At 38.8% G+C, this 144,179-nt stretch overlaps 1 protein-coding gene and 1 long non-coding RNA gene across 2 annotated transcripts; both read right to left on the bottom strand.

Moving 5' to 3' along the window:
- Nucleotides 1–19,561: 19,561 nt before the first annotated feature.
- Nucleotides 19,562–26,372, bottom strand: LOC110352718 (uncharacterized). Its single transcript, XR_002402185.4, has 2 exons — nt 25,993–26,372; nt 19,562–20,513 (listed from the first exon to the last, which is right to left on the bottom strand). It is a non-coding gene; the product is annotated as an uncharacterized lncRNA (long non-coding RNA).
- Nucleotides 26,373–70,328: 43,956 nt separating this feature from the next.
- Nucleotides 70,329–141,582, bottom strand: SNCA (synuclein alpha). Its single transcript, XM_027456454.3, has 6 exons — nt 141,333–141,582; nt 139,461–139,606; nt 132,915–132,956; nt 123,656–123,801; nt 72,514–72,603; nt 70,329–70,954 (listed from the first exon to the last, which is right to left on the bottom strand). The coding sequence occupies exons 2-6, from the start codon at nt 139,579–139,581 to the stop codon at nt 70,922–70,924; spliced, it is 432 nt and encodes a 143-aa protein (XP_027312255.3). The 5' UTR covers nt 139,582–139,606; nt 141,333–141,582; the 3' UTR covers nt 70,329–70,921.
- Nucleotides 141,583–144,179: the final 2,597 nt, after the last annotated feature.

Raw genomic sequence — 144,179 nt, 5'->3', positions numbered from 1 at the left:
AACACTAACAATGTGTAGAGCAATGAGAAAAGAGAAACAGGACAGAATTTGTTCCAGCTGAAAAGAACAGGCTTAGCTTCCCTAACACAAGTTCTCAGTTGAAGCAATCCAACTTCTACCACAAAGAGAATATATCTTTTTAACAGAGTCACCTTGTTGTTCTTTTATGTGTTCCCTTTTCATTCATGTCACTAGTTTGTTTAGCAGATGATAAATTAGTATGACATGTAGATCTTTTGCAGACAACTAGGAAGAGTGAAGCTGTCCTGTCACAAACATCGTTGCACATAGAGGGCTTGGCTGGACCATTGCATAGAGGGGATCAGAGAAGCAAGATGAGGAAAGCAAAGACTCTTAAAATAATTTAAATTAAATAACTAGGTAAAGAATTTGCTGGCATGCCTGGAAATATTTATGCTTACACAAAGATCTGACTTTCACAAGCCTCTGGTGCAGTCACAGAGATGAGGGCAGAACTTCTGCTGCCCACAGACTGCAGAGTTTTACCTGATCCACATCCAGGTGCCATAAATCAACCTCCCCACAGAAAGGTGAAGATGGAAGCAGTGAGAAATGAAGGTCTGCAGCACAGGAGGAAAATATATGTACTATAGCTATGCAAGATTTGATCTAGTCCTTTTCTTTTTAAGATTCTGTCTCATTCTTCCGCCTCCAAGAGGAATACAAGGTAAAAAAAATGGTTGTCATTGCTGTTCCAATATACAATTCCATAAATTTCTATTTCTGTACACAAAAAGCTCATTATGACATATCGAAGCAGGGAAAGTAGAAGACAGATCTTGAATCTTTGGCAATGAATTGTAACAAGCATGAAACATAGCCATCAGCTCCGTCTGGAAACTATATTTAATGCCCCATTCCTTCAAATGTGCAAGAGGTGTTGCTCACAGGTCCTCTTTCATGAAGCATTCCCTTTCCTCAAGAGCATTTCTTATGAGATTATACATTCACAGCACCTCAGCAGTTGCAACCTGAATAGTACAGTTACAGCTGCGGGACAATACAAAAGCTTATTCTGAACCATACTTGTCTGTGTTGAAGATTGTTTTTTTTTTTAACCAACTTAATAAATTTCTCTTTCCAGGAAAAAAAACTGTCTTAGTTTTTCTTTATGATAAGGATTGCCAGAACCTGTGTGTTTGAGGTGAGGGTTGAATTGGGCTAGGAAGAAAAAACAAAACAAAACAAACAAAAAGAACACAAGCAAAATTAAAAGACAAAATTGTCATTTTTAAAAATTTGTAGACTTTCAGAAACATCACCAGAGATATAAAAATAATATTGTGTGGAGTTCTCAGTAACTTATACCTGGGATGTAGACAATGAAGTCACTCCCTGAATTTATTTTCCCCAACACACAGAAGGGATTATACTTTAGATTTTGAATTGCTGCTTATTTTCACCAGCTACCTTTCAAACACTACCTTGTTTAAAGACACAGGAATCACATATATTCATAATTAAAGGTCTAAAGAGTGAAATCCAAGGAAACCTTGTAAACTACCACTGCTTCAAAATGAGATGATTTCACCTTACTGTGGGGAGCAGAGAGGATACATCCTGGCTTGCTTAGTAGCACTGAGTAGAACTGTATGACTTGTGGTGGACCAGTGCTCTTTGGAAACTGTCTTCCAAGACTGACCATGTGTGTGCTGCCCTCAAAATTATCAGAGCATGAGTCCCAGCACCAAACAACCAAACAGCACTGCTCTTCCTAGTGGCATTTTCCCCTTAACACTGCAGGTGTCACTGTAAAATAGAAAATCTGTGTGTGACAGCTTCTGTTCTAGTTATTTTGCAGGGGGATGGACACAACTAGGATTTATGGTGAGCTGGCTGTGAAAATACAGCTGAGAATTTTCTTCAGCTATGATAAATTAGAAGCTATCATCCATTCTAATACTGCTGCTGGAAGTGTATTTGAAGGTCCTGTTTCTCACAGAAAGAACATGTTGATGTTGTCAACAAAGGCCCTTTCCAATGATGTTGCCATTTGTGAGAAAAATGCATAGAATTCCTGGTCTGTAAATTCAAAGTATTGCTTTGTAAAAGCATAGCAGAGCTGTGACGGTTCAGTGGTGTAAAAAACACTTTCTTTCTGTCTCCATGGGGATAGGGTTGTCCATGGAACTGTAGCTTTCAGGGATGCCTAAGTAATTCCATGCAGAAAGAGGTTCAAAGACTTCACTTAGAGGGCATATCCACAGTCCACAAAGTTGTTAGGACAGTATAATGTAAATCTACAGCAAGTTCCAGTCTAGTAAACGTGAAAGGTATCTTAATTTTGCTGTAACACAGTTCTGTAAGACAGGGAAATTGTATCCGGTCTCAAAAGGAAGATAAAAATATTAAAGAATGTTGATCACTTAAATATTTTAGTTGTGAGGTTCCGATCAGATGCCAAGTGAGATTCACCTCCTACTCAGGAATACCAGTTTTTGCCTGTTGTCTCTTTATGTTCTTGCTGTATGATGGCAAACCACTGTGTGAAGCCAAAAAAAGTAAATAGTCTGCTGCATTCCCCACAGCAAGCAAAATTATCTAATTTATCCACAATTAGCCTTGTGTCCTTCAGCATTACTGCCTCCCAGAGCCCCATCTGCCATACAAGATTGAATTACAAGTCATAGTTCACAGAAGCAGATAATTCCACGTGTAGATTGATAACAGCCAGAGAAGTGAAGTCAAGCATTTCCCTCCTCACTTTGTATCATCACCTATCTTACATTTGACTTCTCTTTCCTATAAGGCTCTTGCTTTTTGTTTCTGCTCACAAATCAATGTGTAAACACGGATGCTAGTGAAAGCCAACAAAAGGCTGGTTCCTAGCTTACTTAGCTATTTCAGAAAACATTCACTGATTAATGATATGCACATTCTGGAGGCTTGAGCACCCTTGAAAATACCCTTGAAAAATCCAGTACAGGATTTTGTAGTCTGTCCTCTCAAGCCCTGCATCCTTCAGTCAAAAAAAGAAGAAAAAAAAGCCAAACCCTGATTTTTATTTATTTTGCCTTAATTGCAATTATGTATGCCTTTGAAATATCCCTAGGGTTATTTTAGTAATATGAATTTTGGTATATAAATGGCTTAATTCCTTTAAATGTTTCATACAACTTTAAATCCTAGCTGCAGCTCCTGCAACTGCTGAGATAGGATTAGGAGCATTTGTGTTTTAGCTGCTAAATTGATTGTATTCTTCTTTGTCTTCTAAGATGAACACATTCTTTGCAATATTATGGGTAACAAATACTATAGGTAGGACTAAAGCAGCAGGTCTATCTTTTGCCCTTGTTTGTGCTTTGTGTTGCTCTCACTATTGTCTTTGGGTTACAGTGCCTGTAGCCTGGGCAGAAATTTAGTTTTCAGGAGAGCTAATGAGCTGGAATTCAGCCCAGAGCTAAAGCCATACATCTGTGTCAGCTATAGCCCCACTAAGCCACCTTAGAGACAAACACAGACAGACCTCTTCTAGCTGTATGCTACCTGACCCTTTCTCTTGATGCTAATAGGTGGCATGGAAGCAAAAAAAATCTGGGCTGAAAGAGCCAGCCCATCTCCAGCCTCAAGTCAGGAATAGCTGTACTGATGTTACCGTGATAGACATTTCAAAGCCAGTACTTAAAATTTTTAACTGTGGTTATGCCACCACCTCTGCTGGTCCTCATCTGTCTTGCAATGCTTCATGTAAAACTGGCCCAATGCTCCAGTTATTATATTGCTCTATATAGAATTACAGGGTCATAGAATCATCACAGAATGATTTAGATTGGAAGGGATGTTAAAGATCCTTTATATCCAACCCCTCTGCCATGGGCAGGGACACCTTTCACAATATCTGGTTACCCCCAAAGCCCCATCCAATCTGATCTTGAACACTTCCAGGGATGGGACATCCACAGCTTCTATGGGCAACCTGTGCCAGTGCCTCACCACCCTCTGAGTGAAGAATTTGTTATTTAATCAAAAATTACCCTTTTTTAGTTTAAAGCCATTACACCTTGTCCTATCACTACACTCCCTGATGAAGAGTTCAAATACTGCCGGTCATGAGTAAAGTTGAACACTACTTCATTGCAGATAGGTTTTAAACTTCAGCATAACAGAAGTGCTACTAAACCAGCTATACCCAGTGCCATCTTGCTATATGGTAGTGATAACTCCTTACTAAATATAAATAATAATTACTTTTTGCTTGTTGTTGAATTGCATCCTGTTTTTCCAAGCCATTATGCCAATTTGTCAGGATAATTTTGACCAGCTAATGACATCCTCTATTTGCACATATTTTCAGATTTCTTTCACTCGAAAATCTGACATATTGCCTTTTTAGCAGAAAATACAGACAAGAAGAACCAGACCTAAGACATGCCCTGGCAGCATCCTGCTTGGTATAGCACCTCAGTGATGATCCCACCAGTAAGTATTCTCCTATGCATCATTTCCCAACCATTATCTATGTTCTGTGGTACTTCCCCTAGCCAGCTATGGAAGATGTCCCATGAGACAGAGTCAAAAACATTATTGTCTATGACATCTCCCCATGGAAAGTCAATTGCAGCAGAAGATAAAAAGCAACACATGAGCCATAGAAGTGTGATTCTATCTACTGTGCATCCCTCCTGAAACCTTCATATCCAAACAAAATGCAACCAAGATAGGCAAGTAGTGGATACTCACATTTTTACTGCGTGCTGCCATACAGAAGAGTGGGCTCTTCTTCCTGGTAATTCTTTAGAGGGATAACCCACTACTATTGCAAGATATAGGACAATGACACCTGCAGAATCTTTAAATACTGAAGATTTCCTCCCCCTTTTTAATTTTCTATCTTTCTCTCAGCTCAGGGAAGTTCTAGGAATCCATGGGCCTGCTCAAGCAGTTCTGGTTAAACACGTGAAGACAAGGAAATTAGGGTAGCCTAGTTCAAAGGTGATGAGAGTTCCCAGGTTTCCACAGAGAACATAAGCTGGCTATAGGAATCAAACTAGATGAACCAAAATGTAAAAGTGTTGGACTATAAGTGGGATTTTGTGCTTGCAGCAGGGAAAACAGCTAGCATAGCCCACTGCACAGAGATCTTTTCCCTGTGATTAAATTGCACTGCCTCACTGCATCCAGATCTCTGGGGGAAAAAATAAATCTAAATGCTGCAGCTGAGTAGCCTCCTAAAAGAAAGGATGGGTTACAGTCAGGTTTCATGCACCTGTGGGGTCCTCAAAGTCACTGCTTCTCTCTCATTTAAAATTTTATAAAATTGTTTCTCAGCTGTCTCTTTTGTTCTGAGTGCATGCCTGTCATTTCAGTGTACAGTAATTCTTGTTTCACAGCCAAGTCCTTAAAGAAGAAGAAAACAGTCCAAATCCATTAATTATTACTCCTCCACACACAATTTAAATGGTGAGTTGCTGTGCCATGTCCAGCCTTCTAGCAAATGGAAGATGATACTAGGGATCAGAGACCCAACATAGGATCCCAGCTTCTGCTGGTTGCCAGTTCAAAAGGATCTGAACAGATTAGAAGACAGAAAAAGGGTGGAAGGAATATTACAGTACTTAAGATGGGCCAGTATCTTCACATACCTGTAGATGGGGGTCTCATCATTAACTCTCAACATACACAGAGATACCCCCAAAATGCATCTTCATGCTGTGCTCTGGTAACAAGGTGAATCCAGATTACCATTCCAGCCCTTAGATCATCTTCTAACAGTCCTGGCAGCACAGAGAGGAGCCAGAGGGTATCTTTATAAACACAAAGACTCACCCAGTAGCACTATACACCTGGAAACCCTTCCCACTTAACACGATCAACAGTTGCTGCAGCCTTGACCAAAACCCAGTTGATCAGGTTGTCTTTATGAACCAGTTCTGTGATTTATGCTGAAATGACAAACACAGTGAGAATGAAAGGCTTCAGGATATTTACCCAAAAAGATCTGAAATAAGTTGCAGTCTGTCAGGTATTCCCTAGGTATTTGCACTGCAGAGGTTTGAGTAATACAAAAACTTTGGTTGAGCGATCACAGCTTCCCTTAACCTGTAGAATAGCAGCTCTAGTATGCATCTCAGAGAAGGCTATATTAATGCACCTGGGCACCAATAATCATTTTACTAATTGGGTGGTCGACCTTTTTGGCAAGTTGAAAGGCTTAAGTGAAAATGGAGAGCTCTATTTAGCACCTCTGAAAGGCTGACCTAGAGTGGTCAGTAATTTGATAGGAAGGGATTTGATGGGAAGGTGTGAGCTAAAATGCCAATAAGTGGGAGACTATAAGATTAACAGGGAACAAATTTCTTTTGCTTTTGTTCTCTTTTTTTTTTTTTTCTTCTTCTTCTTCTATGCTTCTTTTACTGTAATTATAAGGCCTCCTTACCTTACTTAGCCATTATCAGATCACGATGAGCTAATGCTCTTGACTGAGTAGTTGAGCTTTCAGAGAATTCTTTTGCTTTTCCTAATACGTTTTCTTCTCTCTAAGACACCAAACCTTTAAAATACTGTGTGGTAGTTGCTTTTCTCACTGTACAAAAAAAGATCAACTGCTGAACTGTGGTAAGAAGCAAAAGGTGTATAAGGTACCTCAGCTGGAGCTATGCTCACCCAAACAGAGATGCCAGGTACCTCAGCTGGAGCTATGCTCACCCAAACAGAGATGCCACATTATACTAGTACTATCCAGGGAGCAGAGGAAAACAGATTTTAAAAATGTGCAGATATGCTTGCTGAAAATACATACGTGTAGCCCTGAACACAGGATGAAGGCTAAAGGGGATTTGTCAGGAACAGAGTAGAAGGCATACTAGGATCAGGATATCAACAGTTTTATGGCTGCCATGGTCACAGTTGTCAAAAATTGTCTTGCAGAGCCAAACAGAACACCAGTATTTAAACATTTAAGTCAAGATTTTAAAGATTTGTGCTGCTCTGTTTGGCTGGATTTGTTTTGCCTATTTACATAATTTCGTGAGCAGTTGAAAAAAGAAGAAAAAGAATTTTTGGATAATTTTTCAAATTTTTTTTTGCACTCTCAGTCAGCTTTGGGTGCAAGTCAGGACAAGCACGTTCCTTAATGCAGGAAGAGAGGGCAAAGCTACACCACAACACACTTCTCCTTGCTATGTGTATACACGTGCTTTCCTGAAGTCAGTAAAAGACTGGAGCCTCTAAGAAACGGTTCAAGGAAGCAAAAGGAGCATCATTAATCTCAGCTGAGCTCCTGCTGTCCGAGTGTTCTCATAGCATCAAACAGCATTTTTTTTTACTGTTTGTTCTTATTTTCTCCGGGTTAAACTATCTTAGGTGAGAGACTGTTTCCAGTTCCTACTAAGGAGCACCCTCTTCATAACCACTTGCAAAGAAGACAGGAGCTGACAATGAACTATTGATGATGAATTAAAAAAATAGAATAGCAATGGGAAAGACTAGACTGGAAAGATCAGACTTTGCTCTCTGGTACTTATGTTCTTTGTTGATAGTGTCTCTGAGGGCTCAGCCTACAGAGCTGCTGCAAGCACCTTCACAAAAAACAAACTTGGAGAATGCCTCCAAGATTGGCTCCAAGGCACTGCTGTGGCAGGTTTTTCAAACATGGTATAGCTAGGCTTTAGTTTAAGATTACAAAACTGCTCCTCTGAGGCATTTTAAGATTCCTTAGCCATTTGAAAACTGGTACACAGTGGATTAATATAGAGTCAAGTTAATATCCACTCAATGGAAGATGTTTTAAAAAACTATTTCAGCTTCTTTTAAGAGTGATGCAAGAATCCCCAGAAAATGTAACCTTTACAAATGATGTAGAACACAATTTAAACTTGGTATTAGAGATATTGGAACTGTAAACTGTGGGTCATGATGGAGTCTTCAAAATAGGTTTTGTTGGTTTTTTTGTTTTAATTTTCTGTTATGGATGTATGCATTTCCAACATTGTATTCACTAAGCTGCAAGCATCTTCATAGACTTCAAATTGCTAAAACTCTCCATCTCCTGTGGTTACAACAGTAAGGTTATAGAGCCAGTTCCACAGAATCATTCATTTTTATTTGTGATAAGATCCTAGAATTACATAGTAGGCTCTCAGCAATTGCAGTGACAATAAGGAGACAATAATAAAATAATATCTACTTAATAAAATTTCCAAATATTTCTATATGTTTGTTTGTTTTTAAGTGGGCTGTTAAAGTCATAAGGGAGCTGATACATTCTGGCATATTTCAACAGGCTTTGCTCCTTCCCTCCATGCCCTATTTTATTAGCTGATTGTTCAGTGAAGTTTCTAATATTTACAGCAGGTAGCCTCGTGGCAGCTTTGTCCATCTACTACCCAGCAGCTCTGTTTTGATCCACTGTATTTATTCACCACTGTGCTGCTTATTTGAAATACAAGCTGTGCTGTGTAGATTCACTCCGGGATCTACCCATCTGGCTAGGAGGGAGGACTTGTGAACATTTAATTTCCTGTCTTGCTGACTCCTATCCAAACAGCACTGCCATTCTTACTAAATTATTTTAAAGGCTTTGGTAGCAAATCCTTTCTTCCTTTTTTTTTTTTTTTTTTTTTTTTCCTCTAACAAAATTATTCTTAGTACATCATATGAGATCAGATATTGTGGAGAGAGAAAGATCCTAACTGTCTAGCAAAGTGATATGGCACCCATTTAAATATTTTTCTATGAAAATCCCAAAGGATATTTGCCAGGATAACAGAATATCAATATTTCTATGCTTTCCATTTCTCAGGCTGGGCAGTGATCATTCACAGGTATTTAACAGAGCATCAGCTTCTGTAGCATGAACTGTTGCTGTGCTCCACTAAAATCTTGACTACTAGAGTTCTGCCATTCAACCCATTTCTGCTCAGCACTCAGTGCAACAAGGATGTCAAGACTCTATAGTGACTAATTTTACTCACTTTTCAACTCTGTGTATGTGTAGGCTAACAGGGTGTCAGCAGGATCTGTAAAGAACATCCTTACGAACCTGCAGGAAAAGAGGAAATGTGCAGGCACACTTGAGCCAAGGTGTTTTATGCCAATATTTAAATAATATGTCTATACAGGACAAAAGTTCTCACCTCCCAGTATTTCACATGATTCTACTGCTATGACCATGAGCATGGAAAAATACTGTTGTTGTTCTTCCATAATTCAAAAGGAAATGATTGCTCTAGGCACATCTTTATCTTTGACTTGTGGGCCAAATCAGCCTTCAATTTCTCAACCTCTCCATATTTGTCTATATTATTATATGGTGCTTTATTCTCATGTTTGTAGTTCCTGCAATTAACTCAATTAACTTTTTTTTTTTTTTTTGCATTACAGTTTTTCATAGAACATTATAAGAAATCTCTTACTATTTAAAATTAAAACAAAATAAAGTACACCTTAAAGTTACAGAGAGCAAATAACACTACCCATTGCTTCATTCCAAATTATTTCACAAGGGAAGGAGTGTCCATTACATTGATAAGTAAAAATTCCATCTCAATAGAATTCCACATTCCATCTCAATAGAATTGTCACTGGTTATCCTTGCTCTCTTTCTACTCTTTTCTTTCTCTCTTAAAACACAATTAGCCATTCTTTCCCTAGTAGATATTCTACTATGCAACTTCCAAATAGAAGAAACATTTTGAAATGTGAGGAACACTCAAAGTAAGGTAAGCTGAGAAGTTATATATTTCCTCAGTGAAACAGAGAGAATGATAATTCATTGAATTAATTTCTTATATTATTAAATTTTATTTTTTATTATATTATTAATTTTTATTTTTTATTTATTAAATTATCTTATTAAATTCTTATATTATACCCTTTTGGGTATAATTACATTTATTTTGTTCTGATATTTTAGTAGTCATTTATTTTAAAAAGTGGTAGTTTGGTGAAACTCAGCGCATTGACTTGCTACATGACAGGTGATGATAAATACTATTTGTAGGATTAATAAATTGTTAGTCAAGGACTGATTATGTCTATGTATCTTTTAAACAGGACAGCAAGATATGGCTTACAGGATACTCATTTAATTTTAGCTATCATATTTATGTACTTTTTCTTCCTTAGGGGTCCTGAGAGCAATTCTCTTGTTAGACTCTCCTATTTCATTTGACACAGCAGAGAGTTCAGTACTGCACTCTGCTGTGAACATCTATGATGCTGTAAAAAGGGGTGCAAAACTCAAGAAAGGAGGGGTTTTGATTTTTTTTTTTTAATTTTATTTTAGTGTTTGCTATTAGCTCATAGGAGCGAAATTCTGAAACCTGGGAAAACACTTAAGGCTGCTTCATAAGATGTGAATACAATGTGAATAAAATCCAATTCCTCTGAAAATTCATGGTTAGGACATCCACTCAAGAGCAGTCAATGTTTTTCTGCGGAATTTGTGATCATTTGTATAGTAAAATGCTGCTGATGCAAGCCCTGATCCTACAAAACACTTAAATGCATGCTTAAACTTTAGTATCTGCACATGTGCTTCTCTGCAGTGCAGTTGGTGTCTGGCAGTTTTCAGGTCCATTACCCAGTGGGAAAGGATTTTGAAATATTCCATGAGAACTGCAGAAAAAATAACACCTCTTCCAAACAGACCAACAAAGAGGAAAATATTTTCTTTTGTTCTGCTGGGCAGGAAGGAAATGGAGAATGAAAATATAGTAAGAACGAAGCCTGCTTGACTCAAAAGGTACATCACAGCTGTGGGCCTGTTTTCTGTGTTAGCAGTGATTATGAATAGGCTGCTGAGAGAAGAGTGACTGATGCAAAAAAAGTGGAGCAAATTAAACTCAGACATTTTCTTCACATTTTGTTAGTACAATACTGAATTCACACCAGACAGAGAAAGATCAAGAAGAATGACAATAAGGGTCAAACACGAATTGAGCAGGAAGTACGTCACTCTGACATGGATTGTAATTATTCTGAGACATGCATCACATCCAGATCTTGGTTTCTGTACAGTTCTGTACAGCCTATCTTTGTGCTCAATAGGTAGCAAATGAATCATCACCATTCCTGGTAGTCATCTAGCACTGGAGGAGGACTGGAGGTGACTGCCTGGTCTTGAGCTCTGTGCGTATGTTTTGTAAAAATAGTTACCTTACTTGATTTTTTTTACTCTGAAATCATAATATAGTTTAATATATATATATATACATATATATATATATTAATTTACACCAACCTGACTAGAATCTCTAGGGGATCTGCAAGAGCCAATGCAGAACTATTGTTTCTATTCCTTACCAGTACAACAAACTTAACATAAATATTCCAGCAGTTTTCAAGAAGGCCAAGTGCCTGGCCTGTACTTGGGCACAACAAGCCTGTGCAACACTACAGGCTTGGAGAAGAGTCTGAAAAGCTGCCCAGAAGAAGGGGCCCTGGGGGTAGAAGCCATCAGTGTGCTCAAGGTGAACAAGAAGGCCAGCGGCATCCTGGCTTGTATCAGGAGTAATGCAGCCAGCAGGAGCAGGGAGGTGATCGTCCCCCTGTGCTCTGCTCTGGTGAGGCTGCACCTCGAGCACTGTGTTCAGCTTTGGGCCCCTCACTACCAGAAGGACATCGAGGCCCTGGAGCATGTTCAGAGAAGGGCTACGAAGCTGGTGAAGGGCCTGGAGCACAAGGCCTGTGAGGAGCAGCTGAGGGAGCTGGGGGTGATTAGTCTGGAGAAGAGGAGGCTCAGGGGAGACCTCATTGCTCTTTACAGATACCTGAAGGGAAGCTGTGGCAAGCTGAGGTTGGCCTCTTCTCACAGATAACTAGTGAGTTAAAAATACAATTTATTTTTCCATCTTATTGAAGCCAAAAAAGTGTTACCCTTCACAACAGGGCTGGATAATGATTTCAGAAGTATTGATAGATATGAATCTTTCCTCAAGGTCTGTATAAGCAAATAAACAGATAAACCTAGTACATAGATTTGCCTGATATACAGAGAAATATGCAAGAATAAATATTACAAGAGAAAAAAAAAGAAATGAAATAAATTATAGAGAAATATTGTTAGAACTTTAGAAATATTGCTAGTACTTTAGAAATGCACTAATTTACTGTCTTAGAAAATGTAGTTCAATAAGAAAGACTTTTTTTTTCTGTGTATAAAATGCATGACTTTGTCCAGTTTCATTATGGGATGTAATCACTCTTCCCATTCATACACATAGGCATGTACAAAGAGAATGTCATATTAATCTTTGCCCCTCTTTTACAGGTAGAATTACCAGAATTACCAACTGTGAGCTTTTTTTTTTTTTTTCTTTGATCTTTTTTCAGATCTTTTTCACTGATCATAGTACTCGAGGTGTGGCCTCACCAGAGCTGAGTACAGGGAGACGATCACCTCCCTGGTCCTGCTGGCTACACTATTCCTGATACAAGTCAAGCTGCAGTTGACTTTCTTGGCCAACTGGACACACTACCAGGTCATGTTCAGATGAGCATCGATCAACACTCCCAGGTCCCTTTCCTCTTCACAGTCTCCTAGCCATTTTGCCCCAAGCCTATAGTGCTGCATAGAGTTATTGTGGCCAAAGTGCAGGACCTAGCACTTGGCCTTGTTGAACCTCATCCCATTCACCTCAGCTCAGCAGCCCAGCCTATCCAGATCCCTCTGAAGGGCCATCTTACCTTGAGGCAAATCAACACTACCTCCAAACTTGTTGTCATCTGCAAACTTACTGAAGGTGCGCTCAATCTCCTCATCTAGATCATCAATAAAGATATTAAACAAGATAGGCCCCAGTACTGACACCTGGGGGACACCACTTGTAATGGGACACCAGCTGGACTTAATTCCATTAACCACTACCCGCTGGGCATGGCCCTCCAACCAGTTCTTTACCCAGAGAAGAGTATACCTGTCTAGGCCACAAGTTTCCTCAGGGAAAAAAAAAAAAAATATATATATATATACTGCCACCTGTTCCAGCAGTCTCTCTATATAGCCTGTCCCTCTATATACACCGTGTCTCTATACTGTATATATACTGCATCTACATATACTATCTATTTCTATACATCTAAAATAAGATGGAAAATATGTATTTCAAAAGGAGAAGAAGGGAAATAAATAGGGAAATAACTTAAGTTTTTGTATGTAAACATGTTCATTTTCAATTTGTAAAGGTAGAGCTCGTTGTTCATAAGCAAATCTAGGCACATACTGACGTCTCTAAGCAATAACCTCTCTGAAGTCCCTGAAAAATGAACAAAAATTATGTATAACATCTCAGATAGGAGACATACTCATCTAAACTAAAAAAACAATTGTCTCAAAACAGATTTTTCGTAGTCAACAACTTTTCTCTGTGTTTGTATCTGATGACTACACTATTGCTGTTTTATTTGTGCAAGATAGGAAGAGTTCCTTTTTCCAAGACAGAATGAGATGCAACCAGAATTATCAGATAAATCATGGAATATACCTTTCCAAGGTTGTACCTGTGCAATCCCCTTGAAGGCTGTATTTAATCTGAGCAACAACATTACAGACCAGCTTTAGGTGATACAGACCAGCATATCTGTGCTTTGCTTGGTCAGCAGTAAAATAAATTCAATAGGCAGAGAACAGACAGACAAAATATGTTTAATTTCATAATCACTTCTGAAATCACATATCACATAATCAGAAAATAAGCATTTTTCCCAAAACACCTCTCCCTGTAGATCATTGGGAAAAGCTGTGGCAAGCTGCAGTTCTGACTCATGGATGAAAGTGTGAGAATGGGTACTGTAATAACCAATATTGTTGCTCAAAATGGTGAATTACTATTGGTGCTCTTATTCCATGAATCTCAAAACATTTTTAAAAAGGTAGAGTGTAATTTACTGTCATTTTCTAGTATATTGCCAATGGACCCTAGAATAGCTTAAATTTATTTATCTGAGTTAATAATCACATGACAGTTGAGAAAGAAACATAATTCAGAATATACACTTTTTCCAGCTGGCTAACTCCATATTTGTTGATAATGATGGAGAGATAATAAAGCCAGAATAGAATAAATGGGGATTCAAAGATGTAAGCACCAGTATTTACAGACATCAGTACAAAAGACAGATTGGTATAAAATAAACTATTCTGTCCATTCTCATAAGCAGTTTTAAGACAATTTTCATTCCTACTTCTCATCTATAGACCAAATGGTGTTTCTGTTTATATAAAAAAATATGCAAGGCTGCCTTTTGTGTTGTTCTATTTCACAGCTGTGTGAAGCATTGGCAGTAGCAATCCACATTCATCAGCATTCTCCAGAGGTTTTCTTTATTGTCATTTGTCTGACTTTTCCCTCTTTTCTCTTTGCTACCCTGTAAGCTCTGTGAGCTATATCCTGCTGCCAGTTCTGGTTCTGCAGTTCTTCAGTTATCCACTGTAGTAACCACATATAATTCATTTACAGTTGCGGTAGTCTAGCCCCCAAACTTGTCCAAGTTTTGTTATGATCAGCACTGCCATACCCTAAATGAACACCTAACAGGCATCAAGTCCTTGTTAGAGGAAGTTTTCATGGACCTCTTTCCCTGTCGGTTTAACTCCTGTACGACCCCATTTTTTTTTTATTTTTCCCTTTTACTTTTTTTCTTCCTATCCCCAGTGCTGATGTGGTGCTTTCAGCATTCTGCACTTAGCTGTTACCTTGACACATTTACAAACTACCTTGAAGATGGGAAGCCCAGATGAAAGGCAGTTTGGAAATGTGTTCTCACCAAACCAGGACGCTATACTGGGGACAAACACATGGTATTTTAACTATGAACTGCCTGATAGTCTACCAGCAAATTTCAAGGCTATATTGGGCCTTCCTCAAAACTTAGAGTAGCTTTTCCACTGATGAATTTACATCTCTGCCACCATTTTACTATTGGGACTCTCTGTAAAGGGCTACAGTGGGAGAGACAGTTGTCAGCTTACTATAGTCCAGTCGCTGAGATAACTGCACAAGGTAAGAAACTAGGACTTATAGTACTTCATTTATTTATTTATTTATTTTCCTGTCAAATCATTCTCTGCCTTGGTAGTAAACTTTCATAAGACTTCAGCTGCATCTTGCTGGTGTCCTCACGATATCTTGTCTGGTATTAAACCAGGAAATAAAAAAAATTCCAAAGTCCATCAGCTTCATCATATCCAGTACTGAATCTGCATTTAATACTAAACTCAAATACCATGAACAGTCTTACCAACTTAGTGGCATCATGTCGTGTCAATATTTTGTACATGGTAAGGATCTTCCAAGTTTTGTGTGTTTAATTTCTTTCTTGTTTTCTGACTGAGTCACAGTGCAAGGTAGTTTAATTATAAACAACACTGTTATTATTTGAACATGTAATTTAGCTTTTAAAGCCTCTGGTGTGAGTTATGAACTCAAAGCTTCTCTCAGATAAATGAATCAGTCATGGGTCACACAAACTCCTCTCCCCACTAGCATCCTATCAACTAGAGCTTGGAATTACCTGGAGAACCTGGACACTCATCCCAGAGTGCCAAACACATGAACTCAGCCAGATGGCTCTGAGCTGAAGCAGAAGTCAGGGTCACAAGATTGCTTGGGGTTCATTTAAATTAAATTGTTTGTTGACTTCCTGACAAAGGCCAGTTTTCTCTCTGGATTCCTCAAATGCAAAGAAATATACAATGTGGGGACCTGGAACAGACAAACTGAGTAAGCTAGGGAGGGCTTCATTAGAAGACATCACTGTCTCAACATTGTCTCAAGACAGTCATTGTGAAGTACAGTAGAAAGCTCTTTCTGTGCAAGGGATTTGGGCTATTACCAACCTGATGCTTATGCACTGACAGCATACTGTGCTGGATGTGACATGTTGCACTGTTAGCTAACAGCAATTGATTAACATTGCACATAGTCAATAAAATCAATGTCTGCAGAATTATAGATGAATATTTTTAAAATGTATTTTTTCAGGAGAAAGGCAGGAGAAAGCCTTATTTTGACTTACGCTCATCACTGAATTATTTTTTTTAAGAAATTCCCATTGTAGTTCCTAGATGTAATTTTATATAATTATAATTACATGTGATTCATAGCATTCAGTACACATTTTACCTTACCTCTGAAGCATAGGCATAGCTATAAACCGTGTGCCCATTTTGTTGTTGTTGATTTGTTTTGTTTTTGTTTTCTGGATACCATGAACTAACCTAGAAATATATATAAATAAAATCCCAAAGCAAAACATCCACTGCTCTAATTAAAAAAAAAAAACAAACAACACGTATTTGAAATCAGTCTGGGGTGTAGTAACTGGTAACTTGTAGGATTTCAGTTATTTTGGCTTTGAGTTTCACATGGGCTTCATCCATCTGGTGCCACTTTACTACAGGCATCTGTTGGATCTGGTTCATACCTGTTGTGTACCACTGGTCTTCTAGAAAGTTTATAACCCTGTGAATCAGATCAGGAAAGGCTGAATATCACGGAAAATGTAAACTGTTTTAAGCTGCATATAAACAGCATTGCTAAAGGGTGACAAAACTGTCATTGAAATCTTTCTCTATTCTTCCTCATGGATGTAATAATGGCAATTTTTCTTCTCAGCCTCAGCTGCTGATCATCACTGAGACATTTCAAAGCTCTGACATGCTGTTGCCATTTGAATGAACAACCCTGTTAGCAGCCAAGATCATAGAAATATCAGAGATTTCCAATTGCTTCCAGACTTGAAGCTTCAGTAAAAGTGACATAAGAGACATCAAACTATCTGTCAGGATGACTCCTTCCAACATACAATTCTAGTTAACTAGGGGCATCTCAGAAGGAATGATCTTCCTCCTTTCTGCCCACCTGTAATAGATTGTAGCATCTCTGAAATTCCTTGTGTGCACGAGGCCACAACATGCCTTCTCATAGCAGCTACTCCATGGCCCTGCTTTGTCCATCCCGTTTGGTGAAGCTTCTGCAGTAACGAAGATCCGCTCTTCCTCTTGTTTAAGTAAGAAAATTTTTATTCTGCTGAATGGGTCTGTAAAGAGCATCCAAAGCATTTTGGCATTTGACAAAGCATTTGTCATTTTGCCACCTCAGGCTGTGCCAAAAACCTCAGAAATACTGACCAGGCAAGTCGGAGTGATGTCTCGCAGCCATTACATGAGCCTGGATTTAGGTGTGTGACTGAAATGTGGTGAGAAAGAGACCATACATGTGCCTCATGCCCTATAACAATCTGGGACTGTTGAACTGCTAATTTCATTGAGGCTTCAGGGTTGTTACCAGACCATTGTGCTGATGAAGTGTGCTCAGAGGCCTCAGCTTTGACTCTCTGCCAAGGAGAGTCTGCTCCTTGGTATCCGAAGTAAAGAAATTGGGATTATTAGCAAGTAATTGATAATCTTGTCCTGCAACTGGTCACCACTAAATAGATCCTGACTCCATCCTCTTTGCACTCCCTCTTCAGCTATATATATAGGTATTTCCTTTTCACTTGACTGAGAATTACATTTCTTTGAATGGTGTTCTACACATGTACAGTGTCTCACTAAAGCCCATGGCTTCTGTGGAAAGGTGATGAGAAAAATTATCTGTACCAGTAACAGAGCTGCTCTGCTCTTGCATTAAGACCTGGTGTTGCAGAAAGTGCTTTTGTGAGGAAGAGCAGATAAAGTTACTGCCTCCAGTAACTCTGGCAGACCAGTATTACATTAAGATGTCAGATACAGCAGGTAAACAGAATATATTGCAGTATATTACTGGTATTCCATTAGTTTTTGGCCTCTGACTTCCTTTGTTTATCATTATTAGGAAACTGGTTGCCTTAAAATTTTTGGAATTTTTACATTCATACCTGATTGAGGAAGGATTCAGGTGTGAAGCTGTTAGCTAAGCAGGACTGTAACTCATTAATATTTTCAGTAAAATGAATGTTCAGACACTCTCCTGGAGATAGGTTGGCTTCACACTGGCTCAGCTGAGGAAATCATGAGGTCAAACATTTTGCCTGGAATGAATCTGAGTTAATCATGTCAGAAATCTCACCACATTCTCAATGACTGCTTGGCTTTTTTCCTCTTTTTACTCACCTGTGTGATACGAATCATTAAGCAGGCTCTCACCCATATAGGTGGAGCAAGTCTTTTAAAAGAACATAATTAGCATGGAAAGAAAGCTCTCTTGCCACTAACTGTATGGCATGCAAACAAGTCTTGGAATGAGGCCAATCTACCTCAATAAGTAAATAGGCTACACCTACAGAAAATGAAGTGAAAATCAGAGGGAACTGTATGAATAGATAATTTCTTCCTAACCTAAAGACTGCCATCCATTAAGAAATAAATCAATTCCTCCTAACATCTCCTCTCCTAACATCTCCACGTCTGTATTTTGCCACTGGTTTTGTCACCTTGTTATGCCAATTCTATTGAGATTTTGTTTGACTTGACTTGTATTTACCTCTGTTTACTAAAACTCTTCTCTGTAGTCTTCCTAGTTGTTTCCATACCTTAATTTCTTCCTTCTTGTGTGTCTTCTTCGTAGCTTTTGCACTTGACAAATATTATCATATTATAATCTCCCTGCTCCTGGCAACTTGAATTACAAATCTTCAGGAAAAGACAAAATCATCTGTTTTAGCAAAGTAAAAGAATCCTGATTTCTTCACCCTGTTTCTCTAGCTTTCCTTGATGGAAAAATCAAAGCAGTGCAATACAAGGATTGTGGCTATTATTTAGACCAAGCAGACAAATCTGCTGAGCTAACACCCTTGCAAAGGTCTCAGAGTTTTTAGTATGGCTGAGGCTTATAAGCAGCTACAAATGCCAGCCTAACCAATCTTACAAAAAGCTTTAGTTAGACAGGTGTCCATATCCTTAGAGAATGACTTAAAACTTTCAGTATTTCTGTGCTAAAAATCTCCTTGCCCCAAACCAAACCACACAAACTAACAGGCCAATTTCCAAGGGTCTGGGCAAGCTCACTGAGCACAGAGGCACAAACACTGTTTAAAAAGATCATAGGAGGCCTTTTTTTCTGATGTGATTCCATGAAGAAACCAGTGAACTGTGGAAATGCATCCTTGCTGCTAGCTCTTTCTGCCGGGAGTTGGAGTGGTGCAAAGGCTTTGCAGAATAGCTGAGAAGATGTTTCCTGAATTTATGAAGAAAAGAAGCCAATTTATAATGAGAAAGCACATATAATTTGTTTGGAATAAATCAGCAATTTACTAGAGTAACAATTTTTTTTTTAAAGTTAAATATAATCCATATTTTTGTTTTGAAATTTTATCTGAACTGCTACTGTAGCTCACAAAGACTGCATGAATTATAAAGTATCCGCTACAGTATTGTTTATAACCTGCATTTTAGAGCTTTGGCCATTCATCTCCTAGGATACTGTTTAATATAAAGCTTCAAAGGGTGACTGGAATCCATGATTTTAATAAATTATACCATAATAACAATAGAATAACATTCCTATCAAATGCAGATTTTATGTTACTAAGTTTTCCAGTAAGAGTTGTAACAACTGACAGGTGCAGATTGTTTATTTAACACAGTGGGCAAGCATCACATGAATTGAATGAGACATCATAAACATACGGTTGGGATTTTATTGACAGATAAAGTTTAAATAATTTCCTGTTTTACAGAGAGCATACCTGACCATAAAGAAAAGAGCTTTGTAAAATAAACATTACTTGAAACATGTTTCAAATTAGATAAATGTCTTAGAGGTTTTATAGCTCAGTAATAGGTAAGATATAATACTTGTACCTACTAGTTATAGGAAATGATTGTCTAAAAACTTTTGTTTTCTCTAGTAGGGATACATCAGAAAACCAGCAATATCATCACACCAAAGGGGATGAAATTCTTGCAGTTACCTAGAATGACCTTCTTGATAGCCCCAGGAACTCCTTTTTTTCCCTACCCTACAGGGCTACCCCTGCTGCTTCTTCCTAGCCCATCCCTTCTGAAGAGTTTGTAGCCATCCATCGGAGCACTCCAGTTTCGCAAGCCAACTGTTACATGTATTTTTGGGTGCCTCAAATGCAGTACTCAGCAATATTTTCACACTGTTGTACCTTACAGCCCATGGTGAGTAAGCACGGTGTTTATCCTTCCTGTCATAATGTGATTTGAGTTAGTAGTTGCTTATGGGCTCCCCACATTTCTTTTAAATAAACACCTGTCATCAGAATCATTTTTAACACCTTTTCTCCCCATGTCATGACTAGCCCACTGCCTAAGGCCAAGTGATTGGCTACTGTTAACATTTTAATGTCTGAGCACTGCTAACAAACTATCACAAAAATCTTTTGAGTGAAAGCTATAGAGTGTGCCACAGGAACTTCAAAGAGGCAGGATCCCCTGCTCCTGTGTGGGCTCCCCTCCATGGGCTGCAGCTCCGGCCCAGGGCCTGCTCCTGGGGGGGCTCTCCATGGGCCGCAGCCTCCTCCAGGCCACATCCACCTGCTCCACCGGGGGCTCCTCCACGGGCTGCAGTGTGGAGATCTGCTCCACTGTGGGATGCAGATTACCTCTGCAATTAAGCAGAAAACCATCCAGTGGGTGAAGCATTCATTAAAATCTTTCCACAGTCCTATTTTTTGACAGCTCCATCGCATGGATATACATGTAGACTGATCAAATGGCAGCTAACTGAATTAAATTAATTATGGATTCTCATCTTAAGCATTAAAAATGTTTATCCTACAGAAATTAAAAGTCACTTTAAACAAAGAGCTCTGTCAGTCAAGTGACTGTCTCAAAGGTTAGAAAATAATCTGAAATTATCTTGAGTACCTGAAAACGATCATGAACTTTTTATTCTCAGATGACGGGGTACAGTGTTAATGGTAACTCTGGAAATCATTGCCAGATTTACTGTTCTAGGATGTTAGATGCTCTTTGTTGTTCCTCATTCGTGAAGGTTTCATTTTCCTTCACAAATAATGCATATTTCTTTCTTTCCCACCTGGATGGGAAACACCACACTACTATGCATTATCTTTTTTGACACCGATTTCCTTTTATGGGGCAGATTTCCAACATAAAAGAAAATATAAGGCTACTTAATAACAGCACAGGAAAAACTCTCTTGTCTGGCAAAGGAGCACTGCAGCAGCTGATCCACGTGATCTTCCTTTTTGCTGTAACTGAGGAAATTCATCATAATGACAGGCACACTCAAAAGAAGATCCATAGTCTCTCTTCTAGTCATGTATCCGTGGAGCATGTATTAGAGACAAAACTCACCCCTCCCTCTTCCACACAAATTTATGGCTATTATCTGACACTCAAAGCACAGAGAGCTGAAGAGACTGGATCTGACAGCATACATTTCTTCTGCTGTTCTGGATGAACACTCTGAATTGGTTTCTTCTAAAACAAAATGTTTTCACCAGCAGCTGACTTGTTTCCTCAACCAACACTTGACAAAGCGAATGCTCCAGACTCCGCTTAGCTGCATTTTTCTCACATCTAAAAATAATTCAATATTTTATTATTCTGAAAATGTCTTTATGGTCCTCAAAAATACCTGGCCAATCAATTATTCCACTATTGTTGTTTAACCCAACAGGCATTTGTGCCACACAACCACTTACTCACTCTCCCCAAGTGGGATGGGGGACAGAACTGGAAAGGTAAAAGTGTGAGAACTCATGGATTGAGGTAAAGCAAAAGCTGTGCTTACAAGCAAAGCAAAACAATTAATTCCACTTGCTACTTTCCATCAGCAGGCAGATGTTTGGTAGCTTTTTTTTCCCCCTCTCCACATTAGAAGTCCTGCATTTCCTGAGTTAAGTAAACAATAAAATAATTCAATATTGTGCTTAGAGAGGTATATTTCTGCCTCTCCTGTGGAGAGTGCTTGGAAGGGGAATATGGGAGCTACAGTAAGGTCATACACTATTGCCCTTTTGGCTCACTGATGGCGTGCTTGGGACTAAGCATGAAGCTGGGCATTGTGTAATTTGATTTCCTCAAATGGCATTAGAGAAGTGCCAGGTAGAGTTTTTCCTCATGATTCTTAAGGTAGTTTTCAAAAACACGTAGAAAGAGGGAGAACAAACTTTAAAGCCTCTTTCCACTCTGAAAACATTGATCTGTCTTATCAGCCAGGGTAGTCAGTAAAACAAAGTAATGGACCACAGACTTCTGACTGGATATTGACTGGTCCCAGGCAAGTAACTGACTGAGGATCTGGAAGTAATGTTTGATTTCTTGATCAGCCAGATTATTACTTCTATTGTGTCCACTTGCTGTTCCTTTGTAAATAGCTGAGTTTGGAGGAGGTGATCCTTGAATATTAAACAGATTTTCTTAGTCCCTCTTCCCTCCAGGGCTTTGTCAGATTCCCCAAAGACGCCAAAGTTTGCTCTTTTGAAGTCCAGGGTAATGAGCTAGCTGTGCACCCTCCTTGCTGCCCTCAGAATCCTAAACAACACCATTTCATGGGCACTGCAGACAAGGCTGCCCTTGAACTTCACAGTTCAATTCCAGGCCCCAGGTCCTTTCACTTTCCACTGGCTGCAAACTGTGCTTAAGACTTAAAATCTTCATCCTGTCAGATGGGTATAAAACAATTCCAGGATTTGTCACAGCAAACATGGCCTTAGACACCTGGACAATTAATACCTGGAAAGTATATACCAACATCCCCATCTCTACTGTACAGCTCCAGATTTACAGTCCTAATCCCCCTTTAGAGACATAAGCAAAATTGAGCTTCTTCTGGACAGGATAGAACAAATATGATTCTTTCCATGATATAGGAAAGTAAAATGGACAGTTAGTGAAGAGGATAGCAGAAAAATAAAAATGTTTCACCCTCTCAGCTTTCCATGGTACTAACTGCTGAAGAATGAGACAGATAAAGATGTCATTGTTTGCTTTCTAATGGCTCTATCAAATACTTGCACTTTTTATTCTTCATAGATACAGGTTGTTTCATTAAATACATTATTGGTTAATTTAGCTTCTGTACATTTTCTGTGGGGTTACAAACTCCTTACAACCAGGCTCAAATCGTTCCTTCATTCCACGTTTCCTTTTTCCTGACTGCCATAACTCCATTGTTCTGGCTTTTAACTCTTCTACCAAAACAACAATTGCTGCATAAAATGCTTTTGTTGTCCATTTGCAAGAGGTGACCTTCCTTTTCCCTTTGCCACAAGTCCCCAGATGAAAGAGTAATCTTTCATGGCTGAATGACTTTCAATAAGACAAAAGCAGAGTGAAAACCTGCTATTAAAGCTTCTGTCTATAAACAATTACTTGTCTTAATAGGAATTAATATAAGAACTAATCCATTACGGAAAGAAACTGAAACCATTGCAAATCCTGTGTTGCAGCTGTAATTTCCTCCTGCAAATAGAGCTGTGGAGCTACTAAACAAATTGGGCACTCTTCACCAGGGAGGTTACCAACAGAGCTTAAGTGCAAAACCAAGCCATAATAATATTCATGGGTGATATATCTTATTTTTTATATATATTTTTTGTGTGCATATATATGATTACTTTTTAGTTATGAAGACTGAAAATAGATGATGACAGACATAAGATGCATGCTATATGCATTTTAGTGGCCTGTTAACAATACAAACTTTACACATGATTTCAAATATTGGAAAAATGACCAGGGTGTGCAGAAGACTAGAAAAAAAAATCACAATGAGCTAGGTAATCATTTTTATTTGTAGAATTTCTAATGAACTGTCTGTGCATTAGAGTAACAACTACACAGAACAAACTACTCAGAGATGCTGTGCACTAGCATAATCAGTTAGATTAAATGCAACCTAGTGAACCACTAATCAGATTACATTTCAGTGAGCTAATCAATGCAATACTATGATTACATGGAGTTAGAATAGATTATTAGAATAGAAATAAGAACAGTCATTCAGATAGACTTAATAATTTGTCTTTTCTCATTTTCACGTTTCTTAAAATTCAAGCTCAGTGGCACTAGCTTTTATTTATTACATTCTATCTGTTTATCTGTTATTCACTTGGATAACTTTGTTCATCTAAGCAGAGGGATTAGGAGAAGTTTCTTCCCTGCCAAACGAGCAGCAACTATTTTTAAACTAGCAAGCTATTTCTATTAAATATTGCCTCACTTGTTTTAAATATATGTATATATATGTATTTAAATTGGTGATACCATGTAAAATACTGTGCTTAAGTGTAATTAGACGAAAACTGTTTTACTTTCCTGTCTTAAGAAAAAAACAGTCTTACTGATCCAGAGTTTAATTTGCTCCAGTCTGCTATCTACAATTGTAGAATATTTCTATTTTTTCCAGTCGTTTTCAGAATTTTGTGTATCCTGAGGCCATATGACAAAGTAATACTTGAACAACTCAATTTTTAAAAGTAAAATTGATTTATTTGTTATTCCCTGGTTATGACATTAAAAGGTACCTCAATCTGATGTTTATTCAATATTATGTATACATGTATATAAAAATCTTTGACACCTTAAGGTCTGGGATGGAGGAGACCCTGTTTTTCTGGTCCTTGTGTCTTTTATAACCCTTAGGGTCCTATTCTACTTCTAGTTTCCTTATTTAACTATTTATTTCTATAGGTCAAACTAGCTTCTGCTGCAACCTTTGTGAACACATATGTAAACTGTGCTGAATTTAATCCCATTCTCTCAGTTTCATCTTTTCTTTTTCTCTCCACAAGACTTTGTTCTAATTTCCTTTCCATGGTCACTATCTGCCTGAGCAGCAGCAATTTTTGCTTTATCATTATTTTATGATCTCCTGATATCTTTTTTAATATCCCCCTACTGCAAGTTTTTTATTCTTTCTATTAAAATAAACAACAATTAGAATACTACTGCTACATTTTAATATTTAAAAAAAGAATAAGCAGATAAATACAACTGAAATAAAATCTAAACGCTATTTTCAAGGAAATCAGTGTGAAATGCTTGGTGGCATCAACCTGGTTTTCACCATATTTTTGAAGGTTTGAAGGCTAATCTACTTCTAAGCAAGATTTCAGGTTAGGAATCCTCTCCTTGTATACAAATGATCAAAGCTTTTGTAACTGTTCCTAAATGCAGAACAGTTGGTATGGCTGTCCTTGCTCTGCTTGACATACATTTAAACAACATAGTGATGGTAGCATATGGCATAATAAACCAGCAGTCAGTCCAAACCAGCAATCACAAAAGCATGATATGGAGAAAAGAAAAAATTGAGTCCATAACCTAGTTTGTCTGTTTTTAATCTGAGTTTACAGTGCTTTGTCACCTAGTACAGTCAAGCCTGTTAGCCCAAATACATGAGTTCAAGCACTTAGAAAAATTACAGTTGTAAAAATCTCCAGCAACCTCACTGTAGAGTAGTCAGTCATGGTATGAATAGGAAGAGATCAACAAGCACTGACACTAATCACCCTTGCTCATTTGTTTCTTGCTTAGGAATAATAGAAAGCAATAAAAGTGAACTTCTGATTTTCTGTGGCTGAAAAAATGAATACACAAGGTCAACTCTACAAGTGCCTGCTATGATAACTTAGTCAGCAGAGTTTGGTAGGACTGAAGAAGCATAGCACAATGGTCTTGTACATGGAGACAGACAGCAGCTGTTTCTTGGTATACCCAAGCCTTTTGTAGATTCTTGGCACTAACTGCTCAGAAATGAATTTCACTTACACATTTCAAATATTTAGTTATGGGACTGAGGTTCCAGAATAGTTTTTCAGCAGAATCATGAAGATAACCCACCACAACTGTATTCCAAAATGGTTTAAAGCCACTATAAAAGTGGTTTGGAATGGGCAGTTGTAACATCAGGTGACTGGAAGCCCCTTCCACGTACAGCACTCATTCCTGGTTTATCAGTCTGAATGGGCATTTTTGCTGACCTACATGAAAAAACATACACTCAAACAGGAAAAAAAAAAAAAAAAAAAAAACAAAAATAAAAACACACAAAACAAACAGCAACAAAACAAACAGATGCCTCCACAGGAGGTTTCTTGGTGTGAACTTACATGCTGATGCTGACAGGTATTATTTCTTCCATTTCTCTTCTTTATGCAGATTAGTTTCAGGTAGACTGCATCCACTAACAATAGAACTCACAGCATGCAAAGACTTCAAGGTGAGTTTGATTTGCTTTCCAGAAAGTTATACTTGCCCCCAAAAGCCTATAGTAGGTTATCTATAAACGGATAATAGAGGGTAGTTCAGAGAAGAAGTTCATCTCTGTTTTTCCTCAAAAGGAAGTAAAGCCCTACGTATTTGCCCATCCGTGGTACAGGATCACTACCTTGTTTTCCCTAGCCTTCTATTCAAAAAAGGACTAACAGTCCATTAATTAAATTAATACACTGAACCACAACAGACAGTAACACGTAGATTTCACAACAAAGTCACAATGCTGTCAGAATTACCTTAAGAATCCCTGCCTCTTTTTGTAAGGCTCAGAACACCTGTGAATCACTTACCAATAGAAGATAATTAGCTTCTAATTAACAATTACACCTGTCACAGCAACTTTCTATCATTTAACATTTTATAGTTTTTCCCAGCTTAGCCTGTTCTGAGCTATGAATGAACAGCTTTGCCTTACCCTTTTCTACTAACCATATTTGCCTTGGCTAATATTAGACTGCCACCCAGAAAAAAAAATCTTGGCATGAAATATTTCTGAATGGAGATTCTGAGTACCGATGCTCTTGTACAGCCTTGTGTGTTAGACACCACATCGTGTTATACTGTTGTGGATCACTCTTTCTAGGGTTGTATTTCTCCAGGTACATAGACAAGATGAAAACACCTTTTCTAATATATTTTTAATTTTTAATGAAATTCTGATTAAGGCCAGAGCAACACAAAACTTAAGTCAGTAAAGAGCTCTGAGGACATGGTAGCAACTTGACTGAATATATGGGAAGCAGCTAGGGTTGTACTTAACAGTGCATAACTTAGCAGGAAAAAAAAAGTATGAGATCATAGCTTCCCATATAGTTTCCCATTTCTTCCCTCACAATAGAAAGATTTACTGTGACATTTTCTAGTTCACTCACTTCCAGACAAGAGAGAAAAGCATCCTAAGGTGATGTCATGCAGAATTTCCTTCAACAAGTGGATTCAAGACTGTTCTCTTCTGTCTGCCTCTTACTTGTATGTTACTTTCACCAAGTAATATCCAGCACAACATAACCTAGAGTGTTGCCCAGTCCATCCGCAAGGTAGTGTTCTTCTATGTCCTGCATCTGTGTGAGTATGATCCCCTCAAAATAGGAAGGGTAAGGAAAGCAGATTCATTCCCTAATATGAAACCTGTTTTGACTGGGTGTTTCCAGGGTGTATAATTTCTTAGTAATGGTCAAATATGTTCATGTTTTTTGAACTGAAGTGAGAGGAATTAGTTGATGCTGTTTTAGACAGTATCCAGTGAGGTGCAGCAAGAGTGGTGCTTATGGTGATATGAACCGTCACCCACTAGTCTATCCAATTATGTACCCACTCAGTAGGTATCCCTATCACGGGAATGTTAGATAACTCTGAAGTGGTTAAAAGGAAACATATTCACGAATTCAAGGAATTTATTGATCTGACAATTTTCAGCAAGAGATTATAATAGACACTACACCACCACAGAGCACATCCACCTTCCTGAGAGATATTATGAAATAACTAGCAGTATTTACACAATATTTTCAAATTTGGCAATGCTTCACAATGAGTATTAAAAAAACAGTATATGCAAACACAAAAAAGTAATCTGGATAAAGTCTCAGTCTGTATAACTTTCCCAGTTATATAATTCATTAAGTTAATTCATTAGTTTATTTCTTTCATTTATTTCTTTTTGTTTATTTGATAATGATAGGACAAAGGGGAATGGTCTCAAACTAAAAGAGGGTAGATTTAGACTAGACATTAGGAGGATTCCTCACTCAAAGGGCAGTGAGGCACAGGAACAGGTTGCCAAGAGAAGCTATGGATGCCCCATCTCTGGAGGTGTTCAAGGCCAGGCTGGATGGGGCCTTGGCCAACCTGATCTAGTGGGTGACATCCCTGCCTGTGGTGGAGGGGTCAGAGTAGATGATCTTTAGGGTCCCTTCCAACCTGAGCCATTCTATGATTCTATGATTTCTTTTTCAAAGTCAGTTTGAGAGATGTGCACTCTACTGTTTCCCAATCCTGCTGCTAATCCAAACTGCTACACAACAGCAGTTTGGAGAGTAGTTTGGAGAGAGGAGTAAGAAACGAGGGAGAAACAGCCCTGCAGAAAAAAAGGTTGGTGAAGGAGGAGGAGAGCTGAGGGGGATCTTATTAGTCTGTATAAATACCTGAAAGGATATTGAAAAGAAGACAGAACCAGGCTCTTTTCAGTGGTGCTTGTGCCCGGACAAGAATCACGGGGCATAAATTTGAACACAAGTGGTTTCATCTAAGCACCAGGAAGCACTTCTGTAATGTGCAAGGTGATGGAGCACTGGAATAAGTTGACCTGAAAGGTTGTGGAATCTCCTTCCTTGGAGATCTTCAAAAATTGTCTGGGAATGGTCCTGGACAACCTGCTCTGGGTGGTCCTGCCTGACCTCTAGAGCTCCCTTCCAGCTTTAACCTTCTATGATTCTATGAGTGGGACAGCTTCGAAGCCCCAGCATAGTGAAGTTAGAGAGGAAGCAATTTGTACAATCAGTCATGATGACTGGCAACTTCCACATAATTTACCAGTTCAACTGGTGAGTGAGTATAAGTCTTGTAACTCGGTCACTTCTGATCATATTTTGACCATTAAAATGGTAACTAATGGGTATGGATCTTATAAATCCTTTCCCTATTCACCAGCTTAAGTTAAACAGCTTTTAGCTTTCACAGTGCTTGTCAAAACCTTTATAACATACTTCACATACAAGGGATTTTGCTGCATTTCTTAAAATGAGTACATCTTTGCTGCAAGGTTAGAATAACCTTGATTTTCCTTGCTATGATAACACTCCTTGCAGGTAATGCTTTCCTTGGAGCAGTTTGTTCTCACTTCTTCAGTGATTTTACAAGGTTCTCTTTATCTCTTCATCCCAGACTAATTCATTATAAATGTCTTCAGCCTGTCTCTGGTCTTGTCAGTGCTTGTACTAGAGCAGTTTGCTCAGCTGCTGCTGCTACTGCAGTTTGCTGTATTTCAGGCAGCTGTTTCACATCCTCCATACCTCCTTCTAATTTTCTCCATTGGTCTGCTGCATCTTGTTGACCACCAGGCTAGATCGGCCTTAGTTAATGCCAGCCATTTTTTGCTTGTTTCATTGCTGACAGTGGAATTATTACAGAATAGCACCGATACACTTCGTCAGAAACCTTTGAATCTAGTGACAAAATCATAAATTAAAGCCTTGATAACAGCTTGTTTGTCCTTTCAAATTCATAATTTCTGAGGCCCAACAGATGAAGGTATTGACACTCGTTAAATGTATCACTCAGGACAGAATTCAAAATAACTGTCAAAAAAGCCATGCATTTCAATGGCTTAAGCAAGGTGATTTACCTGCTAATTTAAAGGAAGCTATAAGCTTTTATCCCACCAGTCCACTTGAGTAAAAATGATTCTAGTAGAAGGACATCAACACATTTATATTTCCATTACCTTCACTTTAACAATACAGTAAATGACACGGTTGTCTTGAAAATGTCTTCAGAAAATTGTAGACATTAGAGCAGCCCAACATGTCTCATGTCTCAGTTCCTTCTCATGCAATGAAGAAACATCCTTGTAATCCAGTCCTTATGTATTCCAGAAAGAGAAATGCATAACAGTTTCATGGCCTTGAGAGCCAGTTGCCAATAGCAATTCATTGTGTGTATCATCCCTTTCCTATTTCTGTTATGCTGGCCAGCACAGGTGAGCCAGATTTAAGGACCAGATTTCTCTGTGCATTGTTAAACTCACAGTGACTTTAACTCAATCAACACTGTTCATTGTGTGCCACTCAATTTCTTTGTTTTTCCCCAGATTGTACTCAAGGTTACCTCCCACAGTAAGTATCCAGATGAGGGGAAACTGTCCAAATTTGTGAATCCCCAACAGCATGAACAATCTGAGCTGTCTTTTCCAAAGGAAAGGGAATCAATCCAGGTTGTACAGTGACTCAGACATTTTCAGATGACTATCCTTTGGCTATACTTCAAAAAACACTTTCAACCTACATAAACAAGCACAGCCATTGAAAGAAGCAGTACTGCCCTTTTCCCTGATCATTTATTTTCACTCATTTCCTTCCTTGTGCTAGCACAAAGTTTTCTGAGAATATACTGGGGAATTAGCTAGCTGAAAAATAAGCCACTTTTTTAAATTTTGGTCAGGTTATATTTTAGTTCCTTGGGTCTTGCCTTGTCACTTGATGGCACAACTGATTTGTTCTAGCTCAAAGGCAAAGTAGGTTTGAGGCCAGAGTAAATGACTGGAGGTGGGTAGCTTCATTTCTTTCTGTGGAAGCACTGATTCAGCTTCAAGACAAGGGGAAACTACAGCCTTCCTACCTACGGTAAACTGTGCAGCTACTCCACCAGTTGTCGCCTGACAGCAACGATGTCCCTCCTGTTGAGGGATTTCTTGAAACAGCAAAAATCCCATGGCTTGCTGTAACTGAGCAAACCAAGCTACCAGGGCAACTATGAGAAGTTCCCATGACAGTGTTCCCACATCGCCCAATTGAGGAACTCAGAAAAATATTGTTACCAGTAGCTGGCTTCAAGGACAAGGTCTATGTGACTGCTAATCACAAGGGGATTGTTTTCTTGCAGGTGGGGTTGTTTTCTTGCAGTTGTTTGTCTGAGTGCTCTTGACCAATAATCTTGTGTGAAACACTGTCCACCCCTGTTAAGTTCTCTATAAAAGTTAGGCTATTCGGGCAATAAAATGGAGCATGATCTGACTCTACTGTGTGTCTGTCGTGCTTTCGGCCGTGCTTCCTGCAACACCCTCCAAGTGAGGGTCACAGTCCAAGCTCCAAGTGCTCTGATACCTGATGGCACACTCGTGCAATGATGCACATTTGGTCTTCACAAAAGAAAAGAGGACTTCAAACCACCACTAGAAAATGATCTTCCAACAGCAAAATAGCAAGCGTCATTGGTCTATAAATGGCTTGAATGACAGGTTCCCATCCCATTAAGATTTATTTATTTATTTATTTATTTATTATTATTTATTATTTATTTTTTTTTTCCCCAGAATAGCCCTTGCTTTTGTGCCGGCTTGTTACTTTTGATCTTGAAACTTTGCCTCATAGGAACCTTTGTTGGAAGAGAATTGAAAAAAACAGAAACAGAAAAAGGACTTTCTAGTTTCACTCCTGAATGACAATTTTGTTCTGGCTTTGATATGTCTTTTACATTCCTTGGTGTTCCAGCAGAAAGAGAGCAAAATACAATTACTCTTAATGTAAAGCTGTGAAATGGAAAAAGCTGAGAAGGAAACACAGCACAGCAAGCCATTTAGGTGAGCACTTTTGGCTCTTCCTGAGGAATACGAGTCCATTTACCTGTTAGGCTCATGATGAACAGCCTCAAGACTGGACAACTGAGTAGCCTGACCACCTGAAAATGACAAGTGGTGTCTACCATTAGGGACAGAAAGAGACTTTTATTTTTTGGTGAAATAACTGTATAGATTCTCCTGGATGAGGTGGGATGTATATTTGCACGCTTGCTTCAGTCACAGTCTGAATATCAGTAAAACCAAGAAACAGGGAGGGCAGTGATAAAGAGGGATCCCAGCAGATACTTTCAGAGTGGAGAACCAACTCTTAGATGTTTTAGAGACCTGTCCTATGTGCTGCCTTAATCCAAATACAGGATAGTACTAGATAGTCAGTGTCTAAGGATTATAATTGCAGATAGTTGTACTCTTGTAAATTTAAGCTGAATTAAGAGGAAGCAATACAGTTGTGCTGAGTATAATGATCAGCTCTTTAAATATACTAACTTACTTAGCAAATTACATGCAGGAGGTTCTTTTCTTTATGACTGACCTCAGCTATTAAACCTCCATAACATTTAAAGACAGATCATGACAAAAGTGCCACTGCACAAGACAACCTATGATATGCTGGTGACCTTCACCCAGCTCACTGATGTGAAATGAACTCCCTAGAGCCTCCCTGAGCCTGTGGTCATCCATTCACTTAGCACATTCACTGTTCATCATAGACAGTGTTCATCCCACTCACCCTTAGTCATCAAGGTGTCTTACAAAAGCCATTTTTCTCTGCTTCTTCACTAGGGGAAACAATAGAGTTTTCAATTAGTTATAAAAAACAGGTTTGCAAACAGAAATACAGAACAGAATGTCTGCAAATGATTCAAGTTCTATTTTCTAAAGAGTCTGTTTTGCAGTTTCCTTGAAATGCAATGTGCTGTTGGTCAAACCATGTGTACTTGTGTTCAGCATATTTTAAATGCTTTCTATATTGTCTGTAAGATTTGTGAGTTATGGAGTGAAATATAACTTTGCTTTCTTTTGCAGTTATATAAAATGTTGAACTTAATAATTGCCATTAACAAAATGCAGGACTTGCAAAATTAAGCATTATGTGTAAGAATTACATACTACATAGATTTCCTCACAGGTCCATAAATAATTATTTTTACTTATATAACCAGATTTTAGTTCTCTAACATTATTTGCTTATGCATCGAGGCAGTGAACAGATGTATCTGTTTTTCAAGCCAGAATAAATAATATTATTTATAGATTATAGCTTCTTCTTAGTTCATTCTAAATTAGAACTAATCTCTTCCAAGTATGTTTTTTCTGTGCATTGTTTTCTCACAACAGAGCCTTCTGCTGTATTGGTCTTGTGTTTATACAGTTCAAATGGGGGTGGGTTTTTTTGTTCTGATTTCCCAAAGACTGAATGAAACACTGACTATTATTTTAAGCCTATTCAGCAATGGGTACACTGAATGTTGTACTAATAGGTGCTTATGGGAACTTTAGGCAAGTTAAAATAGAGATTTGCTAAAGTTATACTTCAAGAAATAATTCCAGATAAATATTAGAGTCATGTTTAACTATGTAATATACAAAATTTGCTGGGGCTCAGATCAGCATTTCATTTTTTTATTACAATACACTAGTTTTTAATGACTCATCAGTCTGACTTTCTAATTAGTGTAATGTATATGCTCAAAATTAAGTGCAATTAACATAGGGAACTTTTGTTCTACTCTTTGCTTAGATAAAACCATTATTAAATGTATAGATAGCTCTTACAGTTATAACTGTACTTTTTCTAACAGGTAGTAGTAATTCTTCAGCCCTCAAAGTGTTTTCCTTTCATTCTCACAGGTAGAAAGATACTTTTAGCAAAAATAACCAGTATATTCAGTTACTGCATTGAGTTCTTAGTCTGTTTGCTGAGTCTCCACCATCTGATGACTATTTGCTGGTTCTAGTGACTCATCTAAACACCCCAAAAATTGACTTGTTTCTTAATTTCACCATATTCATCACCTGTGGGTTGGTTTTGTTTGTTAGTTTGCTTTGTTTTGTTTTCCTGATTCTGCACAGATCACAGATATTATGAGTCATTTTAGTAGTTAGAAGGAGCCACCTATAGTAGTTCGAAGGACCCGAAGACTGAGCATTTTGATGTTACATTTTGAAGTTAGATCATTATTTTTTATCTCAAGTTAGATTTTTCACAATTTGCGTAGTCCTTGTCTCTCTGTTGATGTAGTTTGCCATTATCCGTGATGCATGAACTAAACTGTACACTTTTTTTTTGTTTTTGTTGTTGTTATTCATGTAATTTCTCATTTTATTTACTTTATGCTTTCTTTATACAAATGAAAATATCACATAAATAAAAGTAAGGGAATCATTTTTCCAGCTTCACCAAGCCCTTCAGTGATGATCTGCTTGTGTATTCGTTCCTCTTTTCCCTAGTTTTTAGAGGATATGGAGGCACAGAACCAGTGTTGAGCCCAAGATCTTCTACACTCTCTTGTCCAAAACCAATACTTTAAATCCGTTTTGGAAAGTGATTATCATCATTTCAGTGACATTTGAGAATGGTAAACGTCAGGTTTGAGGGAGCTTCTCCCCATCAAGTCAGCAGGTGGCGATGTAATGTCGGCAAAATCAGCCTCTCCTGGAAGCTTGGAGATGTCTCTTGAAGATGTTCCCTGGCTGACTGGCATCAGGAACGCCGCCTTTCTGCGAGCAGCTTGAGCGGTTAAATACCTGATAATGTCAGAAATTCCCTTCATTAGGTCTCCCTCTCCCCACAAGCCCTATTCTGTGGGTAATTCTCTACTTACTGGTGTATGAGCTTGCAAATGCTGTTCTGAAACGTGCAAGATTTCTTCTTGACTCTCGCCCCAGCTTTATTTTTCCATTTGTGTTCTAAAACCTAACCAGAACTAAAGCATCTATTTTTCCTACATATTGTCTGACTAAGTTCTTGTATTGACTAGGTAGTCTTTTGGGCCATTTAAGATGTGAGAGTAAGAACACCAAAGAAGGTGGCAACATATTTTTCTAATATTTAAAAGGAAATGCTTTGTAAATCAGTTGTGTGAGGAATGTTTTAACAATTCGTGTCAATAAAGAACAGTCCTGTCTGCCTCTGGGTCCTGCACTGGCAATTTAATTCTTGAACCACAGATGCAGTGTGTCCCAGTCTCCCCCTCATTCTAGTCAATTTATCAAGTCTTCAGAAAATACTCCTCAAATCTATGAACCTGTTTGCTTTTGTTATTCCGAACTCCTATTTCTAACAGTTACAGCCTTTTTTTTGGTCTTCTTCGAGATTGACTTAACACTGCTATAGGTGTGACTGTCCCTGTGAATGGCTGGTGAGGAATGTTTTAATTACTCGTGAAGTGTCAATAAGAGCTATTTGTGTTTGTATGAAGTCTTTGATGTCTGGGGGTTTCAGAACAACTGATAACAACTAGTGACTGTTATGGGATACTATGCAGGCCTCTGATATCTGGCCAGGTGGCCAAGAGATTAAGAAGAAGAAAAAAAAGAAGCTGAAGGACAGCTAGGAGACAAGACCTGCAGGGGATGCTGTATAAACTTGACACGGTGCCAAGGAGTACAAAGGGGAAGGACAAGAAAAAAACTTGGAGAGGAAGACTACGAGCCTTCAGCATGAAAGACCCCTAGAGACCCCCAGAAGGACCACTGGAGACCGATGCGCATGCTCCAGTAGGAGGGACTGGACCCCAGAAGCTAACTATAATAACCTATTTTTTTAGAAGTAGTAATGAATATGTATTAGTCTAGGAGTATAAAAATCATCTACTTGATGTGGCTGGTGTGCGTCCTGGTGGAGCGGAGACTCTCGGTGCACCCAGCGCTGTTTGCTTACCTCTATTCTTTTAATAAATCCTATTTTTTTATTTAATCCTATTTTGAAGACTGAGCCATTTATAACAGTTGTAATACTTTTTAATACATTCTGTAAGGCAGCATGGCTCTGCAGTACCATCATAATCATGAACTCCCTTTAAACCCGTGTGACCTGTGGAATGTCAGTGTCTCAGAATGAAATATTTTTGTTAAATTCATCTCATTTTTGCTTGATAAAGCTCTGTTTTACCACCAACTGTAAAGCCAAATTCACAAAAGCTTCATAATTTCTAAAGCTACACTGAAGTGGTTTAGTATTGAACACAATTCTTTGCAAAAAAAAATTTGCCTGCCTTTAGGATACAGTTGATTGAAACAGCATATACAACTTTTCCCGTCCTCCTGGTTTCTCTTGCTTGTCAAGCCCTTCACTAAGTACTTACTAATGCCAAAAGAAGAGAAAAGAAATGAAAAGGCATGAATTGTTCAGACAAAGAAAGTTGGAGAGTGTTTCAGGGCCCTCTCAGACATAATAACAAGAAAAATGTAGGTAGGTTTATTTTGGCAGGAAGAAGCAGTGACTAACCATGCACAAAAGAAGCTTCTATAGAGTGGGAGTTTGAGTTGCAAGTGGGGGAAGAAATAAAAGGACGTCACCAGGAGAAAGAAAATTAACATTATCAGGACAGGGAATTTATATTTTCTACGTGTGGCTGGGATTCCCTTCACGATGTCTCCATCTGTGCTGGTGGTACTCATTAAAACCAGAAGCTGCCACAAAATGATTTCAGCCAAACTCTGACCTATCTTGAAATCTTATGAAGTTAAAAGTAAAATGAGCAAAGAGCATTGCATTACGTGCTGTGAGAGAAGAGACAGAAAGGAAGGGGAGAACTGAGCCCAGAGCTACAGAGATCATACAGACTCTCAGAATACAAACATTAGCCATGGAATTTGAGCCCAGTGAGTTTGCAATGAGTTTAACCGTGAGTGCCATCACAGTGATTGCTGAGAAAACAAAAGGCAAAACGTATCTCTTTGGCTTTTGCCACCTGCAGCCAGTATAATGTACAGTTTTTATGCAGCTGAAGAGGAGGAGGAGGGAAACAAGCCCATTATCTGCTAAATCTGCAAACAGAACTGCATTCCTGATTACAGCTCTATTTTAAAAGAAAGTACAAACTGTTTTTTAAGTCAAAGTCAGAATAAGCTGCAAGAATTCAGAAACATTCCTGAACTCCTGAAGTCTATCTATGCAAACATCTGGGAAACTAGCACAGAAATCCAGCTCGTGGGCACTGAAGATGTCATCACAGAGCTGTTATGAAGACACAGACAACCATTTACCTCCTCAAGTTGTGTCCTCCAGTTAGGTCTTTAAATGAGTTAATTTCTGATTTGGAAGAGGACTTTTGTTTGCCTAACACACTATGCTGTTATATGCTATGCACAGGAGGACTGAAATTGCCAAGGTAATTTACCTTAAACAAATGAGCTTCATATGCCTAAACAAAGGCAGGAATCACTAGCAAGATGCTTCCAGGGTCTGGAAATGCCATACAAGTGTAAAGAGAGATTATTCTGTGAGCCCCACCTGCAGAAAATGATAAACACACATGTCATAACCTGCTCTCAGTGCAATGCATGAGCTGCCCCCGGGTTTCCAGCATTCCCTTACCTGAAATGTAACAGAAATGGCCAAAGCAGATATGAGTGGGGGAAAAAAATCACAGAATATTTGATGTTGGAAGAGACCTCTGGGGGTCATCTCATCCAAAATAGAAATTCACAAGTGTCAAATAACTATTGGGAAGTAGCTGGATAAGAATTGCTGCCTTTCTTTTCTCTCTCTCTTTCTCTCTTTTTTTTTTTTTTTTTAAAAAAACTGAACTAAACTTTCATGAACTGCCTGCAGGGATTTCTGTTCAAAGAAGCAGCTTGAAAAGCCAAAGAATGGGTAAAAGTGTCCCAGAAGAGAGAAGAAAATATTCTGCTTTTCCAGAGCAAATGAAAGCAATCAACCAGGTAGTTGTTCCAAAGACAAAAGCAGGTACTATGTGATGACCAGCAGACAAGCACGGGATGCACACACAGGTGAGCACATGAATGTCAGTCAGGACTATATATATCTAAATCCCTGCTTAGACTGTGTCAGGCTGATCAGATTTTCTACTGTAAGATTGTTGCTTCATCTGGTCTGGAACAGAAAAAAATAAACTACTATAATATGAAAATAACTAATACTAACTAAACCTTACATATGAAATATTAAAGCACCATCCAAAGAACAGAATATCCAGTAATGTGGCATCAGTAATTTTTACCCTTTGGAATACAATTTTGCCTTGAGATTTCTGAAACTACATGAACAACCCCAAAATTACTCAGAATGTAGACCTTTGGCATTTGCAGGATTCTTCTTGTTATAAGCAGAGATCATTAGTGTTGTGCCTCAGAGTCTTATTGCATAACGGAAACTCAGTTTAGCTCTATGGACAAAAAAAAAGTAAATCCAGACACATGAATGTCTCCTGAGGTTTACAAGCACATTCCTCAGCTGTTCAAAGAATAGAGAGAAACTGGAACTGCAGTTCTGCTCATGCATTTGTTATTTTCAACAGAAAATTTGAATGGGGTTCATCCATCCCTGCTGGGCAATTTCTAAGAACGAATCTGTGTAATTGTGTGCTTCTTACACTCTATATTGTATGCATATAAATTAAAGTAGGAAAACCTCTAAGTCATAATCCAAGCCACCTATTAGAATAATCAGTCTATTGTGCTTCTTGTAAGTCAGTAATGAGAGGCTGGAAGGACTTCTCTTAGCTGTACAGGAAGGTCTGGAAAAGATTCAGTCATTTCATAAACCTGAGAATGCCATCAGTAAGAGAGAAACTAAATGTACAATGTTATTATAAACAAATGTCCCCAAATTTCAAGCCCAATTTAATACTGCCTTTGCAATAGACCAGAGTAAGGGGTGATATGTGACTTTACTGCTCTGTCGTGTTGCACATTTTCAACTTCTCATTTCTTTCACTCTTCCTCTCTGACCTTTGGAAATCCATTTGTAACCTAGGTTCCTAGGCCATTTGTACATAAAGGGGGTACTGCGATGTTTGTGCTGAAAATCTTTTATGAACTGGTATGAACTATGTCTTCTTGGGATGCCTGGAAACCACCACACTACATGAGTGTTGTGCCAGTCTCGGGCAAACACATCTTGCCTTTCTCATGGGTCAGATTGTGACACAGCACAATTTAATATCCTGGCCCACACTGGGCATCAGCTACAAGATGTCAATATCTTCACCAGACAGTGTGGATTTGCTCCTTTTTTTTTTTTTTTTTTTTTTTTTTTTTCCTATCACTCTCATCAGTGAATAATTTGAAAAGGGAACCTAGGCACCATGAATAGCAAGATTTACCTTGGGATGATTTTTGTCAAGCACCTGCAGTTTGAACACTGTGAAAGAAAACCAAAATTAAATAATTTTTCAGAATTATCTTTAAAATCAGTCATCCCTGATAGGGCTGAGTTGGAATTATTCAGAGAAGAGGAATGCCCCTGTGCCATGTTTGGAGCTAACTGGTTTGTTTTGTAAATCTCATTGGAAATAAAAAGCTATGCCTGGTATATCTAAGACGGCATAAACATTCCCAGTTGATAACATGCATATTCTCTTCTGAATTAAATAATTTAAAATGCTCTCCACAGAAAGCCCACACCAAGTAATTCAGAAACATAAAAGAGTGTGACATTTCACTCTTGTCCAGTTATTTTAAGATTCTGATATTTTGAAGACATTGCAGGGTTTCTGGGTACTCTATTAATGAATTAAAAATGTTCCAAGAAAACAAGCAATTCAGCAGGCCCAAAATATCTTACTAGAAGCCCCATGTGGTTAGGAAGCCAGGCCTGGAGGATTTTGCATGAAGACTTTATTGTTTGACCACCTCAGGGCTAAGGCCCAGTGCAGGCAATGCATTTCCCAACACCCTTGCAGTCTCTGGGCTTGCTGGTGCTCCTGTCTCACCTCAGAAGTCCTCAATCCCTTGCCCTGCACCACGCTTTTGGTGGGACAACAGTCACAAGGCTCTCGTGCAACACCTGTCTCCCATCATGTAGCAAGAATCTGCCAACACTCTGCTCCAGCATCTAGAGGAATATACCGAAATCCCTAAACCACAGCCAGACATGTGAATGCCAGCATTCCCGTAGGAGAGCTGGGATGGAGGAGCTGGAAGTTTTGGGCTGCTTGTAAACTGTGTCCAGCAGGGGTACCCTGGGACCTCCCTCACTGTTTCATGGACCTCATTACTGACATCAAGGATATTATTGTCCCCTGCAGCAGCTGCTGAGTGAGTGAAATATTTTGGTTCAAATGCACTGTGTTCAAGTGCTTCTGAAATCAGATTTTCTTTGATTTCTGTTTCACAGATTTCTGCTTGAAATAGAACAAATCAAATTAAAAGAATCAAATAATGTCTCATAAATGGTGGATGCTGTCTGTCTGGCACTGTTCTGTAGAATAAAAGTTAATTTGAGGGCATTTCCCCATGCCTTCCTGCTGGTAGATAAAATAATAACATGGATGCTGGATTTAGCCGTATTGCAGCTTTTTTAGTTACACAAATAGCATGAGAACCACAGTCTTAACACCTGTGCATGCAACAACTATGCACAGTTTTGCCAACATCAATCAAGGCAGGAATCTTTAAAACAATTATGTGAAGTGGGAGTAGGAAGCATTGCAGCTCTGATCCATCACTGTGTTCACTCAAATAATATACTCATTTTGAAAACATCACCTGAAGCAACCTCTCACAGAGCAAAGAAGAAGGGAGAGCAATAAAGTTACATCTGTGGCTGTTAGTTTCCCCTTATGAAGTGGCCAATTTGGTAAACCTCTACAGGGATCACCAACAGGCATTCTGCTTTCCTCGTCTTCTTCTGAATCATGTCACACCCCTAAAGGATTTCAGTTTCCTGCTCAGTAACAACTCAGTCAAACGATTTCTATGCAAGCAAGGTGACTGGGGAACTGTGTTCCAGCTGCTCACCTTCCTGTCTCTCGTGAGCAGCATGCTGCAACTTGCTGCTGCTCTTGCAACCTGCTGGTGTGCATCCTCTTTAGCCAAATGATGTTTAAGATAAAGTTTTGTTCGTTGTTTAAAGTGCAGAGAGGTCAAGCAGGCAACAAGAGCATGTGCTGTTTTGTACATAATAGGATTTGGTATGGGGTAAGGTGAGAACTCAGTAATGGTTTGTTTTCACATGTTGGCTTATTTTAACAGGTATTTCTGCTCTAAACAGGAATAGAACTGTGCTCAGTATCTCCTTACTAGTTATAAACACGTGTAACCTAAGAAAGGATAACATAACTCTTCCTCTGTAGAAGGAGATTTCTACTGCTTATGAAAGACAACAGCAGTCCTGACTGCCTGCCTCAAGTGCCTGGCCACAGTCTGCTCTTTAAAGAAAGAGTCTTTTCTCCATACAGCAGTCTCATACAAATGCAATACCAAGTGCCTAGAGAAGATGCACAGTGCAACACCCATGTGTATTGCTCGGGTCAGAGATACAGGTGTGAGCAAGTGCTGCTGGGTTGTAGCACCCTTGTGATTGGCACGGCCCCCTAATCAAGGTGTTGATCCCAGGGTGACCATCTCCACATTGCCTTTGGTTGTGGCTCTGTATTTCCCTGACAATTTGGAAATGTTATTTTGAGTACCGATACAATAAAATATTAAACAAAATATTCGGCTCTAATTGCTTTGGAAAATTAGTTCCATAAGCATTTTTAAGTTGAATTACTAGATTCAATAAAACTATAATAAACATTCATTAAGTTATATAAATTAGAGATAAGTACATAATTTGCAAATGTATTTTTGCTTCACTTTGCCTCACTGTTGGCACAGATGTCTGGGGACTATGATTCATGAATACTGTTTTCAGGTCAGATTTACTTTTAAACCCCAAAGTACACTTACATTAAATGAACAACTTTGTGATGCTTTTATTCCAGATTTTCTGAGAAAAATGAATCCTGCTAGTTCCGGGCTGTTAGAAAGCCTGTAAAATGTTTGTCTCAAAAGCCTTTGCACAGCTGAAAGTGGTCTTTGGGCTTGTATACTTCATTATGAAAGGCAGAGGGGAAAATCAGTAATACCACCCCAATATTAAAATGTTTCCTATAAACAGTTAATATAATTTAAAGAAGAGGAGGCTGAGGGGAGGCCTCATGGCAGCCTGCAGCTCCCTCACAAGGGAGGAGCTCTGCCCTCTGCGGACAGCGACAGGACCCGAGGGAACAGCATGGAGCTGGGACAGGGGAGGGTCAGGCTGGGGGTTAGGGAAAGGTTCTGCACCCAGAGGGAGGTCGGGCACTGGGACAGGCCCCCCGGGGCAGTGGCCATGGCACCGAGCCTGATGGAGCAATTTGGACAATGCTCTCAGACATATGTGCTGATTTTTGAGTACTGCTGTGCAGACTCAGGAGTTAGACATGATGATCTTTGTGGGCTCCTTCCATCTCAGGATATATACTATGACTCTATGATTCAGTGTTTCTTTGGTTCTATGATTCTAATTTAAAGAGAATAATTCAAAAAAAGACATAGCTTTCATACACTAATCCTCAGGCAATAGCTAGAATTTACAAAAGAACGTAAGCATTCTGCCTTTGTTTCAACTTGCTTGGTAAATCTTCAGTTAATAACATTGTGGGATTCAGAATAGTTTTTTTTTTTTTTATTATTTTTATTTTTCCCATTTAAAGAGGGTGAACAAATTTGATTAAGGGTTCTATTAATAGTTTAATTGAACATCTGTCTGCAATTAAATTGTAAAAGTCTGCGCTAAGAAGTTTGTAATTTGTGATGTTTTGATGATACTTAATTAGTTGAATTCACTAGGTGATGTGTGTACATTACCTTGAAGATGAACGCCCCTACTTAAGTGCTACGTAGTACCATAAACACATTTGTAATAGTCTGGGAGACTAATTTAGAAGGATATTCTGAATAGTTTGTTTTCAGACTGGTAGTAGATTTCTGTTTATGTCATACCTAGGTCCCACACTTCCCAATACATTCCAATAAACCCGATTGTCCCTTTCCTCCCCCTGGCTGGAGGCAGGGCCCCTCTAATCCTGGTCATAATATTCATCACTGTCTGGGGGACTGCCTGCTGGAAATAGGAGCAGCAAGTTTCTCAGAAAACCTCCCTTTTGTGATTGTTTTTCCTTGCAACTCTCATACCTATGCCTCTAGGGTTGAGGTAGGTTTTCCATCCCATTTTCTCATGTCCTATCCATGGTCACTTAGGTAAAACCACAGAGTGGCACGGGGTGTGTACCCACTATATCTTCTTCCTTGAACAGCAGGATGCTTGCCCCTGATAGCTGAGACACTGTTTTTTTTACAGGTGGGGAGGAACATGAATTCTCTCTAAGCTGGTTGGAAACTTCAGAACTTTTCTCCAAAGTATCCTCTTTTAGTTGGTGGAACTCTTGAGAAAGTTTTTCCACAGCCAAGATGCAGGCCTGTAGGGAAGAGAGACTTGCTTTGTACCACTGGATTTTAGCCAATTCATCCACCCTGGGTTCCTCATAGTCTTTCCAGGTCATTACTGCCAATGAATTGGCATATGATGATGGTGCAAACTCCGTACAAACTTCCACCACATGGGTCATATACACTTGACTTCATCTGGATCTTTGGATAGCTGGTCATTATCTAGGTCATCATAAATCACCTCCCGTTCAGCTAATTCCCTCAGGTAATGGATTCCCTTCTCCATGACGGCCCATTTGCCTGGTTGACATACAAGATCTTCCTTGAAGGGATACCGTTCCTTCACACCTGACAGGAGATGCCTCCAGAGGGTGAAGACTTATGCTCCATTTCCAATTGCTTTGTCAATGCCTGTGTCCCTAGCAAGGGATCCCAGCTGCTTGGCTTCCCGGCACTCTAATACCAGACTATTGTCTCCAGTGTTCCAGCACCAGGGCAGCCAGGTGACAAGGTGCTCACCTGGACAACAACCAAAATCCTTTTGCATATCTCGTAGCTCATGCTGGGATAGGCCTTGGGTAGTTCTTGATGCTTTTATGATATCTTCCTCTTCATCTTCCTCTTCATGTGATGGTCACTGTGGAGTAGCCCATCTCATCGTCGTCTTCCTCCCCAGTCTGAGTAGGAGTTCCTCAGTGTTCTAAATGACCTGACTTTCTCATCCAAAGAAAGAGCTTTGAAGGTCTAATATCACCTACGAATCTGAAGAATCCAGAGTGACTCTGATGACATCAGGGATATCACATTATTTGTTAAAGTGAATTTCCAAGGAGAGTGAGGTATCAAAGTTTATACTGAGCCAATATAAAATATAAAATACATTGCATTTGCAGATGAAAAAAAATGGCGTTGTTCTCATTTCAGCAAGCTGAAAGCAAAACAGCAAGAATTGTACTTTTGATTAATTCCTTTCTTGAAGCTATTTAAGCAGTAGAATTCAGAAGAAGGTTTAGTGAGGAAATCTACATATAAAACCATAAAAATCTAACAGTTTTCTAAGTGCAGTGAAATCATTCTTCTGTGCTTGGAAAGTGAGCAAGTATAAAAATGGTAAAACAGAAATATATAAATAAACTATATTAATTTTATTATTTCATCCCTTATTTGTATTGACAATGCAAAATGTCTCATAAAAATTAATTTAAATTAAAAAAAAAAAAAAAGTAAATCTAAAGCAATTTCATCTCTCTAAGAATGATTGATGGCATCACAGAAGAGCCCATGGAGGGTGAGAAAGTTACAGGAGATACGATGCTTGGGGCACAGGTGCAGTGCCAGGTATTTGGAAGTGAGAGTGCAAAAAAAAAAAAAAAAAGAGACCATTCAACCTCTTACAGAGGAGCATAATTTACAAAGCCCTGTATGTGGTGAACTCACTCATAGGTAAGGAAACTGAAAGAGCAATTTCTTGAGGACAAAGGGCAGCATTGTGAGGGGAAGAGAAAAATGATACTTTTTTTCTAATAAAGTTTTAGATTATATCAAATGAAGAGAGTTATGAAATGCAAGGCTGAGGAAGATGACTTGTAGATTACAATCATTCGACAATATATGATATATATCAAAGAGTGCTATGTTAGTCCTGTGGTTTCTGAATGAGCTAGACTACAACTCTACAGAACATATCCTCATTCCAGAGATTTGATGTAATATAGAACCCACTGTGACAGTGGAGATATCTTTTTACATTAACCTTTTTACTGAAATACATCATCAGTTGAAAATTAATGGTAAATCATTGTCTTCCTCACACCTACAATAATTACTTTTTTTTTCCATCCCCCAAAACATTCTATTTTGAAAATGCCACTATGGTATCCCAAGACAGTAGTGGTTAGATACTTCCATGTCTCACTTTTCTTTGTAAACTAAGTGAATTAATCAGATCATGTCTCACATGGTACTTCATGCATCTTCAAAAAGAAAGGAGAAACACCTATGAGAACTCTGTAGGTGTTTCTGGTAACTCCTAAAATGTACCAGACGTGTAGGATTTAGTTGTGAGTGGATTCAGTGAAACAACAGATTTTCACAATAAGAAAAATCTTTCTGTAATAAGTATACTGGAAGCCTATTTTACCTTTAATTAAAAATTAAAAATAAAATTAAAGAACAAGATGACCACAGTTTCCTTCCAACCAGCTCAAACTGAAACTGCCTTTATTTTGGCTTTGTCTTCCAGCCTGTGGATTAGATTACACCTTTGTCTGAGAAGCCCCCTCCACTACCAGTGATCTGCAGGACATTGTGCTATTGGGCTGCAGAAGAGTACCCCTTTGGCCTTGTTGCAGTAGCTGAAGCGAAAAATTACCAGAGTACTTTTATGAGATCTAACCGAAACCCAAATTTGTAAGGAAAACTAAGAAACCTTAATATGACACTGATCTTATCAACCAGAACAACAAGTCAAATACTGCAGAGAATGTTACCAATTTGAGAAGGAAAGCTCTTGACTGGGAAAAAATATATATAAGAAATTCAGAATAAAAGAGAATGAACAACAGTGTAAATTGCAGCAGACTTGTCACTATGAAAAAGAAAGAGTGAGTTTAATTAAAAATCATGCTTTTTGATGTAGGATTATGTAGTTTGGGTTGTGTCAACATGTTATCTGCCTAACAAGAGTATACAAAAAGCTGGTAGCCGTGAGATAAAGTACAAGCCAAGGCAACATGATTTTTTTTTTTTTTTAAATTGCCTCCCTACCTCATATTCTTTTTTTGTTGTTGTTTTTCCCTGCATTAAGCAGCCTTACACTCTGCACTTCCAGCATATTTCAGCATACTTTCCAATCACATGAAAATTGTCGAAGAAAACTGAAGAGCATAAAAATCAGTCAAGCTCTATTTCCTCATGTAGTACCTTTTCTATTTCTATAATTGGTATATTTGTATGCCAGTGATGCTGAAGCCCGTATGTTTGTAGTTTCCAAGTTATAGTTACTGTAAGGTAGTAAAGATTCAAATTATTGGCAGACTTTGTTGTAAACTTTAGACCGCATTTAGAATTATGATCTGATTTCTTTTCTGCATGTACTATCTTGTTGGGAATAAGAAACTAAAATGGAAAGACATAATAATGCAAATATGAGTGACTTTATTCTCAAACGCAATTACAGCAACTCAATGCTGAAGAGCTGGAGCAAAACAAATTAAATGGTTTTAGTACTAATGCCTTTTTACAATTTATACACAAGACTAGAGGGAAAGAAGCTTTCTGACCTCTGATCAGTCACCAGGGAACTAGAATCTGGTTATCCTTTATTTTTGGTATATTTTGTGACCCCAAATCTGTAGTTGTCCAGTCACAACACGGTTAAGAAAATTCTGAGGGCAAAAGAATCAAAAGACAGCAAAAAGCGATGTGTGTATTTATGTTATTAGCTTTTAAATAAAAAATAATAAAATAAACATATAATAAAATAAATCAAATTATATAAGATATATTTTATATAATATGATATACATGTATACATTATATATTATATTGAACAATTATATTTAACAATAAATATATAATAAAGATAAAAAGAAAAACTCATCTTTTTTAGTAAACAGATGGCAGAAACTGTTAAAATATACATACTTTCATCTGCTTCTTTGCAAAATATCTTTAATTCTAAGTGAGCAGAATGTTTGGTTATTTTTTTCTGCAAAGAACAGATATTTCTAACCCTACTGTATCCCCTTTTATTTCCTGCCAATATTTTCTTCCTGATAATTTCTGTCAAAGAACTACTGAAAAAAAGGAATATGAACACATGAAAATGTGCCAGAACCAGGTGTTTAGCTGACGAATTACATTTTCTTTCTGCTCCTAAGTAGAATGGAGTGCACTTTCTCAGACAGATGTAGTTTATATATATATATATATATATATATATATATATATATATATAAAACTATACATATAAATATATACATGCAGACATATATATATAGTTTGTCAAGAAACAATGGTTATTTGTCTCTGTTTTCAGGAGAAGTGAGTCAACAATCATCTGCTGCCTGCAACACTCACATGAATACTGTAATGAGTTATTTCTGTGGATGCCACCACATAGAATGAAATATCAATATATATATATATATTAATTTCAGCTTGACCAACTAGTGATATTTTTTAGGCCAAAATTCAATAAGCAGGAAGAAGATTATCTAGATAACAACAGACCAATTAATTCAGCACAAGTCCCAAATAAAGTCACAGGAGAATTGCTACGAGGTTTGACCAATAGGTAGTTAAGGATGCAATTAATAACATCAACACATCTTTATGGAGAAGATCCTTGAGGATCTATGGCTTGTTTAATGGAGAAAATTTCATATGTATAGCGTAGCCTATATAGACCTTGTTCAAGTGTTCAGTTTAGCTTTGCAGCAGATTAGGTAACATGGATAAGAACTAGCTCATATAAATGGATCTGACATGACAGGCTGACAGATTTCAAGAACACAATTATATGAAGGAATTGTAATTGAAGTCACATTGTTTCTAGCGATATTTTTGCATGGACTATATTAGGTCTGATATATATATATATTTTTTTTCCCACCAGTAATCCAGAAGTACTTTCAAAAACTTTGATGATCAAATTTTCAGGTGACAAAGAAGGGTAGAATGAAAATGTTGTGACATACGAGCAGTTCTAGAGAGCAGCAGAAACAATTTGTAAGTTGGGCCTAGCCATGAAATTTTCATCTTAATAGGCTTCAGTGCAAAGCACCGCATTTAGATGCACTGATGACAGGACAAGCTTAGAGGGTGGTGGTCTCCACTCTTTTGTAGAAGCTCAGGGAAGGCTCTGCATGATGCCCAGAAATCTCAACCTCAGTGTCATAATATAACCCAAAACAAAACAAAAAAGTCTTGCAATGGGAAAAGGAGTGTATGCTAGTAGCATTGAGATAGATGTTACAAATTCCTTTCCAAAGATTTGGAGAAGGTGCAGAAAAGAGTTTCCACATTGACTTAGGAGACAAGGAATACACCTTGCACTTGAAAGGCTTGAGGAAGACAACGTCTACTGCATATCAAAATGAAGAGTGAAAGGTGATGTGATTACGATATACAAGTACATCCCTGGAGGGGAACAAGAATTTCCTCAAGTGCTTTTTAATCTAGCAAGGAAAGGCATAACTTAGATCACTTGATGCAAGCTGATGCCAGATAAACTCAAACTGAGAGTAAAGTACAACCCTTCATTGTGACAGTCATTAATCATTGAAGCAAATTATGAACAAAAGCAATCGATTCTGCAGTGCTGGATGTCTTCATCAAGACCAGGTGCTCTTCAGGAGCATACGTGAATGCAGCAGAACACAGTGTCTAAAATGGCTTCAGGGACCTGAACACCCTGCTATGTTGCCAATGCTTCATAAACACAAAGCAAATCATAGCATCCCTTATCTCTGGAAATTAAAGAACATAGACACAATAGATGCCTATATACAGTCAAGTAGAAACAAGCATTCCCATTTTTCTACAGTATTGACATGGATCTGCTGTTGATGCCTATAGAAAACAGCACATTGGCTAACAAGTTAAATATGTCACAATAATAAGGATAAACTTTTCATAGGAAAGGGGGTAAACACAGCAGTGTAAGCCCTACTGCATTTCTCAAGGTGAACAAGAAACGAGAAACTGCATGGACACAGGTATCTGAAACAAAGCCCTGTGATTTGAGCCAGCTGAGGCTGTGTGATTCATGGCATTAACGATCCTGGCTTCTGAGAAAATCTGGCATCTTGTGCAACAGCTGCAACAGCCAACAGGACAAGGATCAACTCGGAGAGAGACAACGGTGCATGCTACAGATGGAAATGGTTAATGCTGAGAGGAGATTTGAGGATGAAATATTAACCTGCACTGCACTGTTTCAGATTTCTGCCTCTCCAGCCTCTTGGCTAATCCCTTCTTGACATGGTTTCCCTGCATTATTCTCCAGTGGTATATCCAAGGACTAGATCTGATCTTGAATGGTGCCTTAGCAGATGGCAAGGCGGTAAGAGTCTCAGGGGTCAGCTTTCAGCCACAGCAGCTCCAGTACTGGCCCTGGCAGTAAGTCAGAGCACACAACCAATTAGGACCACTAAGGGACCAATGACCAGCAGAGATTTGGCATCTATACAAAACCCTCCCCCATCCCACTCTCATTCATCCTCCCAACTACATGCCGTTTGGCTTGGAGTCCTACAGTAAGAGGGAGATGCTGATGATCCAAAACACAAACAGAGGGATCAGGCATGAATGTATTATACTTTTTCAGAAAGCCTGCCTAAAGACTCAAAGGCAGCAATGGCTTCCTCTTCCACAGACAGATTGAGCTGTGAAGGTTTGCCTGCCACACAGGAGGAGATTAGGCATGCTTCCATCTCTGAAACACATAGCAGAGTTTTGCTTATACAAATTCAATTTTTGGTCAGCTGTTCTTTGCTAAAGCAAATATTCTTGCTCTTGTGCAAGAATAATAATGGGAGTTGGTAGCCTGTGTATGTGAGCAGGAGAACAGGAAAAAAAGTTCTCTTGCCATCTTATTCTGAAAAAGCAACTAAATATAAGGTGGCAGCCAAATCTTTACCCTGGGTAGTAAGGTTCTTTGTAAATTCATGTTTAATCACTGTGTCCTTTTGCTTCATCTCTACTCCTTTGTTTCTACTTTTTTCTTTCCTGGATGTTATCTACTTCATGCACATAGAAGATATTCTGCTGACAGCAGAATAAAGTCGTGGTAATGTAAAAGGATGCCATGTAATGCTTATTAAACACCTAGCTCAAGCCTTCATCCATGTCACTGAAGTTATCAGGGACAGAATTATGTCAAGTTCACCCAAAATAACACTTGAAGATGCCTTACCATCTCTCCCATCTGTGAAAAACACTTAGGGCAAGCTTAAAGTTGTACACACTCATTCCTGGGCCAAAATACTGGACATGCAACATTGAAGGGATGCTCATGGTTCAAGCTGAACCATGAGCTCACTGCTTCTAGATCTCTTCAGGTGAACATCCCTGCTCCACAGGTTATATTTGATTCCTCAAGAGCCCCCAGGGATGACAGGTTAAGAACAGCCATGAGTGATATGGATAGCAGTCATTTATGTTTTATTACTACTAAACTTCTAAGCAGGTGACAGATTTAAGGATATTGGTATTGACATCTGATGCTTGCCAGGTTCATCAGTGCTGTGCTAAAGCCGAATCCAGGTCTTACCCAGTACCAAGATGACAAGGTGGTTTGAGGCCTTTACACATATGTCATATTGCCCTGTTTTTCACAATCTGAAGCATGACAAATACTAACTAGGTAACCATTATCAGAAGCGACGGTGTCAGCAATGGTTCTGTAGGCAGACAGCACAACACTTATGGGCAGGTAGGTGATACACTCCTCCAAGGAAGGAGCCAAGGAAGTTGCTCTGTGCTGCTCAGATGCAGTACCCAAGGATCACCAGTCTAACTCATCACAGTGATGTTAGGACCAGACCACAAGATGCAAAAAAAAAAAACAACAAACAAACAAAACATTCTTGTTCACTCCATCCCGATCCCAGTCAACTAGAGACTGGCTTAAGGCCTAAAGCCTATGGTTTAATATCCTTACTAACCCCTCCTGTCATGTTCAATTTCAGTTGTGGTTTGTCTGACTGTTCTACAGGCTAAATCACACAGTATAACTGCATGAACACAGCTTCTGTGGTTCACCGGGACTCAGGAGAGCTGGGGCTATGATGCGTTTCAAAGCAGGAAATCTAGTGGAAAACATCAGCCCACAGCAGTGAAGGGCGGGCTGGGAAGCGTTCAGACAAAGGTAGTTGTAATGCAGCACAGGCAGGCAGATCAGTGAATGCTGAACTGCCCCCAAAGCAAATGAGCTCTTTAGACTTTTCCATGGACATGCTGCCTACCTGTTGGGTGTCCTGTAGGCACACATGTATGCCCTCTTGAACAGCAGGCCATAGATGGGAATGGTATAAAGGAAAGTAGCCTAAAATTAATTCCAAAAATAAATCGGATTTCTTAAAAAAAAAAAAAGAAAAAAAAAAAAGGAGGAGTGTATGGGGGTGGTGGGGGGGGAGAGAAAGCCTTGCTTGGTCAGGCAGCAGGAAGTATAACTGTTTTAGTACTTGCATTTACCTTGACTAATAACTTTTCCTGTGTAACTATGAACAGGATTGGAAGAAGAAACATGAAGTGAAAAAATTAAAACAAACAAACAAAAAAACAAACACAGAATGCGGGTGAATACGCTTGCTAATTTTAAATCTTTTAAATGCATGAACCTACTGCCTTGAGACGAACCACATCCCTGTCACTTCTGGTTAGAAAATGAAAGCTGTATGCTACATAAAGATAAATGATTTAAGGTCTCTCAAAAAAATGCTGTCATTCATTGAAAATTTATATACCATGAAGGCAGAGATGCATCTGGGAGAGCAAGATGATCTGTGGACTTCCTTTTGTCACCACAACACCATCTGGATCAGAGCATTTGGCACTGTTCCTGACTCTGCCTATGCTGTAGTGTTACCTAGGGGAAGGTGGCTGCTTCTACTAGGGCACCAGGCTTGTGAAACTCTGTGGCCGACTCCAGTTTACTGAGGCACCAGTTGACCCAGAGCCAGCTGAAACCTAGGGGATTCTTAGCCCAAATTTCAATTGATTTTGAAGGAAAACAAGAAAGAAAAACCAACTCCAAGTTAAAGCAGTCTTAATCAATCTTATTCACAAAATCTTTTTTTTTTTTTTTCCCCCAGACGAAGTATCCAGGCTAACTGGAATGATCATGTCTGTATTAGCAGCAAAAAATCTGTAGGGACTTGCTTTGTGACACGTTATTTGTCAGACAGTTTAAGACATTCATCAGTCAGTCTTGAGAAGTCACAGTGATTTTTTTGTCTGTATTTAATACAAACAACATCATAGCAGCTGAGTGCTTTCAAACCTCCATTACAGTCTAGAAAAAAAAAAAAAAAAGGCAGAATAGGGGTAAAAGGAAATACAGTTTTGTGCAAGACAACAGTAGAGTTCACAAAAGGATTTTGCTCTTGGACAAGTGAAACAGGGGGATCAGGCCCAGTCCACATGAGTTCATGAAATGCAAGACCTGCCTGACCAACCTCATCTCCTTCTATGACAGGATGACTCGCCTGGTGGATGAGGGAAACGCTGTTGATGTTGTCTACCTAGGTGGGTAGGAAGGCCCTACAGAGGGGCCTGGATAGGATGGGTTCATGGGCAGAGATCTTGAACCTGCTCTTCGCTTACAGTGGGAGGGACTTCGATCCCCCATCCCTCTTCAGGTTCAAGAGTAATAATTTTAAACTAATAAAACAAGGCAGGAATAAACTGCTGTTATCCCCACTTCACCAGCAGCATTAGTGAGAGGGGAGCTGGTGAACTGTTGTAGAGGAGATACTTGAAGTCCTGTGCTCCAAATTGCAAGCATTTGCCCTTACTTTTAGTGTTTTCCTTAGAGGTACTTCTTCCAGATGCTGGCAGAATAGGATCAAAACTATATCAGTCTGTAAGGCAGGAGAATGGGAAGGTTTCATAGGGACAATATTTCTGAATGAGATGGAGGTCAGGCAGAAAATAAGATGCACATTTAACTGAAATATGAATGACTATGCACTAACGCAAAGGGGGCAAAATGATGCCAAATATTTCATTGGTTTTCAATGTGTTTTTTTTTTTGTTTGTGTTTGTTTTTTTTTTTTTTTTAATCCAATTTGGTCCATAGTCATACTTTTTGTTAACAGGCTAAATGTTTTTTGTTTCTTTATTATTTTTAGTCCCCTCAGGATCTGTGACAATCACTTTCTCAGCAGTTTCTGAGGTTTTAATGCGACTTTTCTATTATATTCAACCTGTTGATTAATTGCAGTCTTTCACTCGTTGAGTTGGCAGGGTATTTGAAAGTAGTCTTAGATTGTTTGCCTCTATGAAGTGGAGAAGAAGCAGAATTAAGCAATTTACAGAAAAAATGAATAGAATGATGCTGGGGAGGCCCAGGAAATGAATGTGTTAGTTCAGAAAGGAAATGAGCTGAAGGGAATAGAAATGTTTTTGCTTTCCTTTCCACGCGAAGCAGTTCATCTCCAGAGAGGAGGCTTGCTTTCATCTTCTGACAGAAACCTGTATCAGCAATTTCTCATGGGATTGCCTTCCTGACAGTCCTTCAGTTGCACTTGTACCTAAGAGACCTTTGCTGATTTCTGTTTGTATTAGTCTTGCAGCTACTGGAAATTTCCTCATGCGTACCAGGAGCTATCATCCAGCAAAAGTGATTAATGTTTTATACAGGAAACATTTTGGTGGTTTTGAAGGCATTAATTTTTTGTGCTCACATGCTCCTGTGTTGATTTTTCCTCAGAATTATGTCTGCGACCCTCATTCAATCTTTTTTTTTTTTTCTGTCCCAGTATGCCATATCTTTTCACCAGAGTCATCACTACAGTATTTAAATCCTAGGCAGAACACTTTCTTTTGAAATACTCTGATTTTTTAAAGACATGCTTTTACAACATGTACACACGAGCTCTCAGTCTTACGACGTGCTGAAGCACAGTCACACAGTCGAGAGCTGTGCTGCCCCCCAGATGAGCAGCTGGATTTCTAAAGCAGAAGTCTAATGAATTGCATGTCTCTCCATTCCCATCCCAGTAATAGTTTATACTTTTCTTTCCCCGTGGACAGTATAGAGAAATACATTAATATTAATTTAAACCCTATAGGTTATGGAAACTTTTCAGAAGAATAAAGTCTTATATAGCCCCAAAACCTCAGAGTATACATCTAGAAAACCTTTGCAAGACAGACAGGAAAAAAAAAAAGTTATTAAAAGCTACATGTAGCTTTTAAAAAAAAAGCTACATGTACCATCATCAGTAAAATCAGTTCTTTTCCCTGCCTGCGAGCTCCCCTTGAGGGAGACTTCAACATTTCACCTTGGGCTTCGAGTTATGCCTGAAATGTGAAGAGAAGACTGTAAGAGCGTGAGCATTGTAAGAGTTAGATGAAATAAAATACACAAATTTATCTATTACAAAGACTGGTGGGTATCTAAACCCCATAGGCTCCTTTAAAAAATCCCATGCTATATTAGAACAGTAGCTAGCAAGTCTTCTTTTATTACTCTGAATTTTATATGTATTTAAGGGTCATTGACTAGGAATATTTTTCATCCAGGACTAAACAACCAAGTACCCCTTAGTGGCCGTTATTTAACACAGAGCAAAACATTATCCTTGGTAATGAGAATACACTGAATCTTAAGTTAACAAGCAGAGGACATGGATATACTAAAACTAGACTGAAGGAATATAAAAATATTTACACATAGTAGTTTGCAGCTGTTTCTCAGCATAAGAATATTGCAGTACATGGGAATTGCAATGACTATTTTATTTTATTTCAAGTGCTATAGATTCTAAGTCTCTATATATTTCCTGTAGTTTCAGCAGTAGATTTGCAGCCCATGGATACATGTCATTCTATCTGTAATGTTTATATTAATAACTATATGTCTTTCCCAGTACTGTCCAACAGACATGGGAGTGTAGTTGGATAAATGGGTAGGGAAGGTTGTAATTTAAGCCATCTTTTAACTATCAGGTCAGTGTATAAGAGTCATGACATAACTTAAAGTGGTGCTTAATAATCACAATAGGCTCGTTTAGCAGGGGAGACTCATGGATTTGCAATGAAACTGAAGCTGAGCATCATAAAGAAAGAGCTAATAAATGACTGGTCTTCATAAAAATACAAGATAAAAAAAAAAAAAAGAAATTGATGTTTTTAAGAAAGCATGTGAGTAGAAAAGAATGATGAGCTTGACAGTGCCTCTATTTCAGCCATTTTGATTGACTAAAATGTCTCTCATTGTTTTCTGGAAAATGGCAAATAAAAGCAGATCTGGAAAGAAGGAATACCAGCAGCCAAGACAGAATTCTAACTCAGCTGAAGACAGAAGCATAAAAGTCATGCCAGTGCTTTGAGCAACAGGCTATACTCAATACAGGCTTTGTTTGGAAAGCTAATTTACTATTTATACTTGATGGGCAGCCTTCCAGTAGCCAGGCTAATCATGTAACATTTTCTTTATAATATTTTAGTATGCCACACAGAGAGATTTAAGTCAGTAAGCAAGGCTGCCAACAGAGGCATGTCCTGTCACCGCAACCTCATGTTCTCCAGATTATTCTGGGGTTTGGGATTCCCAGCCCTCCATTTGACTGGCTTGGCACTGTGGCAAGTATTGCAGCCCAGAACTGACAGTAGTTTCTCCTTTGCCCACGTGCAATGATGGAAAAACCTTAGGAAGTCTGAATGTTCTATCTGAACAAGTACCTGACATATTTTACTTATTTTTTACTCCTTTTGGGAATTAAAATTTTGGTACAACTGCCTTAATGCACCAGACCTTGAAGATGCACCTTAGAGAACCAGACCAGGCTGGAAATATAATACAGAAACAGGAACTTGTAAAAGGGCTTAAACCTGAACTCAAGTAAGAGAAGCCTTTTTGTTTCCATCTTTTCTCAACCAAGTTCCAACAAAGATGCATATGGGACCTGTGTAACAGGAGAAATTTGCATTATATTGACAAGCTAAAAGGCAGAATTGAGTTCTATTACTGCCTTGGAGCACTATTTAGACCTGACAAATCAAACGCCACATCAAAAACTCATAAGTTGTGCTAGGATTAACCACCTACAACCCCCTCTCTCCCCCCATTATTATTTGTTGTTGTTGTTGTTTGTTTTTATTACAACCCTCCAGTCCTCTCCTCTCTCCAGATAGAAATAAACTCATTAGCCAAAATTGGAAACGGTGAGAAAAACTTATAATGGGGGAGGAAAACAATGGTGCTCCCTTTAACAAGTCTGTCTTCAGAAAGCAGCCATAAAATGCTAGGGAAAAAAATAATGAATTTTATGGCGGCAATGAGAAAACAAAGATAATTAAAAACAACACCAAAATTCTTTACCATCATGATACCAACGTAATAGCTTCCCTACAGAAAAATAAAGGAACTATCATCCATGTATGGGGGAAGAAATGTTTATTTCTCTCAGGAGCAGAAATAAGCGACAAGCACTTGCACTGCTATCCACCAAAGAGATTTAATCCAAGGTACTGCAAGGCTAGAAACATTCTGGCAGCATCAATCTCCATTCACTAGGCAAACATTACGGTGACAAGGCCCTGTATGGTACTTCAGTAGTTTTTTTCCTCATTAGACTGAAAAGCGTAAGGAAATCATGGGTCTCTGGAAGAGGATTATTGCAGTTCAGCAGAAACTGTTTTTACTGAGCTGGTTTCTTCCTGTATTCTTTTGCAGAATGAGCTGTATCTTTTACAATACCAAGCGTCTGGCCAACTAGAGGGAAACAACTTCTGTACACAAGTAAATGAATAACAAAACCTGCTCGCTTTTAGTGGGCAGGCCCCCGAGCATCACAGAAGACCTCCCTGCCACAGGGCTTGAGCCCAAAAGCTCTCAACAGAGTTCCTGGCAAAGGCAGGGTCATCATCACCTCTGCTGCTCCAGCAGCTTCTTTCCCACCGAGCTGCACAGCCACTGTCTGGGACGGCATGCTGAGCTCTCCAGAGAGTGGAATATTTGACTTGTCTATCTACTGCACTGAGACACTAGCTGTACCAGCTGATGTCTCTTTTATTAATCCTTCCTTACAGGTGCTTTTAACTGCAAGCATCGCCTGTCCAAAGCAACAATTTTCTGCTCACACCGCACTTCATCTCTTCTCTTCTATCATCCCAGCTCCAGTACTTATTACTGCTTTAGAATTTCTCCTCCAATGTCATAACCGTATGTAGTGCAGAGACTGAGCTGCTTATTTTGAGAGTTAAAATGGAAATAACTGTCATTTGTTACACCTTTCTTCTTGTCCTTTAAGAAGATTTCCCATTCTCCAGGTCTCACATGTTTTATTTTAGCAGCAGTTAAGAACAATTTTCAGGCTTGAGCGGAGTAATACCAAAGTGATGGCAGAATGAAGTCCTGTGCTGGCCTGGTGGGCAGTGATGAACCTGTGCCTCCCCATCTCCAGAACCTTGCAGTCAGAGATGCAGACAGGTTCAACTTGGTGCCCCGCCACCTTGCAGAGAAAAACAGAAATGCAGCCCAAAGCGTGGGCTGTGGGCATAACCACTGCAGCAGGGCTGCAGACAACCACGTTTCAAGGCTCATCTAAAAAAAAAAAAAAAAACCACTGAGCTGTGTACAGAAATCTGCCAGTGCTGAAGGAGTAGGAGGCTTCCTGGGAGGTGACTGAGCACGAAAGGGCAATTTCACAGAACGGGTGTGCATGCTGGGGTGTATTTAAGGATTGTTTGCTTTTCTTTTACATTCACTTATTCTTAACAGTGCACCTAAGATTTAAATGCTGTCCACAAGGTCTCTGGTGAGAAGCAAAATCTTTGCAGATAAAACAGTTTAAGCTAACAGCTTCCCTTTCTGCAAGCATCTTCGAACCACCAGCTGTGTCTGCCAGAGTGAGTGTTGCCTTAAATAACTCCCTCTCAAGACAGTTAAGGTGAAGCTGGCAACAAGACAGATCTTTTGGATGAAGTTAAAAAAAAAATCAAAAAAAAAATCAGTCCATCAACAGCTCTCTAGAAGCAGTAAGTCTCACACCTGCCTTTTTAATTTTAATAGGCTTTAATTAATAGCACTTTTGGAAGGTGGGATTTTACAATGAAACATTTCAGCTCTGTCCCCACGTTGTGTACAATTTCGTGCTGAGGCCATCCCCTGCTGCTGTTTCCCCACTGTCCTATCTTCTTGGAGCCCACCAAGCATGTGTCTGAACTCTTTCCTCCTTTCTGCCATTGATTTTCCTTGGTCGAGCATCTGTCCTCCCTTTTCTGCCCAAAGAGCTCTCAAAGCATCTGTCACGCTGGCCCTTGGCTTCTATTGTGCTTGTTTCTTTGAATATTTGTGTCACCAAAGAGAAACACTCCAAGCCCACCTTTTGTAGGATCTTTGCCAGGCTTCACCTTTGCCCCTTTCTTTGGTTTCTCTGATCTGACCTATGACCAGAGCCCTGGAGCCTTTTTTTTTTTTTTTTAAATGGCAAAACCTCTTTTTAAGAAGCAATTTCTATGACTTTAGCAATGCAACTCAGGTAAAGGTACATACTCAAAAATACAAACACATACAAAAATCTCCCAGGTTTGTTTCTGTTCTCTAAATGCATATTGCAGACCAAGGTAAACATTTCTGTTAGCAGCTCCAGCAGTCCAATAAGGACATGTAAAACAGTTCACTCCGAAAATTCAACAGTTGAATCTGATCACCTCCAATACCTCACCTTGGCCTTTATAAAGGTTTTCTATGGTGGCATCAAATTAGACAGCAAGCTTACCACCTCCCCCCAACAAGTTATTAAAGCTACCAGATGAACACTGAATTTAAACATAAATCATTCTTCCTGTCTTGGATAGACTTGATCAAGTCTCTCAGCATTGTCTGCATCTATATGCAGAGATGAATATGTAACATTTTTTGTGCATCTTTCCTTTCATTTAAGGAACAATCCAAGGCTGAGGAAGTGTCAGCAATTAAAGCATTATGGAGTCCTTGTCACTGTGACATTCAAACATTATTTGTACTTTTTTTTTTTTTAAAGCAAGTCCTGCTGAGATTCAGAAATATTTGCATTTGAGGATTACTAATTAACTCTCATTCATCAACCTCTTATCAGTCCACAATGTAAAATACAATTGAAGTCTAAGTAGAAGACTGACTGGTTGTGTAAAATACCTATCATTCATCTATGGAGGATGAAGCGCCAAACTGCACTTTCTATAGGAGGATTCCTGTTTTTTGCCCCTTCACCCAGCTCTTCCTCAAGATCAAAGAACTACTCTGCGAGCAGGAAGGTGAGCAGGGTTTCTAACTCATGAAGTGCCAAATCACACAGGCATCACTCCCAAAGAAAATCCCAGCAAGTTTCAATAACCTGCTCAAGCCTACTCATTGGGATTAGTGCTTGCCATTGGGATGTAAGGGACGCTTGACCCATTTTTAATACATAGCTGGGAATAAAGACACCTCAAAGTGTGGCCTTAATCTAAGTTTTTATATCTTGGCACTGAGAAAATACCCAAAAGTCCAAGGCAACTGATCACGACATGGAAAAACTTGGGTAGTATAAATATCTTTTCACAGACTGGATAGTTATCAGCCTCCAGGTTGTATTTTACAGTCCCCAAATACTTGCTGTTAACGTTCATCTTCTGCTAACAATATCAAAGTATCACAAGACAGAAAAAAGCCTCTGCTATGCCTTCACACATTTAACAATTTTCAGGTTTAGGATCTTTATTTTTTTTTTTCCCCAAAGCTTTTGTAGATGAGAACAGACTGAGTGAATATTGGTCTGTTCAGACTTTAAGAAGAGCACATCTGGAACAGAGAGGGAGACAAAACTTGCAGAAAGGAAAACCTCTAATAGATTGGTTGCATGTCAGAATCTGTCAGCAGCATGACTCATTTGTACTGTAATAAATTACTGCTTTTCTAGGCTTGAATTTTCTCACTTGCTGTTTCACTACAGCACTGCATGAAATAACCCAGTGCTGATCACAGCACTGCGGGAATGCCACATGCAGTTAATCATTAGCAATATAATTTTAGAGAAGAATGGAAGAGGGTGGTGCAATGTATGAATAAAGAAATATTAAACAAATAAATACAAACAAGCAGCAGGAGGATTAGAAATGAATGGCATGGCATAATTGCAGTGTGCTATCTTACGCTGAGTCATCAATTTGAGCCCAGCTTGGTTTTGTTAGTGCTATTGCCATAAAACAGACACCTGTTTTATCTGTCATGATAGTGGCCATATGTGTGGCCCCTGGCCATGTCTTTCTGAACTGGGAGGAGCAGATTTTCAAGCACACAGAGCTTGATCACAAGCAACTAAGGACAGAAAAAGTAGAGCATCCCTCCATCTGCATTCTTTCTTTCTTCACAACAGACATCTCTCTTGCCACTTTTACTATTTATTATTATTTATTTATTTTACTATCTTCTGTGCATGTTTCCTTTGTCCTAGTCCTTGGTCAGTGGGTGCCACATCTGACCAGTCATTTTTTTAGAAGCCACGGTTGGATGCTGTGAAGGAACAGTGCACTCTGTCATTTCCCCAAACAACTAAGCTATTGTCCTGCTTCAGTGTAGGTAAGAAGAGAAAGCAGGAGTGCGTGAAAAGGGTTGAAAAAAAATAGAGGAGCCTTCTTCTGTGAAAAGGGTAGACTGGAAGACTTGTCTTGCTGGGCATTTCTACAGTACTTTTTCCTGAAACCGGAGGAGGAAGAACAGAATTCTTCTTTCACTTCCCCTGAGGGATTTGTCACTGTTTTTTTTTTCTCCCCTCTTTGAAAGTAGAAATTCAAAACTCAGATTTAAAATTAAAATCAGCACCCACCACCACCTCACACCTAACATGACATTTGAGAGTCAAGTACCCAATGTGAGTGTGACATGGAAGAGACTTTGCTGAAAGTCAAGAACTGATGCAAGAAATATGAATCCACTAATATGAAATAAAGACTTTTGACACACTTAATGCTGAGTTAAGTGAGTATTTTTAGAGCTGCTTAAACAGCACCTGGCTGTCCTCTTCCATTCTAGTAGATGTTCCTTTCCATCTGAGTTGCAGATGACATGTGACAAAAGGATCACGACTTCTAATCAATGGCAATATAAAAAATAATCAAGCACAGACTCTTTAATGTGACTGTTTTCCCACAAGTACTGAGCAGGCTTCAAAGAGAGTAACTTCCTCCCAGAAAAAAAAGTGAAAAACAAGAAAGTTGTACTAGTCATCTTCATCATACTGGCTTGTGTCAGAGACAAAAAATCATGAGATAAGGTTTTTAAAAGTATCCACAAAAATCTGTTACTTACGTACACGTGAAGTGTTTTACGTTGCAGCATAATAAGCCTGACTTCGCAGGAACATTTGACAAATTATAGTATTTGTCTGTAACCCTGTTATTTTTATTTCTTTGTCCACCAGCAAATGATCTAAGGCCTTGACCTGGAAACGCCCTTCATCAGGCTTTTCAAGGCTTCATCAGCTGTTGTGTGTGCACATGTAGCAAAAACAACAGGAAATGTGGGGCAGGTGAAACAGCAATGAGTCAGGGGTGAACAGGCACGGAAATTCAGATGCATTGCCTTACCTTACCGACAGCCTGACCTACTGGGAATTAAATGTATACCATTTTATCACTAGATATCACTAAAAAAGTAAACAGTGCATGATGATTTGATTAATTATTCATTCAAAAAAAAAAAAGTAATCTTACATTTAATCAGATTCTCTGCTCCTCAGCTCCTCGTCTGATGACCTGAGTGATAATTAATGCTTAATAAAAGATAAATAGGCATGTTGGTGCTATGAGTCAGATGATTTTAAGTTCTTAAGAAGAACCTATTCAAAAATTGTATGGAATAGGTAACTTTTAAGGTGTTTTCATACATGCTGTTGAAAGATGATACTGGTCTTAAAGATATAAGAGAATTAGTCTTAGAAGTTGGGGGGCCTTTATCTAAAATAATAGCAATGATAAATATACAGAGCCAGAATCGGTTGAGGAGTAGAGTGATGAGGGCAGGCCTAAGATATTACAGTATTTCAGTAGAAATACTGGCAAGGTATTTTTAAAGTACGTGGTGCTAGAATATGAAAAACCTTACAAATTTCCACCCAAATTTAAATCCCTCATGGGACTGAGTGACTTTGCCAAAATCTCACTGAGCAGAAAAAAAAAAAAACCCACACCTAAATTGCTAAACATCTTTGGAAATATGTGTGAATTTTATTTCTGTTCTGAAACCTTCCAGCTTAATAAACTTAAACTGTATTGTAAAATGAAATGTTTCCTCAACTCTTATTTTAGAGGGTTGGCAAGTAGTTTATTCAGGACCAGTGGAACCACACTAGTTTTTAGTAATTTGCTCATAGATAACTCATGCTGATAGCTTGGAATTCATACAGGTGCCCTATTCTTGAGCACCTGTAGAGAGCATTACAAACCTTTAATTAACTATCAGAAGTAATAGGACAGTCTTTAAAGTCAATCTGATTATTTAGGTTGTTTATAGTCAAACAAAGCTGATCGTTAGCAGTCATACGGCTCAAGCACGAAGCGCTGGGGTAACAAGTGGAGAGATTACTGGTTCTCAGTCAATGCATCCGCACCACTGGGAGGCCTTTGAGTTGCATCCCAGTTTGCTGTCTGCAGTGCAGGGTGAGCATATGTTTTCCAGCAGCACTGCTTGAGCAGTGAAGCACAGATACCCTGTAGAGCATTCTTATTCCAGCATTCAAGAGTCAAGGTGTGTTCACAAAGCTCAGGAATGGTAACTCTCAGCCCAGACCTTGCTGTGACATCCTAACAAAAAGAGGAGTACACCAAGTGCTGGCTTGTCCTGTTACTTGCTGCTCAGTCACAAAAAAAATACTCTCCAGTTTACCTGTTCTTTCATCAGAAAATACAATATAGATGAATGTGAGTGCCACAAATAGAGATAATGCAGGGCTACAAGAATATTTTGTGGAGGGCCAGTACTCAATCCCCAATGGGTCAGTCTGCAATGTATTTTTTTTTTTTCTAATTGATTCTGAAAAAACATCTCCCTCACCCTCAAACATCAGTAATTTCAGGCAAATGGGGTTACTGATGGCATTTGAAACTTAAATATTTTGAAGTCTTTCCCTGCAATATTGTTGTTTGTTTGCATGACACTGGGGATGTACCAGATGTTCTAAAAAGTCACCAAAATTTCATCTCCCCTTCAGCTTTGCAAATCCGTTTATCAGCTATTTGTCAGCTCTGTTTCTTCAATTTGATATTTTAGAGCCCCTGGCCCAATCATGTCTAGGGCCCATGGATGCTCTCCTAACAGAGACAATAAATAATAATACCCAAAGCACCTGGGATTTCATGGATACATAACTGCTACAAAAGTAAGATCTGAAATAAGCTGCAGGCCTGCCCAGAGAATTTACAGTCTAATCAGAAAACAGTGAAATGGCACCAGTGAGTTAGCCAATAAACTGTACGTGACAGTCACAAATATAATTTTCCTTAAAAATAATGTTATTAAAAATGTCAGTGAAATGACTTCACTGTGTAAGCGCCAACGGGAAAATGGTAAGTCTCTCTGTGCTTAGGAATCTTTTCTCAAGCAATAGATAAAGCCTTGCACATCCACAAAAACTGTAGCAAGCTCCTTTGGGAAAAGTGAGACCTCATTTCTACCTGAGAGAGTGAGAAATCTGAAGCCAGGATGCTCTTGGTAGAGTAGGAAGAAATGGCTTCTTTTAGGATTTTTGGGCACTTTAGCAGTAGTATCTGCATGACACAGGAGAGCCTGCTATCTCATTTTTTGGCACTTGCAGTTCACTTGTTTTCTTGATATTGTGATATGTACTTCCCAAGTCAAGATAGCAATTTGACTCTGGTAAAAGGCCTAAAAATGTGTGACAGGCCATTCCAAGACAGGAAAAAACAAAACCCGACAACATCAAACTGTGGTACCTAGCTAGAAATTAATTTCCAGTTGTTTGTCTTTTCATATTAGTCAAGGACATTAGATTAGCTTTAGATCTGGCAATAATAACACCTCCCAGATCTGCGAGCATTTTAGAAGCAGAGCTATTTCTGTTTTACAGTTAGGGTTGTAAATGCAGCTGGGGTGACTTTCATACAATGACACAATAAGCAATTAGCAGAATTTGAATTAAGATCTGCTTCTATATCTTACAATACCAAAGGATGTCCTTGCCATGCTACAGTGTTGTAGGATATGCAGTTGCCCATTTATTTTTTCTAGTGGCAGCCCTTCATGCCCATCACAGACAGAAGAGGAGAAGGCATTGCCCTATATTAGATACACTTCAGGGACCGATGGCAAAGCAGTATTCCTCACTACCTAGATGCTTCAATTCATGTGGTCATAGTTCTACCCTGTTTGAGCAGTTGGTTTGGACAGATGACTTTCAGAGATCCCCTCCAGCCTAAACCATTCTCTGAACATGACATCCCTGTTGGCCAGGTGGAAGAAGAGCTGCCTTTAGATACTCAGCAATGGGAGCTGGGCGAACACAGGTCAATCACTTTGGACAACGCCAAAATTCTTCGCTATTGAGTAAACCAAAACTTTATTTTCCATGGCATTGCTGGTGTTTTCTATAATTAGAAGGCTGGTGAGAAGTCTGGCAACAGATTATGACAAGCTGGGGTACCTTGTAGGGGCCGAGAGCTGAACTCTGATCCAATGCCACCCACACCATTCTCCAGCAGTTCTCAAAAGGGTCTCCAGAGGCAACAGCTCATGAACCTCCAGTTAAACAGTGTTATCCTCACGCTTCATCTTTGATTCAGAAATGTCTAGGGTCCTGTTGCACTAGGCGGTGAACAGTTATGGAACAGGCAATGACCTTTTCTCCAGCAATCTTGTAGCAAGGAAGACAAGACAAAGTAATTAAAGAGAGAAAATAGATGGGTGATTTATCAACACATTAAATGTCGTTTCTCCCCAAAGTGCAATCTTCTCACAGCCCATTCTCCTCACTCCAGCCCCCAGCCAATTCCCTTCAGTGTTTTATTAACCCAGGTTTCTTTCAGAACTACCCATGCTCCTGAGGGAACACGCACTTTTGATTTCATTTCCTCTAGATGACTTGCATTAGCCAGCTAATGTCTGCATAGAGCTGCCTTGCAATCAAGCCAGTCATTTCATAGGTGCCACAAGCATCACAAGTGGAAATTCTGGGAGGATTTCATGTGAATTGGGCCATAAGCTGACACACAAACAAGCTACTCTGCGTCAGAGCTGAGCTACTAACAATCATTTATTCAATCTTAGGATGATTCCCTTTATTCAAGCAGCATGATTATCTCTTCGTGAGACAGAAACAGATGACCCTGCATTTAGCATGCTAGTTTGAGCATGGGCTCACCAGAGAATGGTTGACATGAAGAGTTTGCTCATGGTCACAGAGGAGCCATCATCCTACTGGCAGCCAATGGTTCAGGAAAAACACAGTGCTCCTAGAAGCACTTCAGAAGGCCAACTCCACATTAATAAAGGTTTGCCAAGAAATCCCTTGTGTAATTAAGCAGTGCCAGGGTTTCTGGGTAGGGTGCTTTTATTATCACACTCAGTCAAGTGGAACTGGCACCATGACAAGAGCTTCAGGCTCTGAAAGAGCACTGTACACAAGAGGGGAAGAATAAATGTGATTCTCTTCTGATGTAGATGTACTATCAAGAACACCTAGTCCAGAAGTATAGGGGCAACTATGTTTTATTTTATTATTATTTTTTTAAATAAATATGGCACATTTCACTGTAGTGGGTGTATGGAACAAACAATGTTGGTAACCTTGCTCTGCAGCAAAGAAACCAAAACTAGGTCTGCATGGCTATGCAGCTTCACCAGCAAAACTCTGTTAATGCAGACGTGGCCTGTTCACTGTGAGGCTAGGATTCTGAAGCTTTCAAATATTTTACCTAGTATTTATAATAAACAACTTAAAAATGCATTCCTTAAATTTGTCATAATCCTTCCGCCCTGTCCCAGTCTCTCCCTCCCAAGGAAGATCATTATTAGAATTGTAGCACTTTACAATATGTAATGGTAATGCCCATACATACTTACCTGTGTACATGGATGCACACATAGAATATACATTAATATATATGTGTGTGTGTGTATTTGTATATATATTTGTAGACAAACTCATAGAACACTTTTCTAAGGCAAGATACTTTGAAAAGCTTCCAAAGCAACATGGGCAAATGAGAAAAAAAAGGACATACACGATGTGATCTAAGATTGTGGTGTTCTTGTGAGCATGTGTAAAATCATGTTCCACAGACACATATTAAAATACATGAAAATTGAAAAAAAAAAAAAGAGAAAATCTGGCTTCCAGAGATTCCTTTCCTTCCTTCAAACATTTTCTGAATAGCGGGTCTCCATCAGATCAAGGCTTTGAATTTTCATTTATTTCACACCTAAGAACATCCAATTATTCAAATGAAACATATCACTGTTTTGCTGCAAATCTGGGCCAGGAATGGAAGTAGATTTTGGAGTGAGGAGGCTGAATAAATGGTAGAAGCTTTTATGAATAGTGAATTTTGTTTTAAGTGTTTCTTGGGAGCTGCCATCACCTTTTCTTGTCAATGAAAGTTGTCACTTAGGGACACTTAGTGGCCTGAGATAAGATTTCCTATCTTTTTGGTCATATTATTTGTAAATTATTGTCCTTTATGTTTTCCCTGCTAACAGATTTGTTCTCTTTCACTCAACAACAGTGTCCTATCTTCTTGGTAAGGTAGATTTTTTTTTTTTTAAAGACACGTCTCCTCAAGCGCAGATGTAAATCTCACATTCCCTTTTTCCACAGAAACATGCCAGTTAGGTGTCAGATGCTGATAGACTCTGATGACTCTGACCTATTCAGAGATGCAAACATTAACAGAAAATGCTGAAAACCCACTTTTAGGCCTCCATTGGAGGAAGCATTTTCAAAGCATTTCTTCTAACATGGAAGAAATCTCATCTGACCTAATTTTCTACCCTGTTTGTTACCTCTCGGCTGTCTCATCTGAGGTTCCACCTGCTGTTTCTCCATCTGCCAACCATTTTTAGATCAGATGAACCTTCTGAGTTACACATTAAATGTCAGGCTGGCTTGAGAAAAATTGTTTATTTCTGCTTTTAAACAGATAATATTTTCCATTAAAAATGCAGCATAGAGGCACTGAAGGCTAAGATCTCATTTGCTTTTGGTTACCTTCACTCTCAAGCAATTCTGCTTTTGTGCAAACTGATGCTATTGGTTCAGACCCATGGTCATCCAAGCAGAATGATACCCTGTGAAGACTATTATTAGTGTCTTTTCCAGTAATATGCAAAGCCTTGAGCTGGGGGCTAAAAAGAATAAGATAACTCAGCCAATGCTACTGGAAGCCTTGTGTGGACTGAAATCAAACCCAAATCCAGCATCAAGCAACCATCTATCTTTTCCCACTTATCTTCTAAGCAATTCCAGAGCAGAAGACAAAGATTTAGTTTGCATTAATAGGCCATTAAGTATCAATTAGCTGAAGGATGTACAACCTTCATGATTGCAATACCTAAGGACAACTACTCCATACAAACCCAACATTTGAGGTATGCTTTACCATGCAGGATTTACAGAATTCTGCCAATGTGTAAGATCACATCTGAGAAAGCCTTGTGAGGGCTTGGCTGTGGGATTTTTTTGCTGATCTTTGTTTTTCTGCTACTTTTGCCAATTTTACATATTCTGCCAAGGGACTTATGATCATCTGATCTCTGCTATTTCTAATTGCTCTGCAGACTTAAGAGAGGTACCAGGAATCATTCACACCCATGACAATCAATGGAAAAACTCCCTTTGTTTTCAGTGAGTTGGGGATCAGAGTTCTGGATTATCAACTCCACTGTGCACCATCTATCTGACAAAAATAAGATGCTGTGCCATCAGTGTTCTGGGAAACCCTAGAAGTAAAGATTTCAGGAGTTTTCTGCCTTCTGAGCATAGGAAGAAGAATGGGAAATTCATCACATCAGTATGCACTGCCAAACCTCATTTTTGTGAGACGAGCAAATGTATATTGAAGCTATGGGTGTCCTAAAACAGCCATGTGAAGACAGTAGGGATCTTTCAAGCAACTTTGCATAAAATCTTAGAGGTAATTAAGTAGTCCTATGTGGTATATTAAGATTTTATGTGTAGGTAGCCATTCTCTGCCTGCCTACTGGTTTGCTCTTGGATGAATTTCAGCCACTAAATGCACAGCCCTGCATATCCAAACTGATTGATCCTCTGTCCATGTCACATGCTTCTAAATGAGAACACAGAGACCAGAGTGCCCAAGATAGGAAAGCTAGGATGAGCTGAGTAGGTACTTACTGAAGTGATGAAGGCGTGTAACTTCTCCTCAAGTTCAAGACGTAACTTACCTTAATTCACCTACAACTGTGTTAAGGGAATAAAGGAAAGTCTTGTTAGGGGCAAGAGAGCATTTCTTGCCTTATGTCTCAGACAAATACAATAGCTTGAAAGTCATTAAACCCAGGGCATGTAACACAAGTATTAACACTATGATTTACAGTAGTAAAAACGATATTACAATGTGTCTAATTAGAAGCCATTATAAGACCAATTAAGGCTGTCAAAATAGAAAAAAAGCAACACGTGTTTTTTTCCCTGGAGGACTGGGACATGGTGAGACTCATTATTAACTCATAATTTGAGGACAGAAGATTGCTTCCAGTTGAGTTGAAATCTAGGCTCTTGCAGAAAAGAGAGCTCTGAGATATATTCCTCTCTGGCAGACATTGCTTAAGCAAAATTATCGCAACATGGTAGAAGCACTTTTTAATACCCAGAACACTTTTAAAAATGTGAATACAGCAAAAGCTATTTAGTTCAACTTCAGCATCCAGGACAATTCTGACATTTGCAATCCACATTTCAGCATTCATTTCACTGCAGGAAATAAGACAAAATGGCATTTATTGTACCTGGAAAGGGTGGCTGGACAGCCTTTAAGGAATCTAATTAAAATGCAGCTTGTTACCAGAGCCGTGCATCACACTGTGCTGCCATAGAAACCAGGGGTCCCATGGACCTTCAGGGCCATCTGAGGGCATGTTTGCAAGAGGCACGAGAACCACACCGATCACTTATGATACATTTTAAATGAATGACCTGAAAAGTCTGAATGACTTACTGATGTTAACCTACAAAAGAAAATAATTAACCCCTATATGCTCAGACAATGGGTCTGTCTCAGGAGCCAATTTATTCTCAGTGCTGCTTTTTATGACATAATACTCCCGCAGCTTATTTAAGAAGTGTGCAACTTATTTGCAACATCTGAGTAACAAAACAATTTAATTTGAGTTCCTAATAGAGAAACAATTGAGACCTGTGGAAGAGAAGATGAAGCACAGAGATTTGTACTACACTTAGGCTGCTCTTTCCAGTGTTTCCTGCAGTATCACACATTTGGCTGGTCATTAGGAAAGCAACTCTCTGTTATTGCTTTTGGTGGCTGAGTCTCTGCTAGCACACTAGGTAAAAAAATCACACTACAGCACTGTGCTTTTCTCCCAGTTCCTTCTGTTAGAAAAGAAAGATCTTTAAACAACATTAACAATTATAAAAGTGTGATCTTACATTATATGCTGTCCTGATACTAATTTTACATGGAAGCAATCAATAGATTTACCACTGAGGCATTAAGAATTTAACAGTATGTCGGGGTCAAGAGATTCTCTTGACACATCATCTGTGAAGGAGACTGAAAATTGATAATGGTTTGTTGCAGATTACCATAAAAGAATTCTGCAAAAGAGCACGGGGCTTTAAGCTTCATTAAGCAATTTAACTATTGATGAAAATATCCACAAGTTGTTTGAATGATCAAGGGGATTTTTAATTGCTTTTGAAAAAGAGTTTGGTAGCAATTCTTCTGAAGTAAATGAATTTCTCTAGAAATATGGGGTTGGGACTTGAAGGTGACATTAGAAATTGAAACACCAGTTCTCAAAGCACCATGAAAACATCATGTTCGTGTGATTTTGGCTGAAAGTACGACATGACACTGTCAGCTCCCACAGTATACAAATGAGATGAGCACATACCTGCACATAATCTGTTTCACATTGGGTATGCCCCAGAACACTGGAAAGACTTTAAGGGTAGTTTAAAAACCTACTTAGGGTTACAGAATGTTAAATGAAAAAAAAATTGTACTGTTCAGGGTTAGAGGCAACAGTTGATTCAGAATAGCTATCAGACAGTAAAACATGAGAGAAGTAAAAACATCTCATGTTTATATCTTTTTAATGTATGGAAAAGTATCCAGGCAACATAATAACTAAAATTACCACCTATAAAAACAGACGCTAAACTGTACTTTTACTAAATGAGACTTTATACAAGACAACTTGATTGCAACTAATCCATCACTCTTCTGTACTCTTGTAGCCCAGTGTGTTAACAACCTTGAAAAGGTAATTCTTTAAAGAGCCTCACAATACCCTGATAGCCTTCTGTAACCCATTATTAATGGCTCCATTCACTCTTAGGTTCTCCTTACAGTGGAAAGTTCGTTAGCACTACAAATAAATCTCTTTTGTCAAACAATTTACTCCAGCTGAGGAACCAGCCCTGATACTCTCATCCTTCATCCTGATTTGGTACAAACCAGATATCTGCTTGCTCGTTTTGTTCCTCCAGTTCCTTCACAGGAAGCAATGCAGCCTGAATTTTTCACCATGTGCTATTGCAGAGAAAATAAGGTGTTACAAATCATCACTAACTTGTAAGCTCATTTTTAATGGGTTATATTTTATTTGCTTCAGTTGAACACTACTATTTACAGACACAAGTTAACAAAACACATCACAAAACAATAAAATTTCAACAGCTAATATTTATAGGTGCATAGTTCATGCTCAGTTACTTTTTTCTATATATAATACATACACATATATATAAAGCTCTCACAATAAGTCATCTCTGCACAGAAAGAATAGTCATTGGAAACAAATAAAAACTGTATCATAAACAATATCAAATTACTGACAGCCTATCAACAAAACATGTACAGAGTTAAAAATAAGCAGTAGACACTTAGGTGTTTTTATTTAGTATTTTCTTTTTAATTTTTAAACTTGAAGCCACAATATCCACAGCACAACAATGACCTTGCCAACCAGCTTTCATTTCAGCAGGAGGGAAATGCTGAAACAAGGTGGATGCAGTCACAGATACTCCAATCATTGCTGATGGAAGACTTCAAAATACACTGTAAAAACTGTAAAAAAATTTTACGACTGGGCACATTGGAACTCAGCACTTGTACAGCATGTGACGTCTTTGTTAGTAGGTTTCAGGAGATACAAAGGAAGGAAAGGTCTCTCATGCTTCGGGTTCATAGTCTTGATACTCTTCCTAATGAGAAGAGCAGACATCAGTGCTATTATTTCAGATAAATACAACCTAACATATAACCTAACTTTTACTGCTTGTCCTAGTCATACTAGATACAGTGAAAAAATATGGATTTTCATGTGATAAGGATACTGCCTTTTATTATTATTTTGTTACATCTTCCAGATACTCTGTCTCACAAACCTTGCTGTTTACAGAATAGGCTTTCACAGTGGTTAACATACAATTCAATTACCAGAAAGACTCACAGCAATGAACTTGTGAGTAATTCTCAGCAGGCATAATGATCTAGGGAAGAAGGGGAACATTGGCTTCCTGTGTGTGAAGTCTACAAATATAACTCTTCGGCATTTTTTTTTAATCCTGTTCATCTGAGTGGAGGCAAGCTGCTACACTTTATCTGGGATCCAGCAAAACACTTGGATGTGTGCTTCAACAATAAAGACCATGAATATCTGAATACTTGCAACTGGGCTCTTATGTCTGCTTACAGTGACTTACATGAACCTGTCGCTGAAGAATCAGGACTGCAGGCTGTCTTACAAAGGAGCATTGTGAAACACTTCATGCCTTAAATGGTTTACTTAAACACCAGAGGCAGGTGAGCCTTATCTGTGGCTGAACTGTTAACATACATATTTCAGGCATGTTATCTGTACTGATACAGGACTTGACCCTGCATGGTCAGAATTACAGACGGATCTCTTCTGGTCCCCACTGATATTGCCTGGAGCCCATGAGGCCACTCACAGCAATTCACTTGCCACAGATGGGAGGAGAAGAACCTTCGGGCTGAACAACAAACCAGGTGCTGCACATACTGATAAGAGCTAGTAAATCATTTAAACATGTGTTTAACTCCAGGTACTTGAGAAGCATCCATATTTTCATTATATTCATGGTGTTAAAGATCAAGCAAGTTTTACTGCATCATGGCCTAGATGTTTTATATTTCTGATTTTCAGACTGATCATAGAATCATTTAGATTGGAAAAGACCTCTAAGAGAATCTAGCCCAACCTTTAACCTAGTGCTGACAAGTCCACCACTAAACCATGCTACTAAATACAAAATCTACATGTTTCTTGTTGACCGCCAGGGATGGTGACTCAGCTGCTTCCCTGGACAGCCCATTCCAATGCTTCACAACCCTTTCAGTGAAGACATTTTTCCTAATATCCAACCTAAACCTCCCCTGGCACAACTTGAGGCCATTTCTGCTTGTCTTATCATTTGGTGCTTGGGAGAAAAAAACAACCCCTACCTCACTACAACCTTCTTTAAGGTAATTGTATAATGTCTCCCCGAGCCTTCTCTTCTCCAAGCTAAACAACCTCAGCTCCCTCAGCTGCTCTTCATAAGACTTTTTCTCTAGACCCTTTACCAACTTGATTGAACATGCTCCAGCACATCAATGTCTTTGTTGTGCTGGAGCACACACCATTATGTGCCACAGTAATGCCACCAGTGTGTGCCACAGTAATGCCACTCAAGCATGTGGCTCCCCACCCTTGCTTTTCTCCTGTGTGCATGCACAGCAAATACCACAACAGATTTACCTCTGGAGGCATTTCATAAGCCTCATTCTCAGGATCCACAGGAACATCTGTATTGTTCACCATTCCTTCCTGCAGGAAACCTTCTTCATTCTACATTTAAAACAGAGAAGAAAAGTGTCAAACTGCTTGCTTCAACATTTATTCCAAAGCATGTCCTTCCTCCCCAGGCAGTGACTACTGACTGTAAAGGGATTTTACAAAGTATAAACAAAAACTCAAGAAATATGCACAATAATAAAAGCCCATAATGTATTTTGGATCCTAAGTGACCCCTCTCCTTGAGTCTGGACCTCTGTTTTGTAGCTCTGTTGTAAATTTTTCCTACTTAAGTACCATCCTGATTTCCATTTAACTGTCAGTGCAGCTACGGTGGCTCAAGGATGTTGCCGGGGGTTGTGAAGTACTAGAGAACATCAACTCCAGAAAGATCTCCTCCAGTTTCCTTGTGGGTGTCCATGTGAATGACTACCATTATCTTATTGTAGAGTTGAAGTGCTGCTATCCCACTTCTCTCTTGCCATGGACAAGCCAAGAAGTCAATCTAAACAAAAAAATGATACTGCCACCAAGTTAAACCCATTTCAAATGTGTTGGTCAAGTCATAAAGCAAAACAAAACAAGCTTTTGCTCCTTAAGGGTAAATACAGTCCCACATAACTTGTTCAAGTTGGTTGTCCCATTTACATCTATTGGGGGAATTATTATCTAATTATTATTATTTAATTACTACTATCTAATCGAATAATCTATTATCTAGTATTATGTAATAATTATTATTATTATTATCTAGTTGGGGGAATAAAGTCATAGGTGTGCAAAAGTAATTGTAAGAGCAGGCAAAAAGAATTGAGTGGTATCAAGACAGAATGACACTAATTCTATTAGATATTTTGTTATATTATAGACAGATTAATCACTCTCATAAATCATTGCTTATTTTCTAGTTTTACCATTATTTCAAAGTGGCTAAAGGAGGGAGAAATATTATAATTCAAACTTCTGCATGCTGTTTTTTTTTTTTTTTTTTTTTTTTTTTTTTTCTAACAGTTTTAGAACCTAACCATATTGGGAAAAGTCTTTTTTTTTCCTTAATGAGTCACATTTTTATATGCTTTCTTACGTCAATTAGCACGTTACTCTATGCAGTATTAGTATATGACATGAGGCACTATGTGATGCAAGACTTGTTACACTCTCCTCTGGGCATCGGTTATTGACCATTATAGAAGTGTTTCTACTTTCTGTGGTAATTTTTACAAGAACCTCTAAGAATTAATGGGATTACATAGGAATAAGGACTAAATTGCTGAGTAAAACTGTGTTTTCCTAGAACTGTATGTACTATTTATCATCTAAACCAAACACAAGTTCTGAAGGAAAACAAAATAAAACTAAACAAAAACCATGCCAATAGGGCCAATTCCTGTAGTAGCTGTTAATGCAGAAGGTCATGGAGAAGAAACATGAGTTTTGCCTAGCATACAGACTGCTGGAGTTAGTACTAAACTGTAAGAAAATTTATATGAAAACCAGAAGACAAGCTCAATGGCAGTATTGTGACTACATTGAATTATTCCACTTGCCAGTCTAGACAGAAATGTACTAAAGAAAAACTATGAAATTTAGGAAGAAATTCACTAAAAAAACCTTGCATGTGAGTACCGTGGAAAGGAATATAAAATTAATGATCTTTAAGGTCCCTTCCAACCCAAACCACTCTATGATTCTATGATATTTCTATAAATTACTTGAAATAAGGGGACACATTCCTAAAATGTTACATGAGACATCCTCAACGATATACCAAGATTTCACAAAACTAAACCCAGTAATTCAGACTGAACTTGAAAATGCTTAACACATGAACAAAATTTCTCCAAAATCATAGCTGAATTCAATCAATCCCTCTTTGCTCTTTTGAATACTTCCTCATATTTTATTTTTTTTTAGTTTTCTTCCTTTTATTAGCTTCTTTGTATAAGAATTTGTACATCCTAATAATAAGTGTTCAGTAGTAATAACAACTGTACAATACTAACATTCTGCAAACACAGGAACACAGGAAAAGGAGATAGGCCTTGCATATTTCGATTTCAGATACTTAGCACTGAACACATTTTATCCTGCATATTGTTCATACTTCAGATGTGACTTTAATAATTACCTCTCTTTCACCCCCCCCATCTTTTCCTTGTCCCCCTGTATGGCTTTTCGCACTGACTTTCATGCTTATTCTGATGTTCTGCTCCCTTCTTTTGCTGTTACTCCCTTTCACTATTTCATCTCAGCCTCACACTTCTGCTGTTCACTGTTTGCCATGTATCAGCTTTTTCTGTGGTCCAACCAGGTAACAACAGTCATATTCCATTCCTCACTTGCTGTATCCTTCCATGCACTGAATGTGACTTTATCTGCCAGATACAAAACCTGTTCGTCCTTAGTTCAGTCATATATTCACTTTGGTACTTGTGCACATGCATGCACACACTATTTTCACCCTCAATATATAAGCCCATGATGTGCAGAATTTATTTCTATAGTGTGAATTCTTCTCTCTTGCTCTTACTACAGATTACTGTTATAATAGTGACACAGTATCAGTCAGCAGCTCTGCTGGGGTCTTATTTTCTTATCTCAGAAAAATTTCAATTGGTTGTGCCTGTTTTTTGGGGGGGATAGAAGTATACAGTCTTTTGGTGAATTCCTCAAGTATACCTAAGTGAAAAAGATAGGGCAAGTAAAAAACATAGGACAAGTCACCAGTGTAATATAAAAGGTCCAGTATGAAGACATACATTGCTCTTAAATGGGACCAGATATCCTGCTTCCTTTAGAGGTAAACAGAATAGTTTGTGTGGAGTCAATACCTGGTAATCTGCTGAGCTCCCTTCACACAATGCCTGCTAATTAGTATTCTGCACTGCTCTGTGGTACAGTTAACATAGACAAATTCCACAATCGAAGGGACACTGATGAATAGAGCTGCTAATATCTTTATTTAGCCCTGTGTTTTCCAGGAGAACTAATATTTTTGGATGTTCACCATGACATGCAATTTCTCAGGCATGAAACTATCAGAAAAAACAGGCCCATTTACAGTCCTACCCTGGCTTATCAAAATGCTTAAGCTCCTGAGATTATTTGATGTGCAATATTTAATTATCCTAGCTTTTAAGCACATTTTTAGAAGTGTTTTTGCCTGGTTACTTCTCTGAGAAGTAGAATTAATCCCTATCAGCTCTGGCTGAATTAGCTACACCATGTGTGTGATGCAAATTTTAAAGCTGTTACAGTGCACCTCATCTAACGTATCAGCTCTAACGGCCTACAGCTCCTGTCTACTGCTCACTCTTTTATTCCAAAATACTATTTCATTTCTGCTTCTCCCTATCATTAAAGAACAGCTTTGGCTAACAATTGGTACATCAAGTAAAAAAAACGGTGCTCAAAAATCAGCCTGGAGGTTGCATGAGAAAGAAAGTGAAGTTTAACGTTATCTGCAGCAGGAAAATAGGCAGCAAGTAAAACCACCAGGACCATTAGTAATGATGAAACAAAAGATTTGCCAGCAGAATTTTAGAAAAGAGCTTCAAAGCTCATATGCTATGTTTTTTGTAGTTGTTGTTAGGAACCTCTGAGCTGCCCATCAGGGTTACAGAGACACAATGCCTAAAAAAGGCAGAATTTATCATCTTCCCAACTTCCTTTAGCAAGTACCAATGGCAAGTTCAGGATGGAGAATCCTTTAAGGCCTCGAATGAAAGAACGAAGAGCACTAGTAAAATACAGTGATCACAACATCAGTATTTCTTTGAAATGAAGCAACTCACAAACCATACCAAACCACCATGGGAACTCCGCTTTGGAGTGGCTTGTCACCTTTGTCTAGTTTTAAACAGTAACCCAAACACTACCCTTCATCTTGATGTCACTGCAGATCACATGAGAATGCTGTTACTCGATGTCACATTTGTTACATGTAAAGTATAGCACAGATCACCACATCACAGTTTTAATGGCTGTTCTCTCTGCTTCTAATGTACAATTCCTCTAAGGTTAGAATATCATGAAGGTAAACAACCACCCCTAGTAACAGAGACCCATTTAAGGTACACATTATATCATTACTTACTTCCATTAAAACAAAGAAATGCAATTTTACTTTCTCATGATCAATAATTCCATATCCTAACTTAGTTACAGAAGAGGAAAAGCACCTTCGAGAACAATTTTTTTCATATTATGAAAGATGTTTTTCCCTTCAAGCTGCCACCTCTTTTATTTATTTTTTTAAACCATATAGAAAAGTAATTCCAGAGGAACAGTTTTTATTAGAAGATCTGAAAAGCTAAACATTAAATTTTTGAGAGATTACGTCAGTTCTGAAATGGGGAATTTGAACTCTTTGGCAGGCAAAACACTCAAAAATGGAAAATTGCAAATCATGCAATAATCAAGGTGTTAAAAGGTGAAGTGAAGAGAGATGCTTGTCTCCTGAGGCTTCCCTGAAGAACAAGTGCCTGCCTGTATCTTGGTTTAAAACCAGATTGCTCTGGGTTAGACTAGTACTTTTGCATTCTCTAGTCTTGTGGTCTCAGACCCTAACCTAAATTATGGAATTAAGGAATTCCTACCTTGACAAAGCTTTGTGATTATCAGACTTGGACAGCCCAAGACCTGCACACCATCAGGCAGCCTAACCAGCCCTGTTTAAATTATAGAAGTATTTGACAAAACTTCAGGCTTAACCTTTTTACCAGGAAAAAGAAAACTAATGGGTTTCTCTTATTTCATTGTTTTCAGTGAAAAACAGCAACCCATTCCTTCCCTTTACTCATTTTTTTTTCACCTTATAACACTCTTGGTAGAAGGGAAGAGACTGTTTAAGATGCTCTACTCATTGAAAACTGACCAAGCTATCTGCTTGTGCTACTACACTTTGGTCAGCACTGGGTACCAAAATGGTCCCCTACTGGGTACTGGAGTGTGCATTTGATTTTCTCACTGAAATGTCTTTGAACGCTGAGTTATTTAAATCAGAAATAAATTATTTCACCTCAAGGCACAGACAAAAGCAACTTTAAAAGGAAGCAGTGTAATTGTAACCTAGCAGTAGTTCTATGCAGTGTAATTTACTCTCTCTGGCTAGTAACACATTTTTTCTTTCCAATATGAATGCTAAAAATGTCTTACAATCATAAATATTCTCATGATTACTGCAAAGTAATTCCTTCTGGAGTGGTTCCATATTCTGAGATAAGTAAAGCAGAGTATTTAAGTGTTAGGTCTTCAACTATTTATACCAGCAAGAGGAGATCACCTTGGAAGTCAGTTCAGTAATCACCAAGGCAGGAAGGCACCTCTGGAGATCTAGTCCAGCCCTCTGCTCTGCTCACAGCAGGGTTACTTACAGCAGGCTGCTCAGGAATATGTCCAGTCAGGTTTTGACCATCCTCCCCACAATACTGGATATTGTGGTCCAGCATTTGACCACTCTTGCAGTGAAGCAGTTTTCCCCTATATTTAAATGGAGTTTCCTGAATTTCAGTTAGTGCTGACTGTGCCCCCTGTCATTTCACTGGGCATTGCCTAAGAGTCTGGTTCAATCTTCTTTACCACCACCCCCATCAGGTATTAATATACACTGTAAGCTCCCCACCCCAAAATGTTCACGTTCATGTTATTTAACACATGCTGGTTTTCTGTCTGTTCTTATGAAACAGACTGTTCTTATATTCTTATGAAACTTCCCATGCAGATAACGTGGGAGGATTATTTCTCTAGCAGAAAGCTCTACTGTCCACAAACCACGATATACATAAAAATAAGGCAAACAATAAGGTGGTTTCCCCAAACACCTAACAAATTAAAGTAAAATGAGAAATCATAATTATTTTAAAGAAAATAGAATATTATAAACTCATTAGCTCTGGTCACATCACATCACTATCCAGTCTGTTATTGAATATTTTATAAATAATGGTTAGTTTTGAACCAAAAGGCTCTATGGAGAAGGCAGTGAACAAGAATAGGTAAGCAACTGTTTTACAGGGTAATTTTGGGATAGCTCTTTTGTAAAGGCCTTTAAAGTCCATTATGTAAATCTTTGAAAACCTCACTGAAACATCCCACGCAGAGCACTGTTGATGAAGTCCAGACATTTGTGCATATGGATCAGGTGCAAACTGGGAGGCTCAAAATAAAAATAAAACTGTAAAAAAATAAATAAATTACATCCAATAGCATCATTACATTGCAAATTTCCATGTAGTGCTAAACTGGTGTAAGTCTAGTATTACTCTCTACTACTGTATTTCCAGACCCTGTGCACATCAAGGACAGAACTGGCACAGAGGTGGGGTGGGATGTGATATTTGGTGGGCAAGGTTAACAGCTGTTAACTTGGTCAGCAGCTTTAACTTGGTTAACAGCTAAAGCTGTTAGTCTCGTGTCTGTTACCATATCCCAAACCTATAAACAGGCAGGGCTGCCTTAAGTCCTTACCACTGGTAACTGAATATCCCTTCCACATCACTAAGCCCATTTCATTTTGATATTATGCACTCTGCAAGAACTTCCCTCATATAACCATCATTATATGGCAGATCTTGCAGAAAAATCTGGGGATTCCTGATTAAAAGATTACCTTTTGTATACCCTCCATGCAGCTATTTTGCCTGCTGCCCAATTTAATTTCTTACTACAAGCTGAACTGCAGTTTGCTCTGCCAGTGGGATTAAAATTCCCCTTTGAAATGAAAAATCACGTGGACTCTTTCTTCTCCACCAAATGTCAAGATACTTTTGGGGCTAGATACTGGAACAAAGAGAACAAGTAACTGCCTTTTCCATGTGGCAACTTACCTTTTACAGATATTTTGAACATAAAGACGAACTTACCCAAAAGGGAGAAAAATCCACAAACAAAACAGAAAATCTAAAATAGCGTGCAAAAGAAAGTGCTGCCAAAATGGCCTTGATTTATTTGGTTTCCTAGTCCTAATGTATTCATTGTGTGGGGCTGATTGGTTATAACTGAGTTGTCAGGTCAGTTTAGGATGCCCTCAAGCTTCTGCTCACTCACTGAAACAGCCAGTGCCTCCCCTCCTGCCTGTGGCTGGAAGCCTCATCTGGGAATGAAAAAGCACTAGCAGCAGTCTAGTGGTTTTATTCCAGTGTCAGGGAGACACAGAGAGCAAACACACCCATACACTGCCTAGAAAAAAAAAAAAAAGCTTTTAATTATCCCTACACTAAACACCTATGTAAAGAAGATTTCAAGAAAGCACTATTGCTTACATGCAGCCTGAGATGTGAAGGAATCTAGCTGTCCTCATTCATGACTCAGAATGTTAATAGTGAAATGGGGCCACTGTTTTCCTCCTTAAATAGAGAGTGTAAGTGAAGAAGAGGCATTTAATTAAACAAATAAATGTCAGAGCAACAGCAGAAGTCCAACAAAATGCTAACATAGTGCCTGCAAGTGCTCCAGGCTGCATTTAGATTCATGTTTTTATGCCCTCCAGTTGCTAATGACAAAGAAGTGAAAAGGATAAAGACTGAGGCCTATGGAGAGAGGAAGAAATGTGATGACTGTCTAAATGTCTGCAGTTACATGCCCATCGTGGTGTCTGCAAGTGAGTACAAATAGTGGCTGTTTACAAAAATTTATGAACTGTTGCAAATTCCTTAAAAAAATAAAATATCTTAATACAATACAGAATGTGTATATTATTGCTTTAAAATTTCCCCATTTAATGGTACTTGTAAAGATGAAATCAAATTCAGTTCAGAGTACTACGCGAACATTTTTGTGGGCAATCAACTTTCCTAAAACCCATATTCATGTTTTGCATTAACCAGGCCAGTAAAATTACCTAGTTAGAGCTGCTGTTACTTTTGTTATTCATTTATAAATGTATGTAGTTTACAGGTCCTACTAACAAGTGGAATACATTTGAAAGTCACATGAAAGACACGTGCATTAATTACTGATGATGTGAAATAATAAATTGCATAGGGGCTGGCTTGATGTGCCATCCATAATGCATGTAAATGCATCCAGAACACACAATCCTTCCACCTTCACCCTTTTCACCTTTGAACCATTGAAAACTCCACTGAAAACGTTGAACATTGACACTGAAAACTCCACAGCTAGGGAAAGAAAAACTAGGACTCATTCCATCTAATTGTGAAGTACCAGGAATGACACATGCTAGCTAAACATCAAGTCAGGGGCAGGCTGCCAAAAAGCTCCAAACTCTCTCAGCTGCAAGGCAAAACCAAAACCTTTACTGAAGAGGGATGAGAGACTTGAATTTTGGAAGAGAGCCAACTTGTGCTCTTCCTCACGATGAAAAAAAAAGTGGAGCAGGAACACAGACCAGTCAGCTAAGTGCCCAAACAAATAAAATACCCAAATAAACAGAAAACTTTTTGAAACCAGCTAGAGAAAACAGGGAAATGGATTCAAGCCAAAATCAAAACAAACCATGACAAAACAAACTATTTTTTTTTTCTCCTGGGTCAGTGTAATTCTCCTCATGGATATCAGATAACTTTAATTTACTACGGTCTTTGCTGTGTCACACTTGACATTCTTCTGAACAAGGTAGAGAAGCATAGGTTAACAAAAATATTTTAGGGTGACTGTAAGTAGCCTTGTTGATACTGGACATTATTCAAGCGGATCATTCCCAAAATTGAAGTCTCTATCAAGTAAAATTTCACAGAGACCAGACACACAATTCAGTAACACCAATAACTTCATTAAGGATTTGGAAGAAGGACCAAAGACTGTATGTTCGGCCTTCAGCATAATAGAGGGACAATTTATAGCCTGAATTTATTTTTGTTATTCTTACTACAATTCAAAGTGAGCAGAACGAAATTGAATAAGTGACTGAAATAAATAACATGCAGCTCAATGGGAAAAAAGTGTTAAGATACTGCATTTAGGCACTCAACAAATCGAAGAAGCTGGACAAATAGTGCACAGAAATGAATTACAACGTCAAAGAGTAATATTAGCCAGTGATGTCATGCTACTGGAAGAAATACAGACCATTCTTTTACATTTTAACAAGGTCTGTGAGGTAGTTGGCTTGGTCAATTACAAGCATGCCTTCTCCTGAATCCAGACTTCAGTCTACACAATGCATGTTAAAAAGGATGTTGGGAGATCCCAAAGGAGAAGAGCAGAAATTATTATGTCCTAGGATAGAGAGGAGAGATGAAGAGACCTGTCAGGAAAGTATAAAGGAACTTATAGGCTCATATAATCCTAAAGCAATCACCTGAATTAGAAGTCTTTTAGAAGAGGATACCCCTACATCTTGCAGGAGCTCCATGGGATTATCCAAACACATCTGACCTCCTCTACTGCAGCGAAGGAGTGTCTGATCCGTATGAACATATTATCAAGAACGACCTCCCAGTATGATACCTGAGCTTTGTCTTCATTAAATAAAAACAGAACATAATGGTAAATAACATTGATTGATCATGTTAAGTAAACCAATGACTTTGCAGTCAGCATAGAAATAAGCAATCATCTTCAGATGTGGCTTCACTGTTGATGTTAATAAAGACGATTTAAAATAGCGTGGTCCTACTCAATGCTTCAAAGTTATTATACTTTGTTTAAGACCGCATGAAGATCATAATCACATTTCAAAGTAATATAAATTTTTAGTGCAGATAAATTCCAAAACTCATTGTACAGGCTGTACTTACTCTTTGTAAGTATACATTCTCTTTACTAACAGAAAAATTTAGATGAGGAAAATAAGTTCACTCTAAAAAAGATCTCACCTCATGTAAATAGTTCATCCAGTGCTGTATTACCTAGAAAAAACAATCTCTAAAACATAATAATTTCTCTTATTAGAAAACAATCCCCTATACAGAGCTGCAGGAAAAGTAACGCTCTAGCATCGTGGACAGCACTAGTTCTGACGCTGTTAGATGTAGCCCCAGAGACAGCACACGTTTCAGTTCTGTATCACATCTTATGTGAATGTAATCACCAAGCAATAAAATAACATGCAATCTTTGTAGGTACAAATGAAACTATTGTATTCTATTCTAACTTCACTCATTTCCAAACTGCCTACTAAAAAATGCAATTTAAACAACAAAATATGAATAAGTAAAAATGTACACACTTACAGGCACACACATGCACATGTATGTGCTCATGAATGCAGGCAGAGAGATTAATAAAATCCCATTTGCTTTTTATCTAATTGAACCTTTCCAAAAAGCAAAACATTGTAAATGTAGGGTCAGATTCTGGTGTGTTTATACATGTCACACGGTACTTCATTCCAGGAGGGTGCGAGTGGATAAACTACTGCAACAAGCATACACTCATTTGCTTTTACTCTCCAGCATATTGAGCTGTGGGTTGACAGGGGAGTTAGTGGCAGTACGGTCACATTCAGAGGCTGTAACTGATGGACAGGACATGCTGCTAGTGAAGGAGTTAACTCTCAACTATTAGCAGTGAGCATCTCTCTTCAAAGTGTTCCTTCAATTCCAACATATTACAGCACTTTACTAGATGGGGAATTTTAAAATGCTTTATCTAAAAAAGAAATAAGCAATTGCTCTGAAAAATGCCTGCAGCAATTATTTGAACTATAAAGATTTTGGGTGTATTTCCTGCAATTGTGATCTATTCAGCTGCAGATCAAACACTACAAATGACTAGAAAGTCAGGATGCATTTTAAAATTTAGAGTCCTGAAGTATCCCTCTTCATGTGGAAGCAAGCATGTAACTATTCAGATCTCTCACTTGCATTGGGAAAAATTACTTAGTTCACTGGCATGAAACAGAAACTTAACCTAAACTCTTAACTTTTCTCCTCTAAAAGGGGAATAATTCCTTTTAGCTAAGTTGAAGGAATTATTTAATAAGACCATAGAAGGCAAGGAGAATATTACAGGACTAGTTCCTAAATATATGATACTTGAGTATCTGTGGTTTCCTTCCATCCTCCCTGGAATTTGGTACTGTTACCATTGCTTTTCTTTTTGGCTTAGAAGGAAAGATCAGACTGAAGTCTCCTGTCCTCTAGACTTTGTGAGAATGGAGTTCAAGGCAAAATTATGACCCTGTTTTCAGACATCTGCTGTTCTGAAAGTGATACATACCACACAAATCTTATTACTTCTTCATATATAGAAAATCACAAGAGTGCAAGTTTGGAAGGGCCTTGAGTCACCTAAGTCTCTGCTTTAGGCAGGTTCAGCTTTCCCTATGTCATTCCCAACAGATGTTTGGGAAAAGCTGACTTAAAAGCCTCGTGACAAAAGTTCCACAGCATGGCCAGGCAATCTATTCCTGCACTTAATTGCTGTTAGCATTAGAGTCTTACCTGGTGCCCAACCTCAATCTCCTTCACAGCCATTTAATGTTAGTATTTCTAGTCCTATTCCCACTGGGCACAATCCCCTTTCTCTCTGTAGCTGTCTGATACAGGACAGACCATTATCCTGACTCCTTTCAGTCTCCCTTTTCCCTGGACTAAACAACCTGTTTCTGTTCATACAATACAGTTTGCTGATCTGTTGAGTATCCACTGCGCTGTATCTCCGTTGCTTGTTTCAGAGTCACACGTAAGGTATCTCTTGCTATAGTAAGGATGTGGATGCTTAGTGTTTGGAACGGAGTCAAGTAGGTCAGAGAGGCAGTCGTCGGCCTGCTACAGGAAAAGGAGGCCAAGCCCCAGTGGGGTATAAAGCAGGAAAGCCACTTTAACTAATGTGTGCTGATGATCTCCTCAGCCACTGATGTAGCTTCATAGGGGAATTGTTACTGCACTGCTTTTACCACAAAGAAACTTCTATTGATAAACTGTCAAGTCATTTGAAATTAAAATGCAGACCTGCTCATAAGTGATCAAAAATAAATAAATAAATAAACCAACAAAAACAAACAAACAAACAAACAAAACAAACAAACAAACATGGAAAATAGGTTATCAGAATTGTTTTTTTTTCCCCTCTGGTCCTTCTTTATTATTAACCACAGTAGTTCAACAAAGTTTTGCCTGTTCGGCAGAGGTCTGCTCTCTGTACTGGGAAGGAACTGCAGTCACAGTGTTGTGACACAGCAAAATGTTCACCATAAACTGCCACAATTCACAAGTGTCAGTTGGTGCCACAACCACAAGGAGCATAACAAAAGCAAAATACCCTCTTCTTCACTTTATGGCTTGAGAGAGGGAACTCTAACTATGTTAGAGGCACTGCCCCACTAATATTTAAGCATACAAGAGGAAAAAAATGGTGCATATTCACCATTCAGGTAATATTCAAAAGAGCAGTTGAGGTAAAGTATTCATTCTGTCCACTTCATCCAGATAAACAGAAACAAGCAAAGAAAAACAAACAAACAAACATTTATGTCTGGAAATTCTGAATGAAATATTATTAGCATAGCAATTGCACTCATTTTACCCTCAACTTTCGACTATTCATATCTAGAAAAAAATAAATAAACCAACTTTTCTTCAAATTGTAAATCATTTACCTGTTATTTACAGAAGCTCAGTTGAAGTAGAGAAAGAACACTTTTATGTATGTCATGCCAATGAGAATAATTATCAAAGTTTATTCCGTCTTAATGAAGGGGTTCAGTTAAACCACAAAGAAGGAGCTGAAAGAACATACAGTTCACAAGCAGCAAATGATAGTTGCTGCGGTTCTTTCTCCTACAATTCACATTTGCAGTTTCTGTGATCAACATTGATATGCTGCCCAGAGGAATACAACATTTTCAGCATTTAGGTTCTCACTGTTGTAGAGCTCTTTCATATTTTACAGCTTTACAGAGATTTTCAGCACTGAGGATGATGCAAAAAGGCTGCCAGGACTGGTCCATGTTTCAGAAAAAGATGGTGTGCTTCTGACATGGCTCCTTGCAGTTTGAAAACAACACAAGAACCTATCTGCTATCACTTATAGAGACACTCCTCTACGCGCACTCTTTTTGGTGAGCATTTAGATATGAACGAGAGCCAGATCTTGAGAATCACTCATGCAGAACTCAACATGAACAATGCACTTGCATGATTATCACAGCTGGATGCTGAAGCGTTTGCAAATGCTCAAGCTATATCATCAGTTAGATGCCCAGCTGGTCAATTTATGCACAAATGCCATTTTAAAAATGAGCCAAGTTAGAAAATAATTAGGTGGAATACGAAGCTAAAAGTAAATGTAGTTTGCCATGAACGAAAAAACTAAATAACATTTGGCAGTACGCTATATCATCTTTTAATCATGATTTCCAAATTATTCATCTCTATTTTGTTCCAGTTGTCTATGATAAATGTTTGTGCTCTCCCATCATGGAGATACTTCAACAGCTGTCAATAAAGTATGGTAATTTTTGCAGAGGTTTAGCATGAAGCTAGTTGATGTGTTTACTATTTTATATAAAGAAAAAATAAAAAATCAACAAGCAGATTCAGCAAGAAACCATACTACTGAAAATAATGATGAATGGCATCTTGGCCTGCATCAGAAATAGTGGGGCCAACAGGACCACGGAAGTGATTGTCCCCCTGTACTTGTCTCTGGTGAGGCTGCACCTAGAATACCAAATTCAGTTTTGGACCCCTCACCACAAGGATATTGAAGTGTATCCAGAGAAGGGCAACAAAGCTGGTGAAGGGTCTAGAGAAAAAATCTTAAGAGGAGTGGTTGAGGGAGCTGAGGTTGTTCTATTATTCGGTGCACTCTTTGCAACAATGACAACAAATGTATATTTTATTGTAGTATTCTGATAAGTGAAGCCTAAAATAATATTGGCAGTTAAAGCTTAAAAGCTGATCTACTTGAACTTGAATTATTTTTACTCATTTAAATTCATATAAGCCCTGATTTAGCAAAAGATTTTAAAGCATATACTTAAGCAAATAGCGAGCTTCCATAAGAGTGAAAGATTTTATGTAGGTTTAATGCCAAAATAACTCCATAGTGAATCAAGAAGCAACTGAAGAAACTTGAAGTATTTCATGTGCCAAATCATACCACTTAATATAAGCTATGATTTCTTTGAAACCTGATGCCTATCACTTTTATCCAGTGAGACAGACAGGCTCAGTATTTATCCACCCATCTGTAATTCCATAATTAAATCAGTGATAAGAGAGCTTTTCTACTGCATCCTCTATGCAATAGAAGCTTAAAGATTCACACATAAAGGGACAGAACTCAAATAAAGTGTGTTCCTAAGACATTTTCCAAGGCCCTGTGGAAACAAGATTTATACAAGTCAAAGAAGCCTTTCAGAACAGGATTTCGAGACAATATTCCTCCGATTGCAGAAACAGAAAGCCTTGATCACTGAAGTTGTTTTTTATACTGCTGCTGATTACCTCGAGCAAACGAAAAATGCTCCAGAGCTGTGTGTTGTGTGGGTGATACTCCCATTTCCCAATTGAGTTAGACCCAACGTTTATAGCAGAGGTAAAGTGTTCTAAATTGGCTTGTATCAGTACAATGACTCAGTGATCACTGCATAAGTGGGAGGACTTCAAGCATTTGACATTGCTTCTCATATTCTTGCTGTCACAAATGCAAATGTTAGAGAATTTAAACTCATTTTTATCATGTTATTTTAAAATTGTAAAAGGGACTTTGATCGTTCAACAATCTGTTAAATATTTAGTAGTCGGGATGAGAGGATTTTTTTGCAAAGAGGATTTCTGCAAGTGTTTAAGTGCTTTCAAATGTAATATTCCTTCACATGAATACCATGCATTACTGTTTCTGCTTTTTTTCCAGCACAAAATAAATTCATAAATAAACTCCTCAATTTAAAAATCAATGTTTCTTTTCAACTTAAATGAAAAGAGAAAACAAAGTTAATATAAACAGGCAGAAGATGGGGTTATGAACCCCATAAGCTATGCAATCTCTATGCACAGAACATGTGTGTATCTTGGGGCTTCCATGAAATACATTTTAATTGTTGTGTCTCTGTTCAAAGCTAAGTGCCTTGCAAATACTGGCTGGAGACATGCTCATTGAATGCAGAATTAATGCTACCTCTTCAAAAGTGTAGGATGTTGGTCCTGCTGGCACCGATACACTAAAGCACTTAACCGTGTTAATCCCATTGAAGTGTAGGTGATTGTGTTTCATCGTAATATTAATCACTCGCTATTAGGATATCTGTCTCTAACCAATGAGCTGAAATTAATACCTGGGGGGACTGTGACCAAACTCACTCCGTTGGTCAGCCTCTCCTTCTAGCAAGGTAAGGAGAGGTGAATCCTTCACCTGCCCACACAAGTGCTTTTCCTATGCTTGCTACCCGCCTGCCACCTTAACAACTCATCTACATTGCAGAGCACCAGTTCAGACACTTCTTTAACCACCTTAAGCATCTGGGTTTTGCAGTTTGATCAAAGCCTGTTGGAATCCCTACTATATGAATAATTCAGGTTTGATCCTTACACACACAAGGAAGGCAGTTGGGTACCTCACAGCAGGAATAGTACTTCAGCAACGACTATGTAAGTTCACAAAACTAAACAAAACAAATAAACAAAATGCCACCACCTTTTGGTCATATTCCTTTTTTCCATTCCACTACTGGGTATATTCCTGCTTATTTGTTATCAGCCAAAATACTGCTTGCAGAATGGGATTGTTAATTTGGGTGAATGGCCAGGCAGTCACCTCTGGTGACATGATTGTGCAGAGAATTAGCATAAATCACTGCCTAGCCTAAGCTTTCTGGAGAAAAGTAACTGACTATAGCTTGTTCAACAGTATGAAAAACCTAGAGTAAATAATAAATTCACTGTACTGTAAATGGATGAGAAAGTAAAAGGTCTCCATCCAAATATACTGCAAGAGGCATTGTATGTTTTATGTGAATGAAAAAGGTACGGAAAAACATTGCAAGATGTGGGGAGGAGTGTTTACTTTTAATGGACTCTTGCACTTTTCTCCCACAATTATCATGATGCTACCACAACTGTGAAAGAAACTGGGCAGCTGCTTTGAAGAGACATTTTTTCCTTTCTGTTACTGAGTAGGATAAGCAAGAAAGCAAACATCACCCCCATAAGCAAGTTAAAAACATGGTTTCCAGAAGCAAGGCTTACAAGGCTAAGGTCTCTCCCTTGCAGTAGGCAGACTACACTTACTTTCAGGTTGTTGGAAAACAAGGGGGAGGAGGCCAGCCCACATGGTCTACAGCAATCTCAGTTTCACAAGAGAAGTAGAGATGGCTCTGGCAGCAGCCAGGACACAGCCTATAGAGTCAGATACTGTCAATTCCAAACCGGAGCCTCCAGGGTCACTGACACCATACCAGCTCCTCTATTGCTTCCTTCTGCCTGCTATGGCTGTAGTCTTCCAAGCCTTAGTCTGGTGCTGGCAATCATCCATAAAGGAGAAACACAAATGCTACTACAAAGAGAAGTCTCACATCTAACATGATCTTTCTCCACAGCACACAGATAGATCATATTAGATTAGATTAGATTCACAGCTTCTTTACATCTCTTTGAATTACAATTATCTGTTTCTTAATTCTTTCTGAAACAACTTCATTTTATTCCATTTGACAAATGGCTTCTTTTTATTACTGCTAATGACAAAATAACTTGGCATCATACTGTACATCAAACAGGTTTCACAGAAATAAACACTAGAGCAAAGTGCAGTGTTAGCAAAACATACATATAACTGATGCAAATTTATGTCCACCCATGAGTTAGGCCATCAATTTGTTTTCTGCTGAAGCTTCAAAACTACTGTCAGTCATTTCAACACCCCGAGAGGCTTTATCACTGAGACTAACAGAATAATTCTCCCTTCTAACTCCTTACACTGATTAATGTACTATTTGATGTACAGGTTTGAGCCAAGAACAAACAGTAGCACAAGTAATTTTATAGATATTTAAGCGATAAGATATTTATCACTTAGATATTAAGTGATACATCAAGACTGTACCACAACTTGACATACAGCGTTCTTAAAATATGTATTTTCTAGGTACTGAGAAACACACAGTCACCAGGTGTATATCAGAGCACTTGCACTGACTTGACCACTGTTTATCTACCACGATCAATCACTGCTTACCTATCAAGACTGTATATACCCCAAATCATTGCAACTCTAAATGCAAAATTCGTTAAGGCTACAAAATCTTTTCAGGTAAGTTTTTACATAGCCCTAAGTGAACTGTTGGATGTAAGATTTAGTTAACTGGAGCACTGATACATTTTCAAAGAAGGTCTGGTCAATCATACAGGTATCATAGAAGTTCTTGACAGAACAGTAAGTATTTTCGTAGTATTTTAAAGCTGATGAATCTCTACAGTGTTGTAGGAAAAGTAACTTGTACCATGTAAAAGTACAATGACGACAGTGATCTTAGGAGAGGAAACATGCTCATTCTGTCCATCTGTGAGGGCTTACAACTGCAACTGTTCATCACTTTCTTGGCTTTACTCTGTGAAACAAAGATAATAATGTGGAAATCTCATATCTCCCTTCTTGGTAACCATGGCTGAAACTGTTATTTGCATATTAGGTTTTGGCTGCTGTGGCATAGCGATCTTTCCTTGATTTTATCTTCTCATGTCATTTCATCATAACTGCTTTTCAATGAGACAGTTTAAATCTTACTTAAAACAATGGTTGTATTTTTATTTTTTAAAAAATGATGAGCAATTTTGACCTCCAAATTATTAAACTGAGTGCTTACAGTCCCAATGTTTGTCTTAGAAATTTCAGTGCATAAATTCAGAGGGGGAAAAAAAAAAAAGACTATTACAAGGTGTATCTGTTTGGGAGGGATGTAGATTTCATAACCATGGGCATAAAAATATAGATGTCATTGAACACCTGGTCTAAAGTACTGCAGAAAATTTGTCTTGACCCCACCAAGATAAAAATATAGATGTCATTGAACACCTGGTCTAAAGTACTGCAGAAAATTTGTCTTGACCCCACCAAGATATTCTCAGATATTTTTGGCCTTAGTTAATACTCATCACTTTTGCTTCCTTCATGCAGTCAAGCCAGAATGTTTGCAGCTTTATCTGGAAGTTTTACAGCACCAACCAGTAACTCACTTGTCACTCTGCAATGAGAAACTAGCAAAGTTTAATTTCAGGAATATTTCCCAGTGGTGTGGCAAGCTTGGCAGATGGAAATAAATGACCTTCTGAGTATAAAAATACGTGTATATTGACAAAGTAATGTGGACATAAGTGAAGAAGCTTATTCGCATCTTTATGGGCACTAGCTGTCACAAAGTTTAGTTAACTTCAGCTCAAGCAGTTTGCTTCAGCCAAGTCAAAGGTATGGCTTCCTCTGCAAAGGACAGGGGAACGCCTGTCTCCTGACTGTGGCTACTGGAATCAAGCCACAAAAACAGAATTAAGACTGGACGTATTAGGCTAAATGGGTAATTCCCTAACATTTGCATCTTTGAAACTCCACCCAGTTTCCTTCTAGAGAACAAGCACCTGCAGCTTTCCTGAAGGAAGTGTTCATTCCTCCTCTAGTCTACCTAAATAATACCTTTCTGGCACAGAGGTGTCTGAGCACAGAAAACAACCTACTTTTACTAGTGTTGCTTACAGATGATACATTTCACTGTCAGACAGTAGCCTCAGACCCGAGCTCATCACAGAAAGAGGCTGCCCACAGTTGACAAAACTCCCAGCCCATCTGGGCTCACTTCTCAAGGGGGTTTGTTTTTCTGCCTAAAATACATTTTGTTTCCCCTTCTGCTTTTGAATTTATTTATTTATTTATTTGTTTATTTAATGCTTTAGGATTGCACACCACAAATCCAGCATCTATTTGTTGCCTGCCCCTCAAAGTCACAGCTCTTCTGATGGGTGGCCCCTCAGTGAGGACCTCAGTCACAGTCCCACTGTGCTTTTCGGTTTGGGTAACTGCTGTCCACTAAGGGCAGTTCTCACCCCACGAGAACAGTGAAAACTGCAACACTGACTGATACAATGAATGGTCCCAGGTCATTACACAAGAAGATGTCCTGGCCCAAGGGGCAAAACCCTTGGAAGTGACTGGGCTTCTCTCCTCCATGTCCTAAGAGAAGCGCATACCCTGGCAACCTGAATATCACTGCCTGATGTCTTCCAGGACAACTCCAACATGCAGGCCTGGTAGGTGAAAACTAAGGAAGATAAGGAAGAAAAAATGCAGTATTGACCAAATAGTATTTGGTAAGCAGTACTGATAAAGAAGAAAAAATGCAGTATTGACCAAATACGCAAAAATCCTCAACACTCTTAATTCAGGGGACATTACTGGTTCTGCTCTGCCACTTAGATTCTATATTTTAACTAACTCTTAGACTTAAAATGTCAGTAAACTATCCACTAGGTGTTTAAGTACTCTTAACACACTGGTGTACTTATCAAAATACTAAAGGAGCTTTCCAGTTCAAATTAAACAAATTTTCCACAATACATTTCCTTGCTTTAGTTACGGCAAACTGACACCGCTCAATAGCCTGTATTCAACCATTTGCAAATTAAAGTTGTCTTTCTACACAGGAGTTTAACAAAGTAATTAACTCTAGATGCTGAGCTTGCCAAAATTCAGAGTGAAATCACCACAGAGAAAACCTAGACTGAATTTCCACTGGTAAGTTTTGCTGGAATAATTGTATGTATTGGTATCACAAAACTAGTCTGTCTTTATTTATGAGGCCATGCCAGCAACAACTCCCATAACACAGTTTCTTTACTGGTATGGCATGCTCTGAGAAACTTTCATATACCAATTTTTTGGTTTGTTTTTTAACTATAAAAGCTGTGTTGATGTTTGAGATGAAATTCCTCAGAGCTATAGCAGTGCCTCTCTGCCCTAGAAATATAATCAGCTCCTCAGACATCTATCAGAACCTCTCATGGACACACTGAACCTGTTCATGCTTTCCATACATTCAGTGACCAATTTAACCTTGCTTTTGCCAGATTTGGGTTGTATAGATCTGTCAGCACTTCTCTAACAACACTTTTTTCTTTTCTGTCAATTATTAATTTGTGTGGTTAGTTTTTTCCTCCCAGTGCAACATGACTGCTGAGAATGAGCCTTTTTCAAAGTCTGTACAGTTCATAAGCAAAAACTGTGCTTTGATGCTTGCTCCTCTTCAGGAAGAACTACACAGCAAAAACCAGCTCCTAGTCCCTTCCCTGAACAACCTCTCAGTTTCACAGACTGCTTCTTGAGGTCCATTTGAAGTATGGAGTGATGAGCTTTGCACCACTACAAAGCCAAACAGTCCCAGAGGCTACCATGGCTTTGAAGTCAGGAGCACACCGTGTTTACTTTCAATTTCTGTTTCCTTCAGAAAGTTTTGGAGGGAAAAGTTAAAAATAAAACACTCATTGTTGATATAAAGCAGTGCCTTCCAAGTGCAAACAGAAAGTACAAACAAATATTTGTATGCATGAAGAGATGCTTAAGGTATCATGCTTTGACATGATCAGATATGGCCATAACTGAGCATAACAGTCTCTGCATTGAAAAAATTCTGATTATTCTTTTTATTATTAGTATTATTATTATTATTATGTTTGTTTTTGTGGGGAGGGGAAGGTTACGCTTCAGGTAATATTCTTCAAAGGGCTATATTACAGATACTAAGATAAGCAAAGCACTCAAAAATCATGAAACACCATCTGCTCTGATTTATCTCCTAATATGTACCGGTATTACCAATATTGCCAACATTAGTCACCCTCCTCATGATACCGGGTGTTTTTCTTATGCTCTCAGCTCCCATAATCAAAATTACACAACTGCATTTTAATTTAAAATTTCCAGTCCACCTGCTGCCTGAGAAAACTAGTGCAAAAAGTAAAGCCAGAAGCTCAAAAAAGCAAGTTAAAAGCAAGTTATTTAGACAGATTTGGACTCAGGGACTTGTTATGATAATAAATGTACACCAGGGAGTATTTTTCAAAGTAGCCCAGCTTCCACAGGGCACCAAAGAAATAATCAGACTTGAGATTCAGGGTACTGTATCTTTCAAAAAGCAGATTTTTTACTCCAACCACAGAATATTTGAAAAATCCATTCCTAACCCCATTTTAATATTGGTTTAGATTGTGACAGAGAAGTTAGTTGAACACCCTACCTACCTCTGGAAGCCACAACGCTCAAGTGCAAAGCCACTCATTAACCACAGGTCTCACATCCTGCTCATCCAAGCACAGGCTGTGTTAGTGTCTGGAAGAGAGGAGTGAAAGCTCTGCCTTTCCTGCCAACTTTACACTATCAGGATTACGTGTGACTCAGCTGCCTCACACCATCTTTATTTTTATGCAAAGTGAAGAAGAGTTTTGCTATTCTTAAACAGAAAGTATGTCACAGGCACTGCCTGCTAATGCCAACGAGTGCTCTGGGCGCTGTGCTCCAGCAAGGTACCAGCACATCCTTGGCTGTCAGGCAGGAGAAGGCAGCCCAAGCTGAGCTTCTCACACGTGCTTTTAGTCTGATGCAGAATGGACAAGACTGGAGAGATTTCAATTCCTTTTGGTGGAGAGTGCACCACAAACCAAGAGCTGCTCTGGCACCTGAGAAATACAGGTGGCACCCATGCCGTCCCCTGGAAACTTTCAACCAAAACAGCATCCCCAGCCTAGGCTTGCTGTAAGCACCCAAGTCTTTAACCCTGTCATTCCGCTTATCTCTTATAGGGCAATATAGGCTGAACCCTGTAAAACCAGTTAGTGCTCTCCATGCTAAGTTACAGACGTGCTTAATGGCTTTAAACTACAAGAGGGGAGATTTAGATTAGAGGTGAGGAAGAAATTCTTCACTCAGAGTGTTGGTGAGGCACTGACACAGGTTATCCAGAGAGCCTGATGGCTCTCTGGGGCAGAGATGCCCCATCCATGGAGATGTTCAAGACCAGGTTGGGAAAGGCCCTGGAAAACCTGGCCTAGTGGGTGGCATCCCTGCCTATGGCTGGGTGGTTGGAAATGGATGATCTTTAAGGTCCCTTCCAACCCAGGCAATTCTATGATCTTTGGAAGAGTGCTGTGCTCTGTGATTGATAATCTGACTCACTGAAGGCCTGTATCGTTAACAGTATATGCCACAGTGACAAAACAGTATTTTCCCTCAGTTTAGAAGCTATTTTGATGTTATAAGTGATAAGGAAGAAACATTCACAAGCCCAGATAGCTTGGGATAGTGCAAGGGAGTCTTGTGAGAACATGATGTTAACATGCTCCTCATGAACCTGGCCTAGACAAAGCACCAGAGTTTCCATGGGAGCTTGGGCGCAGGTAGCGAGGGCCTCAAGCCAGGATGCTCCCCTCACATCGGGTACCTCAGACTTGTTGATGAAACTGTTTTGGAGCCTTATGGCTGCCCTTAAATTCTTCACAAGAACTAAGAAGTAAAGAGGAAAGAAAACAATTGGAAAGTCTCTTATTTCTCCCATTACAAAGTATCTGCATACCTGACGGTTTTTTAATGCACCAAACAACACTCCTTGGAGCATCACCCCCTTTCACAAACTCAGGGATAAGAAAATTAAGGATCAGCTTCTCAGGGTACTCAGGTTTTTAAATCCCTCGTTTCTTATTACTTTAAACACCAAATACACAAACTGTGGAAGTTTTAGTTGACAATAACCCCCCATCTCAACATATTCCAACATCAGCACCCTGACGTCCTGATCCTGCTCAGGATTTTACATACACGTGTATAAGTTTACATAGTCACACCCAAGAACAAACCCAAGCATGCATCCTTTGCATGAGCTAAAATGTTTCTTTCAGTGTGATTTTGGGGAGGCAATTCACAGAGTTGCTTATCTTTTTCTTTCTATATTTTCCAATAGGAAATACTGCATTTAGTAATTTCCTTACTACTGTTACAAGTTTTTTCCCCAGCTGAGCCAGGAGGAAAACCAGGATTTCAGTACATTTGAACATTTCTTATAAAGTTACCTCCCTCTCTTGTTCACTGCTGAGACACCAGCCTTAATAAAACAAAGTAATTCCTCCCCCACACTTAAAACCACTGAGTTCATTAATTACTTAATGATTTTTGTGCTTTTCTGTTGCACAGCTGCAAGCCTCAGCCTATTTTCCAAGTATCAACTTTTTTTGTCATTTTTATTACCAAATTTTGTGCATAGAGATTTCCCAGGTGTCTTGTGGAGTGAGACATGTTTCTTCACAGTAGGAAAGGAAGAAAATGATAGAACGGCGGTATTAAAATTAATATTAAAACATTTATTTCATATGTCAAATCAAACCTACAGTACCAATCCCAGAAGCTGTTAGTTGTATTACACCAGAGTAAGGAAATATGGACAAAAGGTATATATATTGTAAATATATACTGGAAATGAACAATTATTGATTGAATATCACTGTGCTTTGAGACATTATCAGGTATATAACATTTTGCTATAGAAGCTGTGTACCATAAAGCAGAATTGCCTAAACATTAGGCAATTACATCATTACTGTTTTTTCATTACATGTAATTCTACTGGAGAAGGCAATAATTTATCATTGGCTTTAAGGGCTTATTTTAGAAAAATTTTCACAGGGTATTTGGATATTCAAAACAAGACAGCTTTTAGGAACCTATTTTTGAAGGAATATGAAATTAGTCTTCTCTGAAAATCAAGCCTTCTTGGATGTCAGGGCAGATTATCTGAAGAAATTATTTAAATTATGCTTACTTTTAAGCCATTAATTTTAAGAACTAGAAGGGATAGGACAGAGCACAGGTTGATCTCATTTGTTGACCTCCAACGGCTACTGCCATTACAGGTGTTGGGAGAGTGCAAACATTTAACACATACAGGAAGCCATCCTCTTGTTTACTACAAATCAGAGCAAATGACCACCTGAGTAGAATTTAATAGCTATTATACACTACACCTGTAGCCACTATGCTGCAGTGGTCACTAATGCATGCTCAGATGTCTTTGAACTAATCACTAAACTCCCAGACTGCAATATCTTTCTAAAAATTAACCAAGCATCTATTATGTTGGCATAATGTCAAGTTTATATTTTACCCAGTCAAAAACACATAAGGCCAAAGTACTTGGAATTAAGCAAAAGGCCTAGATCCCGAGTCAGTGGCATTATTTGGCCCAGTCATTTTTTCATCATGCTTTGTGGCTGCAAGATTTTCAAGACTAGAGCTGTCATTCACCTCTTAGGTTTATACTGTTGGAATCTTAGCAATGACAATGAAAAGCAAAATGTGAGGCTGTCAGACTTATCACATCTTATCTAGGTCACGTGGATCCCTCTAGTATTACAAAAATCCTTCAGTTATATGCCCACAAAAAGTGGAGGTGAAAGTAGTTAGCAAATTGCAGTGATGTTGGAAAGCATCATGATTTCAGCAAATAGTACTGCAGCAACTGTCGACAGAGTCAGGAATATAAAGAAAACAACAGTGGCACTATCTATTTCCATGTTGCCAAGCCTTCAATTACCCTGCAGTTAATGGGGAAATTTCATCCTTGCTTCTGAGAGGTAGAAGAGAGGTGGGCAGACAGCGAAGATTATTAGAGGAAATAGTTTTGAAGAGTAACCATGTAAGCAGAGTAAGCAATTAGCAGATAGCTACAGAAGAACTGGAGAAAGAAAAAAAAAAAAGAGAGAGAGACAGAGAGAATGAATCACTGCCACAGGCAAAAACCTACTGTCCTGTCTCTTTATAGTGGCCTTTCCTGAGGCCAAAGGTTAGTATTCACTAACCAGGTGTCCTGCTCTTCTTGCCTGGGAATAACTAGGGATGCTATACGCTATTTCTCAGCAACACTTGTATTATGGAGAAGAGGAACCTTCTTTTCTCCTACTCCTAACATGCACCTGCCCCCCACCCCCTTAAAAAAAAAAAAAAAAAAAAAAACTGGCATTCACATTTCTACAGTGTTGTTCAGAGTAGTACTGTGGATTTATTTTTCCTTTCCTACTTATAAAATGCGTGGTGAATAAAACAATCTATAATACCACAGATGATTTATTTAAAAACAGAAAATACCTCTATTTATGTCATTTGGCATCTAAGAATTCTGTATAAAAATAAAGAACAAAACAAAACACTTCCAGACAAAATATACAAATTGCAAGTGAGACGGTACCTGAAGATCCTACTGTGTAAAATCTGTATGAAAGAGGAATAAACGAGCAAAGCTGTCATTACTAAACCAACTTCCATGGTGCAATGAAATAAATGTCTCATGGCAGCTTTGGTGAAACTATTAAGTCCTCGTTTGTTATAGCTCTGTTCCTCTGCAGTTTCTGATGGGAAATGTGTGAACTAAATGGGGAAACAGATATCTCAACTACCCCAAAATCATTTCTCAACCAATAAGGAAACAGAGGGGAAAAAAAAAAAACAAAAAAAAAAAAACCACAAAGCTAATAAGACAGCTTCCAACAGATTCCTACATTCACCAAACCTTCTTTCCACCACTTTCATGTAACATTTCATTTCATTAATTTTTTGCTAATGCTACCATTATGGTAACAGCCATGTTACTTATGAGCTTCCATTATTGTGGGGACTTTGTCTTCACTTAATCACCTTCCAGCAAACAGAATATACAGAACAAAACATCCAGAATGAACCTGTTTTGCACAGGAATATTTTTTGGGAAGAGTAGTGCTTCAGGTTTGCAGTAGAATTAAAGTCTATATGTCAATGTCAACCGAATCCATTCGTTGTCTTGTTCTGAATGCTTTACACTGTGCTGATGATATATTCACCTCTGCAAAAGCCTTCAACTTGCTTAAAACAGCAGTGTCACAAGCTCTTATGCTCTCTATAGACAAAGCATAGATATATTACACACTGTACAGGTAGGGAAAGAGGGCTTATCAGATCCTCAGTGATTCAATGCACAGTCACAGGAAGTTTATGGCAGAGCAGAACCATTCTTCTGATCCAAATTTCAAAACACTTCAAAATGCATCCCTGGCATTTTAAGCTCAAGAGTTTGCCTAGGAATGTGCCCATAAAATAAATGAATTGAAGCTGAGTCCTTGAATTATAGCTAAGCATATCACTTGCCATTCGTGAGCTCCTCCTTGGGAGATTTGGTAGGTATGTCACCAAAGTGAAGCTCTAGGACAAGTCTTAACCAGGTAGCTGATGCCAATACCATGTTGTTCAGAGCAGGATTTTGCTGGCAGAACATGCAATCCCAGATTTTGGTGATGCTGTGAATAGTCTGTCAGTTTCTGGCAGGAATCATAACTCTTTTTAGGATGTTCAGAGAAAAGTTATCTGATGGTGCATCATAGATGATTTTCATTTTCCTGTAATCCCCATTCTAACTCTCAGCTTGTCTTTTGATTCTTTCTTTCAGTCAGAATCCTTGGTATTTCTCAGGTCATTTAAAGAAATAAGAGAACTGTAATACAACAACTTTCTTGCAGAATGATGTATCAAAATGTATTATAACAGAGAACGAGTTAATTGAAACGTAAATGGTGCTGAACACTCTGCAGAAAATTTATTAAGCCAAAATAGTGAACGATAAAATTCCCAAACTTCCCAAATAGAGGTAATTCCTTAGCTATTCTAGGTACAGATTTTGGCAAAACCTTATGGTTTAAAATTCTTTTCTCTGCTCTGTCTATTACTCTGTGCCATGTTTGTTTTCATAAAAACGGTATCTTTCTCAGAGGCTCAAAGAAATGAAACAAATGATCTTATTTAGTTTCCTTCTCCTAAAAAGAGCACTAATTTCAGGGCTGTGTTGTAGTTTGTGGAATGGTATGTCTTGCTAATTAAACAGTGAGAAATAGCTTTTCCAGCAACATAGTGCATAATGCAAGATTCGGAGATTTATTATGTTTTTCATGAGTCTTAACATACTGTATTTGTCTATTCACATTGTACTGAATCCTCCTTTTCAGAAGAGGTTCCTACACGAACCATGCTAACAAAGACGACATTTATGAGTTTCACCATAAGCCTTTTTTCTCCTCAACTGACTTTGTCATGGTAGGAGTATGTCAATTATTTATGGCATGCATTTGGGTGGAGTGTGGGGTTTTAATCACCAACTTGAGGAATTTTTGTTGTGGGACATTTTGACCAAGACTGCGATCATTTAAGAGTGGTTCAGAGTTAGTAACACTGAAAAGCCCAGTGGGACGCACATTCAAAATACCTATTTTTGGGCACTTTTAATTAATCATGAATTAGACACTTTAAACTTAGAAACCTAATTATGGGTCACTCAACTATTCCTGTGGAGGGTGTCTTAATTTTTAGTTCAAAAATGACAAAACTTATTTTATAGGTGCTTAGAAGGAAACAAAGTAATTAGTTGTCCCCTTCTAACCAGCAATTTAAGTTTCCTTTTCACCTGGAAATATTCAAAATTGTACAGTTATCTTCAAATAAGGCTTCACTGAGTTAATTTCTCCACTGCCATGGATAGGCTCCCATTGCACAAAGACAACACCAGGAGACAGGGGAGAACTGCATCAGTAGAAAGCTAAAATGGGTATATTGTTCCACTTTTTCAAACAAACCCTGTTTCTCCTCTTTCATAACGTTAGAGTACAAACATCACGTCCAAAAGCAATATTCCCTCCAGTCATCTCAGAGAATGGAATAAAAGAACCAGGACAAGCCTACATTATCTCTTATGCGCTAGGTTTTGGGGAGCTTATTTTCATTTGTTTTTCTGTGGGAACTTACCATGGACAGGTGAATAAGAGTAAGTCAAGTCTATCAGAAGAAATGGTTCTCTTTCCTGACTATATTACCTTTATGAACTCTTGAGAAGCTGGAGTTGATTTTACTGCAAGATGAGTATTAGTACCTATACTAATTTTTTCCTTTGAAGACTAACAGAATCACAAATGTTCCATCTTTTCTACAGAGATGCAAACAACAGGAAACAGCTTCTGTAACCTAGAAAACCCACAACCCTAAACAAATAAACAAACAAAAACAAACCAAAAGACAACAAGAAATGAAATGCTTTTTTTTTTTTTTTTTTTTCCTTAAATCTAGTTACCCTCCTACCAAATGTTCTAGCGAATACTTTGACCAGACCAGGTGGTCTAAAATACGGATCAGTGAATACCAACAGACAACCAAAGAGAGCAAACATTCTGTCAAATAAGTAGACATCCAGGGTAGGCATTTAAGAACCACTCCACTCAAGCCTTAAAGCTGTTCTCACAGAAGAGATCAGTAAATCTCCAGCTGACTGCATGGATAAAAGATGTAGGCCACCACTATGCACAGCTGAAAATTCTAGGCCTGGAGGGAAGCAGATTCATGAGCAATAAAATGCATAGACCTGTTAAGAGCAAATCTTGCCTGACGATTTCTTCTTTTTCAGAGAAATGCAAAATGTGGGGATTAACGAGGAATTTGTATATTTAGATTTTAATGAAGCATTTAGTGTTGCAACTCAAAATTTTAATTAAAAGAATGATTGGTTTGAATAAAATGATGTCTTTGCAAGCAAAACTGAAAGCCAGAAAAGAAAGAATGCTAAAAAATAACTATTTCAGCTGAAAGTAGGTGCCTCACCATTTACTAAAGCGATCTTCTTAAAAATGTTCATAGTGATCTGTGGCAGAAAAGACAGTATAGTATTCACTAATTTAAAAATGGTAATGAAGTGGAAGGAGTTCTGAATACTGGCAACAGAACGGGAACACAAACATCTAGAAACTGAATCCCAAGAACAAAAACTGCATAGTTCACCCTAGCAGCTGTATCTGTATTTGTTCAAGAGTCTTGTTCAAGACATGTATTCATTCAAGTCACTTCAAACAAACAAACAAACAATTTCTAGCACTTGTTAGAAGGAAACCTTGACAACATGAGCCAAGCGTAACTGTTCCATAGAATTGTGTTCAAAACAACATTAAGATCCAAATTATAGCTCAGAGATGGTACCTCTCCAATTCACTTCAGGCTGTCAAGTCTGAAACCTAACAACAGTTTAAAGGTCAGCACAATTACCTATCTGAGTAAGTTTCACCACAAAAAAAGCATCCAGCTAATGCCCATATATACCCACAATGGCAGATTCCCTTTCCCACAAGGATACAAGGATTTCCAGTATCAGCTGTGATGATCATGTCCATATGGAGATACACTGTTAAGTGTGTGTGTGTGTGTGTGTATATATATATATTAGCGAAGGACATCTCCAAATTTTTGCACTAGAGCATTCCTGAGATAATAGTAGTTGTGTATACAATTTATCTTGGACTATGTGGTACTTTCACTTACAATGTTTTTCTTAATAAAGTATAGAATAACTAAAGATTTTAAATAAAAAAAAATAATATATATATACATATATAAATGAATTTCTACCTCAATGTTGTATAGAAAAGAGAAATTTGAAGACAGTGTCCTTACAACACCCATTTTAAAGTATCTAGGAGAATGTGTTAGAACGCTAATCCATCACAAAATATTCCAGAACACTTGTACAAATACAATTCTTATAACCGTTTCAATTGTGCTCACCATTCATTTATTTACATTCTATTATCATACATATGAAAAACCACTGCAAATACACATGAAGTAATGTATTTGCCAGAGTATTTGCACAGTCCCTTCAGAAAGGCTTCGTGAGATTGGAAGACAGCCAATCCAAAAGCAGAAACATTACTGCATAACCAGTGGCCAAATGCATAGTACAAATAACAAATTGAAAATAACAAAGACAGAGCAATCAACAGTCTGGAACAGCCAAATAATTTTGAATAATGGGCAAATTCATGGAAACTGAAGTCTGTTCATACACCATTTATGGATGTAACTGCTGAAAAATCTTTTTTTTTTATTTTTATTTTTTTAAACAAAGATTTGAACTAAGCATGGGAAAACGTACTATATGAAAAAAAGATCTCTACCAGTACTGAGATGGTTGGTTTTCATTTATCTTTTCTTTTTTTTTTTATTATTCAGTCTTTCTATTACAACAAAACACATTTCTATTGATTAAGTTACAGAAAAATGTAGGTTTTCCTCTTCTCTCCCATTTTATTACAATGTGAATATTTTTCAGTGAGCACAAATAAGAACAGAAGCCCAGTTAACATCAAAAAAATATATCAGCATGAAGAGCAACTGAAAGAGCTCAGATTTGATTTTTTTTTTTTTTTGATCGGCATGACCTTTACATGATAAACAGCACAGGGATGATAGGGAATAATAGGTCAGCTATCTTCATAAATGAAAACTGAAAGACAATATGAAATCACCAGTGTCACAACCAAACAGACAAAAAGTACTTTCTCACAGAGCATTTTAGTTAAGGTGTGGTACTCCCCTCTGTAGGACAGTGTGGCTGAAGAAGGTCACATGCATTTAAAAGACTACTGGACAAAATGAGGGGTATCACATAGAAACATGGCACCCTTCATATAGCCTACTGGTACTTCTGACTGTCAAAGTTTCTCAAATTTGAATCCCTGCTGGCAAAGGAGGAATACTGTGGAGCAATACCATGCTCCATGTGTCCTGCATCTTCAAGATGGGAGCCCATGCCACACCAATGTTTATAACTCTTCTTATATTCTTCTAACTGATGCATTTATAAACAACAGGACTAAAACACCTAATGCTAATTTCCAAGGTAGGGAGGATGGATAACTGTTCCAGCAACTACTCATGCTCCAGAGGAGTCAGTGTGACACTGTATAGATGGGAAAGTTTTCTCAAAATCAGCATGTACTGGGAAGGTTAAAAAAAAAAAAAAAAAAAATAATAATAATAATAATAAAAAAAAAAAGGGCCAGGGATGGCTTCCTTACACATTTGCAACATGTTCAAATAAGTGTGGAAGGGAAAGCACAAGTGGCTAGAACCTCAGAAAACATTGAAGGCCATTTCTATCATCTGTGGCAATGAAAAGAGCTATGATCATTTACAGACTTATGGCTTTTACAAATGTTTCTACCACAGGATTTACTCATCTGTGTTGGGTGTTGGAGGGAACTTCTCACAAAGGTAGAGACTGCTTTGGCTTTTTTTTTTCTTTTTTCCTAGTACTTACCATACTTTTCTGGGAGTGAGTATCGCTGTATGTGTATGTCGTTAGGTGCTTTTCTAATTTTTGACTGCAGGATCAACGTCTACTCAAGCTGCTTGGCCACTGGGGTGAACCCTCACTCTTCTGACATAGGTTTGACCTCAATTCATGACAGCTTACTGAAGTCCAGACACGTATCTTTTGCTAGTGTCTGGTGTCACAAATGGTTACACCTAATAACAACTGAAAACAGTGCCACCACCAAGTAAGAAAAATACCCTTGTTGGATATAGAGAAGGGAGTTACAGGAAAACCCCACTCACACACCGCTCCTTTTTTTTTTTTCTCTTTTATTTATTTATTTATTTATTTTATTATTTTTTTTCCTCCACATTCTCCTCTCTTCTTTATGAGGTAAAAAATGATTCCTGCCCTCAATACTGAATATTCATTGTTGTCGTCCCCAGGAACTATTTGGGTATTTATAATCAGGAGTTATATCATTTGCTCTTCTAGAGCAAACAGGATGATCTTGCCTACTGAGTATGAAACAGTCTACTGTTAAAAAATATCATTCTAGACAGAATGATTTCACAGCCCACTAGCACATCCCAAATCAAAACATACCTTCCCTCTGAGCTGGTTCATGAAGGCCAATAAAACAAAACAAAACAAAAACCCTACAACAGCATCTATACAGAATAGTTTATATACAGACAAACTACAAATTATATTCTCAAACTTTTTAGACATTTCAGGACTGAGAAACAACAAAGGCTATGGCAGCAAATGTTAACTGAAGATCTAGTCACTTAAGTATCTTTTAATTCAAGCATTTCATTTTGATTCAACAGTGTAGAAGGCCAAAAAAAGCCACCATTTTTTCCTTTCAAAATTCACTGAATATTTAATATCATAAGCAACATCAAAGAATTCAGTGACTGTTGTAATTTCAACAAGCACAATAAAGAATTTAAATCTTACGTTGTAGGTGTAATCCAACTCTGAACCCTCAGAAGCAGTAATATCAAAAGATGCATTTCTGAATCTGAAGAAACCAGTGTCACGTCTGAATTTCACATTGCTCTGTGAGACTCCCCTTTGTCTTTATATTAAAAGCTATTAAACAGAAACATTGTCCAAAGAGAGTGCTGCCTAGCTTTGTTTTCCTGTTACTGTAAGCACCTTAATCTTCAAAAAGCTTAAGACAAACAGTCATCACCCAAATAAAATTTTAATTAGTTTGAATTTGAGAGGACAAGTGATTCATGGGGGTTGGGCTGTGCATGAGTAGACAGCTGGTGTCAACATTTCTTTCAGCATTCAGAAGCTGTTGACAGCATGGTTTCTAAAATGCTTTAGGAATGCTGGCAAATTTTAATTAATACAAATAGCTTTTGTAGAGGAATATGATACTGATCATCCAACTCTGGCCTCCAAAATCAGCACTGTCTCCCCCTGGGACAGGCCTGCAACTTAATTTTCACATCATGAAGTCAAGCATCCTGCAGTCATGTTCCTAGGTTGTTCTGCACTCTCAGGAAGAGGGACAGATCTGTGGTAGTTTTCAGCATGAAAAAGATTTTTGATCCTTAGACTGGTGCTGAAGTCACAGAGAATGCTCTAATAAACCATCTGAACACTACCTGTACATGCCTAAATTGAAACTGAGGCAGTGAACCTACAGGTCTACATCTGGTAGACAACTGGCCAGTTAAGGTTCCCACCTCTGACATCAGCATTACTAACTGGACTAAGTAGTAGAGTACCTTCTTCTGCCTCCCAAATGGTGAGAGGAATCTAAGCTAAGACGCAGCTTTCCAACAGACTAGAAGCATCTGCTCTAAAGATGAAAAGCAACATTTGGCTTTTAAGATTTTTTATTTTTAATAATCTGCATGCTCTTTGGAGTGTAAGAACAAATGATTTTTGTCAGTTTGAAAGTTTGTCTTTCTTGTTCTAGTGGACTACACTTGTGCATTTTTCTGTATAAAATGTAAAAAACAAAACAAAAACAAACAAACAAACAAAAAAAACACAACTACACTAAACTAAAGCAAAAAAAGCAGCACACCTACAAAATCTGGAGTACTGTATTACTCCATCCATCCAAATTATACACTCCTCAGGATACAGTTCAACTTCAGGCAACAGCATAGGACTCTTTACCCAAAGACTACTAAAAATATAATTATAATGTTCTACTCACAAGCTTTTATTTCAATTTGTAATGGATTTGAGGGAGGCACTTAGCAGTCAATCCCTTGTGACTGGGGAGTTTTTTCTAATGAGTCTGGTCCAGTATTAGGAGTACAGAAAGAGAAGTATCAACATGATTAGCTTTGGGATTAGCACTGCCATGTGCACAGGTCCTCCTCAATGAGGCCCATAAAGGAATAAAGAATCCTCTGCCCCAGCCACAGAAGATGTAAACTTTCATTTTCCACAAGGAGCTGTCTCAAAGCTACTGCAGTCAATGTGAGGAGACTGACCAGGACCTCATGTTGCTCACTGTCTTCTAGAATGGAGCTGGACCATGCAAATCCAGTTGTTTATGCAACATCTGTATCTATCATATCTGGACTGACTGTAAGAAGTCACATATGAGCCCACTGTTTTCAATTCAGGATGTCTGAATATATACTTTTAAACTCCATCTTTAAATATTAACCAACACTGAACACTTGATTCAGTTTCTCAGCTCTTACCTCAAACAGAACTAGACATTTATATGCAAGATTTGAGACAGTCGTGTCTAAACAATATGACACAGAAGAAGAAAGTCAAGAAAAACACACATAGAACAATGCTGCTATCATAGTTCATCCTACTGGATATGAGCTTGTGTAGGGAACATTTCAAATACAGTCTGTTTTGTTTAATAATTGGTAGCTGGCAGTCATGACCCCCCCTATATTATTCTCAGCTATGTTATCATTCTCGGCTTTACCCGAGCTGGTAGGGCTGCCGAGGGTTGGCACTGTAGTATTTTCCTGGCGCATGCTTCGTTGGGTTAGAAACTGGCTGGATAGCCGGGCCCAAAGAGTCGTGGTAAATAGAGTCAAGTCCAGTTGGAGGCCAGTCACTAGTGGCATCCCCCAGGGCTCAGTGCTGGGGCCAGTCCTCTTTAATATCTTCATCAATGATCTGGATGAGGGCATTGAGTGCACCCTCAGTAAGTTTGCAGATGAAACCAAGTTAGATGCGTGTGTCAATCTACTCGAGGGTAGGAAAGCTCTGCAGGAGGATCTGGATAGGCTGCACCGATGGGCTGAGGTCAACTGCATGAGGTTCAACAAGGCCAAGTGCCGGGTCCTGCACCTGGGGCGCAATAACCCCAAGCAGAGCTACAGGCTGGGAGAGGAATGGTTGGAGAGCTGCCAGGCAGAGAAGGACCTGGGAGTGATGGTGGACAGTCGGCTGAATATGAGCCAGCAGTGTGCTCAGGTGGCCAAGAAGGCCAACGACATCCTGGCTTGTATCAGAAACACTGTGACCAGCAGGGCTAGGGAGGTGATCGTCCCCCTGTACTCGGCTCTGGTGAGGCCGCACCTCGAGTACTGTGTTCAGTTTTGGGCCCCTCGCTACAAGAAGGACATCGAGGTGCTTGAGCGGGTCCAGAGAAGGGCGACGAAGCTGGTGAGGGGTCTGGAGAACAAGTCCTACGAGGAGCGGCTGAGGGAGCTGGGCTTGTTCAGCCTGGAGAAGAGGAGGTTCAGGGGCGACCTTATCGCTCTCTACAGATACCTTAAAGGAGGCTGTAGTGAGGTGGGGGTTGGCCTGTTCTCCCACGTGCCTGGTGACAGGACGAGGGGGAATGGGTTTAAGTTGCGCCAGGGGAGTTTTAGGTTAGATGTTAGGAAGAGCTTCTTTACTGAAAGGGTTGTTAGGCACTGGAACAGGCTGCCCAGGGAGGTGGTGGAGTCACCATCCCTAGAAGTCTTTAAAAGACATTTAGATGTAGAGCTTAGGGATATGGTTTAGTGGGGACTGTTAGCGTTAGGTCAGAGGTTGGACTCGATGATCTTGAGGTCTCTTCCAACCTAGAAATTCTGTGATTCTGTGATACTAGGCTAATACTTAAATCACAAGGATGGAAGAATTACTATGCACTGGAAGATATAGCAAAAGTAAGCCAGGAGAAATTCTTTCTCTGAAATTTAAAGTATAATCACTATGGTGCAAAATCTCACATACATCTCACTGAAAATTTAATAGCCGCAGCTCTATTTTTCTGAAATGTTTCCCTGGTGTAAACGTGGCTCCATCTGCGATCACTAACAGTAATAAGATTGGATAATTTTCAATGAATCCAAACTACAAAGCAGACAAAAGCTCTGCTCCCTTTCTGCCTAAGCACTTTTCCTTCCAGTGATGGACATGTAGTGAAGGACAAAGGCTAGAATATACAGTATTCTACCACCCTGTCCTCCCAAAATAACTGTTCAAGAACTGAATTGCATTGCAATTTGACCAGCCTTACAATTGCTCTATCTGATATGCTCAGCAGCTATACAAAGACTCCATCACTGTGCAAAAATTGTCTGCTTCTCTGGCAATTTGAAGAAGGGTCTGATAGTTTATTGTATTACCAAGAAAATGTTGCTGAAGACACAAACTGCATGAGCTGGGAAGAAAAAAAAAAAAGAGTGGAAAGTGGAAAAAAAAGATAATTCTAAATTGTTATCACTTACTACAGAATTCAAAAGTCTGTGTACAGAGGAGTAAATATACTAGTAGGGGAAAATAAGTTAAAAGGCTATGTATGCTTGTCACTGACCAAAGCACAAATAATAGACTAACTATAGACTAACTGGTTATTGATACAATTCTACTTTAGGTAAGCAAATATATGACAGTCGGGATGTTCTGTGTAATAGAACTACTCACATCTGTGTTTACTTTTTATTTATTTTTTAATTGTGAAGCAGTTCTGTACAGTGCTTCACTGAACATTATTTCATATATTCACTGCTAAAGAACAAAACAGATGACAAAAGCATCCTACTCTCTGGCTTCTGTGCTTCTTCACCTTGTTACTAGTATCACAATTACATCAGTACTGATGATCAAGAAGTGGAATACAGTATTCAGTTTGAAATTGGCCTTGTACCAAATTATCTCAGATTCTCAGATGTTTAGTCTCCGCACAGTCTATAAGAACAAAACTGTTGATATGGCATATTTAAGGTCAGAGTAATCCTGAAGCAAATGACAAGTGAATGGAATACAAGTGTTTTAGGCTTAAGTAACAGCATTGTTCCTTCCTGTCTTTCCCCATCCTTCCCTTCTGAACTCACCCTCAAGGAGTGTCAGTCCACGCTTGACATGGCTGAGGAAAAATGAGCTAAAGCTTACTGTCAAAGGAAGTGAACAAAACTGAACTGCCACCTTTGTCCAGCTGACACCATACTAGCCTTACCCTCTCATTCCTAATAAATTGTAGTTTCTTTAAAATCTTACCAATTTTTAAGACATACCAGGGTGATCAATAAAACAATGATACAAACCGAAATAACAGTTAACAGGCTTAAAACAATCCTTTTTCATGAGGCAATCTCAAATGAAATGGGATCAAGGGATGATTTTACCAGACCCCAATACCACTCTTCCATGGTACAAATGTTTCTTGCAGCTCTGTGTTATTTGGATGTTATTTACCTATTGGTTGATGTCTCTGGAATACAGCACCTGCCCAGATTATACACTTCCAATTTTAATGTTAGCATATTACAGTAATTAACCCTATTTAGCACACCCAGACATAGCTGATAATGAGTAGCATGCAGTCAAGCACAGGCATATGCTTTCAGTGAATGCTACTTTCTCATGCATAACTCATTGGCAAGTGTGTGCTGAGTCTCCCCCAGTGCTATTCCATAGAGCATGCAATTGTTGAACTATTGTCTCTAGTCTTTTGAGTTTGGACTTGAAATTGTGTTTCTTCACATCCATAGTTCAATTCAAACATCAGCAAAGGCTCCCTCACTCCTAAGATGTACTTGGTTCCTGCTAGTAGACCTTTCAAACTCCTCTTCTGTTAGCTTCCCATCCCAAAACAAGTGAGAAAACTTTGTGCCATGCCTCACTGTGAGGAAGAAGGCTGCTCTTAGGCAAAAGGATGTCCCCACCCCTCTAATCAGTCTCAGACTGTGGCACATGCTGAATGGCATCACGTCAGATGTTTATGCATTCTGTTAACAAACAGCCAGCAATCAACAGATAGATACCCATCTACCCTGTTCGAAAGGACAGGCCACAATGTCTGGTGAAAAGCCAGGCAAATTCCTTCTTCCCCCTCAGAAGAGATTTAAACAAACAAAACAATTCAATACATGTACGTCTCAGATGTGAATCTGAAATTACATGACAGTCTTACAATAAGGGACATCACAGACGAGACGCTAACACAGTAGCTCTTCATTACTATAATGCATACTGTAGTTTGAAACTCGGTCATGATTTTAACAGCAATGTTGACATGAGTTTTGCAAGCAAGGGATAGTTCATGTCACAACAAAAATTACAAATTATTTCAAGTTTTCTTCCTTCTAAGGAATCTTTAGTAAACGCTATGACAGGTGTGTTTTTCTCTCTGAATACCAGATATGCTCATCTAAATGTAAAGAAAAGCCACTAAGTCAAGCTAAGATCTTATTTCCCTTGAATCATCACCATTTATAAAGACGTTTCCAGAAAAATTACATCTTCAGTTCCTCCTGCATAGACTCATAGGATAAAAATCCCATACCTATTCACATCTGGGCAAGCAAGTTAGTCTTCAGTTTAAATAACTGAAATTGAGCATAAGGGTAATAAAAAACTTGACTTGTAAGGTTATGATTCAGAAGAAAAGCAAGAACGCATCAATCCAGTTCTGATCTATCGGGCTACATGAGAGTTCCCTTGCCATCCTAGTGAAAGGCAGGCCAGTGTCTACCAACATAAGGTGGCTGCAGAAATAAAGAATCTAAGACACAATCTCTTCTTCCCGTAGGATTTATGTTAATGCCTAACACTGAAAAAAAAAGGCAAAACATCAAGCTGAAATATTCAAATTCAAGGGCAGCTAGACTTCAGAGCCACTATTTACCCAGAAAAAAATAATGAGCTGGGTGTTAGAGAAAGGTAGAAACCATTGCACACACAGTACCACTAGCTGAGCCCTCTCCTCTTTCTTTCCTGTTCCCAGCACACTGGGAATAGCAGCAGCAGAAATTTGGGTGGAATTTGAAGCCAGCATCCCATATCCCAAAAGAAACAGGAATAAGAGGTTGCCTCATAATGTTTTGAGCATTAAGGAAATAAGAGAGCTACCTTCTCTCAGGCATGGTCATCCTCTTTTTTGACTTCTCCAGCCTTTTCATATTTCCTGAACCCAACCTGCCCCCACTGTAGGCTTTGTCTCCACAAAGCAAAACTGACTTTTCCTACCTAGGCGATGCAGAGAAAAAACCTCAAAGCATTTCAGAGGAGATACCAATAACAGGTGAGAAGAAAACCTACAGTTGCATGTCCTAGAACAGCAATGCATGCTTCTAGATCTAAGAGCTACTTGACTTCTGCCTCTTCTTTCCCCAAAGGACATTTTTGTAGTAACTTTTCCCTTCCACCACAGGCTGAAAATAATAACGGGTGGCAGAGGTACTAAGACGCATATGATTGTGAATGCCAAAACCTGTGCACAGAGTTACTCTAAGCATTGTTGCACAGACTTGCTTTCATTCACCTGAGTGATTTGGGTATTTTCACAAACTCTCCAGAATAAATAAATAAATAAATAAATATTAAAAAATGTTTAAAAGAAATCAGTGTTTGAAAAGCTGAAGGCTTGAAGCATTATCATTCCACAGACAACAGTGACTAGTGCCTTATCCTTCTAATGTCAGAAAAACCTTTAGCAGACCATCCACAGCTATGATTAATCTTTAGCTAAATCTGTATGTGATTTCTAAAATGGTAGCCAAGTTCTGACATGGGATGCACATTACAGCCTGTGAACTTCACACAATACCTGATGTGTCATTTTCCTTCTGATTTTTCACTGTAAAGGGTATCAACTAAATGGTTTTAATATACACGCTTACAAAGCTTACCAGAGCCCAGAAACTTAGCTGCTGCCATCAGTGCAATCTTAGCTTTAAGCACCCAGCTACTGCAGTAATTAATACACGACCAGCCTTCATGCTGCTTTTGCAAAACCAGTTGCTCTCACCTCTTCAGAGCTTTCAAAATTAAAGCCCTCTCAGACCTACAAGCAGGCATGACTTCAACGCCAGAGACTTTAGAGACCTCCAGATCTAAAATCTGCAACTTTTAATGGCTTGCTAGCTGATTTGAGCAATTGTCAAAGACCACAGTGGAGCTGATCATTGTGTTGTATACAGCAGTAGCACACATTTCAGAGCTGCAGGGAGTAGCAGCGGCAGAGGTAAAGAGAAAACTTTACCTGCAAACTAACCTTGTTTTGCTTTCATGGGCACTGTTGTAATCCATCTGCAGTAACACAGTTATGTCCTTAGCTTCGTAATAATTACTGCAAAGAATACACTGCCAGGTTAACAAGATCTACCAGCACAAACAAAGTGTGACAGCAACTTTCAACAGCATCTCATCAATGGATGCTGCCAGGATGGGTCTAAAGCTGTCTGTCCTGGTTAAAGCAGCTACCGTCTTCTCAGGCAAATTTTAAATGTGAAGTGTTCCTTAGCACACACAGAACTTCAGGTACGAGAATGTTCTTAACAGCCTGAGCTAGAAGAACAATGTAGCTTGGAGGTGATTGCTATCGCTATAGATACCTTGACCAGTTACATTCACCCACGTTATTTCAAGTATGACCTATAGTCCTCCTCCCTGCTCTCTTCCCATGGCCTGCATACTGACATGAACTGCCAAGTTTGATTCCCCTTCAAGAAGCCAGTGAAGGACTCTATGTAGTTACTTCACTGCCTGTAACGTACCACACGTGAAATCTAGAGTTAAAAAAAATTGAGGTAAGGAACAAAGAACCCAGGAACATGATGAACAAACAAATCAACTACCTTCATCTAAACCAACATCAAGGTTTGTTCCCCTCCCAAAAAGACTTCAGAGGAAGACCTATTTGTTTTATTTATTTTTTTAATAGTGGTTTCATTAATTCTTCCTTTATTTCCCCAGGTTGGAATACAGCAAACATTTACAGAATTCCTACCAGATGCATTATAAACACACCTCTGAAATGAAGCTTAGGGAAAAATCTGCAAAGAGAATTAAGACTTTAAATTCTTATTTCATAGATGTATAGATAGTGTGTAGGAGGTGGAAAGAAGCATTACTAAATCTGTTACCTTTCCTGTGAATGATGAGCACGCCACCCCTTCCAAAAATAGACTGTGAAGGAAACATTATTCTGATGACCATGAAAAGCAAATTCACTATACTGGTTTAAACAGCCGGTCAGCTATATTCAAACACACTTCCTCCTTCAAAGTTACTAGTAATTCCTTTTTATTTATTTATTTAAGTAAAGGCCTGAAATGTATCTGAAATAATGATATTCGGAAAAAGAACCTCATCCTTGTTTCAAAAATCAATTTTATAAATTCTAAGCTAACAAGAGTAACCAACAACAGGGCAGTGCATATGCTGTCTTGATGCTGTGTACAAGGAGAAATATTTAGCTGCTAAATGCCTTGGTCCAGCATGACCAAATACAGAAAATACACTTCAGATAAATTTCTAAGAACATGGTAGGGATGAGGAGGAGGGGGAGAAATCTTTCTTCAGTGTGATTGCCAGCATGAAACACACTCAAATTGACATCACCTTTCCAGTGACTTCTCTCTTGACCTGCTTGAAGAACTATTTCCACAGAGGGAAATTAATTCAGCCTTCAGCTCTGATCAATCTCTGATCTTTCTCTACAAAATCATTTAAATACAGTATGTCTATCTGAACCCTGTAATTTATACCTTGAGGGACTTGTGAGATAAAATATCGTGAGCACAAAATTAAAAGCAACCCTTAAACCTGATACAAGTAGGAACCTGAAAAGAAGCATTTGTTCAGATCAATGACACAAAGCATTAGCAAAGTCAGATGGGTTAAACAGGCATGTTAGAATGTAATTCTTACATGGCTAAGATATGCCAGGTGTTAAGTATTGAACTGAAAAGTTTGATAGCTTTTTCAGCTACTGGCACCTTCACTTCTTCAGCAGGAATGGACCGTCCATGTTACAAAAGCTGTCACTATGGTTAAGAACACATTTCTTGTGAGTGACACTCATTATGACACTCTAATTGATTTTTTCCCACCACTCTATGGTGGGAAACATACGCCTCTGTTTAGACCAGAGTGCATCCTTTGGACACTTAACCCATCACAGTGAACTGGTAAGAGAAAAATCCCCTGTATCTCCTTTACATATAATAGTGCATGAAGAAAGGATTACATGTCACAATACCAAGTTGTAAGAAAATAATAAATAAATAAATAAAAAAGCCTTGAGCCTTTGCTTCATCCCATAGCCCCTGAGAAGAAACAAGCATGGCTGAAATTACACTGGCAGTGTCAGCCGCTCTAGGTGATATCCTTTCTTCACAGGACAGAGTAGGATGTGGGGAAGAGGGCCTAAGCAGCCTCAAAGGCACAAATCCTATTTCATGCATTTGTGAAGGAAGTACAGTTACAGACTGCTCCTCTTTCTGTTTGTGGCTGATCTACTAGGCAGGGCAAAAGAAATTCTTTATTAGCTGGTTATGTTCTGACAAAGCATAAGCAAACAGCTCTGAAAGCAAACACCAAAACCTTAGAGGGCAATTAGCATGTCCAGTACATTTCAAAATCCATATCTGGGTTTGCTTCAATCTCACAAAAATCAGTTCTTGGTGTGATCTTTAGCAGCTCACACCTCCAGTTTCCTCAAAGGAAACACTCTGCCTTAGACAAGCCACTGGCAAAACAAAACAAAACAAAAAAAAACAACACCTGAGATATTCAATTTAACCTTCTCCAGTAACAAATTCTGATCTCTAGACTAGAAGCTAGAAGCTTTTGAAACAAGTACTTAGAGACAAGTAATTTGCAACTAGAATGGTTATCAATAATCCTTATACAGGTCTCTTAAATTCCTCTAAGGGACAGATTTAACACAGCTGAATGCAGGTGAAAGCCAGATGTTAGTTTAGTGTAGAAAAGATGGGTCATCATGGCTTCCTTTCTCTTCAGTAATAAGCTAGCAGCTTTGGAGAAGTTGCAGACACACGTAGACTCTTCAGGAACTTCCACCGGTGGTCAAAATAGCCATCAAAATGGGGTATATCATATGCCACTGATACTTGCTGATTATCACCACTCCTTATATAAAGTCCCCTCTACTAATAGGAATAACAACTGCATTGCCAATGAGTAGGTAATCCTAACCAAAGCATTCTGCCTCTTTCTTCCTCCCTCTTCTCTTTTACAGGTGTTTTTAGTTTGTTTAGCTTTTTAGATGATATTCTGAAAATACAGATCACCTTATTTCTCCACAGAGAGAAACTTCCTCTACACATCAGTCTCGAGACATTTTCAAGTTCCTATTACTCTCATCAGCACAGCAATCCAGGACCTCAATTTGCCACTCATACCTATCAAGCACCTCACTGCAGTGCTCCGCTGAACAGAGACTGGCAGACATAAACAAATGTAGCACTGCTTTGCCAAAAATGTCACTTCAGCACCTGTCAGAAACTCTTTGCTAGCTAAAAACTGTCAACTGCAATGTTTGGCTTGTACTATATCAGCAAATGGCACCAGCTATATTCACAAACCTTCTGAAGATGACTTCCAGATAGGCACCAAATGAATCACATTTAAACTCCATGCCTTTCCAGGGTAACTGAGTTATGCTTAAACACATGATATTGGCCAGCAGAGAACAGAAAGAACACAGCAGAAGGAGACTTGCAGATTATCAAACCTGTACCTTAAGCTTTACAAAAATACCACTATTATGTCTGCACAGCTATCATGGGTTACATAAAACTGTCTCCTATCTGAAACAGCAAAATCTTTTGTGCAACAGTGGGCACGAACAGGAATAGTTGGCATGAATATGAATCATCCCCAAACGAACTTAAACATATTGCTCTAAGCAAGCAGCACTTTTCTGAATATTTAACATGGGTTTGGCAACTACTTAGAACAGGAAAAATATATGACTGTGAACACTGCATGAAATCCCACAGATGGATGCATAGGAAAGACTGGAACACTGTGAAACAGAACTGGTGCCACATGAGCCTTGGGGACTTGCACAGCTAAGCCTCTGTGTACACAACCAACCAGGATCAGGAGAGAGGAACACAGCAGCCTGGAACATGCTATGGGGGCATATATTAGGTTAGAAAGAAAACTGGAATGCAGATGAGAGTAAAGAACACAACGGAGAGGAAAAACAAACAAACAAACAAGCAAACAAACATAGACTGCAAACAAGCAAAACCCTTACAATAAATGTAGACGTCACTTGCCTGATGAAAGCATGGGAAAGGTCTTTTGTTTCTCCTTCACAAATTAAAGATGTATTTTACTACTGTAGATAGATTTATAAACGTTCATTACATATGAAAAATTCATATTGAGAATGCATTCATCCTTTTATTAGCTAGCAAAGAGTTTTTAGGATCGGGGTGAGGAGGGTAGTTTTTTTCTCTAGGGTCAAAGCTAAATCTGCAGTTGAGCAATTGCTAGAAAAGAACGATCAGTATGAAGCCACCCAAAAGCTCCACAATCTAAATTCCTCTGCAGATAATTAGGAATTCTTTATGGCCAGAAGGCAGCAGGTAGACTGTGAACATCAGTCTGCACTAAAATGTTATCCCACAGCAGGAAGTCAGGAAAACCCAGGAGACCTTTACATTAAACTGATAGTTGTTTCTGAATTAATGAAGAGCAATAAACTCCAGGACATCTAGCTAATACCACACAAGTTATCCTGTTCTGCAACTCAAACAACTCCTGTTCTGTTTGAGTCACAGATGTCAATACATGGAAATGCTTTAACACGGAGAACAGTCTGCCTTTAAACACTGCTCTTTTGCCCTCTGAGGAAAAATACTGATGATGAGCCCCACAACAGGAAAGGCATTTTCTCAGCTAACCAGGGAGGCTAGGAACAGGTCACAATTCAAAATCCTCCTAGCACTTCACCACTCTGGTCAACAAACACTAAAACTCCAGCACTCCTAACTGGAGTCAGGCATCATCCATTTTTCCAAAGTTTTTGTTATTTTCCTGTGCATATTCGTCTCTATATTCCCCAGCCTCATAAATATTTCAAATAGTGTTTCAATGTCTCAGTGTTCAAATAGAGATTTGACTGTGCAGATTCAAAAAAAAAAAAAAAAAAAGCAGATTCAAAATCTTAATATTGTCTGCCTGGAAGTGCCTTATATTTTAGAAGAAACTCAAGTTTCCTGTGTTACTTGTTTCAGAAATATGGATTAGATTTTCAGAAGTGTTTTGTTATATGATATTCTGCTGGTTACTCTGAGACTTGAAGAGTTCAATCCCCTGTACAAAAGGCCCAGCCAAAATCAGTCCAGCTCTACTGTAACAAAAGACAGATCTCAGTTCACTTGGCAATCTCACTTACTTTGTGAATTTGAAGAAAAAACTAACAAATGGTTTCTCTTAAGAGGGCCTTTCAGTGATTCAGTTTGTGAACAATGTGGATCCCCTAATGGGGATTAATCTCTTCACTTGTTCTTTTACTCTCAATCCATCTACATGCATTAAAAAAGGAAACAACACTAATTCCTGATAAATACCCTCTCTGTTTTGCAGCAGTCGTTCATACATTATGCACAGAAAAAGAAATAAAATGATAAGGGAAAAAACAACCCTATCTCAAACTAGATGCTCTTTTTTATAATTTAAATAGAAATCTGAAAGCAAGCGTTGTCTGATGGATGCTCAGTTGTGACAACATGAGCAGGCCTGCTTATATATGTCATCTATCACATCTGGTTTCCCCGAAGACAACACTGTCTGGTAGTTTTTCTACCGCAAATCACCAATAAAAGCTTTCCAAAAGCAGAGTCAACTGCTGCAATTGCTTCCACAGACAAAGCATGAGTGTCACCATCAGAACCACAGCCAGGCCAATTCTGAACAACCAAAAATTCCACCCTCTGTATTGCACTACAAGGCAGAACTGGCATTGCTTGGTCTAAGTTTAGGGAGTGTCCTGATTCCAGCTGGGATAAAGTTCTTCCTAGCAGCTGGTAAGGTGCTGTGTTTTGGATTTAAGATAAGAGTACTGATAACACACTGATGCACTGATGTTTTAGTTTTTGCAGAGCAGTGCTTACACTAAGCCAAGGACTTCTCAGCTTCTCACACTGTTCTGACAGTGAGGACGCTGGGGATGCAGCAGGAGCTGGGAGGGGACAGAACCAGGATAGCTGACCCCAACTGGCCAAAGGGATGTTCCATACCATAGGGAATCACGATGAATGATAAAATGTAGGGGGGGAGTTGGTGGGAGGGAAAGAGAGCAGAGGGGAGCACAGGGAACTTGCTTCTGCTCAGGGACAGGCAGGGCATTGTTCACTGGGTGATAAGGAACTTCATTATTCATCACATATTTTGTATACTCCTATCATTATTACTGTTATTATTATTAATCCTATTAAACTGTCTTTATTCTCAACCCATGAGTTTTATCTTTTCCCCCCAATTCTCTGCCCCATCCCATGGCAGGGCAGGGAGAAGAGTGAGCGAATGGCTGTGGTGCTTAGCTGCGTGCCAGCTTAAACCACAGCCGAGGGTTAGACTTCTGGCTGCTTGTCAGGCTCAACAGGGATCTAGATTACATATACTTAATCACAAATGTGTCCATTCTCTGATGTGGCCTTCTATTAGAGCCAGAAATGGCAAGAAGTAATGGAGTGAAGTTGTTAAGGAAGGCAATTAGATGATACTGCATCCTCTTAGACTACTTGCTTTACAGTGTCTGTAGAAAAGCACCACGTCTGGAAGTTAATAGGATATAAGTAATTTCTGCATTTGCCACTTCAGTGGCAAATCTCACTACAGTTTCCTTAATTTATGACTTTATGGAGCCATAATAAGCTCCAGGGGAAAGGAATAAACCTGCTCACCACAACAAGAGGACAGAAACTTCAGTCTCATGTATCTCACACTTACTGTCCTGCTAGTTGTTGGGGTCTAATAGTGTTTAGGGACGTCAGCTGTTTCAAAGCATGAAATGTAATGGAAAGGTGGTAAAAACACACAAACATAAACCCTCCGTAATTCCATTTCTGAATGAGGGAATTCTATATCTATCCTCAGTAGCTCTTCCTTTATGTTTCTGAGCTAAACTTTTTAAGACTAATTGACTCATGTACAGACTGGTAAGAAGGCAGGGAACAGTGATCTTTCAATAAGACAAGCATTCTGCAGTGTACACTGCGTGTGAAGGTGGTCAGAACCCTAGAAGATACTTACATTCCATCAAAATGCAGACTTTAAAACCAAATTTTACAATGATTAGACCTATTTCTGGAATGTTACTCACAAAAATAAAAGTACATTAAAAATCAGTTTTAACAGCTCCAAGCTTTTTACAAGTGTCATGTCAGTATTAACTCACAGAAGGAATTATGCACATTATATTTCAAAAGTTATAAATAGACAAAATCAGAAAATGTCTGTTTGAACTTCCCAAGATAACTATTAAAATGCTTTTGGATATTTCAGTATAAGATAATGTATAGAAGGACTATTACCTGCTCTCTAACTATATTTTGTTTATATAACTATTATATTATCTGCTATTGTAATTCCGTTTTCACAAGTATAATTCAGTATGTAATATGTTAAATTAAGAGACACTTTATTAAAAAAAAAAAAAAAAAAAAAGGATTTAGGGCATACAGATACCAAGCACGATCTTTAGGATGAGGCCTGTTACTGTTTGCCTTAAATTTTCTGTGTTGCACATCTCACTGTCTAAATCTTTGCATTGTTCTCTAAGTAACTTGAGGTTTGAGCTTAACTGTGTTTTGGTGGTGGTGGTTGTTTTTTGTTTGTATGTTTGTTTTGGTGCTAGAACAGTATAAATAAAATTATTTGTCATAGAAATCAGTGAACTTACAAACAGATTTATGTCCAAAATGCTAGAGAAACTAAACATGGAGTGACATGAATTTAGTGAGGTTAAGAACTTCCAATATTTAATTACCCCTTTTAAAGTAAAAAACTTTGTAATCCATATTTTCTTTTCTATATTATAGCTAATCACTAGGTAGTACCTCTTCACATTAACTGGATCTGTACATCCATGTTAAGCTGAAAATAGAGTACTCAAACGATTTTACAGTTTTCTTGACTTAGGAAAAAGCATGTTGATTTCTACAGCAAATGTAATCAGTATTAATCTTCTTTTTTTTTTTTTTTTTTTTTTTTTTTTACTTTTACATGGTTAATTTAGAAGCATACTCACACTATACAGAAGTAAATAATGCACAGTCACAGAATAAATGTAAAAATGTAGAACATATCTTGTATCTATACTGCAGTATTTCTTTCTATTGTCTTCTCTTAACAGAAAGGAGGAAGCATGAAAAGAAGTTCATTTCTGATGCCAGGAGTTAAAATGATTACAAATAAAATTATTATTGCTCATAGACTTTAAAATTAAAATGAATTTATAAGTACTTTTATAAAGAGTTAATATGCTTTTAATAGGTTCTGTGCTAAAAGCTAGTACAAACTAGAAAAAAATTGAGTCGATGCAGGCTGGCAAAGCATGAAAAAGTTTAGAATTCTAAATAATCTTAAGAATTGTTTTGCCATTTATTAAAGCATTACTCGTGGTGCATTAGCCCTTTTAATGCTAATGCAAGCCTACTAACTGCAACCATCCTCACTGTGTTAAGTACTGAGTTTCTGCCAACATGTAAATCCCCTGGAGCAGTTCTCTGAATGGCACTATCAAGTCATCCCTGTCACTCACTAGTCTCAGCTGTCATGTTGGCTGACAGCACGGTGTGACAGCAGCCCTCCAGGCTGGCCTCGGCTGGATGGCTATGCCTGCTCGTCATGGTCCACGTGCTGTGCAAAAAGCCACACAGCCAGTGTTAAAAGCTACAGGAGCCAACCTCATACAAATGTCTCTAGAAAGTGTTTTACCAAGAATTTGCTCAGTATTTCATTTGCAGAAATACCATTTTATCCACAGGTAAACACTGAGACTGTTTTCAATGAGTTTAAAGTCAAAACCATAGTGCCATCATGGCACAAGAATAATGCCAGTCACAATGCAAGATTACAGGCTTTCACACTTGCACACAAATCACTAGTGGAAAATGCCAGCAATGACTGTTAGTTTATATGGGCTTCCAGACACATTGGGAAACAGCTGATCGTATTTAATTCACAGTCCCTGATCCTGTAACTGAAGGCCTCTGGTTGCACAGAGGCTGAGTTTATCAGCCTTCTGAGTTTACAGCATAATTCAGTTGGACCTGATTTTGCAGGTCCACATGAACTGGAAGAAACAATTCATCACAAATTTAGAAACCAACTGAAACAGATCACTAGCTAATGCCTTTTAGTCTTCTGTGGAGAAAAATAAAAGAAAGATTAACCTGTAATGACATTTCTATCCACTTTTGATGGATAATTTGCATTTTCCTGTCAAATCTCGTGACTTGCACTGTGTGAGCAAATGTTATTGCACGTGGTATACACAGTCATTTGCTTTAGGACAAACTCAAATAGATGTTCATAGGAAGAACAATCTGTAAAAGGCACTGGCTAGCCACACTCAAGCTCAAGGAATGAATTTGCTAGTCATAGTTGCATATTCCCAGTTTAGAGTAGAGTAGGGATAACACAGCCTTAAGAAACATCATGTTATAGAGATATATAAACAAAGTTACATTAAGATTCACATTACATGCTTCTTTTGTACCTTCTGTTATTTCAGGAAATCCCATCCTCTTTCCTAAAGGGACCTATGTCCCGCTTCCAGTGTGGATATAATCACAGAAACCAAACCATCTCATATGCATAGCTGGTATTCTGAATGCCTTCAACTGGTCCCCACCCAAACATCACTAGACTTGAAAAACCAAAGCAAAATCAATCTTATGTATCTCTGAACTGCAAATGAATGCAAAAAATACTAGGTTTTACAATACCTTTAGATGACTAAATTTAGATGTCAATGTTTTTGAAATGCCTGTTCGTCCCTTGCAAAAACAGTAAGACAGAAATGCAGAGTAGTCTCTTAAGAGCCATAGGTACTAATAAGCTAGGTGGCCATACTGAACACATAACTGAGCGTCTCAGTCTAAAAATACCAGTATCAAAAATCAAATGTATGGTTTAGTGTACCTAAAGAACAAAGCATTGTTTCAAAATAATGATGCTGTTTATAGGACTATAAAATAATATATATGCACATTATAAATGTTCTTTAATTTCACAGATGTGATTTTATTCTATTCTAACCATCACGACTCATATTTAAGCATTACAATATACAGAAGAGAACTAAATGAAAGTCTGTCGAGATTCGTATCACATTTTTATAATTATAAGGCACTATAAGTATATATTAATATTAGCATGAAAAAATCTTAGTTATAGTCAATACTAAAGTAGGTGATTGCATATTCAAACAATGATGATTCTTATGACACCCCACTAAAGGGTTCAAAGAGCTACCAACAGAAAATAACATTCTCAACATAAAACAACTGAAGGGCTATTGGTGAACATTAGATTACGGTATGGTCATTCCATACTCATGTGTCCCCTGGCATGTTCATTAGATACTCAAATCTATAAATCTTCAAAATAGCTTTTACAAAGGGCTGTGAGCACATCAAAAGCAAGATTTTCTTTATATCTGAACAAAAAGGGACTAAAAGCACATCCCCCCCAGAAAACTCCTTTGAAAAAGAACAAAACCATCATATTTTCAAGACCATTCTACTGCAGCAGAGTGAATGCCTACCACAATGTAATACCACTTTCTTCATCTGACTTAAGCACCAACAAATTTGTAAGATAGACAGAAATAAAACAGATAAGGATAAAGAAGAGCATTTAAGTATTCAATTTTAACAGCACTTCTGGACTCTAAGTGGAAAAAAAGATATGCCATAGAACAACTGAATTCTAAATCAATATGACACCCATATTTCTGTGCAAATACTGGTATTCTTCATAACCCCATTTTGCTATTATGAACACACAAATGTTCATACATAAAACAGTATGAAAGGAGATGTTTGTCTCTTCTGGGTTATTTTTGTCTCCAAACACAAATATACGTGTTTTGGGAAGTATAATTCCCACCAGCTATAAGAGGTCATGTTTCATCTAGTGTAAGTGGAAGAGTATGACTGTAGTAGATCAACAATAAAATGTGAATCTTGGTATTGAGCAAATATATAATGTTCACCTCTGTGCTGAAATAAAAATACCTACAGGGTTCGTTTTTTTTTAAATATGATAAACTAGAACAAATTTAATCTGATGACTTCAGGATGGTTTGGAGGCATTCTTGAGTTCATGTCATTATAATCATGGAAAATAGGGACTCTGCAGCTACATCTTGACCTAAGATGCAATGTATCAGTGAACTGGTACATGACCCCTTCTGCTTTTCATCTGCAGAGGATACAAACTGTGCTGTTAAACTTGAGATTCAGCTGTTTGACTTCTCAGCTCCCGCAGGTTCCTTTTCAGTCCTGAGTTACTTGGAAAAACAGTTATTTTCCCATTATACTGAACAGCAGCAGTACAACTGCTGGGCCCTACTAGAAGCTACTGAGTTCAGAATCATCATTAGATAACACTTCAAATATATGAAGGCTTTAAAGTCAGATGCCCAATCCTACTCAAGTTCTTAAATCCTCTGTGTCATTCAAAATACAAGCTACAAAATGCAGATATTTTCTTTGCTGATTGTTCGTTTAGCCTAACACAAACCATCCTCTATTCATACTATTTACATGTGCAAAAGGAATCACTCCATCTGCCCCTTGATACAGAAGCCACTCATCATTTACTTCATCATTTGGAAAAAAGTGTAAACAAACCAACCTGTTTAGCCAAATGATCCTTCTTCACCAAGCCAGTGGCTGCAGCAATGTTCCCTGCACCTTCCACTGTCTTCTGGGCCACTGCCGTCACTCCTGTCACCACAGCTCCCCCAACATTAGATACTTGCTCTTTGGTCTTCTCAGCCACTGAGGAAGCAGAAGACAGAAAAACGCATTACACCTCTGGGAACTTTAAGTTACTGACGTTTTCAGAGAGTCATATTTATGACTAACAGCTCGTTGTCATGAAAAACCATTGGGCCATTACACTGTGTGCACCCCAAGTGGATCTTCAGAAATGAGACTCTCAATCTGATCATACTGGAGCAGCAAAGGTAAAAATAAGCTTCATCTGTAGCTCAATTTCTTTCATGTGAAAGACATTCAACATATGCATTCACATCTAGCCATACTTTAGGGAAGAAAACTCATTACTCAAGGGCCCTGACTATGCCCAGCTCACTGTGCAATGTATAGTAATCACATTCAATATAGCAGTTTGGAAATGCATTCCAATTAGTTCATCAAACACACTTGCTGCATGTTACAGGGCATGGAAGACACTTTATACTTTAGACACAAAAGCTATTGATTATTCTTTTTATTTATTTATTTATTAAGTATAAGCTTGATTAATAAGCAGAGCTACTGTTGCTTGACCAGAGAATTTCTAATACAACATCTTATCTGACTTTCTGAGATTTCTGCCCAACAGCTGATGTTTCCATCCATAACATACTAATCTACAAAAAGATTGAATGCCAAAAATGCCAAAGCAAATTGGATTAATAGCTCACTTCAAAGCCCCAGGGAAACAACAACTCATTTAGCCTACATATACATCAGTGGTTGCCTTTCTACTTTTCAGAGTATTACTGAATTCTTTCTGCTCATTCATTCCCAAGTGCTCTTTCCTGCCAGAAGCTTGTGCTATAGTGAAACCACTCTAAGAGTAAAGAGAACAAATGACTTCATGCCTTCAAGTTACAGGGCCAGATTTCAGGGAAAAGGAAAAAAAAACAAACAAAACAAACAAACAAAAAAATCATTTATTTATCTAAACAAAGAACTGTTCTTAAAAAACATCCAGAACACAGCTTTGTAATTCCAACTAATCTTATATTTTCCTCCAGACAAAATTCCATCTGACCCATAAATTGTATTCATAGCTCTAGTTACACCCCTTGTGAGCGCAGGCTGGATTTTACTTAGCAGACAGGCAACCCTTTCAGAGACTGCTTTTGGAAACATATACTAAGAGATGACTTTATGACGTAAAATATATTAAGATATGTCTTAATATATTAAGATCTTAATATATTAAGATATATTAAGAGATGACTTTTAGATGACTAAATCTCTTAGATTTAATTCCTGATAGAATTTCTTATCAGGTGTCCATATCAGAGGGCATACTATATTGCTATAATTGACGTATAAAAATAGTCTGTTCCAAAGATCTTTCAACATATACATGTTAATAATATACAAATTGGCAACAAACATCATTGTATCCATCCAGTATTCTAACCCCACACTTTTTCCAGAAAAAAGTGCGTTTTGCTGAAAAACAAACATCATCCTCAGGGAAGGTTTGATTTAGTGCTAGCAGGTGCAAGATAGCATTTGTGAAGATCCCACATTTGATTATTACCAGCTACAGAGTACAAAAGCTCAGGATTCTACAGAAGTCTCTATAGGAAGTTTTTCACCAGTTCTTGAAAATGCTTGTCTTAAGATCTTTGTTCTAGTAACACATTATAACTTTCAGATAACATTAAGATCTAAAATTGTGCATTGAGTCTTTCAGAAACAAAATGAATAGCGTGCTGATATGGAAATAGGTACTGCTTCCATATTATTTAGAACGGTAGAAAGAAATCTCAGAGCTATGTAAAAAAGCAGTACATTGCAAAAATATGTGTTAAAGTACTATTCTCCAAGAAATTAACAACAACAAAACGGTAAATGGAGAGGGGAATTTTGAATAAGTTTCACTCTTGCTTTTCATTTCTTATTGTAGTGGGTTTAAGTGGCAAGGTTTGGGGTAGCAGGGTCCATCGGGTTGGCTTCTCTGAGATGAATCCAGAAGCAGCCCCATGTTAGATAAGGGGCTCACTGCTGGCCAGAGCCGAGACAACAATTGATGTTGTTTGTGCCTCTGTGGGAACAGATTTAAGAAAGGGGAAAAATAAATAAACAAACAAACAAACAAAAACAACAAACTGCTGCACAACAACAGCTAGGAGAGTGAGGAGTGAGAAGCAGCCTTGCAGACACCAAGGTCAGTGCACAAGAAGGGCAAGAGGTGCTCCAGGCAGGCAGCAGCAGTTCCCCTGTAGCCTGTGGAGATGCCCCTGGTGGAGCAGGCTGTCCCCCTGCAGCCCGTGGGTCCCACATGGAGCAGATCTCCACACCGCAGCCCGTGGAGGAGCCCCCGATGGAGCAGGTGGATGTGGCCTGGAGGAGGCTGCAGCCCATGGAGAGGAGCCCATGCAGGAGCAGGGGGTCTGGAGGGAGCTGCCGCCCATGGGGGACCAGTGCTGGAGTAGTTTACTCCTTGGGGATGGACAGACCCCATGGTACAGATCCGTATCTGGAGCAGTTCTTGAAGAGCTGCTTCCTGTGGGCAGCCCCTGCTGGATCAGTTCAGGAAGGACAGCATCCTGGGGGAGAGACCCCACATGGAGCAGGGGAAGAGAGTGACTGAGAAGGAGTGGTGGAGATGAAGTGCTATAGACTGACTGCAGCCCCCATTTCCCCATTCTCCTGCACTGTTTGAGGGGAGGAGGTGGTAGAGGGTAGATGGACGGAAGGCATTTTTAATTTCTTTCCTTTGTTTCTCACTTCTCTAGCTTGTTAGTAATAGGCAGTAAGTTTTACTAATCTCCTTACTCTGAATCTGTTTAGCCCAACATGATAACTGTTGAGCAATCTCCCTGTCCTTATCTCAACCCTTGAGCCTTTTCATTGTATTTTCTCCCCCTTTCCCTTTGAGGAGGGGGAGTGAGAGTGGTTATGGTGTAGCTCAGCTGCCTGCCTGAGTAAAACCACCACACCTATCTCATTCTTTTTCTTCTGTCCCAGAGGACAGAAGGAAGAAGAAGAAAAAGCCAAAAAAAAAAAAGTATAAATCAAGATCCTTTGTGTGTGTGTGTGTATATATATAACATATATACATGTATATATTTATTCCTTTTTTCCTCATTCCTGTATGGAAGTGATATATGTTTTTTGAAAAATTCTCCCTTTTTCCAAAATGCCTCAAATGTCAGAACTTTTAAAAACAAACAAGTTCAGAAGGTTTGATATTGGCTGTGGCTCACATGCTCAGCTGATCCGAAGCAGACTCCTCCCTCTGACAAAGCACAATTGCACTATGCTCCATTGTCAGTAGTCATAATTAGTGTCATTATCTTAAGATCTTCAAAAAGTGCACCTCAAAAGCTATGTATAAAGAAATAGAGTGAAATTTGGTGCACCATAGATGCTTCAGTTCAGCTGCAATATAAAATGCCCGATTACTGATGCCAATATTAAAACCACATTTCTCATACTACGTTGTCATGGCAAGTATGACCACCTACCAAGCTACAGTTCCTGCTATCAGTATGTTTTGGGAAAGCTCTTTCTGAAGTCTGTTTTTTCCTACCAGAAAAAAGATTTCTCTAGGAAAGGCTTAATACTGCACACAAAACAACAAACAAAACAAACAAACAAACAAGAATCAGGTCATTAACGCTGTTACTGGCCTTACTGTGGAAGAAGGGTGCAAAGAGGGATCGATGGTCTTTTCAGTGGTGTTCAATGCCAGGACAAGAGCTGATGGGCACAAACTGGAACACAAGAGGTTCTACCTAGTCTAAACACCAGGAAGCACTTCTTCACTGTGCAGGTGTTGGAGCAAGGGAGCAGGTAGACCAGTCTCCCTTCTTGGAGATCTTCAAAAGCCACCTGGTCATGGTCTTGGGCAACCTGGAAGTTGGACCAGATGACCTGCAGAGGTCCCTTCCAACTTTAACCATTCTGTGATTCTGTAGGAATCACTGACCCACACTGTCACCACTAAGAGAAGCTGCTCAACAGCTAGACAGCCGTATTTTTAAGGAAAGCTGCATACAAGAGACAACTAACTTGAAGTGGTTCTGCCCTGAAAGAATAAAGCAAGCTGTTCTATGTAGAAAAAGAACAAAGAGTGGCATCTAAGCAGCATCTTCCAGCTCAAAACTGCAGCTCCTACCTAAGTGGTTCTGCCAAACACAGATTTAGGTATTATTCTTAGCTGAAAACTTCAGCAAAAGTGAGGGCCTCAAATTAAATTTGGGTTTAAGTTTACAAGCCTGTCTATATATAATTTAAACTCTGAGGCTTTCTAAGTGTCTGAAGATGCTAACAAGTTCCTACTATGTCATGTATCTCATAAGAACTTATCATTGGGTACCAAACCAATAAGCTGGCTTTTTAGTAAGATACTGTCTTTCAGAAATCAGAGTCATTAAGATAAATCCAGAAAACTATACACATAGCACAGATCTGCAAAAGCACTAATACTAGCAGGAGAAACTCTACTTTCCTATTTCTAAGGAATAGGAAAACATCATCAAAGTTCTATTACCAGAGTGATTCTGTAAATAAGCTCCAACTTTGTAAACCTTCAGCTCTGTAACCCTAATAACAAGAGAAGTAAAAACAAAATAGGTTTCCAGTCTTATGTGTTTTATTGATTACACTAAGTAGTATCAAGGGAAAAGCATTTAATGCACACAAACAAATCAGTTCAGAATGCAGGGAGTTAATACCAACTAATTAAATTAATCTGAATACTAGGTTGTTTAATGATCTTAAGCCATTAAGTCTTTGTAAAGTTGATGTCTGCTTTGTATCACAGTGCTGAGAAACAGAGGAAATCAGCTTCTGTAAAGCTTGACTCTGCTATAGCCCGACTACTTGTGTCCACCTGTGGAGTAAGTGATCTGGAATGGTGTACGAAGGCTAACATTGAAATAGAAGTTCTAATACTGACTATAGCATACTGCAAAAATTATTGGCTTTTAAGGTTTCTTTGTCCCTGCTTGTCATAGATAACTGGGTAATACAAGCTTTTAACATTAAACTTCTAGAACATTTCAAAATGAGAACTTGCTGCTTTCTACTTTGAGCACTAGATGTAGATGAAAACTGCATGCTTTCTCTGGATTAATAACATTATTCTGACTGCACTAAATACACTTTTGAATATTAATTTTAGATGATCATATTGCCTCAGGTACTTGAAGAATTCATTTACAAAGAAGCCATAAGTATGTTGTGAGTTCTTTAATTTATTCATTCACTATAAGACACCTGGTAAAGTTAAAACAAATGCAACTGGAATACCAATGACTAAGTATATTGAGGAAAACAAACAAACTAAAACCACAAGAATGATCAGATAAAAGAATTAAGAAAAAGGTTCACTACGGTTCATAGGTGTTGAGACCACGCCCTCATTTCACTTCAGGAAACTGACATCTGCTTGAAGTACTGAGTTAGGGGGTTTTTTCACCTTGAGCTTTCCACAAACCGTTGCTTTTCTTTGGCTATCAGGATATGCTTTGTAAATATTCCATCTTTGAAACTGTACATTTGTAGCCGTTTATCCCTGGGAGATGAGCAAGATGGATGAATTACACACAGTCAAAGAAAATGGATAAATTATTATAGCCAAAGGCCACTAGACATGTTAATTAGATAGGCAACTCAGATACATAAGCTAACACCCCGTAAGACCAAAAAAACAACATTTCTTCCTCTACAGAAGTTCTGAGAAAAGGCAACCTGACAAATAGCATGCTCTCTGTATTCCTGTGAATCACAGCCAGGCATCCTCATTTTAGTGTCTTGATGCAACTAAACCTAGTGCAATCGGGTCATACCTTAAAACAAGGAACTCCTCAGTCTAGTATTCCTGAGTTTGGAAAGTCCCTAACTGAAAAGCATATTTAGTTGTTCAGCACGTTGAGGTGTGTCAGTACCCTTACCAGCCAAGGGTTTTACACCATAAACTATTCAAAAAAAGCAAAACTAGCAGGACCTCAAAGCTCAAACAGTAAGAAATGGTTGATTGAATAACTGTCAACACACATTTATTTGGATCTGTGATTCTAGTTCACATTTGACTGTCTCTAGCCTCTTGAATCATTTTTCTGCATGTAACAAAATGTGTTATTGCACTTCAGGTTTCACATATCAACACCCTAGAGCATCATAAGATCACCAGAACTGGCAAACTCCTAGTCCTATGAAAAAAGGACAAGTAGGTCTTTATAAGTATTCTAAAAGACAGTTAACACAGCAACTTGAAAAACATTTATTTAAATTGATTAGATTTATAGGACAACTTCACTAGCATTTCTCAGTGTCTTTACATTATATCTCAAAGCATCACAACAGTGAACCCAAATCTTTTTCCACTTACCTTCTCTGCTTTCCAGAACAACTCATAGATTTGCTTTATTTATTTATTTTAAAATATGTCTAAAAATAGAGCAATCCCTCTATTCTTTTACTATCAAGCCCATACTGTTTCATTTTAGAAATTATGCTCTTTAGATTTTGCATTAGGTCCCTTCTCCTCACTGCCACATATCAGTCTGCTCTCTATCCATTTTCATTCAACAGCTAAACTCCTTTCAACCAGTTTAATGGGCCAGAATTATTGAAGTTGTGGCACAACTTTGAGAACATTATTCTCAAGCTTTGGGTGTTTCACTTTGAGTCACCTTTTTCCTAAAGTGGAAGAGGAGCTTTTTGCCTAAAACAAATTTTGCTTTAAATTCTCAGTAGCGTTGTTGAACATTCTATTCATAGTTGCAGTACAGAACAGATGTGTTCTCCTTATGTTTTGCTTTGTAGTCTGTTTTATATCTTGCAGAACAAAATTTAACATCTTTTCAAAAACTTTGTTCTCCTACCTAAGATTTCCTGTCTTGCTCCACATATTACAGCAGATCAAGATGGAAGGAAAGAACTCCCGCAGTAAGCTAGCCTGGTAGAGAAACCCACCTCTTCAGCAAGTTTCACACACGTGCAAATTGCCTTGACTTTTATTCTAACACAAAGCCCAGCTTAGTGAACATCACCTCTATTAACTTGCTTGCTAGTGCTATCCACTGCTGTTCCCACATCTGTGATAATATGGGATATATATGCCTCAAATCTCATTCTAATGCAATCATCTACTGGTTACAGTAATGATCCCTCTGAGTATTTCTCTTAATTGAGGTTTACCATTATGAGATTTCAAACCTCGCAACAAGAGCATAGATCTGTTTAGCCTGCAGCTAAGTTCTGAGGGCCTGTGAGGGATGTTCTGATCAGTTTTGTTACTAAAAATACTACTGGTTTATTTCTCAACTCATTATTTGCATTGTGATATTTTGTACTGCCAAGTTAAGTCCAACTACCGTTGTTTATCCTTGGTATTGGCCTGTGTGAGCACAGATGAATGACACACTGGTTGTACCCAAATCAAAAGAAAGAAGAAATCCTTTTCTAATCCCACTCTCATTTGTTTTCTATTTTCTTAAGGCAAAAACACCTTCAATTTCTTGACCAAGCATCTTCTTCACATCTCTAGATGTCCCATAATCTATAGCAGAAGATTTCACATTTGACTCTATGCACTACGGTCAGCTCAGGTTTTCCTTCACTCTGTATAGATATAAGGCTTCCATTAATTTTGCCACCCACTTATCACTCCGAATTATTGGTTAGTTGTTTCAGTTCTTATCTAAAATGAACCTTGCAAATCGATTTGAAATGCAAATTTACTCTTTTTCAGTGTAGAAATACCAATGTGAACATATATGCCCAGCATTAACTTCAAAGTTTCAAAGTGTTGTTGCTACTGAGAAATTATGCAGTTCTAAAAAAAATAAAATAAAAAATATATACAAAAATGAAACCTTCATAACTGTGACAAATTCAAATTAGTTTATCAGAATTCTGAAATGTGTTTCTTTCCTGTAAGCTATTTCCCTCTTTTCTTCCCACCCAACCAGTTCCAGGGAGACATATTAATAAGTCACAAGAATCTTTCAGGAATGGAAGGAGTGATGGGGCACGTCCATACTGTCATTGTAGCATGACTTTACCTGAAACCACATTATTTGTAGATCTCAATCAAGGATGAAGAACCACTAAGAATACCACTGATATTCAGGTATTACGTTCAAGTGGAATTCTCTGCTGCCACAGATACAGCCATAGTATAGTTATACTATACTACAGTTATACTTAGCTATACTAGAGGCAGCCAGCTTAATGGTAGCTTGGGTATAATCATGCAGGCTGCAGATAACAGCAGTGATTACACTGCAGAGCTGTTAATGACTGCAGAGGTGAAACTCCATTTTGCATCACTGTTTCACTGTGGATAGTCAAAAAGACAGGCATGGACAAGCTACTGACACTGCTGTTTGCCTTAACTGCAAACACTCACAGTGATTTTTCCTTTCTACCCAGCTCTTAAAATCCTATCTGTATAAAGGAGGTTCCTTCCACAACATTTTCCCTCCTTCACATATCGCCGTAGTTCCTGTCTGTTCCACAAGCATCAGTCCTGTCTGACTGTTTCTATGAAGTCCTAAAGCAAGAGATTAAAGTCCTCCCAACATATGTCCAAGTCCCTACACACTTTGCCTTCCATATTCCTCCTTTAGTGGCATTCCTCCACTCCCACCTCCAGACACCACTGTTCCTCCTCAGATCACAAGGAGACAGACTTGTGCATAGTCTGTAAGAAACCAGCCTTTCTGTTTCTACAAGAAGTTCTTCACAGGAAAAAAAATGCAATAATTATTTTATGCCAACTAGTTCATAACTTTCTGGCATCAAATATTTTACCTTTGGCAATAAACAAAGAACAGAAAGACCCTTGATTTTTCTACTTCCACAAACACACACTATTTCCTCCTGTTAAGGAATCTGGTTTCATTAGCCTCCTGGCTCATCCTGGTATTACTTGACTTCAATTCAGAATATTGCTCAGAAAACTCTCCTCACACATAAACAGCTATATTAAATATACATTTTCAACTGTAAAACTTTATGCATTTTTGAGAAAATGAACGTTGCTTTCTGCCTCTCAATTTGACGATATTTTTCCATCCTTCAAATATTGGAGTGCTGTCCAAGAAATACACCTAAATTTTTAACAGATAAATGGTTGGTTAAACAGAAATAGGGAAGCAGTTGAAATTGAGAGATAATTATCTTACCTGTTGTGACACCATGAACAACTCCTTCCTTGGTCCTGGAACCTAAACAGAGAACAATATTAGGTTGAAAATATTTGTTCTTAAGTACTGGTAAAGATAACATGGATAATAAAGCAAAGTGAATAGATAGATTACATACAGTTGCACACAGCATTTCCTAAAATGATTAAAATTAATTCAAGTGAAATTAATTCAAGAGATATTTAATCTAATGGAAAGGCCAACACTATCAATGAAGAGCAACTGTGTGAATGTAGATTGACTATGGAAATGAGTAACACTGGAAACACTGCTGCAGCTTATTTCTTGTACATTTTGACTTCATTGTCATTCTTTTAATAGTCACATTAATTAAGCCTGCCATTCTGTAAACTAACATGGACAACTCTGCACAGAAGTCATCTTACTGTTAACATTCTAATGAGACTCGTGTATGCATTTTTATAAGATTAGAGCCAAAGTTCTCAGAAGATCCTTATTACTTCTTGTAATAACTCTTACTTAGATCTTGGTTTGCAGGGGTTAACAAGCACTACTGAGCCTGTGGAAAGACCCAGTGGTTAAAATCATGGGGAGCTGGTAGGATAGCCAGATTTAGACAGAAGGAATCTGAAAGGGACATATGAGGTAGTAGACAGTTCTCAAACATGAAAATGCCACTGGAGTCAAACCCAAGGTCTGCCTAATTCAGTTTGTTTCCTTGTCACAGAAAAAACAATCAACATAAAGACTCTACAGACCAAAATCTAGAACTTGTGCTGTACTCAGATATAACGTAAGACTTGTGTGAGCAATGTAATTCTGAAGCCAAAACATATTCTGGAATGCCTATGTGAAAGTATCATGATAACACGACTTGAAAAAAAAAACACCAAACAACTATCAGAAGTTACCTTATTTGTTATACAACTTTTAGTTTGTATGCCATTCAGTATTTCAGATATCATAATTTGTGGTTCTGACTTTACACTTCCAATCTCTATAAAATTTTAGCATTATCACTATGTATAAATATAAACATACACAACCTGCTATGAGCAGAAATATATTGGAAGATAACAATAAATCAACATAAACGTATTAGAAGAAAAAATACTTTTTCCACAATTCTATATAATACAATTAAACACTGAAATAACATACAAGCTCATTCATCAATGTGTCTTATTTGCTGCTAGTGCCAACTTGTAGAGCTTAAGCCATGGCTCTATCAGATTGGTTACAGCATTGAAAAGGCTCTGTTATCTATGAGCAAGAGCATTATACCATTATAAAAAATAAAAAATTGTTGCATCAAGTAAAATGACTTCCTCTTCTTTAGCTAATGAAGAGCATAAACAGTTGAGAAATCTTCCTTCCTCCTTATTTTGATTTTCTCTTTAAAAAGCAGTAGCTTGTTTTCTATCAGTGCAAATATTTACCACTGAACGAGACATTAGTTTTATTAAATACAAGGTAATAGTGTCTAAGGACTTGTTTTAGAATTTTGATTCTCAATCTGGCAGCACCATGGGAGCAGAACAAGCACAGTACTTCAAACACATACTGGAATACGAGCAGATGACTAGTTCTACTGACTGCTAGAAAGAGACTAAACACCATTTTAGGCTTACAACATGTCTGTTGGAATGTTTGACATTGAGGATGTACTTTTAACTTTGTTAGATCTGACCAAAACCTCACTCATCTTGTTGAAGTTATTGCCTGCAATCCAAGCCATTAGCAAATCCAAACCTGTGAATAGCAAGTATGCAGTTCCCTAGGGCTGAGATGGATGATTGATGACATGACAGAACTCCCTGGGGCCTTCTGCAATGCATGTATCTCCAAGGAACATCCACAATTGATTATTATTTCGTGTAAAACTGCTATATCACAGCTAATCTAGAAACGCTAGTCTCTTTGCATTGATAGGCTTTGTTTTAGTGAAAACACAACTTGCAGACCTGTATAGGACACACACACACACACATATGTGTGTAAATAACCAGCTAAGCAGTGGTCCAGACCTCACAGCATACATTAGAGCTAAGCATTATTTGTCCCTCTACTGCACACTTACGTGGAAGTAGCTGTTTCTCCAGTTAGAGCTACAACAGGACCTGTAAGTACATTGGGACTTGACAGAACTGGCCTATAAACGCAACAGCTGAATTTGGTAGGATGGCTTCTGGCTAGGAACAAATAAAAGCTGGTCATCCACATAGTTTCTCGTATAAACTGTCTTTCATGCTGCCATTTCCAAAACATTGACAATCTTTCTCTTTATACCATGCATAAAAGAAAGACTGCCTATGGCAGAGGGTTTGGAACTAAATGATCTTTAAGGTCCCTTCCAATCCAAATCATTCCATGATTCTATGATTGGAAGAATCAGAATATGGGTAATATAAAAACCAAAAAAAAACCACAACTGACACTGACCAGCACTACTTGGGTGAATCAAGATCAATAGATGTACATGCAATGCTACTTTTCCTTGCTATAATGCACAATTGTGTGAGCTGGAGGGAACCAAATCCCCATTTTTTGCCTTTTTGTAATTATCCAAAATACAACAGCCTCTCTTCACTTCATTATTTATCATGATCAGTATCATTATTCCAAAAAAGAAAGCATCTATCAGCAGTTTGGCAGTACACTCATTTCTGGGCCTTCTGAGAGATGAGCAGAATATTCTAAGCAAGCCTTTACTGAGATTCAGGCCACTTAGTAAGAGCTTGATGAAGACAGGGAGACATAAACCCAAATTAGGGGAAGAAAAAGTCATTGTCTAAGGAAAATACTTGTTCACAAGTACTGAAGCCCGTTATTCCACCAGATGGACCTTGAGTCCCATTTACTACTCTACCAGCTGCCATTACCAAAGGAAAATAAGAAATCTTAAGAAAACAAAGTGCAACAGAGGAATTTGGATGGTCTTGCCAAACAGGTCACGACTGTACTTATCTACTCTATGGGCAGTTAATACAGGATATAATAAATTCTTCTGTTACCCATTCCTCACCTGATAAGCTATTTCTCCATTCTGCTATGATTTATAACAGCCAAAACGATCAGATTGGAAACTTTCATTCCTGAGAACTAAACATGCACTCAGGAGTCAACTGAGTACAAACTGTAGCTCCCCAGTACCAACACAGAGCTCAAATGAATTATTTAGCAGTATATCACTGATAGCATGCAAGAGCATTATCCTCACTCACAGTTCCTGGTTTCAAAATAAGCGTGGGTAGGCATTGCCACTCTTCCTTACCGCATCGCACCAACAAGTTTTGAAAGATACATGGAGACCCAGTTCTGAATTTATGGCATTCATGATCCAGCATAAGACTGCTGAGTTGCTGTCCTCCTTTCTAATTAGTGACAAGGTGCTTCTTTGACATAGAGAAAAGTCCTGGTGCTGCACTGGCCACTACAAAGCCACTGCATTTCAGCTGGCCAATGCTTAATTACATCAGCAGAGGAAATTAGGAAAAAAGCTAACTGAAAGCATATAAGCACACTATAGACCGCACTGAACTGTCTGTATTGACTGTATTAGGTATTTTTTAGGTTATTAAAAAGCACGACAAACATGGTAAGAGGGAAGAAAACAGACTTCTACATGAAAAAGAGAAAGAATCCAAAGTATATCCTTCAATAGACACCCCCAGAGCAGTAGTTTTCCCCTTTGCAAAAGGGAACTTCCCTCCCCCCCCCCAGTGACCACATTTGATTCTAGCTTTTGTTAATAGACCTGTATTACATAGAAGTATGCTTCAGCCTTTTAGTTTAACCATATAGCTAACCTTAACCCAGACAGAGAGGTCCAGATGTTTTCATTATTTACTTAAATAACACTCTTAAACTCCTCAAATTCTACTAATAAAATTCCTCTCTTAAATGAAAGACCATCGCACCTTGGGGTGCCAGCAATTTTTATTTTATTAATTCTTTAATCACAGTGGAAGGCTGAATGTCATAGAGGTGACTGTCAAAACTGAAAATGATTAGCAGGTCCCTCTTAGCCCAGTTTTGTCAGGCTCTTCTTTGCAAGATGTCAAGTAGCTTTCACAATCTGGCTGTGAAATTTGTATCTGAAAATCCACCTACAAAGGCAAGGAGAGAGAAACCTTTAGAAGCCCTAATGCAGTACCCTGTTCCTTCCCTGTGATTATAAAGGGTTTTCACCATCTTTCAGGCTGCAACCATTATCAGCCTACAGAACCACGAGATTATCACATCTGCCTTTGCTAATGCTGTTCAAGAGATGAGTTGCCCCTGCTGTGTGCTAGGGAAGCAGAAAGAGATATACCCAGTTCAGAAATTGAAGGGTGTTCAGGGCAGGCTGAAAATGCTGCTTTGGCAGGGAGCATAGGGATGCGACCTACTTTCAGCTGGCCTCTGCTAGACCCAAGCCCTCACAGAAGTCCCCTAACACCACTACAACACTTCAATGATTTCTGCTCCGATGTTTGCTCTCTTAGTTTTATTTCTGGCTTTTCCATTTACAGCTGGAAAACCTGAGGAAGCAATAACCCAGCAGGCTTATCACTGTGGTCCATATCCTATCGCTGATTGTCTTGAAAATTCCTCTATGGAAGCTGGCTTGCTAGACCCAGGCACACACCCAGACAGATTACCTGCCAGAAATCTGGGGAAGAGCTTCCGATGTGATGAAAGAAAGGCTCTTTTGCCTGCATGACTGAAACTATGCATATAGCTCTTTCCTCCTGAAACGCAACCATCTGCTTCAGGAAGGGTCCTTCACCATTACTGCAGTCACATGCACAGACCTCTATTATGGCTTAGGGCTCTGTTGTCTTATTGTTTTTGGAATAAATAGCAAACCTGCCCTCCAAAGTTCAATCTCATAAAAATAGGAAACCTGTTGCCTTTGGGAGGAGAACTAGGTTCAGACGTTACCGTGATCAGGAGAACATGTCAGGCACAAAGATTATTTCATACACAATGCAGGTTTTTAATACAAAGAAATCAATGAGTCTAAAAGCATGTTCAGGAATGACAAGAAAATTAAATTAAAAAAAAAAGAAAGCCATACCCTGAAAACTAACTCCACTATCAAGCACAATGTGCAGTGAAAGAACAGCTATTTTGATACTGAAAATGAGCAGACGCTCATTTTAAAATAGACTCATCTTACAACTAGTTTTCAAAATGACTTCCATCTCTGTTGGCAAGAGCACGAAGCTTTGCTACAGCTCAGCAGGAGAAAAGTATATTCCAAATAAGTAGTCCAAACTATCTGGAGCAGAAATAATTTTTTATGGACTGACATTAGCCTGCGATGGCAGAGGGAATCCTGGAAATACTTAGGAATTGAAGAAACCCCAGTGCTTCCATTTAAAAGAAATGTCTCCAGTTTTCAACTTCATTCAATCTCTCTTTGATGTGTGTGTGCATCTCCCTAGGCTCAAATAGCATCCATTACAGAACTGACCTGCTATAAAACCACGAGAGCATAAAAGACCTACAGAAAACAGTATATTTTCCATTCTGCTGCAATACAAATTAATTTGACGAACCGAGAAAGAGGTTCCATCATTTTTTTTAAATGATCATTTATTCATATGGTTCAGAAGATTCTTTTCCTGTGAATTTTTCATGGTGGCATTTGCAAGAGATACTTGCTAAGTGAAGATGACGATCATGCAGTCAACATACCAATCCGGGATTTGAAGATTATCTTATCCCTGGCTCTGTACAAAATTCTTGTGTGGCCTAGATAAGTCAATTAACAACTGTTTCCCATCTTCCCCATTGCTGCCTTGGGGGGCTACCTGCTCTACCTCACTGACTGTGAGGTACTTCTTGGAGGAGCCATGGAATATAACTGGTATGGATATGCAATATTAAGTACAGAACATTAATTTAAAAATTTAACTTCAGAAGACAAGGAGCTGATACTTTGGTACACAAAACATTACCACTGAGGATCTGTATGTACGATTTGTGAAAGAAGAGAATAGGCTCCCTTCTATGAAGTGTACACCTTTCCACTTATCTTCATTTTATTCCAGGAAAAGCCATGGGCATGTCTTAGGCTCAGCTCCTGAATTAACCTCTCAAGTTTCTTCTCTCAAAACCCTGCTTAAAACCTATGATTTCTACAGGAGTGTTTTTTACACTGTTTTTTACCTCTTCAGCCTTAACCTAGCAAATGTATTGGATACAGTGTCAGCTAGTCACCTGTATTGTAAGACCCCTTCTACAGCACAATCTTGTCCTGGATGCTGCTACAAATATGGCTCCACAGTACAGTCATGCATGGCCAGAAAAACGCAGCGACATATGAACCATCAAGTCACATAAGAACCAACAAGCAAAGGCTTAAAAGACTTGGAGCTCAGAAAGGCTCAACTCTCATCTTGTTTACATTGCAATAGTCTCCTATGAGTGGTTACACTTTTTTTTTTTTTTTTTTTTTTTTTTTTTTTTTTTTACACAGAAGAATAGTTCTGATGAGAATCCAGATCTTTCTTTCAGATGAACATGAAGGTCAGGGTACACCAACCAGAAGCATGAACTCTACTGTCCACCTACCCACATAGAGGACGCCTTCTTTCGTCTTTCCTGCTGCTTCTGCTACACCCTGCTTGGTTTTTTCTGCTGCTGCTACGACTCCCTCCTTCGCCTTGTTAAGTCCTTTCATGAACACATCCATGGCTGATGAATTTCTTCACACAATGCTAGAAAAAAGAGAGTACACTCTGAATAACAGTTTTTCAGCTTTCTTTTTTTTTCTCAGAAAAGAAAGACTTCATTCAAACTGATTAACACATCCATTATTTTAGAATATTATTTATATCCATATACTATGTAGCTTTGATCTACATCTCTATTAAAATTTAGCAATACACACACCATGTTGCATTCAGTACTTCAAATAAACAGTTAAATAAATAGAAAACCAAGGAGTACAGTTACACAAATCGCCTTTATGTTTTCTCACATGCTGCCATATATAGCAAGTCAAACAGCACTGCAAGAATGGTCCAAGAAAGGCTTAGGAGTTTCCACAGAAACCTACCGTGGGGTTGCTGATAACATAGTGCTGGTTGGATGATGGATTCATTGGTATAAGTCCTTTCCTTGCCTACCACCATTTCATCCAAAGGACAGTTCTGTGCATGAACAGACTGCAAGATTTAGTCCTGTGATTTGGTGATACTCCATCTCATCCAGAGACCAACTTAAACACTAGCAACTTTAAAAACACCCCTTCTAAATGACAGATGTTAATTTGCTATTGTTAAAAGAACCTTCTGCCATAACCCAAAAGGACTGGAGCAAATACAAAATGCTGCTTTTCCAGTAGCCCAGCAGATTGTGCACTGTCCATATCACTCTTCTAGAAACTGAGTTTCCCCAAATGGATTCTCCACTTGTATCAGGACTGAGAAAGATTTTACTAAAAAGCAGAAGCAGGAATACACAATTTTAACAGTGCTGCACTAAAGCTAGCAAGGGAGTTCTGCAGCAGGTATACAAGCCAGGACTGCATTTAAACTACTAGCTAATTAATAGTAATTAAAACCAACAAGTCAGGGTTCCTTCAATGAATCTATTACCAATAATCCTTTCTCTCCTTCCACCGACACAGAAAGATGTGGTGCCTGCTATTTCCTTTCCTTTGCCGGAGGCCAAGTAGGAGGAATGGATGTCTAGGAAGGCATCTGTGCTGCCGCAGCTTTCTACTAACTTGTGACGAGCATTTGAAGAAAGGCAGGATTCGTGCTCCAGGCACACTGCCCACGGTACCTGTCTCCCCGGGGCTGTGGGGCGCCTTGTGCACACACGTTTGGGGGCAGGCAGCTCCCAGCTCCGCCGACACTGAGGGATCCCCGGGACGATCCCCGGGGCAGCGCCGCGGCCAGGTGCGGGGACACCTGGGGGCAGCAAGGAGAGAAGATATCTATACATAACTATATATCCCTAAGTAAATCAAATAACGGGCACCTGTGGAAGGAATGAGGGAGAGGGCAGGGCGTCGCGACCATATATATGTATATAAATATATAGCTGCCTACCGAGGGGGAGGCAGGGCGACGTGACCAGATGGGCACCCAGAGGCTCCGGCTGACCCGCCGTCGGCACAAGGTGGCCACAGCGCCCGGCTTCCCTCCCTCCCCCGTGGCCAAAGGATAAACGTGCATGGGATTCAAGGATTCGTGTTCAAGGTTAAATGTATATATGCATGTCCACGTACACACACCTATATGCATGCGCGCACACCTCGTACCCACGCACACCTATGGCTGCCCAGCCACAAAAGCCCAGCTCCAGGCACTACCGAGAGAGAAGAGCGATGTAGGGGCGAAGGAAAGGCTCCGCTCGCTCGCTCCCTCCCCGACCCGACCCAACCCAACCCGACCCAGCCCTGCCCTGCCCCCGTGCGCCGTCCCCGCCGCTTACCGCCGGGCTCCACAGCCGCCGGCTCCGGGCCGCTGCGAGGAGGCTGTGGGCGGGGGGAAAAGGAGGAGGAGGAGGTGGTGAAGGAGGAGGATGATGATGATGAGGAGGAGGAGAAGAGTGATGCGCTGAGAGGGCCCCTTCTCAGCACATCCCCGGGGCGGGGGAGCGCGGGCTGGGTCTCCTGGCGCCGCCCCGACGGCAGCGCAGCGGGGAGCGAGTGTGAGGGAGAGGCAGGGCGAGGAGAGGAGAGGAGGGAGGATGCGCCGCGGGGAGGCAGGCAGGGAGCTGGAAGGAGGAGCGGAGGAAGGTAGGGAGGATCCCCCCCGCCTTCCCCCTGCCTCCAGCCCCGGCTGAACGAGGGTTGCCGGGGGGCGCGATGAGGTGGGAGCCCCCGTCCGAGCTCCGCAGACCGCGGGGGGCACGGGAGCAAAAGGGGGCGAGCAGGCATCTCGCCCTCTCCCCCCACTCTTTCCAAAAGCAGGAGCTCCGCGAGCTGTTGATGGCGATTTCAGCAGCACAGCCATATTTCGCTTCACCGACGGCTCAGGAAATTTTCTTCAATCTCTTAGTTACTTTTTCTTTCCCTTCCAAATCATCACGCCTAAACGTCTCGAGTTAAATGATGCTGTTCTCTCAAGATTTATGATCCCGGTGCATTTTTAAGGATGGCAGGAGATGGTCTTGTGAGTGTAATGTGTGTTAACACTACCACACACACTAAATAATTAACTCTACATCCCAGACCAGGAAGAGAAACCCAACCTTACTCCTGTCAGATCCCTGCACCTCTCCTAACATCCTCCACCTCTCCATCCATCCTCTTAGCCCCAGGGCCACTGCTACTCCTTCCTCTCTGGATACCCTGAAGTCACTTTTCCTCCAGAGAGGGAAAGCTGTCAGACTTCTCTATTTTGGTTTCAGAATTTAGTCACAAAAAGCCAAGATCAGTAGGAGACAAGGTATCAGAACAGATGGACTTTCAGCTTCAGTACATCAGTTAGTGTGCTGTATAAAATCCTGCAAGACCTGGAGAAACAGTTTTTTGTTTTTTTTTATTGCACTCCAAAAGAGAAACAGAATATGGTATAGATGAGACACAAGGATGGGAGTTGCATGGAATATCTTCCATCCATCATCCTGTGCAGGCAGCTGATGAGCCCCTGGTTTTATTTCCATTCTGAACACGTAGTGCAGAGTTTTCAGCCTTCCAGGTTTCTTTATAAGCCTTAATATTTCTCTACTGCTTGGTAAAATTTCTTGTTTCACCCCACTACTAGTTTTAATCAAACAAGCATTTGGCAATATATTTTAATTCGTTGTGTAAGGAGATGCTGACAGAATACAAATCATTCCTTTGTAATTCTGCCCTCCAGAAATGCCTTAAAATTTATCCAGGAAGTGCATTGCATAAGGTGCCTCATCCCATTCATCATGTGCAGCACATTCACACTTATTAGTGCAACAACTAGATTGGGTTATTTCCCTCCAGTTTTGGGGAAGGAACACAAGTATAGTTTTAGACAGTAAATCCAAGTAAATCAAAATCATACACTTTCTGCATGGAAGCAATGATTTTTCTTTCCATATGTGACAAAAGCATGCAGGGAATTTTACTTAATTTAATGCCAATTAACACTTATCTTGTTTTTAATACTGGGTTCAATAATTAAAAGACAACATTAACAGTACTGTTTATTTCCCTCATTCCTTCTTTCCCCTCTCCTTCCTCCACACTAAGTTGAGTCCCTCTAATAAGCCCAGGACACTTGCTGGAGTCAAAGCGCTGTGGTTCCTTTTTGCTATACTTTTTCCTCATTCAACTTCTATGGCCCTTTGGCTCACCCTTGCATTTAGGGGGCAGAAAAAGAAGAGCAACTCCCATTTGAGATGATCTCCTATGGTAACAGACTTACCTCAGGTTCTCTCTCTTGTTCTGCCACTAAAATAATAAAGTATTAACTATCAAAGCCTTATTACAATAGGATTTTCTAGCTGTATTGCAGAAAGCTCAAATATGCTGTAATAGACATTGTGCTACACCTCACCCTTTAGAATCATAGAATCACTTCAATTGAAAAAGACCATCGAACCCTTCCAACCCAAGCTGTTCTATGATTCTGTGATTCCATTCAGAACTCTTTAGACCCAGTCACACAGGCAGTTCTTTATACACCAAAGCATATGTCCAGTCAGTTTCTCCAGACAAATGCTTATGGGAAATGGTATTAAAAGCTTTACTAAAGTCTAAGTAGATAATATACACAGCCTTTCTCTCATCCACAAGTCATCACCTTGTCATAGAAGAAGGTCAGGTTCCTCAAGCAAGACCTGCCTTTTGTCAAACCCATGCTGACTGGGCCTGATCACCTAGTTGATCTGTAGGTGCTGTATGATGGCACTCAAGATGATCTGCTTCATAACCTTCCTTAGCACCAAAGTCAGACTGATAAACCTGCAGTTTCCAACATCCTCCTTCTGGCCTTCCTTATATATAGGAGTCACATTTGCTAGCAGCCAGTCAGCTGGGACCTCACCTGATAGCCAGGACTGCTAATCAATGATGTAAAGCAGGTTGGTGAGCATTTCTGTCAGCCACTTCATTACCCTTGGGTGGATCCCACCTGTCTCCATATACTTGCATACCACTAAGGCTTCATTCTGCTCTATGTCCCCATCTGTCAAGCCACGGAGCTGGGTACCTAGAGAACAACTGCTCTTGCTGCTAAAGACTGAGGCAGAAAAGCTTCACACTTGGTAGAAAGCCAGCTTCTAAAAACAGATCCAGAGATGTTAGAAGAGCTCCAGGTTTGCTTAGATTTACTCAATGTACTACCTTTTATTGTCAGC

The sequence above is a fragment of the Anas platyrhynchos genome, chromosome 4 (genome assembly GCF_047663525.1).
Source record: "Anas platyrhynchos isolate ZD024472 breed Pekin duck chromosome 4, IASCAAS_PekinDuck_T2T, whole genome shotgun sequence".
NCBI classification, from domain to species: domain Eukaryota; kingdom Metazoa; phylum Chordata; class Aves; order Anseriformes; family Anatidae; genus Anas; species Anas platyrhynchos.
This window is presented reverse-complemented; position numbering and strand designations above follow the sequence as displayed.

Excerpts from the sequence above, each read along its gene's own strand:
- SNCA (XM_027456454.3), bottom strand. The coding sequence starts at position 139,581 with ATGGATGTGTTCATGAAAGGACTTAACAAGGCGAAGGAGGGAGTCGTA. Across the intron at positions 123,802-132,914 it reads TGTTCATGGTGTCACAACAG|TGGCTGAGAAGACCAAAGAG; the intron begins GTAAGATAATTA and ends CTGCTTCCTCAG. Across the intron at positions 72,604-123,655 it reads AGGATCATTTGGCTAAACAG|AATGAAGAAGGTTTCCTGCA; the intron begins GTTGGTTTGTTT and ends TTTTAAATGTAG.